General features: G+C 48.0%; 2 protein-coding genes and 1 non-coding gene across 6 annotated transcripts; all 3 read right to left on the minus strand.

Moving 5' to 3' along the window:
* Nucleotides 1-18870: 18870 nt before the first annotated feature.
* Nucleotides 18871-57728, minus strand: LOC105480865 (fibroblast growth factor 18). Its single transcript, XM_011740059.2, has 5 exons — nt 57143-57728; nt 56931-56967; nt 40595-40775; nt 27549-27655; nt 18871-19949 (listed from the first exon to the last, which is right to left on the minus strand). Exons 1-5 carry the CDS (start codon nt 57172-57174, stop codon nt 19683-19685), a joined length of 624 nt encoding a protein of 207 aa, XP_011738361.1. The 5' UTR covers nt 57175-57728; the 3' UTR covers nt 18871-19682.
* An 8601-nt stretch (nt 57729-66329) lies between these two features.
* On the minus strand, nt 66330-88195 carry LOC105480863 (nucleophosmin 1). 4 transcript variants are annotated; one of them, XM_011740057.3, is made up of 11 exons: nt 88015-88195; nt 85885-85964; nt 84584-84703; nt 83885-83978; nt 82863-82969; nt 82701-82765; nt 74761-74818; nt 74039-74125; nt 72410-72511; nt 70051-70125; nt 66330-66702 (listed from the first exon to the last, which is right to left on the minus strand). In XM_011740057.3, exons 1-11 carry the CDS (start codon nt 88070-88072, stop codon nt 66664-66666), a joined length of 885 nt encoding a protein of 294 aa, XP_011738359.1. In that variant the 5' UTR covers nt 88073-88195; the 3' UTR covers nt 66330-66663. The 4 variants fall into 4 exon arrangements, with proteins under 4 accessions (XP_011738359.1, XP_070954195.1, XP_070954194.1 ...); XM_071098094.1 differs by lacking the exon at nt 88015-88195 and adding an exon at nt 86825-87127; XM_071098093.1 differs by lacking the exon at nt 74039-74125 and having other exon boundaries at nt 88015-88194.
* A 22737-nt stretch (nt 88196-110932) lies between these two features.
* Nucleotides 110933-111067, minus strand: LOC112426508 (small nucleolar RNA SNORA70). Its single transcript, XR_003017860.1, has one exon. It is a non-coding gene; the product is annotated as a small nucleolar RNA SNORA70 (small nucleolar RNA).
* Between the last annotated feature and the right edge of the window lie 32192 nt (nt 111068-143259).

A 143259-nucleotide genomic window follows, 5' to 3' on the forward strand; every position in this document is an offset into this window, starting at 1 on the left:
AGACAGTATGTATTTACATTGCTCAGTAGATGACGAGAAAATGCATCAATCCTCCTCACCAACTTCTACCTTCTCCTTAAAAGGTTTAGCAACATTCATAGAAGATGGTTCCAAAATAAGTCAAAAGGACTTAGGGGACAAAAACCTAACTGTCAATAAACCTAAAATGAAGTGAAAGCACTTAATAAAAGCTCTAATGTAGACCCTACAGCAACAGTAACTCCTTAACCGTCATTCAGGCACTATAACCCTGGACTCCAGTAACTGGCTCCAGTATCCTAAATTAAAGTAGGCATTTGTTGTTGCTACTTCCCCTTCCTAGAAATGTCCCAATTTCCTCCTGAGGAGCTGCCTGTTCCCCACAGCACACAGTTTGTTGCATATGTTCCAATCTGCCCCGACCCCACCCAAAACTGGAAGTTGAGTCTTAAAGCAGAGACACAGGGAGACTGGAAAATTGTCGAGTCTTGGTGCCCAGCTGTCTAGGCTCAGGGTGAAGAGGTGACCCCCTCATCATAGGTGTTTCCACACAACATTGCCACTGTCTGTGTCTCCTGTTAGACAGTAAGTTCCTTAAGGACCGAGACCTTGTCTTATTCACCGATGAATCAACAAAGTTTAGCAAGCTGTCTGCATGTGGCAAGCATTCAATAATCTTTGCTGTTCTTAAATGAATGAATAATTTAATGAATATTAAGAAAGCATATAAGTTCTGAATCAGAGGACAAGGTTTAAGATTAGCTCTGCTTCTCACTAGCCATGTGACCTTGGACAAGCCTGTTACCTCTCCGAGCCTCAGTTCTCTCATGTATAAAATGGATACAATTCCACACACCTCCCAGGATTGTCGACAGGTTTAAATGAGATAATGGATGTGCAGGGCTTTGTAGACTGTCCAAGTGATGTTCAGAGGGCAATTACTCTCATCACCAAGATAGGAAAGAGGTTGATAATAGGCCTGAATAATACCAATAACAAGCCCACCCTAGCAGATAATTGAGTGAGGATGAAGCAGATGTTGTGTTTGTCCAAAAACAGTTTGTGATTCAATGTCTGTGTTGAAACTTAATTCAAACTAGCTTAGTCAACAAGAAGAATCTGTTGACTCAGGATAGAAAATTTTGGCACTAACTTCAGGTAAGGTGTGATCTGATAGCTTAAGTGATGTCACCAAAGACCTAGTTGCTAAGCACCAAAGATTCAGTAGCCAAACATTAATTGGTGGCTCCATTGCTGAGCACACAGTTAGAACCTAGGACATTTTTGTTCAAAAAAGATAAGCCAAATTGCCCTTAATGTGATATGCAGAACCAATAAAAACTTTTGATGAGTCAGGAATCAGGAACTTTGGTTGCATGAAACAGAAAGAAACATAAGGAAATGTATTGGAAGAAGTGACAGGGAGGTTGGAGAATAAGGCTTGGAAATGGACAGGAATCAGTGATTGACAGGGCCAGCCAGGTCTGGAAGGACCTTGTAAAGCATTGTAGAGTCCCGGGGTCAATGAAAAGCATGGGGAGATTTAAGCAGGAGGGTGGCATGCTTCCATTCGTGTTTTAAAAAAATCTCGGCCGGGCGCAGTGGCTCATGCTTGTAATCCCAGCACTTTGGGAGGCCGAGGTGGGCAGATCATGAGGTCAGGAGATCGAGACCATCCTGGCTAACGCAGTGAAACCCCGCCTCTACTAAAAATACAAAAAAAACCAAAACCAAAAATAGCCAGGTGTGGTGGCGGGCGCCTATAGTCCTAGCCACTAGGGAGGCTAAGACAGGAGAATGGTGGGAACCCAGGAGGCGGAGCTTGCAGTAAGCCAAGATCGCCACTGCATTCTAGCCTGGGCAACACAGCAAGACTCCATCTGGAAAAAAAAAAAAAAAATCTCTCTGTGACCGCACTTGGTGGCTCATACCTGTAATCCCAGCACTTTGGAAGGCCAAGGTGGGTGGATCACCTGAGGTTGGGAGTTCGAGACAGGTCTGACCAACATGGTGAAACCCTATCTCTACTAAAAATAAAAATTTAGCCAGGCGTGGTGGTGCATGCCTGTAATCCCAACTACTCAGGAGGCTGAGGCAGGAGAATCACCTGGGAGGCAGAGGTTGCTGTGAGCCAAGATCGCACCATTACACTCCAGCTCTGGGCAACAAGAGCGAAACTCAATCTCAAAAAAAATTAATTGATTAATTAAATAAATAAATAATAAATAAAAATAAATAAAAATCTCTGGCTGCAGCCTGCTGGAAAGATGGAAGGCAGGACAGGGCAAAAGAAGACTAGAGATGAGTTTGCCACTGTGATCCAGGTGAGTGATGATGGAGGCACAGATCATGGTCACATAGAGCTGGAGAGGTCTTGAGAAATGTGAATAAAAAGAGATCAACAGGATATGGAGATGGGATGGGCCAAGAGCCAAGAATGACCAGCAAGGTCCAAGCCTGGCAGCTGGGTGGGCAATGGCACCACTCACTGAAATGGGGGGCATGGAAAAAGGATGGTTTCACCTTGCTGGGTCTTGAGCTGGTGCCATTTGTCCTGCAGAAAGCCTAGGCCAGGCAGCTGGCCCAGGGAACTGGCCAGAGAGGGGCAGGCTGGAGAAGGACGCCCAGTTTGGTATCAGACGTCAGGGTAATTCCAAACTCTTTTGGGTACAGAGTTGGGCCTCCAGAGCCAAGTTCTGGGATGCTCTTTGCCTCTGGCTTCCCGCCATAGGCATCATCTGCAGAGAATATTCAAAGATGTAAACATGATGATTTCATCAAGGTCCGCGCGTTAGGGGACACATGTGCAGGCGATGGCAGCCCATCAAACCGTGGAAATTCTGACCCAGGATGTTGAGACACAACAATATGGAGGCTTCCCTCCCCCGCATCCCCTCTGGCCCGCGCCCAGTTCTCAAAAGTGGTTAATTAATGTAATGAATTATGACAAACGTGGATGGCGCCTCTGATTTGCTGACAGCTGATACAAACAGAGGCGGTGGCCAAGAAACCCAATGCGTACATTACACACACACACACCCCCCACCACCACCACATACAACTCCACCAAAAATAGCTTGCAGCTAGGTTTGTAATTCAGTGACTTTTCCATCTGTACTGGAACGTGGCAAGAAATGACTGCTGCTGCGGCTCAGGGTAAATGAAGAGTTGGAAATATGTTGTCTCCCTGTGTTTTTAAATTATAAAGCCTTTCTTCTCCTCACCTCTGCCTCTCCCTATGACATACAGTCTAGGGTTACCTTTAGCCAACCCTGTATTCAGTGATGAAAGGAAGGGACTCACATTCACTGAGGACCTACTATGTGCCAGGGCTTTGTATGCTAAGTCAGAACTCTTTTGGTTGTAAGCAACAGAACTCCAACTGAATCAGCTTAGGAGAAAACGAAAAAGGGTGGATGTGAAAAGGCCTCTGAAATATTTCATATGATCAAACAAAAATTGAATAGTCGAACTATAAGAAGGACCAGGAGATAGCTAGGGCCAGTGACTCAATCTGCACCAGAGCTGAGGGCCTCCCCACCTTAACATAACATCTATCTATCTATCTATCTATCTATCTATCTATCTATCTATCTATCTATCATCTATCTATCATCTATCTATCTATCTATCTGTCTATCTATCTATCTACATTTGATTCTCACTAGTCACAGATTCCATATTTGTGAATTCACCTACTTGCCAAAATGTATTTGCAACTCCCAAGTAAATATTCATGGCACTTTCATGGTTGTTCATGGGCATGCATGGAGTGGTGATAATTTTTTTTTTTTTTTCTGAGACAGAGTCTCACTCTGTTGCCCAGGCTGGAGTGCAATGGTGCAATCTTGGCTCACTACAGCTTCTGCCTCCTGGGTTCAAGCAATTGTCCGGCCTCAGCCTCCCAAGTAGCTGGGACTACAGGCGCCTGCCACCATGCCCAGCTAATTTTTGTATTTTTAGTAGAGAAGGGGTTTGCCATGTTGGTCAGGCTGGTCTTGAACTCCTGACCTCAGGTGATCCACCCTCCTCAGCCTCCCAAAGTGCTGGGTTTACAGGCGTGAGCCACTGCACCCACCTGTGATAATTTTTTGAGTCATATGATGCACATGTTTCCAGCTAAGGTCAAACAAGGCAATGCTCTGCTTCTTGTTCAGCTCTCATTTTATAAACAAGCATCCTTTTCAAGGTCCATTTAGTGCCACATTTTTATCTGGAGAAGCTTCATCCAGGAGTTACAGTGCTGCTGACCATGTGTTCAGTGTCAATGAATCCATAATATATATTAAATAAAGTGTTTAAACAGAAACACACATACAATGAGGTATATGTTGATCCATGGATGAAAACGCTGTGACCAGAAGTTCACGGGAACCTAACCCTGTGGTTCCTCTGGGAGCAGTAGGTTGGTGTTCACTAGTTTCATTTGTGGCAACTTTACAGAACATAACTACCACCAGAAATGACAGTCAACTGTATCTCCTGTTTCTCCTTCTCTTGGCCTGCTTCCCTCTCTCCAACTCAGTGTCCGCGGCAGGGCAAGGAACAGGTCGCCAACAGGGGTGCCTCATAGCCTCTGCCACCAGAGAGGGGCTTTTCATGTTTGAAAAATCCAGGACCAGCTGGCGCGGTGGCTCAAGCCTGTAATCCCAGCACTTTGGGAGGCCGAGACGGGTGGATCACGAGGTCAGGAGATCGAGACCATCCTGGCTAACACGGTGAAACCCCGTCTCTACTAAAAAATACAAAAAACTAGCCGGGCGAGGTGGCGGGCGCCTGCAGTCCCAGCTACTCGGGAGGCTGAGGCGAGAGAATGGCGTAAACCCGGGAGGCAGAGCTTGCAGTGAGCTGAGATCCGGCCACTGCACTCCAGCCTGGGCGACAGAGCGAGACTCCGTCTCAAAAAAAAAAGAAAAAAAAAAAGAAAAATCCGGGACCAAACCAACTATAGTGGGAGTGGGGGATCTTGTGTGTATACAGGGTGTCTCCTAGTGAAAATACATAAAATTCAGGAACACCAGTTCCTAAAAGAACAGAAGCCTGCTCTCATATGCCTGGAAAAAAGACTAAGCAGACAAACATGTCACTCATTCACACATACACACACACACGTGCACACACACGCACATATTTATTTAATTCTCATTGCACAAGTTTTACTATATCCACATACCACCTGTAACACTACCATCTAGTTTTTCTTAAATTAAGTCTTTATTTTTTTGCTTAAATGTATGTAAAAGGAAAATTTATATTTCTATCATATGTAGAAATTGATCATCAAAATAAACTTGTAACGTTAAAATAAAAAGCAAATGTTAGTCCAGAAGCCATCTGAAATCCTTTCGCCTGAAATTGGCCATATGTTTAGAAACATAGGTTTATGTTTTAGTCTCTGTCTCTGAACTGGGAGCTCTGTTCCAAGGAACCATCTCTCATTCACTGCAGCCCAGCGCAGGACTGGCACATATGAGCGTGCAATAAACATTTTATATTTAAGCTCAGGTTTCTGCCACCTGCATCTTCCTCTTACGTATATTGGAGAGGACACTGGTTGAAGAGGAGCCCCTCAAGAGGAATGAAGGGGCCGGGTGAGGTAGCTCATGCCTGTAATCCTGGCACTTTGGGAGGCCTAGGCGGGAGGATCGCTTGAGTCCAGAAGTTTGAGACTGGCTTGGGCAACACAGTGAGACTCCCGTTTCTACAAAAATAAAAATTAAAAATTAACTGAGCTGGTGGTGTTCACCTGTAGTCACAGCTACTTGGGAGGCTAAGGTGGAAGGATTACTTGAGCCCAGGAGGGTGAGGCTGCAGTGAGCCATGATTGCACCATTGCACTCCAGCCTGGGCAACAGAGATCCTCCTCAAAAAAAAGGAGGAATGAAGGGATAGAGAGAGGCAAAGAGGGAATGGAAAGGGGGTGTGCCTAATGGGCTGAATCCTATCTGACCTCTTCTTAGAACTACACCTGCCACAGACCTACTGCCCTCCTGTGTACTTTTCCTGATTCCTCAACATCTTCATCTGGACTGTACCTACTTCCTAAAAAGCTCTCTCTTTTCCCTTCAAGACTCATTCTTCAAATACTACCTCCTCTTCTGTATCAGTTGGAAGCTTTTTAGCAACACATAACAAAAAACCCAGCTGCAAGAGACTTAACTACAAAAAAGTTTTGTTATCTGAGACAATGAGAAGGCCCCATATGACTTAATTCAGCAGTAGAACAATATCATCAAGAACTCAAGCTCGTTCCATCACTTTGCTCAGCCATCCTCAGTGTAGCATCTAGCTTTCCTCATGGTCTCAAGATAGCTACAACAGTTCCAGCCCTCACATCCTCACCAAAATGCAGACTCAAAAAAGGAATCATGACTTCCTTGTGTCTGTTTTTAAGAATCATGAAGCCAGACATTGTGGCTCATGCCTGTAATCCCAGCACTTTGAGAGGCTAAGGCAGGCGAATCGCTTGAGCTCTGTAGTGAAAGACCAGCCTGGGTAACATGGCAAAACTCCATCTCTACAACAAATACAAAAAAATTAGCCAAGCATGGTGTGCTTGAGCCCAGGAGGTTGAGGATGCAGTGAGCTGAGATCACGCCACTGCACTCCAGCCTGGGTGACAAAGTGAGACCCTGTCTCAAAAAAAAAAAAAAAAAGAATCATAAAACTTCTCTAGAAACATGCCCCACCTCCACCACCACCCCTCAGACCCTAGTAGTTTGTTGACCAAAACATGATCACACCCCACCCCCGTCTGAAGCCAGTTATTGGCACAGGGGCTGCAGTTAGCGTGATGGGCTCTAATGAATCAAGACTCACACCTTGTTTGGGAGGCTGAGGCAGGAGGAGCCTGTGAGCCCAGGGTTCGAGACCAGCCTGGGCAACAAAGCAAGATGCTGTATCTACAAAAAATTTTTAAAAACTTAGTCGAGCATGGCGAAACATACCTGTAGTCCCAGTTACTCGGGAGGCTGAGGCAAGAGGATCTCTTGAGCCTAGGAGTTCAAGGTTGCAGTGAGCCATGATTGCGCCACTGCACCCCAGCCTAGGTGACAGAGAGAGACCCTGTTTCAAAAAAGAAGAAAATAAAAAAACAAAAAAAGACTCACCCTTTGAGGATGACGAGGGTAGGGGGGCAAAGTTTCTCTGAAATACCTGACCCCATAGGGGAGCACAGAACCCGAGCCAGGCCCAATTCTGCAGTGAGAAGCCGACCACATTCTTTTCAATACTTCTCTAAATACCCACCCCTCAGGCCACTTGGATAAAATCCCTCTTTGGTCCATGGGAGCCTCGTGTCTGATGGATTAAAATGTCTCCAGTCTTGTCCCCCTTTCTAGACTCCTCTGCATAAAGACCACTCCACGCCATCTCTCTCCTTTGTCTAGACTTGTTGACTTACTTTGCACTTATCATAGCACAGTGTAATTTATAAATGATCGCTTACTAGTCTGTCTTTGTCGCTAGGCTGTGAGATCCTTCCAGATAGGCCAGAATTGTACTTAGATCTAAGAACCTGGCCCAAGGTAGGTGCCGGGGGAAATGCTAGTTCTATTGAATTTGCTGAAATGAATTGTGAGGCCAAGGGAGAGGGGGAGGAGGAAGAGGGAGAGGGAAGCCAGGAGGAAAGAGAGAAGAGGACAAGGCAGTCAATAAAATACAGGCTTTGGCTGCAGACAAAACAGGGGATGCCTGGAAGAGCCAATTCATTAACCGGGATGGAGATTCTATTGTGGGAAATAATCATTTGTTAGCTTAAATAAACCCTTTTACCTCAATTACATGTAATAGAATACAGAAGTATTGACTCAGCCTGGGGGGGAAGGCAGAAGTTCAAACCCACCACCACTTCACTGGCAGGCACTAATTGCCCCAGGGCTTAGGTCAAAGGTTATTACAGGACTGAAATTGTCAGTGAAAATAAAAGCAGGGCCTCGACTCCTGAATTAGCTAATTGCTCCTCTCCTCTGCTGGCTTTGCCCTGGCTTAATTTCTAATAGACGCGCTCTGTGGGCTGGCAGGTCCCCCTGCCCAGCAAGCCACTATTTCCACCTGTCTCCTTGCTAACCCAAACCCACATTCCACTTGGGCCCCTCCTCAGACTGTCTGGAGGTACAGAAAGCAAGTGTCTTAATGCATTAGAGGTTGGCAACAAGAAGGGAATTGAAGCAACTTGGATGAGTTGACTTCTGTCCTCAATCACAATATTACACAAGCGCTATGTTCTTTCTTTCTTTTTCTTTTTTTTCTTTCTTTTGAGACAGAGTCTCACACTATCGCCCGGGCTGGAGTGCAGCGGCGCGATCTTGGCTCACTGCAACCTCCGCCTCCCGGGTTCAAGTGATTCTCCTGCCTCAGCCTCCCAAGTAGCTGGGATTACAGGCGCCCACCACCACACCCAGCTAATTTTGTATTTGTAGTAGAGACAGAGTTTCACTATGTTGGCCAGGCTGATCTCAAACCCCTGACCTCATGAACCGCCCGCCTCGGCCTCCCAAAATGCTGGGATGACAGGCATGAGCCCCCGCACCCGGCCCACATGATGTTCCAGGCACTGTGCAAAGCCAGGTTCCAGCTTTGTGGGTTTCTTTGTGTCTCTGTTTAATCCTCACTAAGTCCTGACACTCTCCGCTAAATTAAACCAGGGCCCTAGGAAAAAGAGCTGATCCCAGGTCAGGGTTGGGAAACGCACAACACATTGAGACCACACGGGACGTCTTTCCACACCAGAAAGCAAAGAAGCCGTCAAAGCACAAAGGCCATGATGACAAAAAGACACAAGAGCCACTTGCAGGAGTCCTCACTGGCCAAAAATTGAAAAATTTGACCTTCAAAAAGAACAGTGACTACTGTGGATTGAAACCCATTAAATAAATTTTAAAATCCGGCCGGATGCAGTGGCTCACGCCTGTAATCCCAGCACTTTGGGAGGCCGAGATGGGTGGATCACTTGAGGTTAGGAGTTCATGACCAGCCTGGCCAACATGATGAAACCCCGTCTCTACTAAAAATACAAAAATTAGCTGACCACGGTGGCAGGCGCCTGTATCCCGGCTACTCGGGGGACTGAGGCACAAGAATCGCTTGAACCCAGGAGGCGGAAGTTTCAGTGAGCGGAGATCACGCCACTGGGCTGTAGAGCAAGATTCAGTCCCTAAATAAACAAATAAATAAATAAATAATTTTAAAATCCAGAAGTTCATAGTGAGACTTAAACAATGCACTCCTCATCTTTGGAGAGTGCTAGTTAACGAATGTTCTGAAAACTGGTAAATAAAGAGAAAGAATCAGGCACTTGTCCTATATTTCCTGTATGAATTGTATCTTGGGGTAACTGAATAGTTGATGGAAAGAAAGTTCTTGTTTTTAGGAAAATCCCAGTCAGTAGACAGTGAAGAGATCATAGAATTTGAAAATTGTCATTTTGCCATCCTCCTGTAATAATGAATTTAGGCCAAAGTTTTTCAGCCTTGGCACAGTTGGTATCTGGGGCCAGACAGTTCCTTGTGGTTGAGGCTGTGCTGTGCACTGCAGGATGTTCGGCAGCGTCCCTGGACTCTCTCCACTAGATGCCAGTGGCAGTCCCCCAGCCCCCAGTTGTGACAACTGGGGAGTTGGAGACAACCAATGGTGTCTCCACGCACTGCTGAAATGTCCCTGGAGAACAAAATCACCCCAGGTGAGAACCACTGATCCAGGCCACAGTCCTCAATGGCTGCACGGATCATTGGAGCCAAGGTGCTGTGGAACCAAGCCACACGTGAGTCTGAGGTAGCCCATGAGATGCTCAAGGAGGCTGTGGTGCCCACCACCACACATCATCAGCCCTGGCCCGAGCATCCCCAGTAGACCAGAAACTCAACGCAAATTCCCCGGTGACATTTCCCCAACCCTTCATTTTTTTCTAACAGAGTTGCCACTCCTGTATGGAAATGATAAGTCCTCCCCAGCTCCTTTTCTGTTTATTTCCCACAGGTTATGTTCTCTCTTAACCACGTGTTTGCACACGTTGCTGCTACTCCCTAGAATGCCTCATCTCCATTTTATTCCTGCCAATGCCTCCTCATTCTTCAGGTCTTCGATGTCTCTTCCTCCAGGAAGCCTTCTCTGACTCCTGTTTTGTACTATCCTTGCCCATTGTTGCTCTTGTCCCAAGTTGTGGTCATTGCTAACTGTCTGTCTCCTCAACAAGACTTGTAGGAGCAGAGACTGTACCAGATTCATTTTTTTTTTTAATCTCCAAGGAAACCAGTGTAGAATAGGCACTTAGAAAATGTTCAAGTAGGCCAGGCACAGTGACTCACGCCTGTAATCCCAACACTTTGGGAGGCCGAGGTGGGTGGATGACCTGAGGTCAGGAGTTCAAGACCAGCCTGGCCAACATGGTGAAATCCTGTCTCTACTAAAAATACAAAAATGACCTGGATATGGTCGTGCATGCCTGTAATCACAGCTACTTGGGAGGCTGAGGCAGGAGAATTGCTTGAACCCAGGAGATAGAGGTTGCAATGAGCCAAGATCACACCACTGCACTCCAGCCTGGGCAACAGAGCAAGACTCTGTCTCAAAAAAAAAAAAAAAAGAAAAAGAAAGAAAGAAAATGTTGGAAGTAGGAAGGAAGGAGGGAAGAGGGGAGGCCCGAGTTGGTGTAAGCTATAAGCATCTGGATGATCGTCAGAGTGTGAGTGCACAAATGAGAACTAGGAACACAACAGCCTTGACCATCTGATCTCCTTCCCTTCCTGCCTCCAGCTCCCATCGCTCCACTTGCTCCACGCTCCTGTCATGCCACATTTCTGTAAACCTTCATACGGCTTTACTTCTCTCCACCTCTGCATGTGCTGTTCCTTCGGCCTGGGCTGCTCTTCCCGCTTTCTCTTTACAGTTAAAGCTCTATTCAGCCTCCCCAAGTCTCCTGACCCCCAGCTCTCATCCGCTTCCCAGCTAGTCATCACCTCCTCTGTGCATCCAAAGCTTTAGGTTCTGCCTCTCCACCTTCCTCTCTTGCTGCCTCAAAGTCCACCTGTTTCCAGCACTCAGCTGTGAGCTCCCCAAGGGCTACCTCTTGACACACCCACAAGGGACTGTGCTGAGGCACCTCTGTGCTCCCAGGGCCCAGGAGAATGTTTTCTAGGTTGATGCTGTGCATCTATGTGTGCATGTAGACCATCGAAGCATGGATTTGACTAGAGTGGGCTCTTCACATTTTTTACTCATGAACTCCCTTAAATAATTTTGAAAACTGTGTATTTTAGTAGAATCCATCTCATACTCAATTAAGTTCATCTAAATCAAATAAATATTCACTGAGAATGAATATATGAGCAGCGATGAGTGAGAGAAAATAAGATTTACACCCAAGTTTTTAAAAAGTGAGTGTGGATTTATAGTAGCCAGTAATCTTTTTGCACAAGTTAAGTGAAAATATTCCCCTCACAAATCAGAATAAATGTTCAAGAATTTACAAAACACAAACTTCAGCTAGGCGCGGTGGCTCACGTCTGTGATCCCAGCACTTTGGGAGGTTGAGGCAGCAGGTCACCCGAGGTCAGGAGTTTGAGACCAAACTGACCAACATGGCAAAACCCTGCCTGCACTAAAAATACAAAAATTAGCCGAGTGTGCTGATGCATGCCTGTAAACCCAGCTACTTGAGAAGCTGAGGAGGGGGACTCGCTTGAACCCGGGAGGCAGAAGATGCAATGAACAGAGATTGCACCATGGCACCATTGCACTCCAGCCTGGGCGACAGAGCAAGGCTCCGTCAAAAAAAAAAAACAAAAACCACAAACTTCCCTCCAAGACAGGATCATTTACTCAACAATGACCAGTAGACAGCAAGTTTGAAAGATTTTACCTCCTTCTCTTTAGAATTGGACAAAATACTTTACAGAGATATAAAGCAAGGAAGGGATGGATAAGAAAATGCTCCAGGCATTCCTCGTTCCCAGCATGCTGTCTCCAAATCTTAAACATTGTGATTCTCAGATGATTTTGTTGGTCAGCAGGTAGGTAGGTAGGTAGGTGGATGGACAGATAGATTGATGGATGGATGGATGAGAAAGTCAGAGAGAGAGAGAGAGAGAGAGCATGGTATGTAGCCATGAGTTTGTGTCCCTGAATGAGTTACTCCTACTGCCAATATTTCTCTTGCTATCATAAGACCCTCCCTTAGTAGTGAATACTGAATGCATTCCAGGACAATATTTGGGGAATGAAAGACACACGGTAACTCAAGAAAAACTGTCAATATTCCCCCCATCTGACTGTACAATATACCTGAATTCAGAGGAGCTCAACATGGGCCAAAACAGGGGCTGCATTTTGCCCTGAGCCCTTACCATGAATGCGTGGCACCAGGATTCAAGGGAGCTCCCCACACTGAGATGGGCCCTGTATTCCATAGTCTGGAGTTTTCTGCCCCTCAGGGAACACACACAGTGAAATGCGGGGCCAGTAAGAGGCATACCTTTCCATTGTAAAATGCAGCAGAGTATTGTGCAAAGTGGGTGGAAGAGGAAACATATCCAGTCAGAGGGGCGTTCTGCAGCAGATGGGTTAGGAAGGAGCTCTTGGAATATGTACACGGATTCCCTAAGATGACAGTATCCATGTGCCTCTTGGCCTGGGACTAGAACACACCCTTGTATGGTGATACTGTACAAAGAAGGCGGGAGCATGCGTGTAAAAGAAGGGCGCAGAACAGTGGTTCTCAAAAGGTGATCCCAGACCAGCAACATCAGGATCTTTCGAGAACTTGCTAGAAATGCAAATTCTCGGGTCTACCCTAGATATTTAAGCAGAAGTTGTAGGGGTGGGCCCCCGCAATCTGTGTGTTCTCGAGCTCTCCTGGGGACTGATGCACATTCGAGTGAGAACCTCTGGTATAGACCTCTCTTGCTTTTGTGATCACCCCTTCTTCCGGTAACGACACTTCCATATTCCTAGCGGAAGCCACCCGCTCCCACTTTCAGACCTTAGAGTTGGGTAAAATTGGCTTATCCCTTCCCCAGCCCGGCTCCAGGGACTGGCCCATGTCCTAGGCCTGGACAATTAAACTGTTCTGTCTCCCTCATCCCAGTGACTGACGTAAGAGTACTCAAGAGAGCGGGTTAAACCAATCAGAGTCCACCCGGGGACTTTTACTGGAGCCTCTGGGAAAGATATGTTCTCTTTCTGCTGAAGTTATTAGTGAGCCTAGAACAGCAGGGAAAGCCTTCCTGAGGATAAAGCCAATACAGCAGAAAGCAAGGAGAGGAGAGTGAGCACCTGGATCCAGCTTTGCCTGAAGCCAGAGGACTGTGCACTTTTCTGTTCCATAAGCCAATACATGTCCTTATTGGTTTAAGTCGGTTTTCATGTGTTTCTGTCACTTGCAGCCAAAAGAATCCTGAATAGCAGAGGAACAGGAGTGAAGGTGCAGAAGGGGAGAAGCAGCAGGTTCTGGAACCTGGTAGACATGGCTTCACCACTTAATAACTGTGACTTTGAGCAAGTCACCTTGCCTCTCGGATCTTCCGTCCTTATGCAAGACAGGAGTCACACCAGCTCCTGGTGTGGCGATTGGTGGGGCGCTGTTCCATGTCATAATAGTCACCCGCGGGATATCGGGAGTCACACAGATGGCCTTGAGCAAGTGACCTCCCTTCTGTTTGCCGGTTTCCTCATCGGTAGGAAGCAGATTAAAAATAAGTATCCAGGAGGATTGTGGTGGGAATTAAGTGAGAGAATTGGGGGAAGGCCCCCGCCAAGCTGGTACTGGAAAGAGACTGAGGGTCTGTGACAGTCTTTTTAAATCGGCTGCACCTCCAACCCACCCCAGAGGGTGGATGACACAGGGCCTGCAGCTGCAGCGGTCAGCCTGGGAGACTGAAGAGCAGCGCAGAAATTCTAGCAAGTGCTAATTGGGTCGTGAAGCTGCCCTGGGGACGGGAGGGGATGCCTGATTAATGGCTGCTTGCTCTGCAGGGGGTCACACACCGGGGCTACCTGCCGCCTTCCCTCCTTGCCAGAGCTGGAAACCTCAGCCAGGAAGCCAGGCCGTCTTGGGACAGCAAGGGTGAGCCTTGCCGCCATCTGGTCCCCAATTCGACTGCCTAATGTTTGTAACAGACCTGCAAGCTAATTGCATGGTCGGGGAGCAGCCTTCACATCTTTAGCACCTAATTCACTATTGTTCTTTGGGAGCCCCAATCCTGCTGCTGTGGAGGGAGGGTTCTGCCCCATTTATGGGGCTTTCAAGCCCGGGGCCATCCCAGCCTGGCCTTGTTAGGCTCCAGCTGGGCAGGCAGGCAGGAGGGCATCCCCTCAACGTCCCGCAGACAGCCTGGGGCTGTGCCTTCCCACACCTGTAACTCACCTGGCTGGCACTGGCAGTATACTCCCAAAACACAGCCTCTCCCACTCATCATGGGAAAGGCCTCCCCACCCACCCTGGTAGGGCCACTTGCTTCTCTGGCCCTCAGTTTTGGAGCTTTATTCCCCCACTCCACCCCCAGCAAAGGCAGGGATGGAGAAGAACGCTGGGAAGGTGAAAAATGGAAACAGGGAGGTCTGGGTTCAAATCTCAGCTCAGTCACTTTCTACCATGGAACCTGGGCCAATTACATTCTCTAAGGGCCTCAGTTTTCCCATCTCCAAAATTTACATCCTAACATCTATCTTGCCAGGTTCTTGTGTCAATCAAATGAGATCAGAGTAACAATTAAGAGAGCAAGAGCTGATCAAGCACGGTGGCTCACGCCTGTAATCCCAGCACTTTCGGAGGCCGAGGCGGGCAGATCACGAGGTCAAGAGATGGAGGCCATCCTGGCCAACATGGTGAAACCCTGTCTGTACTAAAAATACAAAAATTAGCTGGGCGTGGTGGCATGCGCCTATAGTCCCAGCTACTTGGTAGACTGAAGCAGGAGAATCGCTTGAACCCAGGAGGCGGAGGTTGCAATGAGCCAAGATCACACCACTGCACTCCAGCCTGGGCTACAGAGCGAGACTACGTCTCAAAAAAAAAAGAAAAGAAAAGAAAAGAGAGCAAAGAGCTTCCTCTGCCCCAGGAACCGTCCACTAGAAGCTGGATGTGTGCACATCAAGGGGGCTATAAAGCAGGAGGGCAAGGGGTGGCCATAGGGAGAGGACTCTGGGTCCAAACAACGCATAGGGTCGGGGAGGTGGGGAGAGTGCCCTTGTCCCCAAATCCACTTCTGTCCCAGATTCAGGGGCCCTTCGCCACCATACTTGCCTGCCTGCCCCTTGAAATGCTAGGGCAAGGTTCAATCTTCACTCACCTCCTGCACCATTATAGGGCTGGCGGGGTGGATGGTGAGGGCCTCTCCCCACTGCCCTCTGCTGCAAATTTGGGAAGGGTGAGAAGGGCCTGGCTGGCCACTGAAGGGGCCCCCGACTCACCCCACCCACTATCATTCCTATGAACTGGTCATCTAATGGGCTCTGTCATTGACTCACTGGGGGACCTGGAGGAAGTCGCTTCCTCTCTGTGGGTCTCGGCTCCCTCCTCTCTAAAGCAATGAGATGGAGAGAGAAGCCTGAGAGGATAAAGCTCCCTGCCTGGGTCCTCTCCCCTCTTCTGGGGCAGGAATCGTCCCCAGGTGTTTGCTCTGCTCTCTCTGGAGCATTACATTAGCCCCACAAGGTAGAATCGACTGGGATGATGAGAGACGCCACTCACAGAAAAGACGTGCCTTGCCCAAGGTCACACAGCTGGCAAAGTGGCCACGTCAAAGGCAAACTGAAGCACTCCAGGTCCCATATCTCTGTGGTCCCCATGACAGAAACATCCTGGGGAGGGTGTGGAGGGTGGGAGAAGGGCTGCCGTCGGCACCTGGGCATGTGGCCTATGCCTGCCTCCACCCTCTGGTGGGTTGGGAAATGATGGATGCCAAGGCAGAATCAGGGGGTCAAGGGAAAAAGACTGGAATCTGGACAGATGCCAAGAGCTCCAAGCATCTGGACTTGGATCAAGTTAGAGCTCTAGAGACAGAAGGGACTGGGTTTAAACCCCAGCTCCTCTATTTATTAGCTGTGTGACTTTAAGCAAGTGACTCTACCTCTCTGAGCCTGCTCTATAAAGTGGGGTTAAAAATGCCCACCTCAAAGGTTGGTGGGGTGGGCCCAGTAGGATTGTGCTTGGTACACAGTAGATGTTCCAAAAGTCATAGCTGTTATCCCTGGTGTTCCTACCCAGCTGGACTATGGCAACCCTCGCCAGCCTCCTGCCTCAAGCAACCGTGCCTAAGGAGACAGCATCCGTGGCTGGGAAACGTGCCCCCAGACCACTGTGCTTATCATCAACATACTCATAGCTCAGGAAATGTCCAGAAAGTTCTGTCTAGAGGAAACAAAAGCTGGGCCCACATCTTCCAATGGCAGGGATGCTAAAAGGCAGGACAAGGAAAGAACGCTGGTCCCACTGCCCCCAGGGATGGAGCAAAGGCAAGGTCTTTGGTGCAGGAGGTGCGAGCAGCCTGCAGACCCAGGACAGAGGCCTGGGCTGTGCTGGGGGCAGGGGTGCGTCAAAGCCAGTGGCAGGAGGCAGCGTCGGGTCAGAGTGAGAGCCCAGGCTATGGCGCTGCGCAGCCAGCCGGGCCAGGTGCTGCCCAGCCTCCTCCACACGATAGCCAGAGCAATCCCTTTAGGTGTAAGGCACATCACGTGTGGCTCCTCATCTCCAAGTAGAAACTCAAGTCATCATCGTGATCTGCCCCCTCCCCTCAACCCCACCCACTCTGCGCCAGCCGTTCTGGCCCCTCTTCATCGTGAGACAGCCCTCCAGGCTGGGGTACTGTCTGTGGAACACGCTTCCCTCGCTTCCTGCTCAAATATCCCCCCTCCAGAAGCCTCCCTGACTACCCCATCTAAAACAGCATCCTCTTTGCCCTCGCCACGTTTTATTTTTTCTTACGATTTGCCACTCCCTGGCGTTATATTTTGTATCTATTTGTTTTATTATTGACCTTCCCTAATAGGATGGAAGCCCCATGAGGACCAGGGAGGGCTCTGTGCAGTTCACTGCTGGATCTCCAGCCCCTGGGTCGGTGTCAGGCACAGCGTAAAGCCAATAAATATTTTTTGGATGAATGAGCAGATGACTGCTTGCATTCTGGCTCCACAATTTTCTAGCAAACACTCATCTCTTAGGATTATTGTTTCCATTAAATAAAATGATACAGGAAGAGTGAACGCAGCTGACATGTAACAGGTGCTCCATCGATGACAACGTGAATCACTGTGATTATCAGCCAGAGTCTCAGGCTGTCGCCTGTTCACTGTGAGGCCTGTGGCAGGCTGATACTCTCTTGGAGTCTCTGTCCAGTGTGGAAGCAGGGGTGCCCACCTCTCATGCAGGGATACCCACCTCCTACACAGAGTTGTCTGATGGATACCCAGGCAGCGCACCTACTGAAGCCCCCAGCAGAGGTTCCGATGATGTTAGACACTTTCCAAGTGGCAGCCGTCACCATCCCAGAGAGGTTAAGATTTGGACACAGGCCCACCCGCTTCCGCTTTCTCATTCTGTGATCTTGGAGAAGTGGCGTAATGTTATTGAGCCTCAGTTCTCCTCATCTATAAAATGGGGATAATAATGGCATCCTGAGAACACCATGAGATGTGCAGCTAAAGAGCTTCACAAAACTCTACAGAAATGTGCTGTGACGGGCAGGAGGGCGAGCCACAGACATGCAGGACAGGGCCCGGGGTGAAGGGATAAGGCTTCATGATGCAGAGAGCGAGGCAAGATCAAAAGCTATGCTCGGAAGAAGTGGAATGCCAACCCCAGCTAGGAACCTGCAGAGCAGACACTCCTACCCCTTCCCACTGCCTCTGCCCCCACCTCTCCTCAGGGTCTCAGGGGGACCTCTCCCGACCAGCCCTGGAGGGGGAGTTTTCAAGGCAGGCAGGTGACAGCCACAGGACCCCAGCAGCAGAGGTGCCTTCTGCCTCAGGCTATCTCCTGCCCCACCAGGAATATATGGTTTCCCCTACGAAGACACTTAGGTTGGAGGCCATGGAGAGGGGAAAAACAGAAACAGTCCCCCCACTCTAAGCCTGACTGCTCACACAGCCCCAATCTCAGGGCAGAGGACTCACTAACCTTCAATCTGCCTCAATCCCGAGACTGACCTGGCCTCTCCCTGACATCCTGGGACAGGCCCTGGGAAATAAGACCTTGAAGGATGGGTTCTTGGAAGGTAACATCACCAGATTCCTCAAACTCCAGCCCCTGGGAGTTTGAGGAGAGACACGCCAGGTCCCAAACTGACCTAGATCCTCCCACCATATTCCCTTGTTCGACCTGTGCCTGGCAAAACACTGATGGGGAAGACACAAGTGATTCAATCAATTAATCCCTAGACTCGAGCTCTGAGAGGCATGATTTCTTGTCTGTTTTATTCTTTGATGAATTTCCAGTACCTAGAAGAGTGCCCGGCACTTACTAAGTGTCTAAGAAATATATATTGAATGGATGAATCCATCAATAAATGAGTGAATGAAGCAATGAATCAATGAATTACTAGAAGTGAAGTTCCCTGAGGGCTGGGATTTTTTTCCACGTTCTTTGATAAATCCCCAGGGTTTGGAATCGAGCCTTGGCACATGAGAGGTATGAGTAAATGCATATGAACAAATGACTGAAGCGGCCACTGAATCAATGACCCATTAGAATGGAATCTTCCTGAAAGCAAGGATTCCCATCTGTTCTAAGGCTGCCTTCTCCGTGCCTGGTGTAGAGTAATGTTGAATTCAAAGAATGAATGAATGAATGAATGAATGTGCAAGGCCCTAGCTCTCCGTGCAAAGACCACAGATCGATCAGAAAGCATGAGACACAGAGGCCACCCTGCCCCCGCCCTGCCACCAGCCACCACTCGCCTCATGGTTTTTTAAATAATTTGTCTGTTGTTTTTAATTGTTGAGGCAGTAATACTTGGTTCATGAAACTGCAATATACAGAGAGGTGAAATAAATAGCTTATATATATATAATATATATAATATAGCTGGTTTTAAAATATTCCCTTATCATTGGTGTACTAGGTCACGTGAGTCACGGAAGGTCGATAGCAGCATCCTCCAGAACTGCGAGCAAGGCAGGGTCACCATGATTGGACGAGGCGTCTGTCGTCGGGAGGTCGAGGCGCGGAGAATTCCCAGGGGCACGCCTTCCCTGCGCGGTGTCTGGGGCAGCTTGCAGCGGACAATAAATAAATGACTGCAAACCAGAGAGCGATTTTTGTTGGAGTTTGGGGCAGGGATAGAAGATTGGGAAAGTTCGGGGGAGTTTGTTGGTGGGCAGAGTACTACTTTCTCTTTGTTTTTCTTTTTGTTTTTTTTCCTTTCAGAACCTTTGGGAAAAAGGACTTTGGTTTCTCGAAGTGTCGGTTTCCTCATTCAAGTCCTCCTCTGGGGACGAGTTTAGAGTTGTCTGTTCCTAGAGAGAGACAAGCACCTGTGGGTTGACTACAGTCCCTTTGCATGAGTCTTTTGTCATCGGGGGGTTTCAAGTCAACAATAAAATCCTTATCACCCCTCCCCCCAAGAGTTTTGGTTCAGTTTTTGTCTTCTTTTAAACACAATGTACAAAAATAGAGCTTCTTCCTTATTTTTCATGTAAAAATATTCCTCTGATGCAGTTCTCTGGGAGTGTGAGTGTGGCCAGGGCGACCTGAGGGGCCGCGGCGGGGTGGCCTAGGCGGGGTGTGTGGGCCGGATCCGACGGGACCTCTTGGTCACCGTCGTGTACTTGAAGGGCTTCTGAAGCTCCGGCTGCCCCTTGGGGTAGCGCTTCATGAAATGCACGTCCTGCTGGTTCTCCCGGGTCTTGGGACCCTTCCGCGGCCGCCCCTTCTTGGTGAAGCCCACGTACCAGCCGGAGTACTTCGCCGACATCAGGGCCGTGTAGTTGTTCTCCAGAACCTTCTCGATGAACACACACTCCTTGCTGGTGCCATCGGGCTGCAGGGGAGAGAGGGGGAGTATTCAAGAAAAAAAATGACTCAGTGACGCTCGCTAAAGCACAGTGAGCAAGGTTTTTTTCAGGACCATTGCGATCATTGTAGGGACAACTGTAAGGAGGTTTTGCAGAGGGGGAGAGAGATTGAGCTCAACTCTGAATACAGCACAGGCAGGTGGGGGTTTATAACCAAGGAGCAGAGTAGAAAATGACTAAGAGAAAACATCGAGGGTGTGGGGGATTCTGGCTAAAGCCACCTAACAGGGTTTTTGCTGAGGACAGGCCAGGGTGACCAGACATCACCTGGGTGATGGAGGAGGATGAGGACCCTGATCATATATCAAGAGTGAGGGGTTCTTGCTAAAATGACTTATCAGGGCTCTTGCTAAAACTGGATTTTACAAAGAAGTGCACAGATGGGCCTAAGAGAAGGTTCAAGAGCCTGACTCTAGTTTGGCCAAGTGAAGACTCTCTGTTAGGAGGAGAGAAAGGGGACAGTAGGTACAAGGGGCATGGGCAGGAGGCTGTGGCTGGGGCAGCACAGGACAGACAGCCTTCACTTCCTGGATGTGTGGAGTAAACTTTTGTTACTGACTCCTGCATCTTTCCCCCACCCTCCAATTAGGTAACGGACTCCCACTGTCATTCAGAAATCTATTCCTGGCTGGGCGCGGTGGTTCACGCCTGTAATCCCAGCACTTCGGGAGGCCAAGGTGGGTGGATCACCTGAGGTCGGGAGTTTGAGACCAGCCTGACCAACATGAAGAAATCCTGTCTCTACTAAAAATACAAAAATTAGCTGGGCGTGGTGGTGCATGCCTGTAATCTCAGCTACTCGGGAGGCTGAGGCAGGAGAATCTCTTGAACCCGGGAGGCGGAGGTTGTGGTGAGCTGAGATCGCGCCATTGCACTCCAGCCTAGGCAATAAGAGCGAAACTCCATCTCCAAAAAAAAAAAAAAAGAAAGAAAGAAATCTATTCCTTCTTCCCCACTCTCCACCCTCATAGCCCAGGGGCTCCACCTCATCCCTACCAGAGCAATATATCCAGACACTATTTTCCCTTTGGCCTCAGTGATTGGCTCATAGGTGAGCAAGTGACCCAAGCCATCCAGTCAGAGTGTTCCTTGAGACCTTTTCTAGGCAACCCCAAACACAGGTGGATTTAAGCTGGAGGAGTTTGTAAGGCTGAAGCAGAGGCAGCCACTTTATCACCATGGGGGGAGATCCTGTCTGACAGTGAAGCCAGCACAGATAAAGCAAAGCCAAGGAGGGGAGAAGCAGAGAAACTACATACTGGTCATATCATTTGGGCTCTAGATCCAGCCACGTCTGAAGCTCAAGTTACCTCACGGTTATGTGAGCCAATAATGGCTCGTTTCCTTTAAACCAGGTGATGATACTGTGTTCTATCGCGTACAACAGAAATGAGTCCTGATAGATTTGCATAAAACCCGACATTAAATCAGCAACTCAGCTGTAACTCAGCTCCACTGTGATCTAGTTAAATATAAATTACACGTCATGTGGGATGTGGTGCATCTTAATACTTGGTATGAAGTAAGGTGGGGGCCTCCAATAACAAGAGATTTCACATGGTCAAACTCCAAACTGTGCCATCGGTTGTGGGATCTCAGGCTCCTGGGCTGATGTGTGAAATCCCTTGGGAGCCTGGGTATGCTGGGCAAGGAGCACTAGATCTGGAGTCAGAAAACAAATGACCTCTAACACTTCCCTTGTGTAACCTCAGGCCAGTCAGTCCCACTCTGTAAACCTCAAATTCCTCACCTACCTAATGGGAACAATGACTTCTGCATCATAGAGACCCTGTAGGAGTGATGCTTATAAATGAATCTGACACACAGTAGTAGCTTGCTAGAGTATTCCTGAAGGGCAGCTGCTCCTGACAGGGCGCTCTTGGATCTGATCTGGACAAGGGGTGGTGGGGAGGCAGGGTTTTAGTCTCCTCTCTGAGGCAGCCGAATTGTTCGATGGGGAAGAGTGGGAAACACACAAAGTTGGAAGGCCTGAATTAGCAGCACTCGAGTTTCCAACTAACATCTCCAAATTTAGGCCGGGCCCACTCCTCGTTACGGACGGATGCCCAGCCAAGCTGGAAGCCCAGCGGTCTGGCTGTGTGTGGAGACTGAGGTGCAAGTTCCAGCCTTTTGTTTGAAGTGGAAAACAGGCTGGAGCTTCCAGGAACGTTCACCTTTGAGCAGAGGGCAAGCTTGGGCCCTCCAGACAAAGTGCTGAACTTTGCAGAAGGGACAGGCAGGGTAAGAAAACACTCTGGAGGATGAGATCTTTCGAGGAGGCTGCAGAACAGGCAGGGGCAGGCCTGGGACACAAACGTGGAACCCAGAGGACAGTATGGGTGGCGTGAGCAGCAAAGATCTATTGTGAGGAAAGCCAGGGTAAGCGTGCAAGGCAGGTGGAGAGGAGTAGTCCCTGGGCTATGGGTACCCCATGGAAAATTCTGGATGCTGCCTGTCCAACCTGAATCCAGGTTCTTTGCCTGGTCTCAACCAAACAGTAGGAACAAACAGACCAAAGGCTACACCATGATGTTTCCCCATCCTAGAATACCTGCCACTGCCTGGAAAATGGCTTTCATCCCTCCAGGCTCAGCTCAAAAACTGCCTCCTCTGGGAAGCCTTCTAGGACTGCCCTTTATCTCCCTGGGCAATTCCTCTTCCTCATTCAAGACTCCATTCAAGTGTCAAGTCTTACTGGGCTCACGTACTCCATCTTCTGAACCCTATTCCTTCTCCCCACACCCCAACAGAGAAATTCCATATCTGCCCGCCTCCGCATTAGCCCAAGTGCCTGCTGAGGTCAGGGCTGCTTCTCAGTTCCCCTGTTGCTGAGCACAGGCCTTAGCTCAAGACACAGGTGCCCCGAGCATTTGGGGTTGAACGCATTTTCATGAGGATGGAAACCGTGGGATGATACATGAAAGGGGTTTCCTTCTGAAGAAGATAGACTCTCCCTCCTGGATCTGTTATAAATGTCCCACAGACAATCATAAGCTATGAGAGGTCCCTCCTGGGACACACTGATTAGGGAGACAAAGCAAGCTGAGCCCTAGAAATTGTCTAGCCCACTTGGTCTCCCTACTCATTCATTAACCATTTATTGATTGCCAACTACAGGCCAAACATTGCTACTTCCAGTACTGCATTTCATCCTCTTCTTCGACTCTGCTTGGTAGAAGAAAGCAGAGCTCAGAAGCAAATTGGTTTGCCCAAGGTCATGGAGCTTGTAAGTGGCAGAGCTGGGATTTGAACTTGCCCTAGCCACTGCAGCTCACTTCTCCTCTGCCCAGTTCCGGAGAGGTCCGCAAGGGGAAAGGGTGGGGAGGAGCAGGTGCTGCCCATCATAACATCTCACCTCCCCCAGGCCTACATAGCCACCATTGGCACAAAGCGAGGTTTTGGATGTACAAGGAGCTACCCAGTGCCAGACACACAGGCTCAGTGCATGCCTGGGTTCACTTAAAAGGGTTGAATGGCTTTGGCTGAAATTCACAAATCTTGGGAACCAGCCTGGGGCTATGATGATCACAAGCTCCCCTCATGACCTCAGGCAAAAATGGATAAGCACCTAACAGCCCGCTATACCTGGGCTTGACACTTGCCTCTGCCCCTGGCTACCACATGGCTATGACCCTGCTCACCACAGCAGATTCCAAAAACACCTATGCTTGGGCCTGGCCCCCAGAAACTCTGACACGATTAGTTCAGGCAAGGCAGAAGCATCAGTGTGTAGAGAATAAGTGAATATTCCATCCCAGAACCCTGATGATGTAGCAGAACTTGATCTCTTTCCTACTACCACCTCCTACCTCTCGCTTCCCAAACTGCAGCCCTTGTCCTTTGATTTGATCTGAAGATGGAATCCTGATGACCTCCTCTGGCCCCTAGATCCAATCTTACCTGAAACTAGAACTACCCCCTGGACTGCTGTTTGTTGTTGTTGTTGTTGTTGTTGTTGTTGTTGTTTGCTATATAAGCCCCGTATTCCCTTTTTGCTTAAGGCATTTTAGATTAAGTTTCAGCCATTTGCAGCCAAAGTCATCTTAAGGAAGGTGTGCTGGTGGGCAGAGCACTCCCCTGACCTGAAAAGGTCTATGGCTCTATGTTACCCCAAAAAGGACTCATCAGTGATTGCAACAGGTGGTGGCGGATGAGAAAAATACAACCTGGGTTGCATCTCCAGAGATGGGGAAAAAAAATGCCTAGCACATCATGCTAGACACTCAACCACTGTTTACAAAATGAAAGGAAGCGCCACCTCCTGGGCCAGGTGACATGGGTTCCAGAGGGGTAGCAAGGAGAAGGGGGGCCGCCTGAGCATGCAGGGGCTGGGACAGAGCTGGCATCTGATTAGTACAATGCAGCAGAAAGAGTAACTCCAGCAAGGGTCTGCAACCTCTGGAAAGCTCTGTCAAGGGCTTGATGCAGGGACCCTTGCTGTGGCCAGAGATGTGCAGGGTTGGCACACAGATGGCCCAAGGAAGCTGCCCCGCTGAGCCACTCCAAAGGAGTCGGCACTGGAGCTGAGACCAGGCATTCCCACAGGTGAAGAAGTGACCTGGTGACCCGGCTCCAAAGGGGAAAGGGACTAACACTTAGCAAGTGCCTACTCGCCTACTAAGTGTCTGGATTATCATTCCCATTTTACAGATGAGGACGCTGAGGCTCAGCAAGGCCAGGGGGCTTACACTCCCTTGGGTTGATGTGGATAATTCAGGCTGTAGCTTAAGAGTCAATCCACAGACAGCAGGAAACATGTTTCTAATTCTTTGGTGCCCTCAGAGCCCTTTGGCCAGGTACACAGATCTCAAATGAATGGATGCAGAATGGGCCCTCAGGGAGCTCCCAGTGTGACAGAGGATGCAGGCAGGAAGACAAACAGTGATAACCCAGGTCAGCAGACAGGCAGCACAGGGCTGCGCGAGGGCCTGTGGGGCTCCGGGGTGGGTGGGCTGACGGAGGGGTCCGGGAATGACCAGCCAGGACTCAGGGCAAGTGGACAGAGGGAAAGGCAGGCCCGCAGAGGGCCCAAAGACCCGGTCCATGGAACAGTGGTGCTCAGTGCCACGCATCTGGAGCATAAGGAATCCATGTGCCCAGGGAGGCTCCCTGGGGCCTTTGGTGTCCCATAGCAAGGTGGGAGGACCCATGGATGGGTTTGGAGCTGGGTGAGGGTGGAGGGCAGGCCATGTGCTGCCCTCCAATGCCGTATGTGCTCTAGAAAGCCGAAGGTGGACAGCAGGGAAAGGCCTGGAGGTGCAGAAGCCACACACCAGGCGGCTGGGGCAACGATTTCCGGGATGGTAGGAGGCCAGAACAGAGGCCGTGGCAGGGGTTAGGACAGGAGGGGACTCCCAGGACCTGAGGCCCGACTGGGCAGGGAGGCTGTGGCGAGGACCGCAGCCCAGGAGCCAGATTCCCACCTTGGGGGCCAGAGAGTGAGGGGGCGCTGGGCGGGGCAGAGGTCAAGCCTGGACAGGTGGATTTGGGGGCGTCCTCGAGTCCCCCGGGTGGGCCCAGAAGACAGAAGGCTGGCAAGGGATGGGGGCGGGCGTGGAGGCCGGGGCAGGAGCGGGGGAGGCGCCGGGTGCCGGGGCCGGGCCTCCCTCCGCTGCGCCAGGGCGCGCCGCGCCAGCTGAACCGTCACCAATATTAATGACGGGAGAGAGGGCGAGGGGGCAGGAAATCGGAGCCGGCTCCTGTGGAAGCGGTGACTCAGCGGCTAGCCCGCGGGCGGGAGGCGGCCGGCGGCGGGGTGGGGGGGCGGCCCGAGGGGACGGGGCTGCTCTTTTGACCCCCGCGCGGCCCTCCTGGGGTCAGGATGCCGGGAACCGCGCGCAGACGGCGAGGGCGGGCCGCGGCGTGGGCACGGGCACTGGCTGGTGCCGCTGGCCCCTCCTGGGGGAGAAAGAAAAACGAGCCGAAAACTCAAAGCAGGTTGGGCCTGGGAGGCGGCCCAGGCGGGCAGGAGAACAAAGCGCCTGACGCGGGGCTGGGCCGCGCCGCCACAGGAAACGACCGGCCAGGCCAGGGGGACCGGCCAGGCCAGGGGGACCCGGCGCCCGCGCCCCAGTCCGCGGCCCCGGCCCCGACCCCCCTCGCCGGCCGGCCGGCCTTGCAACGGCGGAAAGTGAATCACTAATTAAAACCACTCCTCGGCATCCCGGAGCCGCGCTCTGCGCATTACTATTATTTTGCTGTTTGAGAAGCCTCAGTTGGTGTGGGCAGTGCGGCTGGAATCTTTTCCTTCCAAACCAGGCTTTCAATCCCGCCGAGCTCTAGTGTGGGACCTGGGACAAGTGCCCGGGCGTGGCCGAGCCTCGGCTTCCTCATCTGTGGAATGGGGATGGTAGCCGCGGCAGCCTCCTGGGATTCACCGGGAGCGTTTCAGTTCAGTGCCAGGCAGAAAGTCGGTGCTCAATTAGCGGAGGCTATTATGACTGTAATTATTAACAAAATAATGCGACAATGCCCTGACTGAGATTCCTGGCCTGTTACATCCTCCCCAGCCTCTTGGGTATGGGGGAGGGGGGAGGGATAAGACTTGGAGAATTCAAAAAATCAAAAACATAGCTTCAGCAAGACTGAAGTCATCTCCCCCATCCCCAACAAGATGTAATGAACCGCAAATAATCAGCCAGGGCATTGCCCCCAAGCACAAGCCCATCCCCCTTGGAATCCAGGCCTACCCTCCACCCCACTCCACCTATCCAGGCAGAACCCCCTCAATCCTGGTTACACAAGCTGGATATGGGAGTCAGTCCCTGCAGAGAGAAGAGGACAGAAAACCTGACCCTACCATAGAGCTCCTGTGGATAACACCTTCCATTCGAACACCCAGAGGAAGCCAGTTCCTGACTTCTGCAAACAAGCGCATCCAGGAAATGAACAGGGGTACTGAGAAGCAGCATCATTGGAGACTCAGATCCCCATACACGTGGGTCTCCCCAACCTGAGGGTCCCCCCGACCTGCACCCTCCCCTGCCTCCGCCCTAATTTGTTACATGCAGCTCTCTTGCCAGTTTCAAAGTAATAAAATCTTCCTGAAATGCTAGAACCATGAGGCCCAGCGCTGACAAGGCGGCCAGGTTCCAGAGGCCACTGCTGCAGGACGGCGCTGTAAGCCCCTGGCGATTGTTAACACGATCGCTGCAGTCACAGCCCTTGGCCTGCTGGTTCCTTGCTCCCAGAGTCAGGGACAGGTAGCCGGGGTGCCCCAGAGCCCCTCAAGGATCCTCCCACTACCAAGCAAGCCAGAGCTCCACACCCAGCAGCAGAAACCAGGGCCCTGTGTGCACCGTAAGTCATAGCCATGGATACCTCAGCCTGGTGAGCTCAAGTGCCCAGGCAGAGAAGTGGGGGATGGGGTGGGGTGAAAGAAAGAGATTACAGTCTCTCTCTCTCTCTCTCTCTCTCTCTCACACACACACACACACACACACACACACACACACACACGGCCTGTTTTCCATTTGGGGCTGACAGTGCCATGGACACATTGTTCTAGCTCCCAGAGCTGCCAGAGGGGAAGCCCACGTTCCCAGGAATCCCAAACCATCACTCACCTTCCCCACCAGCTTGCCTTTGCGGTTCATGCACAGGTAGAATTCCGTCTCCTTGCCCTTGATCCGGACTTGACTACCGAAGGTGTCTGTCTCCACTAGGAGCTGGGCTTCGAAAGGCAGAAGGAGAACAAGACACATTTTATTACCAGGGGCAATGGCTTGGTCTAAAGGCTCAGTGACATGGTCCCTGATCCTATCTTTGGTCCCTCACTCCCCCAAAATCAGGCATGGGGAGGCCTAACAAGTCCCACAGGACAGATGCCTAAATAACCACAGAGAAGTCAGAGAAGTAGCAGTCCCTGCCCCTCAGGTGGGGAGATGGAAGCTGCAGATCACCTGTTCCCTTCCCTCCAGCCTCTCTTGGCTCCGCTTGGGATCCAGATGGCTCCAGCCAGAAGGGAGTTCTGCCCTTGTGGCTAAACACCAGTGTGCCCTTCTCCCCATCGTCACCCACCTTCCCTAGCCCCTCAACTCTACTGCACCAAACAGGACAAAGAGCCGTGCAAAAAACCCATTTCCCAAAGCAGGACAGACAGCCATACAAAAAGGCCATTATCCCAAGCAGGACAGGCGGCAGTGCAAATAACTCCATCCCCCAAACCCAAAGCAAGACAGACAATCATAAAAATAACCCCATTCCCCAAATCAGGACAGATGCCATACAAATAACCACAGAGAAGTAGCTAAGGGGACCAAGGGGACAGATAGACACAGATGCAGGCACGTGCACACACACCTCCCCTGCCTTTCAGGACGTCAAGCTATTTCCTCCAAAAGTTAGGTCTATGGCCCCCTCCTGCAAAGCAAACATCTGGAGCCCCTGCTAGTGCCCCCTGGCACCTTTACCCTGGCTATTCATAGCAGGAAGGGCACAGGGAGTGAGATGCGAGCTCCCTGAGAAAGGGTATGCAGGATATTCCACTGCCTTCCATGGAGGCCACCAAAGCTGAAGGGTAATTAACTCCCAGGAGCCCAGAAATTCCAATCAGGACCCAATTCCCCCTGCGATCCCCCCAGGGTGGGAGACCCCATGCTACATCATCCATGCTCCACAGAGCCTCCCTCAGGATGAGGGGTCCAGAGCTGATCCCCCAAAGCCCTGCCTGAACAAGGACATCAAGCAGGCAAAGAGTGACTGTCCCTTGATTAGGTGTGCTGTATCCAAATCGAATTTTCCTCTCCCTCTGCCAGTCCACATTTTTCTCCCCAGTAGGCTGCTGTGTGACTTTGGGTAGGCCACGCGCCCTCTCTTAGCTCTCTCTCCTCTCTGATCTTAAACCCCTGTGCCTGACTCCCCAGTACCACCTACTTTCTTTGCCTGTGACCGCCCCCCTCCCAATTCATGCACTCTTTCTCCTGACCCCTTGCTTCCTAGCCCCTGCCCCTCCCTCACCCACAAAAGTTTAATTTCAGTGACAAGGGACTTGCTTCTCCATAACAAAAATCATAGCCCCAAATTCCTGAGTACAGTATCCTTGGAGCCACAAAGAGTATACCTCAGTGCCCCTAAAATACACTAGGTATGATTTCAATAAAAAAAATTACAAATATAGACCCTGGTGCCCTGCTGTGAAAATTAAAACCATCTGGAACTTGAGATTTCCAATAATTAATCTAGCCCTCCTTTGACACCACTACTAATTAAAATACGATACCCACCTTTCCAAGAGGGAAAAAAAGAAGAATTTACATAAAATTTAAAGATCTAACAAGAATTTAGTAACTCTAGAAACAAGGGGAGGCACATTCTTCCCTCCACCTCCCCCTAGCCCTAGTCAACACTGAGTCAGGGATATTTACCAACGCTGAGATGGCGGTGGGTACAAGCCCCTCATCCTCCCTGTTCCCCTTAAGTCAAACTCCCTGTCATTTCGTCTGTGAACTCCCTCCCCAGGGCCAAACATCACTGCAGCTCTGAAACTTGCTTTCTCCATCTCTTCGCAAAGCTCAGGCCCCACAGCGGGTGAGGAGTTATGGAGGCATCAGGACAATTTCAGGCGCTTCTGATGAGGGGGAAAGGTGAGAGCTTTAGGGTGCACAAATCTGGATATGAATCCATGGCCCCAACCGTATGACCCTGGGCCTCAGTTTCTTCTCCTGTAAAATGGGGGTATAATCTTCCATAGTTATTGTGAGGATTATACAAAATGACGCTGTGAAGAGCTTAGCACTCTGTTCTCAGAGGTCAGGGAGAGAAAACTCAATAAATGTTAATTTTCCTACAAACTGCAAAACCAAACTGTTTTCCCAAAAGAAAAGAAAAATGAAAATATAGTGGAAGGAAATCGGAGGTGTCTGCAAGGGTGGAGGAGCAGCAGAGCTTCCCTCCCCAGGTCTTGAGTTATGACCTGACCTTCCCAGCATCCTTCAGGGCTGCAGGCGTCCCACACTGTACAATGCATCAGAAAATGCCTGGGGCTGGGGCTCACCGGGTCTAGTTTCCTTCTGGCATTGCCATCCTAGGCTGTGTGACCTTGAGCAAGTCATACCCCACTCTGAGCCTCAGTTTCCCTACCTGTGCAAGGGGGAGGGGCTCGACCCTATTCTCCTTCTCCTTGGTAAGATTAGGAAGTGGGGTCTAGCAGAGGGGCAGGGATGGGAGATGCAGGAAGTAGGTAAAGCCACTGAGCTGGGGCCCAGATAACCCCAAGTAGGCCCAAGGGGGAGACTCCCTCTCGGCCCTACCCAGCACATGCCCGGGCCTCTGTCCTCGCAACAGTTCCTGCTATGCTCCCCTTAGAGCGCACTGAAACATCCAACCCTATGAGATTGGGTGTCTTTGTCCCCATTCTACAGTGTAGGAAACTTAGATTCAGAGCATCAGCCCGGTAACAGGGGCTGACCTCAGGACTGCCTGCCTCTTTCTACTGGGGCCTGGGCTCCAGGGGAGAGGCCCCCAGCTCTGGAGGGACAGGCCTCCCAGCGCAACCCCCACTCCTCACCAGCCAGCACCACCAAAGGAAGGAAGCCCTGGTCTTGGCCTTTGCCTGAGCTGTCCAAAGGGCCTGGGGCAGAGGTTGCACCTCCACCCCGCCACGAGCCTCACCACCCCACCCCAGCATGGGGAGGGTCTGCGCCTGGCCGTCATGCCAGGGGAGCCAGAAGTCTGTTCTCTCCCCGACCGCAGCATGCGATGGAGTGACCTAGACTCCACTCAGCACATGACATCATGAGGAGGGAGCTGGGCCAGAATTATGTAAAGTCTTTGGGGAGTAATAGCAGCAGCAGTTCTCAGAGAGAGAGAGAGAGAGGGAGAGAGGAAACGAGACAGAGAGAGAGACAGGAGAAGGAGGAGAGAGAGACACCACCCAGGCCAGGTCCTCAGCATCACGCACCCACTCCCATGACCCAAGCCCCCAGGATGCTGCTCTCAAGAGCTGTAAACCTCATCCGGGCTCAGGCACAGCTCCATTCGAGAGGCCTGCACCAGGCCAGGCAGAGGAGCTGATGACATTATCTCACCCTGCTCATCAGACTTCCTCATGGCCCTGGCCGGGCCACTGTCCCCTCCAGCCTGCACGATTCAACAGCCCCCTCCCCTTGCCATTCTCACCCCCATCCACCTCTCCTCCACACCACAGCCAGAGGAATCCTTTCAAAATATAAATTTGCCAGGCGCTGTGGCTCATGCCTGTAATCCTAGCACTTTGGGAGGCCGAGGCGGGTGGATCACCTGAGGTCAGAAGTTCAAACCCAGCCTGGCCAACATGATGAAACCCCATCTCTACCAAAAAAAAAAAAAAACAAAAATTAGCCGGTCTTGGTGGTGCACACCTGTAGTCCCAGCTACTCGGGAGGCTGAGGCAGGAGAATCACTTGAACCCAGGAGGCAGAGATTGCAGTGAGCAGAGATCATGCCATTGCACTCCAGCCTGGGCGACAGAGTGAGACTCCACCTCAAAAAATAAAATAAAAAATATATCAATTTAATTTTGTCCCTTCTCTGCTAAAGACCTCCTAGGGATCCCCAAGCCACATAGAAGAACATGTAAACTCTTCACTGGGACCCACAAAGGGCACACAGCCTGGCCCCTGTGGGCCAGCCCCGCCTCCCTGCCTTGTTGCTCCCCTCTAGCACACCAAGCATGCTCCTGCCACAGGGCCCCTGCACATGCCGTTCCTCTGCCTGGGGGCTGCTTTGCCCAGAGCTTCCAGAGTGGCTCCTCATCTCCTAGGTTGTGGCACAAATATTGCCCCCAGAGAGGCCTTCCCAGACCATGATGTCTAATGCTGGCACCACCCTCCCCAGCCCAGCCCTACCCCATCCCCCTGCTCCATTTTCCTGAGAGCTCTTCTCCGAAACTCTTATTTTTATTGTCGGTCTCCACCCAGCAGAAAGTAAGCTCCACAAGGACAAGAACCTGTGTGTCTTATCACCACTCTGACTTCCAGTGCCTATCCCACGCCTGGCTCAGAGTGACCGACCGGCAAGCCAGTTTTAATAAGCTCATCAACAGCCTTGTGGTGTGGAGATGACTAACACCATTCACTGGCTAATGAAAACGAGATTCAGGGAGGTGAAGTGGCTTGCCTGACTCACATGGCTGGGAAGAGCAGGGTAAGGTCTGAGTCCAGTGTCTGATTTCACAGTCAATGCGCTTCACTACTGTGCACCTTCCTGGTGTGACTCTCGGTGCCACTTGCAGGAACCATGGGTTCCCACCCACCCATCCCCAGCCTCAGGGACGCAGCAGAAAACCTTTTCCCTCTCTGGGCCAGATCTAGGTAACCTCTGAGGCCTCTTTCAGTTCTGCCCCACTGGAAAGTATCAGTAACTGACATTTCTTTAGAGTTTATGATGCGCCGGGCATTGTCCTAACTACCTTACATGCATTATCTCATTTAATTCTTACCACCATCCTAGAAGGTTTGAACTATTGTTATTATCCCCAATTTACAGGTGAGAAAACCAAGTCCCACAGTCACACAGTGATAGAGCTGAGATCCCAGCCCAGGCAGTCCGACCCAGAAGTCTTGGGCTTTGCCTGTCTACCCCAGCCCTCACTTCTCAGAGGCCCCAGCCCCTTTCCTGAGGAGCGAGTGAGTGAACAGTGAAGGAGGCAGGAGGATCTTCTCTTTGGCCCCACTTTCTTTGGGCAGCAGTTAGTGGACAGGGATATCCACCTTCCCTCAGCTCCACTTCCAAATGACTTTGAGGAAGGAGGGAGCCCCTAGGGTCACCCTGAGAAAGATACCTTTGATATCGGGAGAGGGGGAAGCCCTCAGGACCACCCAGGGCTGGGATGCGACCACAGCCAGAGAGAGGCAAGGCAGGTTTCAGAGCTGATCAAGAGGAGAAAAGGCTGCATGAAACAAGAGGAATACAAAAAGGGAAACCCCGGGCCACAGCTGCCCGAGAAGGAGGGCCCACAGAGCCTGTCTCCCCAGGGCTCCACACAGAGCAGGAGCCCAGAGGCCAACCAGGGCTGGGGCCAAGGAGAGTGGTATAAAGAAAAAGGGCTCAAAGGCTCTGCTCCCTTCTCCAGCATCCAGAGAGGAGAGCAGCAAAGGGGAAAGAGCGCAGGAAGGGAGCTGGAGAGAAAACTTTCTACAAAAAACTCACGTTGTCTCTTCCCACTTTAATACCTGCAGCAAAAATGACTAAATAATGATGGTAACAGTGACTAGTTATCTGAGCATCTACCATGTGTAAGGCAATGTTAAGTGTGAATGTGGGGTGGTGGCTCAAGCCTGAAACCCCAGCACTTTGGGAGGCCAAGGCAGGCAGATCACCTGAGGTCAGGAGTTCGAGACCAGCCTGACCAACGTGGTGAAACCCTGTCTCTAATAAAAATACAAAAATTAGCTGGGTGTGGTGGCGCGTGCCTGTAATCCCAGCTACTCGGGAGGCTAAGGCAGGAGAATCACCTGAACCTGGGAGGCGGAGGTTGCAGTGAGCCGAGATTGCACCACTGCACTCCAGCCTGGGCTATAGGGCAAGACTACATCTTTAAAAAAAAAAAGAGTGTGAATGTGGAATATTTCATATGAGGCCGGGCGCGGTGGCTCAAGCCTGTAATCCCAGCACTTTGGGAGGCCGAGGCGGGTGGATCACGAGGTCAGGAGATCGAGACTATCCTGGCTAACATGGTGAAACCCCGTCTCTACTAAAAATACAAAAAACTAGCCGGGCGTGGTGGCGGGCGCCTGTAGTCTCAGCTACTTGGGAGGCTGAGGCGGGAGAATGGCGTGAACCCGGGAGGCGGAGCTTGCAGTGAGCCGAGATCACGCCACTGCACTCCAGCCTGGGAGACACAGCGAGACTCCGTCTCAAAAAAAAAAAAAAAAAAAAAAAATTTCATTTGATCGTCACAACAGCCCTATGAGATAGGAACCATTACTCCATTTTACAGACGAAGAGACTAAGTCAGTTATGCAGATAAGTTAAAAGGACCCGATTTGAACGCAGGCAGAGCAAGGCCAGAGCCAGTTTGAGACAGATGGAGATTCCGACCGAGGGACGCAGGCAGTGGGAACAGACATTACGCAGGCTGGTGATGACAGAAAGGGGAAGTGGCATTGACTGATTGATTGATTGCTTGACTAATCCCAGTGTGCTTCCCCAGCCGGGTTTCCCAGAGGGTGATCCGGGGCCTTGCTGTGAAGACTTTGGGTTTGAAGGGTGGGAAACAGCAGGGAAAGACTCAGAGAGGCAGCCAGAGGCCTGGAGAGAGACACAGCACAGAGACAGAGCTGAATCCCACAGACACAGGGGACAAGACCCAAAGAGGCGGAACCCAAGGAACAAAGCTGGAGGGTGAGTTTGTTTTCCCCAAGCCTGGGGTAAAGTCCCCGAGACCCGCAAGAGCAGCAGGGGAGCTGGGAGCCAGTGAGGGGCTGGGCCCCCGGTCCGGGGCCCTGCGAGGGCTGGACGGTAGCTGACCAACTGCAAAGATCCCAGTGCTGACACAGCTGCTGGCTGCTCTCCAGGCGTCTTCCCCCAGTGAAGAACCATCCTCACTACAGACAGCACTGAGGGGTCACCCTGAGTCAGCCCTCCCTCCTTCCCCACTGAAGGCAGACCAGGTCTTGAGAGAGGGAGAGAGAGGCGGAGTTGGAGGAGAAGGTATCCTTGCTGGAGTCGCTTCCCCGTCCACTGTAACACACACACCCATGCACACACACACAGACTGCTGTATATGGTCTTTTCTCAAAGGTGCCCACAGTTCTCTTTCTCCATATGGACACACCAGAAAGTCGGGGGGAAAAATCAGTAGGGTTCATCGGGAGCTCTATTTAACCCTAGCTGTAGCTCTAGTGCCGCCATGTCAGTCAGGGGGTTGGTGAGGTGTGGATGGTCCTCCCTGGGGATAGAAGTTGTGGGACATGAGCTCAGAGGGGCAGGGTTTTAGGTGGAGATAGGAAGTTCCATTCCCAGCTGGGAGAGCTCCTGAAGAAAGCTGGGTCTGATGATCGCCCTATCCCCATTGCACAGTGCAAGGTTGGCTGGATAGAAAGGAAGAGTGGTGGGAAAGGAGGGAGGGAGCACTGATTTGCCAAGTACCTACTGTGCACTGAGATCTGTGCCAAACAGAAAGAAGCCCCTTTGCCCCAATGCGCCAGGGGAAATGATATCTGCCACGCAGCCCGACACACACAGACGTCAACCGTACATTCACTTGCTCAAGCATACACTGAGAGCGTCTTCGTGGTTGGCCTTGTGTACTGGGGATGCAGGAGTGAACAAGACAGACAAAACCTCCACCCTCCAGGAGTTTACACTCTAAACACGGGAGACAGATAGTGGGTAACTAAATATATAACAGAAGGTCAGACAGTGACAAGTGCTAGGAAGTGGGGACAGAGCTGGGAACTCTCTGATAAGGCGACAATAGTACAGAAGCCTGAGTGGGTGAGGGAGCAGGCCAGGGGGATATCTGGGAGAAGAGCATTCTCAGGACAGCAAATACAGAGGCCCTCAGATGGACAGCGCTAGGGCGTTTACAGGATGCCCGGAAGGCTGCTGTGGCTGCGGCCACGTGAGCAAGGAGCTGAGGCAGAGCCTGAGGCTGCCACAGGATCAGGAGCCAGGCACACCAGGCCTGCAAGCTGACTCAAGGACATGAGTGTTACTCGAAGTGAGACGAGCACCTCTGCGCTGTGGAGGAACTCGCTCACATTTTGGGATGTGCGTGGAAAATGGACCGTGGGGGCTCAACTCTGAGACTAGGGGTCCCTGCTACGTCAGCCACCCAACCAGTCCAAAGGACCTCTGGCAACTACCGGAACGAGGGAAATAGGGAGGAGAGGACCTCCTCCCAGCTCCACCACCAACTCAGCAATAGCCCTGAAGCCCCCACCTTCCTCCCTGAGGGCAGCCCCCGTTCCACTTTGAATTGCCCGTACATATTTTATGCATCCTCCTGGCCGCCTTTAAAGGGGCCCTGCTCTCTGCCAGGCCTTGTGATGGACATGGCGACATGGCAAAGAACAAGACAAGGTCACTCCCTCCAAGGAGCTCACACTCTCACAGGGCACCAGCCATGTCAACAGATGGTTCCACCGCAGCAGGACCCTTGTTGGGACAAGGGCGAGCACAGGGGCTCCAGGGCTCTGCACCCAGCCCGGGGGCTCAGGGAAGCATCTGCCCGGGGGCCGCTGACTCCCTGCGAAGCTGGAATCACAGACTCACCCCATGCCTGAGCTGGAGGAAGCTGCAGAGTACCAGCTGCATACCCTTTACCCCACCCACATTACAGGTGGGGAAACTGAGGCTCAGGGAGAGAACGGGTGGGCTTACAGTCATGTGGAAAGTTCATAGCCTAGGTTCTTCCTACTCAAAGTCAGCCTCTAGTAAGGAACAGGGGGCCCTAGACTGAAGGCTCCTTGATGACTGGGACGAGGCATGTCACTCACCACAGCAGCCGCCTCCCCTGGTGCTTGTGCTTGGTAATTTATGTTGAATGAATAAGTGAGTGAGGGGAGACACACCCAATCAGGGGAGCCAAAGGCCCTCCTCCCTCATGGGGCAGACCTTGCTGCTGGGAATCACTGGAGGACGCCTCCTCTACCTGCATCTAACCTGCCAGGGTCCCACTGACAGCAAACAGGAGCACCGCTTCTTCTTCCCTCAGGTCCTTTCTGGAAGCCTCTGGAGCCAGTACCTGATGGCAGCTCCTCACCCGAGCCCACGACAGCACCACCGCCCCACACACCCACAGTAAGGAGGTCAGGTGGTGATTATTAATACTGGTTTAATGATCACATAATCTTTGAGCAAAAGATTGTCCCATTTCAATTTCCCTGTTTGTAGAAGAGGAAACAGGATCAGAAAGGCTAACTCAGATCCACGGTCTCCCACTCGAAAGTGGTGGAGCCAAGATTCAAATCCCATTGGATTCCCGAGTTGACAAGCTCAGTCCTCCAAATACCATCTCCCTGGCTAGCAGGGCCCCTGTGCTGGCCTGCCCAGGGTTATTCTGGGCGACGTCAGTCTGGAGGCTGGCCGACGGCAAAATGGGGTTTTTTCAATCATTTTTTTCCTCAGAGAAATCTTTTTTCAAATAAAATCAGGCAGGAATATCCAATCATAAGGTTTCATAAACTTTAAAAGCAGAGTTGCCCCAGAAACTCCCCGATGCTGGAGTCTCCCTGCGTGTGGGCTCAGCTGGCCCCTCCTTCTGAGGAGTTGGTGCCTCCCCCTCTGGTCACATCCCAGGCTTAGGAACATCCACCTTGAGGGCAGGTGGAGGGGGCCTTCTCCTCCCCACTTGGCAGATAAAGAAATTAAGCCCAGACATGGAGGCTCTTCCCCAGCTCTGCAGGATGCTCAGCGGCAGAGCTGCGGCTGGAACTCAGCGTCCTGCTTCTCATTCCAGTGGTGTTCTTTGACTGGCAACTGCCTGCAGGACAGAGTGTCCAGCACCAAGGGCAAGAAGAGGGGCGGCTGATATTATCCCAGGTGGGCAGGATGACCCTGCCCCACAACCTCCCACCTGCCAGATATTCAACTACCTAAGTCTCCAGCCCTCTGGCCAGCTGTGCTCTCCCTCCAGAACCCAAAGCAAGGCTGAGAAAGTCCCTTATTCCTGGAGCAGCCCACTCTCTGAGCCCCTCAAGCTTTTCGGTACTGGGAAAGCTTTAGGGGGCCACAGGGAGACCCTCTTGCAGAATACCAAGGTGCGGAAGCCCCACTGACATCTAAGCAGATTTCACTGAAGGACCACCCACTGCTGTGCAGCAGGCCAAGAGCCCCTGAGCAGGGCACCCAGACCCTCGTGCCCACCCACAGAGCCGGCACCTCAGGATTCTGGCCTTTACAGAGGCAAATCTGAGTTTCTGAGTGTCCGTGTGATTCCAGATTCCAGGTGTTTACAGGGATGTATCCGTGGTGTTTGCTGAGACTCTGAGACTGCATGTTATCAAATCACACGATTCTGACAAAGTGTGTGGTACATCTCAGACTGCATCATTCTCAGTGGGAGCAGGTTCCTCAACAGAACTGTCCTGGGCGCCCTGGCCGCCCTCCCCCTGAGACAAGGCGGGCCCCTAATGCAGGGCAGCCCCACCCTCCTGCCCCGGCTTGGCCACATAAATCACCCTCCCAATAATATTTGTATTGATGATCTAGATTGGAAGCCTCAGTTGGCTCCATTGTCTCACTTCCTCTCCCCGGGCTCACAGCTGGGGTCCCTTGGCCTCATCTGTGTCTCTAATGTGGCATTTAAATGGAGCAGCAGCAGCAAGGCCCTGTACTGCCCTGGGTGTCGGGGGGTAGGAGGAGTACAGAAACATATTCCTTGAGAGAGGATCATAAAATCTTAGAAAGTGTGGTGCTGGCAGAGAAGCCAAGAAGGCCTAGTCCCTAGGTCCTGGAAGTGCCGCCCACTGGCCCCACCCAGGTGCTTGTCAGATGCAGCAACTCGGGCCCCGCCCCTGAGACCCACTGAACCAACACGGGCATTTGGACAGGATCCCTTTGTGGTCACACGCATGTTACACTTAAGAAGCATGGCGGGGCGCAGCGGATCATGCCTGTAATCCCAGCACTTTGGGAGGTCAAGGCGGGTGGGTCACCTGAGGTCAAGAGTTCGAGACCACCCTGGCCAACACAGCGAAACCCCATCTCTATTAAAACTACAAAAATTAGCTGGGCGTGGTGGCGGATGCCTGTAGTCCCAGCTTCTCGGGAGGCTGAGGCAGGAGAATCGCTTGAACCCGGGAGGCAGAAGTTGCAGTGCGCTGAGATCGTGCCACTACACTCTCCAGCCTGGGCAACACAGCAAGAGTCTGTCTCAAAAAAAAAAAAGAGAGAAGAAGAAGAAGCACTGCTTTAGCCCAACCATTGCATCATGCAGAAGAGAAACCAAGGCCCAGAGAAGGCAAAGGGCTTGTCTGAAGTCACACAGCAGGAAAGATTCTCTGAGTTCCCAGTTCAGGCAGAGGGAATGAGAGGGCGAGTTGCTTCTGGGGTGAGGGGCCGGCCATTTCCGGGCTCCCCTCCCTCTCGAGCTCCCGCCTCCTGTCTCAGGGTGTGGACAGATGGTTCAGACCAGAGTCTGACCCCCCTGTACTCTCCCAGCCTGGAGGGGCCAATGAGAGCTCAGGGGACTCCCCAGAAGGGCACCTCCTCCCGCCACGGCCAGCCAGCTGCCCCTTCTGGCAGCAACTGGACAGCAGATCCCAGGGAAAACCACCACCTGGGTCAGCCCAGCACAGCCAGGCGTCTGTGGAGGGGGGCACGAGGGATGGGAGGCCCCATAGAGGCGGCCAGCAGAGGGCCTGGGAGAGGTGGGGAGGAGGGAAGCTGTGGTCCGAAGAAGGGAGGCAGAGCTGGTGAGGAGGGGGACAGAGAGGTGGACAGAAACAAAACAGGGAACGGGGAAGAGCCGGGAAAGGAAGAAGGGGAAAGAGAGTGGAAAGGGAGCAGAGGCGGTGAAGAGTGATGTCGGGGAGAAGGGAGGCAGCTGGTCCGGAGGTGCACAAGCCCAGTGTGGCCCAGCCCTACCCAGCCTGGCCTGGCCTGGCCCAGCCCCCAGTGACGGTGCAGCTGCCACACTTGGGCCCTACTATGAGGTCAGTCCTGCCCCGGGGCTGAGGGAAAATAAATGGTGTCCAAGATAAAAGGTCCAAGAAATTATTTGTCTTGTTGTCATGTCCTGACTGCAACGGGCAGGGCTGGCAGGCAGGCGGGGCATCACCCCCAAAACACTCAGGCTGGCAGGTTTGGCCCCACACACAGGACCACAGCCCCAGATCCCCAGAACCTGGGCCTGAGAAGGCAGGAATGGGTGGGGGCAGGTGCTTTCCCAGTGAGTGGCAAGGACCAGGAGGCCTCGCAGCAGTCTCCGCTTTTCCTGCCTGGCAATTTTAAATAAATAATCTGTGTGGTATTTGCTCAGTGTCTGTCTAGGCCAGATGCCCTCCAAGCTCTGGGAAGGCGGAGCACTGCCTGTTTCGCTCACTGCTGAGCACCTTTGTGGACCAGGGCCTTGAGATGTCTCACTCCTCCCAGCCATTGCAGAGGCAGCACAGGCAGGGGAGTGGGGAGAGCTCCCAAGTACTCCAGGAGGGTTGGGCAGTTCCAGGGTCAAGGGCAGGTCAACAGGACCATGGGCCAAGGTGTTACGCAGGCCACGTATCACAGGTGCACAGGCTCAAGCTCAAAGCGCCCATAGGCACACGTGCACATAACACACACACTAGGCTGATTTCCACCACCAGCAGCTTCCACAAAGCATCACCTAGAGGCTCCTGCCCCTTGAAGTGGCCGAACCTGGGGCTGGTGAGTGGTGGCATGGGAGCAGCCACCTGCTTTAGGCCATCCCAGGCAAGCCACTGATACCACAGCAAATGCCACTTAGGGGGCATTTACCAGCCAAAGATCTTCTCATTCACATCTTCAGTAAGTACGCCTGACAATGCTCTCAAGGATTCACTATTGCATCCCCATTTTCCATTTTACAGATCAGGAAACAGACCCAGAAAGGATCAGTGCCAGGTCCAAGATTACAGAGCCAGGACCAGCAGAGCTGGCATTTGAACTTGAGGTCTCTGAGGCCAGGAAGGACATGTATACGGGGTAGGAGAAGAGGGTTGGCACATACCATACTTGTCCCCATCCTCGCCGCGGGCACTGATCCTGCGGCCCAGGACCTGGATGTGTTTCCCACTGGTCCGGCTGTAGAGCTGGTACAGCCGCAGCTGCTTACGGCTCACATCGTCCCGAGCCCGCGTCTGGTTCTCCACGTGGATGCGGAAGTCCACGTTCTCCTCGGCAACCAGCACCTGGGCAGGGAAAGGGACATAATGAGCCACCCCAGATGTCCCAGACCCACTGCATGCAGGAGCCAGCCACGCTCACCACAAAGACCAAGGGCATGTCTACACCGGCTCTGAGCCAGGCCGTGGCACACACTGATAACCACCCCCTCACTACCCCCATTCAAAGACAAGGCAATGGGGGCTCTGAGAGGTGAGGCAAGTTGCCCAAGGTGGTCCAGCCAGAAAGTGGCAAAGCTAAGAATCAGGCCTAGGTCTATGTGACAACAAAGCTTCTCTTTCCACCACAGCCCCCAGTTAAAGCAAGAACAATTCTCGGTAAAGTGGTGGGGCAGAGCCCCTACCCTGATTCCATCCCGGGGTAGCTGTGAGGACTAAGTGAGCAAATGGGAAGAAAAGTACTCAAATCCATATGGAGACGGGTGAGGAACGAGAGGGGACGGAACGCTGCATCCATGGGGAAAGAGGAAGGCCTGGAGAGCCTCATCCGGGGAACCAACAGGCCAAGTCCTCTGTGACTTCGCCCCTGCAGCTGATGCTGGGGTCTCCTCCCCACACCCTAAGGGTCCTCATGCTCGCTCCCACACCATTTGCCCACATCCTTAACTCCTCTGGTGAAGCCTTTGTTTTGCGTCTGCCACCAAAATTCCAGCTCCCTTGAGGCTTAGCTTGTGCCTGTCCACATCCTTCAGGAAGCCTTCTCTGGTTACACCAACACACACCGCGCTCATCTTCCTTCCCCTCTCATTGGGACGACTTGCACCTGCCTCCTCACTGGCCTTCTGCTTTCACTCTCGCCTTCTGGTAGTCTCTCTTTACCAAACCCAATCCCCTCTTCATACTCTCCGGGGCCTCCCATCACACTGTGGTGAAGGACTCCTCCAAGGCCTCAAGGCCCTGCAAGGCGAGCCCCTGAATGCTTTTCCACCTTCCTCTCCCACCACTCCCTCCCCACCAGCCACGCTGGCCACTGGCCACCTTGGCATGACTCTGGGCATTCCAAAATCAAAGCACACTCCTGCCCCAGGGCCTTTGTACTTGTTCTTCCCTCTGCTTTGATGCTCTTTCTCAGATCCTTACATTCTAACCCCTTGAGCTCACTCGGGTCTCTGCTCAAATGTCACCTCCTTATGCAGGCCTTCCTGGACCCCTTTCTGAAGCCACCTCCAGCTCTGACACTCTCCCTCCCCCCACCATGCTTTGTGCTTCTTTCCAGCACTTATCTGGGTTCTGTCTTTTGGCCCCAGTAGACTGGTAGCACCATCAAAAAAAAAAAAAAGAGAGAGAGAGAAAGAGAAAGCTGGAGCAGTGTCTCTCATTTGCCACTATATCCGCAGCACCTAACACGGTAGAAACTCAAACCCTTCTCGAATGGATGCATGAACAAATGTTGAAAAGGCCTGGAGTCCTGTTGTGCCATTTAGCATTGGGGCAGGGTCCCCTGTACCCTTCTGGTTGTATGCATGTCCTATCCCATGTCAGCCATAAGGCTGAGCCATTCCTGAAGCCCAGACAGCATTCTGGGTTTGTCCCCTGCATGCCCACAAAGTCTATCACGATGCTAGGCACAAGGGACCCCCATTCCCACGCTGGCACAGCCCCACTCAGCCCATGGCAGAGCTCTTAGGACCCTGGCTGCCAAAACATCTGTCTCACCTCTCAGCTGTGAGCTCCCAAGGGCAGGCCTGTGTTTCCTTCATTTGCTACAGTAGGATCTCTGTCCCCAAGCAGACCTGCATGTATCTCCTGATCCTGGACTGGGCCCGCAGGTATGTCGGCAGGACCACATTGTTGAACCTTCACGATTGTCCTCAGGGCGGAAGCATCATCCCACATTACGGATGAGGAAACTGAGCAGTAACGCAGAATTAACCCCAGGCCTTGTGACCCCAAAGACTGTGTTTCCTGTGCCCCACCCCTGCAGGCAGCCCCAGGCCACTGCCTTGCAGGGCCCTGCCTGCCCCACCAGTGCCATCAGGAGCTGGCCCTGGGTTCAAAACCCAGGGTGTGCCACTCTCCAGCTAAGGAACCTTATGCAAGTTATTAAACTCTAGTGCCTGTTTCCTCGCCTATAAAATAGGGTGATGATAACAGCACCCTCCTCATGAGTGGCTGTAAAGATTAAATATATAAAGCCATATATTAAGCGCTCAGAGCCGTGCCTGGCTCACTAGGGGTAACTAGTGGGAGAACACAAGGGAGTTTTTCACGGGGCTCTAGGTGAAGCCCTGCAAACCAGATTAGCATGTGGGAAGATGCTATTGCTTTTCATAGTCCTGACAACCATGCACCATGAGAACGCTTTTCACCCGCACTGAACGGATGCAGACACTATGACCCAGAAAAGTTAAGTCCATTGCTCCAAACCACACAGGCCAGTGAGGCAGGGCCTGGCCTGCTGGCCCACCAAGTGTGCCCCCTCTTCACTTCCCCCTCCCCTCACTGGCCACACACATCACCACTCCACCACTGGCAGCCCGGGTCTGATACCTGGGGCCCACCTCCTTCCACATCCTGCTGCTCAGGGACAGAAGAACTCCAGTGCCCCTGAGGCCCACACCTGGTGGGCATTTGTCCGGAAGATGCCCCACCCGTGGCCTTTGACCTTCCTGGAATGACTTCCGGAGGTGGCTAGCCCTGTCCCCTCCCCCAAGGGCAGGCCTCTGGCGTCCCCTCCCTGTCCTCCAACTCTCCTCCTGCTCACAGGAGACCTTATCGACCAGAGGTCAAACCAATCTCCTTCCCCCGGGTCCCCGAGGGGAGCTGCCCTGCCCCAGAAGCCGGCCTCCCATTAATGATTTTCTCCCTGGCCCACTGGACAGAGGCAGCGTGGGTGACCCAGGGTCAGCAGGGGCTATCGGGTGGCACTTCCCCAGGATGCGGGAGGGAACAATCCATCTTGCCCAGCTCTCACCATTGAAGCCCCACTCTGTGGCCAGATCAACTCCCAGGGAGGCGGCGGGGGGTGGCCTCTGGTTTGGAAACAAGGTCCGTTCTCCTGGAAAGGCAGGAGGCACCCCGGGCTTCCCAGGCAAGACCTCTGGAGGGTGTGACACCCCCCACCCCAAAGCCTTTCCTAGCCCCACCTCCCAGGCTGGGTGAGGGCCCCCAAACACTCTACTGCAATGGCTTATTGTCCCAAGTCCAGTGTGACTGGTTCATCCCTGAATCTCAGTTCTGCCCTCAGAAGGCAACCAGCAAACGCATGCCAAAAGGCTGAGGCCAAAAGCGAGGGAAACCTGGAGGCCAACATCAGCCCTCCCACTCACCAGCCAGAGTGCCCCACAGAGGGATGTGTTAAGGCAACTGACTGCTCAGCATTCCTCTGTTCCAGACACACTGCTAAGAAGACCCCTAGGCCAGTCACGGTGGCTCAGCACTTTGGGAGGCCGAGGTGGGCGGATCGCTTGAGGCCAGGAGTTCAAGACCAGCTTGAGGAGTTCAACACCATCTTAACATACTGAAACCCTGTCTCTACTGAAAATACAAAAATTAGCCAGGTGTGGTGGTGCACGCCTGTAATCCCAGCTACCCAAGAGACTGAGGCCGGAAAATCACTTGAACCCGGGAGGCAGAGGTTGCTGTGAGCAGAGATCACACCACTGCACTCCAGCCTGGGTGACAGAGTGAGAATCTGTCTGAAATAAATAAATAAATAAATAAATAAAATTTTAAAAATAATAAGAAGAAGAAAATGACCCCTAGACATGGCACCTCAATGACCCGTGGAGGTGAGCACCAGTTAAAGCCCATTTCAAGGTCTGCAGCCAGAGTACATGCATAGTGGGGCTGCCTTGGGAACATCCACTTCTCCTGTGCTACTAGCCGGGTGGCAGATCACTTGGCTCGGTGCCCTGCAAGGGGGACCTATCTTCAAGGTCTTCCCAGTACAGTCAGTGTTGCTGTCGGCCTGGCTAACACCCCTCCAGGCATACAATGATCAGGGGTGTTGAAAAGCTGCGGTTTGAACAAAATCAAATTGTTGAAACTCTTTTTTTCTTTTTTGAGACTGAGTCTCACTCTGTCGCCCAGACTGGAATGCAGTGGCACAATCTGGGCTCACTGCAACCTCCACCTCCCAGGTTCACCTCACCTCCCTGATTCTCGTGCCTCAGCCTCCCCAAGTAGCTGGGATTACAGGTGCCCACCACCACACCAGCTAATTTTTGTATTTTTGGTAGAGATGGGGTTTCACCATATTGGCCAGGCTGGTCTTGAACTCCTGACCTCAGGTGATCTGCCCGCCTCGGCCTCCCAAAGTGCTGGGATTACAGGTGTGAGCCACCATACCCAGCCTGCTGCAACTCTCAAAAGGAGAGAAGGGTTGGTGCATAAAGCAAGTCTTCGACGGAGACAAGGTGCCTTTTGTCATTCTACCTTGCCTGCCACGCCATGCACATGGATTATCTTTTGGGCCTAGGGTCCTCTTCAGCCTAAGATTCCAGTTGTCCCCAGCCCCTGCTTCCCCTGCCTCGAGGGCTTCCGTCCTGGTAGAAATCTTCACTCTTCCAATGCAGCAAACGCACAGAGGCAAGGAGGCCCCAAGAGGCTCAAATCCCTCCCCCAAGCCTGCCAAGGTCCCCCGGCCCTGGGGACAATCATGGGGCTCAGTGGCACAGAGCCCACCCACCTTCTGCCTTTGGTTCCATCCTCTCCCAGTGCAGGTCTTAACACAAAACGTGATGCCATGTCCCTGCCCGGGCTCCCTATTACCCGGGACAACAGCCAAGTGTCATCCTTACAATCAAGCCCCGTCTACCTTGCAAGCTTCCCCTCTTAGGCACCTTGGTAAGAACCTTCCACGGGGTGAAAAGAGGTTGAGGTGAGCCCCCAGCCTAGTGCCAGCTTCAGGGATCAACCAAGGTACCATCTCACACCAGGGCATCCAACAGCCTCCATCACTCCCTCTGGCCTGAAGACCTCAGCCTCTCCAGCCCACTCGTGGCTGAAAAGCATGTTTGGGATTTTCCTCTTTCTTCCTGGCCCCCCTTTCCACCTCCCACAAATGTGCATCACATCACACATCACCTATGTACACACACCACACAGGCAACACTAACACGGCAACCAGCACTGACTGACCTTAGCTGTCACCTGGCTTCACCCTCAGTCAAGCAACTTATTTGACTTCTTTAGCTCTCAGTTTTCCCATCAGCAAAATGGGAACTGTTTACAATACGTATCTCAGAAAGAGATTATATTAGTAACAATCATGACTCTTTTTCCTTTAGTTTTGTTTTGTTTCTTAAACAGCCACTGTGTGTTGAGCACTTCCTCTGTGCTAAGAATCTCTTGAGGGACATCTTCGTATGTAATGCCCAGAACAACCCTATGACTTGCTACGATTTTTTTTTTTGAGACACAGTCTTACTCTGTTGCCCAGGCTGGAGTGCAATGGCGTGATCTCGGCTCACTGCAATCTCTGCCACCCAGGTTCAAGCGAGTCTCCCGCCTCAGTCTCTGGAGTAGCTGGGATTACAGGCGCCTGCCACCATGCCTGGTGAATTTTTGTAGTTTTTAGTAGAGACGGGGTTTCACCATCTTGGCCAGGCTGGTCTTGAACTCCTGACCTCATGATCCACCCGCCTCGGCCTCCCAAAGTGCTGGGATTACAGGCGTGAGCCACTGCGTCCAACCTGGTACGATTATATCCCCATTTTACAGAGAGGGAAACTGAGGCTCAGAGAGGTTACAACACTTTTATGTCACAGAATTGGTGAGAAACTAAGATTCAAATCCAGCCCAGGCTCTCTCCTGCTTTGCCCTCACCTGCCACTGTTCTCCCTCCTCTTCCTCACCCACCTCCTTTCTACTTTTCCAGGATGACAACTGGTTCAGGCCACAGGCCACAGTTTGGGGGCAAGGAGGTTGGAATATTGTCCACAAAAAAGCTGAAGCCCTTAAGCCTTCTGCTCCCACTCAAGAGAGAGGGATGGGGCCCCACAGCCTCTCCCGCCCAGGTCCCCATCCTCTGATCCTTGAGGCTTCATGTAACCCATGCTCCTGTCTCCAGGCAACCTGCCCAGAAAGGGAAGGTTTCCCTGGTCCCAGGAGGGGCAGCCCCCAGACTTTCAGCCACATTCCACACCACCTGCCTCCTCCAGCAGCAGCAGCAGCATCGGGCCAGCCAAGGCTTTCAGATCTTCTCCAAACTCTGGATTCAAACTGGAGACCTTCACTCCTCTCCAGCGAAAATGCAGTCTCCACTCTGGAGAGAAAATCCACTCTCTCCACCTGAAAATGCAGCTCCCCTAACTCTTCCTGGACTCTGGCCCAAGGGGCACTCTCTGGATTACTGTAATTGAGAGTGAAGCTCACATTGGCTCCCACTGGCTGGGCACCTGCCCCCATGCCAGGCCCATGTCCACTCCTCACACAACCTAAGCAGCCGAAACTATTACTATCTCTGTGTTCCAGGTGACAAAGGAAGACACAGAGAGGCCATGAGACTGGCCCAAATTGAACAGAAACTGACAGAGCCACAATCTGAACCCATCTCTGGATCTGAAGCCCATGAGTTTCCCATGGACGGAAAGGGGAGGAGGAAGGCTGGGCCCACCCTGAATCTGAGTGTGGCTCCAATGGGTGCCCCCACGTCCTCAACCCCAGGCTTCTGGCCTCTTGCCTGTCACACTCCGCACACCAACTCAGCCAGGACAGACAGTGATGCCGCAAAGGGCCCTTCCCCACCCCCCAGCCTGTCCATTAAGCTCCCAGGGCTATCAATGTATTGATTGGCGGGGCTGAGCCATCAGCAGGGGAGGGGGCGCTGCAGGATAGGGGGCTGGGCCTGAGGGTTGGCTTCCTCTCCCCATACATCAGCCTTCATGGTACAGATCGTCAATATGGGCCCCGCTGCTGCAGGCAGTCAACCCTGGAGCCATAAAGACGATGCCCTGTTCTCTCCCTCCCTTTCCTCTTCCCACCGATCCCTGTTTCAATTCCAGCTCTCTAAAGCCCCCGGGTAGGGAGAGTAGCCATCCATGCCCATGAGATAACAAACAAGCCCTTTATTCCAGCATTCAAAATCCACCACAGTCTTTTCCATCACCCCCATTCCTGGGAATGGATGCGCCAGCCACCCCAGTCACGCGGAGGCTCACAGTGTCCTCTTCACCCAGTTTGCTCTTATTTGAAGATCTGCATGAAGTATCGACCCAGGCCAGACCCTCTTGCCCCAGAGTCTGGTTCCGGGCCTGTCATCAGAGTCCCCACTGCATCCTTGAGCTCTTGCTCTCCAGCACATACCCCCCGTTCTTCTCAAGTCTCCAAGGGCTAGGATAGGTGCTGGCCCTTGCTGTGCCCCAGCCCCTGGCACAGATGAGTGGGTGGGGGGAGTCAGTCTGGGTCCCCACCCCCAGAGAACCTCTCCGCCAAACCTCCACTCACTAACCCAACATTCCTCCAGCATGCCAGGTCTGTGCCAGGTGCCATGGTGCCTGCAGCACAGGTCAGACCTCCCTTTGACTTCCAAGAACCCGTGGGCTGGTGGACAAGCCGGCCTTGAGACACCCCAGAGTTGAATGCAGATACACAGCTCACGTTTACTCAACACTTATCATGAGCCAGGCGCTATGCCAAGTGCATCCCCCGGGCAGGGGGAACTCACCCTTCCAGCAACCCCGGGAGGGAGGTTCTGTCCTAATGCCTACAGGAATGATAAGTCACAGAGAGGCCAGTCAATCACTCAATCACATGGCCAACTGAAGCGTGCTGGGCCTGGAACCCATCCATCCCCGTGAGCCCCGCAGAGTGCCCTGGATCAAAGACAGTGGCCAAGTGCTATGCGATTCCAAGGCAGAAGGTGGGATGGGGATTGGGGGAAACAAGAGCTGCCCAAAGTATGTGCCATCTCTTCATGGAAGAAGAGCCTTGGATACCTTCTTCATTCCCCTCAAAACCAGTCCAGGCCCAGGTATGCAGCAAGTGTCCCGTAAATGTTGGTGGATTGTTGATGATGAGCAGCACTATATTTAAGTGCCTACTACATGTCTGGTCATCAATTACTCCTACCAACAGGCCAGGGGAGTGGGATTAGTATCCTTAATTTGCCCATGGTGAGGAAGAGGAGACTCAGAGAGGTTAAGGGCCTTGCCCAAGGCCACACAGTCTTGAGTGGTAGAGTGGCAATTAAGTCCAGACTAAGTCCAAAGCCTGTGCTCCCAACTCAGACCGGAGGAGGCCTGATGCCACTGAGCCAAGGAACACATCCTTTCTAGCTTTCTCTAGCACCCCATAGCATGTTATGTACCTAACACAGACAATATCATTGATTGAACAACTACTTTTACTCAATTATTCATGGAGTGTTTTGCCATTGTGCTAGCTACTCTGTGTGCAATATCCCACTTAGTTCTCACAATAACCCTTAAGAAGTAGGTATTTCTCTCTCTCTTTTTTTTTTTTTTTTTTTTTTTTTTTTTTTTTGAGACGGAGTCTCACTCTGCTGCCCAGGCTAGAGTGCAGTGGCCGGATCTCAGCTCACTGCAAGCTCCGCCTCCCGGGTTTATGCCATTCTCCGGCCTCAGCCTCCCGAGTAGCTGGGACTACAGGCGCCCACCACGTCGCCCGGCTAGTTTTTTGTATTTTTTTTAGTAGAGACGGGGTTTCACCGTGTTAGCCAGGATGGTCTCGATCTCCCGACCTTGTGATCCGCCCGTCTCGGCCTCCCAAAGTGCTGGGATTACAGGCTTGAGCCACCGCGCCCGGCCCTCTTTTTTTTTTTTTTTTTCAGATGGAGTTTCGCTCTTGTTGTCCAGGCTGGAGTGCAGTGGCGTGATCTTGGCTCACTGCAACCTCCGCCTCCCAAGTTCAAGCGATTCTCCTGTCTCAGCCTCCTGAGTAGCTGGGATCCCAGGCACCCATTAAGCCCAGCTAATTTTTGGTATTTTTAGTAGGCATGGGGTTTCACCATGTTGGCCAGGCTGGTCTCGAACTCCTGACCTCAAGTGATCCGCCCATCTTGGCCTCCCAAAGTGCTGGGATTATAAGCGTGAGCTACTGCACCCGGCCAGAAACAGGTATTTCTCATGATCCTATTTTACAGATGGGGACACAGAGGTGTAGAAAATTGAAGGTTAAGGAATATTTGCTGAGCAGCTGCCAAGAAGCACAGCCAGGATGCAACCTAGGTTTCCCCTACGCCAAAGCCTATGCATTCAAGCATTACAGAAGCCACTGACCTCACCTCACTGATACCCAGGTGTGTAAATCAAAGCTCAGAGAGAGAGGTCAGTGAGCCTAGGCCAGAGCCAGGACTGGAACCCAGGTATTCAGGGATTCTTCTCTGTGGCCCACGTGGGGTTGTCTTTGGCCCCATCCTTGGCACAACAGCATTTTGAATGGCCTGAGGCCTTTTGCCACTGAGATGTCAGAGCAAACACACTGCTAGCAAGCCGGACCGAAGCCCAAGGGGCCTACTGACCTGCTGGGGTTTCAGAACAAATCCCCATGCTCAGGCCCAAAGTGCTGACAGGCCCAAGCCCCTTCTTTTTTTTTTTTTTTTTGAGACAGAGTCTCGCTCTGTCACCCAGGCTGGAGTACAGTGGCCGGATCCCAGCTCACTGCAAGCTCCGCCTCCTGGGTTTACACCATTCTCCTGCCTCAGCCTCCCGGGTAGCTGGGACTACAGGCGCCCGCCATCTCACCCGGCTAGTTTTTTGTATTTTTTAGTAGAGACGGGGTTTCACTGTGTTAGCCAGGATGGTCTCGATCTCCTGACCTCATGATCCGCCCGTCTCAGCCTCCCAAAGTGCTGGGATTACAGGCTTGAGCCACCGTGCCCGGCTGGCCCAAGCCCCTTCTAAGGCCAGCCCTCCCCTCCATGCACTGCCACGGGGTCTTATGCATTAGAGAAGAGCTGACACAGCAAAAGCTAGGAGCATACAGAGGTTCCTCAGAGCAGCCCTCACCCACAGAAAGGAGAAATCAACACCTCCCCTCCCACAGTGACGACAAGACAGCAGCCCTGGGGAAGGACTCACTATACCTGCTGGGGGCGGGCAGGGGGCAAGGGAACTCTCCTAGAGTAAGAGGCATAGGAGCGTGGTCCGGACTACAAACAAGAGTTTGGATCATGCACTGTCCCTCCACAACTATCTGAGGCAGTAGGGACGGTTTCCTTGGTTGCTTTTTCCCATTGTACACATGCAGAAGCTGAGACCCAGGGAGGTTAAGTAACTTGCCCAAGGTCACACAGCAAAGAGAAGGCAAAGCCACACTCCAGAGCCCTCAGACAAGTAAGCTTGAGTCCTAGAGTCGGGCAGACCCAGAGCTGAATCCAGCTCTGCCTCTTTCTTGCTATGTGACCAAAAGCAGGTTACTTCATGCCCCGGTGCCTCTCTTTTTCTTCCTCTGTAGAATTCCCTAGTTCCAGGCTGGTTGTGAGGCTTGACCTGGATAATGTGCAAAATTACATGGCGGGCCGGGCGTGGTGGCTCACGCCTGTAATCCCAGCACTTTGGGAGGCCGAAGCAGGCAGATCACGAGGTCAGGAGATCAAGACCATCCTGGCTAACACAGTGAAACCCTGTCTCTACTAAAAATACAAAAAATTAGCCGGGCGTGGTGGCGGGCGCCTATAGTCCCAGCTACTTGGGAGGCTGAAGCAAGAGATGACGTGAACCCAGGAGGCGGAGCTTGCAGTGAGCCGAGATCGCGCCACTGCACTCCAACCTGGGCGACAGAGTGAGACTCCGTCTCAAAAAACAAAACAAAACAAAACAAAAAAGCACACGGCAGCCGGGTGCGGTGGCTCACGCCTATAATCCCAGCACTTTGGGAGGCCGAGGCAGGTGGATCACCTGAGGTCAAGAGTTCAAGACCAGCCTGGCCAACATGGTTAAACTCCATCTCTACCAAAAACACAAAAATTACCCAGACGTGGTGGCATGCAGGCTGAGGCAGAAGGATTGCTTGAACCTGGGAGGCAGAGGTTGCAGTAAGCCGAGATTGCACCATTGCACTCCAGCCTGGGCAATAGAGCAAGACTCCATCTCAACAACAATAACAAAAAAAGCACTTGGTCTGTAGTGAGCGCACTATACCTGGTGGCCACCATGAATACTGTTGTTGTTTTTGGTGGCTTGATGTGCCTGCACCCCAATTTTCCACACCCACAAGTCTCCTGCTAGAGGACTAGGTCAGAACCAAAAGGCCCTGCAGAAAATGGAAATCTCTTTCCGATCCCCCTCTAGTCTCCCTTTGGGGGTCCAGTGTGTCCTTGGAGCTGCCCAGGGCAGGGTAGAGGCTGCATCTGTGACCCTGATGGGTTGCCCCAAGCCTGCTGACACTGGCCGTGCCAATCACAAGAAATTCTAAAAATCCACCTCCTTATCTCAGAGCGGGTGACACTCCCGAGCTTCAGGAATGCTGGTGGGGAGCCCCGCCCCGTCCCCCTCCCCCACCTCCTCCGCTGGGGAAAGGCTGGAAGAGGACTGCTGAATTCTCCAGGCCCCAGCCCCCAAGTATCCCCCTCTAACTCTGGGACCCTCTCAGATCAACACATTCCAGGAGGATCAGGACCTGCAGACTCCAAGTCAGACACCCTCAAGCCCAGAGACGCCTACCTGGGCTCTCAACATCCCCCCCTACACCAGAATCCAAAGAGAATCTCACTACAGAGCCCTAGCATGTCCCTAAGGACTCCACGGGCACACCAATGTTATTTCTGAATAATTTCAGGATCCTTTGAGAAGACGGTCCATCTGCTATGGCAGAAAGAATACAAGATCTTGAATCCAGCATGTTGGGTCTTAGCTATGACCCTGAACAAATCCCTTCCTCATTCTGTGCCTCGGTTTCTCCGTCTGTGAAACAGAATTGTTACCCTCTCTTACCTTGCCCTCCCTGTAGAATGGTTGAAAGAACCGAACCAGCTTCCCAATGTAAGGGACACTTTAGAATTTCTACAAGCACCTTCTTTTTCCTTCACGCAAATCACTGCTTCTCGGACTCAGTTTCTTCCCCTGCTAAATGGAAGGAAGATGTACGTGCCTGCCTCACTCCACTTCACAGTGCTGGGAGAGGAGGGAGCAGAATAGACAAGACTCTGCTCATCCGGCACTTTCTCCCTTTAAACTTAGAGGCCAGGGACTGACCAGACCTTATTCCCAAGGCAGCAAGAAGCAGGCTCCCAGCAAGCATGTGCTGAATGAATACCTGACTGTGGATGGATGGACTATGTTGCTTTAAGAAATTAAAAGGCCAGGTGGGCCGGGCGGGGTGGCTCAAGCCTGTAATCCCAGCACTTTGGGAGGCCGAGACGGGCGGATCACGAGGTCAGGAGATCGAGACCATCCTGGCTAATATGGTGAAACCCCGTCTCTACTAAAAATACAAAAAAAAAACTAGCCGGGCGAGGTGGTGGGCGCCTGTAGTCCCAGCTACTCGGGAGGCTGAGGCAGGAGAATGGCGTAAACCCGGGAGGCGGAGCTTGCAGTGAGCTGAGATCCGGCCACTGCACTCCAGCCTGGGCGACAAAGCGAGACTCCGTCTCAAAAAAAAATAAAAAATAAAATAAAAAATAAAAAAAAGGCCAGGTGGGTGGCTCACACCTGTAATCTCAGCACTTTGGGAGGCCAAGGCAGGCAGATCACCTGAGGTCAGGAGTTTGAGACCAGCCTGGCCAACGTGGTGAAACCCTGTCTCTACTAAAAATACAAAAATTAGCCCAGCATGGTGGTGTGTACCTATAATCCCAGCTACTTGGGAGGCTGAGGAGAGTCACTTGAACCCAGAAGACAGAGGTTGTGGTAAGCCGAGATCACGCCACTGCACTCCAGCCTGGGTGACAGAGCTCAAAAAAAAAAAAAAAAAGTGCCATCCACTAACAGAGCATCGCATCCTCTTTTTGTCCCAAAGGACACTGTCTCCAGCTTCCCCATCCTAGCCAGCTTAAAGAAAGGGTCTAAACCTCACTGAGGAGGCTGGGTGTGGGGATGGTCACGCCAAGAGGGGGCATGGAAGGAAACTTCCAAACTTGAACACTTCTTGTGGTGAGAGAGGAAGTGGCGCTGCAGGAGGGACAAGGGGCTAAGGGGCTGGCAGGAGGGACAAGAGGTCGGGGATGCCCCCCCGCACCCCGCCCGGCCTGGCCTGCGTCATGCCTGGTCTGTCTGGGGAAGGCCAGGACCTAGCCGAGCCTGGCGGCAGGAACAATGTCAGGCAGGTGCCGGCCGAGCTGCGGGAAAGGCCCAGCCCGGTGTCATTGTCAGAGCTCAGCCAAGTGCAGAAAAGCAATTTACTGGTCACGCCGCTTGCTCCCCACGGAAATTTTTAAAATTCTTCCAATTTGAGCTATCTACGGTGTCCCGAGTCGTGTGGAGAAGGGATGAAGGGATTTTATTAAATTCCCAGCTTCCTACTTCCTAGGGTGGCCAGCGGGTGAGGGCGGGGCTCACCACTTCGGGGGTGGGCAGGACGGTGTCTGGCATTGAATGTGCTCATGGAAACGTAGCTGGGGGCAGGGACCCATTCTGAGCCTGGTAGCGATGGACAGGAGGAAAGGAGGGGCCCAGAAACTCCACTGCTGAGACTGGACCAGTCCTGGAAAACACTGAGGTGGGGGAGGGAAGGGTGTAGGCACATCCATTTCCCAGCAGCCACAGTGTGCCTTCCTGGGGGGATGAGAACTGGCAAAACTTCCCCACCCCTATCATATACCAGTTTAACTCCATGACCAACCATTTCACAAATGATGCGGCGAAGATTCTGGGGATCCACAGAGAGGGAAAGATGGTGCTGGAGCTGGGGTTCAGGCCTAGGCCACTGGATCGCAAAGCCCTGAGCCCTTCCCTCCACGCAGACAGGCTTCCCTGGGCCCTGCTCACCCTAAAGGAGCTTCAGCTGCTACCCGCTAAGTGTAGCCTACCCAAACCTCAGCAGGGAACAGGCCTCAGATTCCTGGCAGTTAACATCATGTGGCTCCCACCCCTCATTTCAACCATTAAGGCCACCCGACTTTTGTTCCTATAGTGTAAATGGGGACATAAGCCTGACAACCTTGCCCATAACTCCCAGGATAACATTTCTTTCTCTTTAGGGGTCATAGATGTTTTGAAACTCTGTGGGGAGCAGACAACCCTCTTCCAGACACAGTACATTTGAGCACCATTTTTGTGCAATGTTTCAGGGGCCTCCCCCTCCCACAATCCCATCCTTTGACACTCCAAGGGTACATGGACCATGGGTTAAAAACATCAGTCCTATGGCACTTTGGATGCAGAAAGGCCGGTGGGGACAAAGGGGCGATGGAAGGGGGAAGGTGGAGGTGGTGGGGAGAGGAGGTTCCCTCACCTGCTCTAAGGCTGCCGTTTGACCTAACCAGGGCAGACCACCCAGCTCTTTCCCAAGATGCTGGCTCTAGCTCTGGCCAGGAGGTGGAGGTGGGATGCAGAGTCCACGCTCCCTCCCTCCAGCTCCCCCAGAGAACACAAAGACCACACAGCAGCCCCTCCTGGGCCCCACTTCAAGAAGAACCAAGAGCAGCAGGCATCCAGAGGCTTGAGCCACACGTCTGCAGGCCTCCCTGCTACTCCATGCCCATTTCATCACTCCTGCCCCCAGGCTCAGAACTCTGGAAAAGAGCTCTTGCCCAGGTCAGACAAGCAGAACCCCTGGAGTGACCCCGGGGCCTGCCCTCTGCTTGGGGACTCAGCTGCAGACCAGGCAGGCCATGCCTGGCACTGGCCTCCCTCTTTGACACCAGCCGTTCCCCACCCCCGCCCCCATCACCACACAGGGTCACATCTGCTTTGGCAAACAGCCAGTCTTAAGTTACTGACTCCAGTTATATTGATTCAAGGAGTCACTGGGGACTCCAGCCTGGCCAACAGGAGGAAAGAACCCATCAGTCCGTCCACCCTTCCGTCCCCAAGCCCTACTGGATGCCCCCAGCTCAGTGCCTATCAGGAGGGTAACAACCCTCTTCTGGGTGTGGAGGGAAGATAACAGGCCCACCACCGCCAAACACGGCGAGAGGCTGCTGAGTCCCAGCAGTGCTCAAGGCACACAACACTCCTTGAGCCAGAAAACCGGGAGAACCACCAATTTCCTGTGCTTAAGACTTGCTCTGGGGATCTCCTGAATCCAGAAGGCTAAGGTCTAAGATTCTTCTCTAATCCCGGAAAGCCACCTGCCTTCCACCGAGGGGGAAGGGTCAGACAACCTTCTTTTGGCCTGTGTCCAGTTCCTCCTGGCCTGGCCCCTTGCAGCGCTAGGTGGGTGGGGGCTTGGGGAGCTGACGCTTCCTATTCCCTTTGCCCGCCGCCCCCCACCCCCAACATGCAGAGGCAGCCCTGGTCTGGTTCTAATCGGGGCTGAAGTCGGCTCCCTTTTTCGCTCTTCTCTCTCCCTCCCCCCAACCCTTTTTCCTTCATTTCTACGGCTTTGGAAGCCAGAGCGTTCCAACTGTCTGTGTGCCAAGACCTTCCCGAGTCTGAAAGCTGCTGAAGTAACAGATCAGATTTTAGCAAGTGCTTTCCAGGCTGAGCGCCAAGCCCTCTTCTGATTCACGGAGAGCGAGCGAACGGGGAGCAGGCGGGGAACCAACGAGGGCTGCACCACCTTAGGCGAGGGAGTGCGGAGCGTGGCCCGTCCGGGAGCGGCCTCGCGGGCAACGGCCACTCGGCCTAGGCGCCCTCGAGGTTCCCCTTGTCCGGGGCGTGTGTGTGTCTGTATGTGTGTCTCAGTGCTGCAAGAGCCTTCAAAACCACAGAGTAATTTACAACTGAAGCTTTCTCCCTGGACTCGAAATCCACTCGGCTGAAAGCCTTTTTGTTTGGAAGCGGTGATGTTAAGGGAAGGTTGGCAGAGAAAATCCCTAGGTCCTACCCCTCGCTGACTGCGGGCAGGGGTCTTAGAGCCGGGTATATTGCTGCGGCTGAACCCGCCGGGTCTGCGGGATCTCCTTCCAGCCGAGGCCGACAGGGGCCGCGACAGCCAGCGCCGCCTCGGGCCCCGCGGCAGAGCCCCTTGCCCTTGGCCGGTCCCCCGCCGGCGCAGGGCGCGCGCGGAGCCGCCCTTCCGCGCCCTGGGAACAGGTGCACTGGGCTCGGCGCCCAGGAGGGGTGGGGCACAGGGAGGGGGCGCGGCCGGGGAAGGGGGGTCGGCGTGTACCGCGAGGCAGGGGCGGGAGGAGGTCAGAGTCAGGAGCCCACGTACCTGTACCTGGAAGCACAGCAGCAGGAAGTGTAAACACCTGCGGGAAACAGATGGAGAAGCGGTCAGTGGGACCTGAGGAGGGGGGCGCACGGACAGACAGACACTCAGTCGAACAGTCAAGCGAACGGACGGGCGGGTAGACAGAGGCACAGGGCACAGGCACACGGACAGACGGCCAGGCAGGGTGGGCAGCCCCGCGCGCGGGCGCTTACAGGCAAGTGCAGGCGGAGGGCGCTGAATACATCGCTGGGCGGGAGGGAGGCGGCGGCTCCTAGCCCAGCCTGCACATGTCCGCTCCGCGCGGCCGGGACCGGGCGCCTCCGCCGCCGCCGCCGCCGCCGCCGCCGCTGCTGCTGCTCCCTCCTCGCCGGCTGCTGCTGCTGCAGACTCTGCTGCTCCGGGGCGCTCCGCGGCGCGCCCTGCGGCATCAGCGCCCCGCGCGGCTCCTCCCGAGCGCTGCGCCCTCCGGGCTGGCGCAGGGGCTGCGGGGCGGCAGCCGCTGTGCAGGAGGCGCCTGGCTGGTGCGGGGAAGCTTGCTTACTGCTGGCCGGCCGGCCGTCCGGGCGTCCGTGGGAGGTTGGCTTCCCGGCTCAGTTCGGGGACAGCATGCGCGGCGGGGCTGGAAGCCGGGTTGCACTCTCCGGCCCGGGCGCGGAGCTGCGTGAGGCCAGGGGTCAGCGCTCCGGGGTCGGGGCGCGCGGCTGCAGCACGAAAGCGTCACGGCCGCTCCGTCTGGGCGCCCGCCGGCTCATGTCTCCTCCTCCGCGTCTCTCCGGCCGTGCGCATCGCCGCCTCCCACCACTGGCGGCGGCCGGGGCGTTTTCTACGCGCGGGCGGCGAGGGGGCGGGGGGCCGGGGGCGGGCCCGGGCCAGAGCCGGCACAATGAGGATGCGGGGCCTGGGGGCTCCCCCCTCGGGGCGCGGCCGGACGGGCGCTCAGCTCGCCTGGGTGCGCCCAGCCCACATCAAAGGCGGCCCTGCCTGCTCGCCTGCCTGCCGCGGCCTCTCGCTGCCTCCTCCTCCTTCTCCCGGCGGCTCGGGGTTGGAGGGGAGGCGCTCAGACTCTCGGCGACGGAACCGGCAGCTCCGAAGGGGCAGGACCCACGAAACTGAAGCTGGTGAGCGCTGGAAGCCGTCGGAGCTCTGCGCCCGAACGCAGTGACCCGCTCCTCCGCGCAAACGTTGCCCAAACTGGGCAGGCGATGCTTCCCAAGAAAGCAGTTAGGTACGGAGCGTCCTCACCTGCCCACATTCGCTAGTCGCACTCACCAGCGCTCGAGTGGGGAGCCGAGAGGGGGCGGGTCAGACCCAGCCCCGGGGCGGCTCCACTGAATGGGGGTCGCTTTTACCCGCCCTGTGATCGTGGAGTTTCCCAGCCACCCTCTTGACTGGCTACGCACTTAAGTGAGCCCCCTTTCTCTTCTTACGTCCCTGCCGCTGCGAAGGGGGCTCCGGGGCGTCTCTCCTTCCCACCCCTTGCCGCCTCCAGGGTTCTGGGGTCGGTTCACGGGATCCCAGCTGGGCTCTCCCGTAGGCGAGCCAGCTTTGGAAACACACGGCTACCACCAAGCGGCCCCGAGACGTCACTGCAACCCCAGCACGGACGGCTGCACGCCGGGGAGCAGCCAGCAGGACTCTGGTCAGCGACCACGCTGAGGCCCTCTTCCGGCCTCCTCCCAAAACCGGGCTGAGACTTGCCTCCGTTTGCATACTATGTAGCTTCGTTCCTTTAACCAGGGTCCCATTCAGGACACTGGTTCTTACCGCCTCCACCCCTTCCAGAGGCATAAGTCCTGTCCTTCCCACCAACTCCAAAACGTAGATGTTCTTGTCACGCACCTGCCTCACTGTCTAGAGCCGGTGTCAGCCAAGCTCTGCTTAGGCCCAATGCTAAGGAAAATAGGTCAGTGAGAAAGACATTGGAGTACAGCCTCAACCAAAACTCAGGAATCTGGACTGTTTGGTTAAAGCCTCCTTGCGTTGGAAATGGTTGATGGTCCACTAGAGCATAAACTGAGGTAGGACTGTGGAACGGTGCTATTTCCTGAAGCCATGAATATAAAACATTAGTAATTGTTCCAAATATCAGGCCTCCTTGCAAGCTATTTTAAGTTCCCTTTCAAAGCTGAGGCTATTTTAAACAGATAGCCTCTGTTTCAACACTGGACGCAAGTGCAGAAAACCTTTTCAAAACCAGGTGCTGAGTGATGGCGAAAATTCCTGCATGAAGCTTTTGAGCTGAATTTACTTAGGCATTCTGATTGCCAGAGCTGGACTTGCCAAGTTACTCGTAACTTTCCAAGTTCTGGACAAAATGAACCAATCCCAAGATAGGATGCAATGACGAACCATAAATAGAAATGGACAGAAGTTCTCCCACCGATGACCTCAGTCATTGCCACCATCTTTGATCTTGCTTTATAGGAAGATTGACAAACCCAGTCAAGAGGGGTTTTTGGCTTACCATCTGCTAGTTTGAAGTATCTCCTGGCTAAGAATCATGCTTCAAATTTTCTGTACTGTTACTATTTTTTATTACTTGTGAATGGAATGGGTATATAATTATTTATACCCTATCTAAAATGCTTGCAGTATTTTTCAATGCTCGGATAAAGTATATTTGCCAATCTCACCTATCAAACAAATCAGACTGACCAAAAAGTCCAGCCAAGAGAACACTTCTGAGTAAGAGCATAAACTCAGGAGTCAGAGGTAGTGCATTTGAATACTGTCACCAACATTTACTTACAAATTCCAGCAAGCAACGGTCTGAGACTCTGCTTCCTCCTCTACAAAATATGGCTAAGAACAGGAACGACTCTCACAGAGTTGTGAGTACTCAATGAGTGTCTGGCACACAATGAAAACTCCAAACATTTTAGCTAACTAATAATCCTAATTATGGTTTTCAGGTTATTTTCACATTTCTTTCTGAACAATTTTATGAAGTAGGGAGGCAAGATCACTTCCAATTTACAGTTGAAGAGGCATCTAGTCAGAATGTCTTTTGACTCCAAATCAATTTTATACTACACATTCTTTTCGCCACCACTCACACCCTCACGTCTGGTTTCATGTACCTATTTACCAATATAACCTATTTACCATATGCCTGAATCTTAAATGGGTTCTATCTGGATTTAGCATGTTCATACAACACTTAATGTATACCACTATTTTAGTAGTCACTTCTTACTAGTTCTATCACAATTTATTGAGATCCTACAGTGTCGGGCCCTCACTGAAAGACAGGCAAGATCCCTGCACTAAAAAAGTACTTCGTCTCCACTAGGGAAGATGAGCCATAAGCAAATACACCAAGAGATAAATGCTGGCTTGTTACCAGTGCTTTGAGAGAACCCAGTGGGATGAGATGAACAGTACAGGAGATAGAGCAAGCTAGAAGACCTCTTGGTAACATTTAGGCCAAGACCCAAAGACAGGAGATAGCCATGCAAAGGAATATTCCAGGTAAAAAATGCAAAGTGCCTCCAGTGGAAAAAGGCTAGGTGACTGGCAGGGTTAGCCAGGGAGAGTGTGGCAAGAGATAAGGGTGAAAGCAGGCAATGTTCTTGACCAGGCCTTTGCAGGAAATGAAGTAGCCATCAATGGCTTAAGGGTACCAGTTTTGCAATGCATCGGTTTTAAGTGTACGGTTCAGTTCTGACAAATGTTATCTAGGTACAAACACCACCTCTTCTCAGGCAATCTTCCAGCCCCCAATTACTGGTCCCAAACAATCATTTATCTGGCACTGGTTTATTTTCAATTTCATATAAACAGAACCACCTAGTATGTGCTTGTGTCTGGCTGAGCATGTTTGAGATTGGTCCGTTGTTGCATTTTGCAGTAGTCAATTCTTTTTCATCATGGGATAGTATTTCATAGTATAGATATGCCACAATTTGTCAATTAAGGGCTTTCAAACTGAGTCAAAAATCAGTTTGTTAAAAAAGCTTTACCCTGGCTAAGAATGAAGTGGAATGCTGTTATACCATCCCACTTCATTCTTAGTAGCTGGAGTAAGCAGGACACTAAGAAAGCTAGCTGTTACCAGTCCAGGTAAGGGTACTGTAGCTTGGGCTACGCAGCCATGTGCTATTTTGGGGTCGGAATCAGACACACCTGCATTAAATTCACAGCTCTAAGTTAATAAACTCAGGCAATTTTCTGAGGGGAGTTAAGAATGTATGTTGACTGGTAACACAATGAAATGAAAGCCCTGCAGAGCATCTCGATGCCTTGCCTACTGACTAACCCTAAGCACCTAGAACTTTTGTCTAAGACAAAGTATGTATTTAAATCCCTTTGTTCAAGTGTGCAAGTAAACTGAGCACTGCAATCTTTCCATTTGTTTTCCACTTCTTCCCAGTCTTGACGGAGAAGACGCCTAAGATTCAGGGAATCTGTGGAGTACAAATATTGTGGAGACAGAGATGGAAAACATCTAGCCTAAGAACACAGGACAGGCCGGGCACGGTGGCTCACATCTGTAATCCCAGCACTTTGGGAGGCTGAGGTAGGCGGATCATGAGGTCAGGAGTTTGAGAGGAGCCTAACCAACACAATGAAACCGTGTCTCTACTAAAAATACAAAAATTAGTTGGGCATGGTGGCACACGCCTATAATCCCAGCTACTCAGGAGGCTGAGGCAGGAGAATCGCCTGAACCCGGGAGGCGGGGGTTGCACTGAGCTGAGATCTGGCCACTGCACTCCAGCCTGGGGGACAGAGCGAGACTCCGTCTCAAAAAAAAAAAAAAAAAGGACAAGCAGCCTCAAGCAGCACTGTGTTCAGTAGTATCAGATAATCAGCAAAGTAGACCCTTAGCACAAATAGGCTGTAAAGTTTTCTCAAAGCCAGCTCCTAGAACGCACACAGCATTAAATCTTGGGACCTCTACTGCCAAATCCACGAGTCAGGGAGCAACTGGCTTTTCATTAAGGAACTGGCTAGAAAGTAGCCTCACTTTCTTAAACTTTAACCCTGTATTTCCAGAGTCCAGGACACCTTTATAATAGGCTCAGTACAAACTTGTAACCCTCAACTTTTTTTTTCTTGGACAATTTCCAAGAAAAGACTCACACCCTATACAATGCTCATCTCTCCTTGCTCATTAAGCTAGTACTATCAAGAGCTACATAGCGGGTCGTAATCCCAGACCTTGGGAAGCTGAGGCGAATGGATCACTTGACGTCAGGAGTTTGAGATCATCCTGGCCAATATGGTGAAACCATCTCTATACAAAATACAAAAATTAGCCGAGTGTGGTGGCGTGCACCTGTAGTCCCAGCTACTCAGGAGGCTGAGGTGAGAGAATCACTGGAACCCGGGAGGCGGAGGCTGCAGTGAGCCAAGATCACATCACTGCACTCCAGCCTGGGCAAGAGACTGAGACCCTGTCAAAAAAAAAAAAAAGAAAAAAAAAATGATTTTATCTGTTAAGAAAAAAAGAAAAAAAGCTGGTTGGGCGCCGTGGCTCACACCTGTAATCCCAGAATTTTGGGAGGCCAAGGCGGGCAGATTACCTGAGGTCAGGAGTTCGAGACCAGCCTGGCCAACATGGTGAGATGCTGTCTCTATTAAAAATATAAAAATTAGCTAGGCATGGTGGCATGTTGCCTGTAATTCCAGCTACTTGGGAGGCTGAGGCAGAAGGTTACTCACTGTAACCCGAGAGGCAGAAGTTATAGAGACAAAACTGCACCACTGCACTCCAGCCTGGGAAACAGAGCAAGACTCTCTCTCAAAAAACAGAACAAAAATAAAAGCTACTTAACGATGGTTTGGTTAACAACAGACCACCTGTATGGTGGACCCAGACTAAAAGGGAGCTGACCATTGTAGCAGATGCATTACTCGTGTTCATGATGCTGGTGCGAAGAAACCTGTACATGCAATTATGTACAGCACATACTTGATACTATGAAAATAAATGTTACTGATTTACATATTTATTGCATTTTATCAGTGTTATCCTTAACCAAAAAAAAAAAAAAAAAAAGCCTCAGGCAGTATTCCAGATGGCAATGTTATAGATGACAGCATCGTCTTATTGCCCCTGAAGACCTTCCAGTGGGACAATGTATGGTGGATGAGTGACTTGTTGATCCTGACCCTATGGTAGGCCTAGGCTAATAACCCTATGGTAAGCCTACGCCTAGTTAACAAAAAAGTTGAAAAAAACTTAATAGAAATGTACAGAATAAGAAGGTATTTTTGAGGCCGGGCACGGTGGCTCACGCCTGTAATCCCAGCACTACCCAGTGGGTAGATCACATGAGGTCAGGAGTTCGAGACCAGCCTGGCCAACATGGTGAAACCCTTACAAAAATACCAAAAAAAAAAAAAAAAAAAAAAAAAAATTAGCCAGGCATGATGGCGGGTGCCTGTAATCCCAGCTACTTGGGAGGCTGAGGTGGGAGAATTGCTTGCACCCAGGAGGCGGAGGTTGCCGTGAGCCAAGATCACACCATTGCACTCCAGCCTGGGCAACATAAATGTGTTTTTGTAGTTAAGTATTATGAGTCAAAGTTTTTAAAGTTTATGAAGTTCAGTAAGCTAAGATTAATGAAGAAAAACATTTTTATATTTAACGTCTAAGTATACCATGTTTATAGTTTACAGTAATGTCCTAGGCTTTTCATTCTCACTCAGCAACTTCCCCTTCTGCAAGCTGTATTCATTCCAGTGCCCTATATAGGTATGCCATTTTATCTTTATTTTTACCATACCTCTGTTAGAGACACAAATACTATTGAGATACAAGTACCAGGCCGGGCGCGGTGGCTCAAGCCTGTAATCCCAGCACTTTGGGAGGCCGAGACGGGCGGATCACGAGGTCAGGAGATCGAGACCATCCTGGCTAACACGGTGAAACCCCGTCTCTACTAAAAAATACAAAAAACTAGCCGGGCGAGGTGGTGGGCGCCTGTAGTCCCAGCTACTCGGGAGGCTGAGGCAGGAGAACGGGCGTGAACCCGGGAGGCGGAGCTTGCAGTGAGCTGAGATCTGGCCACTGCACTCCAGCCTGGGCGACAGAGCGGGACTCCGTCTCAAAAAAAAAAAAAAAAAAAAAAAAGTACCTATAGTATTCAGTTCACCTATACTGCACAGGTTTGTAGCCTTGGAGGCATGGGTTGTACCTTACAGCTTAGATGTATGGTAGGCTATACCACCTAAATTCACGGAAGTAGACTCTGATGTTCACATGACGAAATCACCTAATGGTGCCTCTCTCAGCACGTATCCCCATCATTCATTAAGTGACCCATGACTACATATTAAGTCAAAACCATGTATTTTCTGCATTGATACACCTATTATTCTGTATTTGCGTGTTTTTAAGCTCATCTGCTTTCCCTGCATGGCCTTTTTACTACTGTAACCTATTCTACCTGTTCTCTGGTTGAGACTGAAGGTAGCTCTGTAGTTACATTGACTATTGACTTATGAAAAGCTTGTCAGCCAACCTGTGCACACATGCCCTCCTCGGCACTTAAAATTGTTCATTCCCTTGTTTTTCCAAAGGGTCTGGTCTGATCTAATCAACCGACTACCCTAAACCCAGTATTAACAAGCAATGTTCCCACCCAGACAGTGGTCTACAAATACCATTATTTCTAAGGGAGGCAGGGTTCTTTGGGGGAAATGGCCACTCCAGGTCTGAGGAAGAAAATGAGCAAGATGAAACACCTTGTCACAGAAGAAGTCAAAGAGTGATCAGATTACTGAGATCTACTATGACAGGAGCAAGCTTGAAGGGGATTCCCTTGGTCAATAAAATATTAGCATCAAAACAATACAGTGGGTTGAGATATATACAAATAAAAAAAAACCTGAATTAAGGTTAAACTCACTCACTGATTCCTTTTCACAAGCTGCTAGGTATCAATCCATCATTCTAAAAATTGGCAAAAAAGAAAAAATCCCATTAAAATCATTTCCAGCACAGAATGAAAGCCTGTCTGGGCACACTGGCTCACGCCCAATGCCAGCACTTTGGGAGGCCGAGGCAGGCAGATCACTTGAGGTCAGGAGTTCAAGACCAGACTGACCAACATGGTGAAACCCTCTCTCTACTAACAAAAAAAATTATATATATATACACACACACACACACACTATATATTTATGTTTTAGTATATTTATATACTATATATATTTACATATTTGTTTTTATGTGTATATACAAACTTAGCCAGATGTGGTAGCACACACTTGTAATCCCAACTATTTGGGAGGCTGAGATGGGAGACTGCAGTGGGCTGAGATTACACCACTACACAATAGATCTCAAAACAAGAAAGGAAAAAAATTCAAGACCACTTCAAAATGTTGGAATAAATAAAATGCTGAGTGATGTTTTTAGATTTCAGATACACACCCAAAGCAGCAAGCAGTTGGTATATTAAAATCAACACAAAAATTTGAAAGACAAAATAAAAGTCTCTTTCCCGAGTTTAAACAAAAAGGAATGAGAAAAACTATCCAAGACAATCAAACAAGTCTAAGAATGGATAGAAGTGGGAGATGAAAATCTCCCAAGGAAAACGGCACAGAACTGGAGAACATTCCCTCATCTGCTCAAACTACTAGAGTATATACCACAGCAAAACAATAGAAATGAAATCAGTATATCCAACTCAGATCATGTGTAATCAGCTTAAGGTAGAACATATAAAGGTGCTAATTAGTCCCCGAATATCCTCATATCTATGTGATAATTTTTCTCCTATACATCTGTAAGAAGTACTATTAGGCAACTTCAGCAAATAGTCACTGAAATAATTGCTTTGATTCAGACAAGGAATCCAGGTTGAGGTCAGGTGCGGTTGCTCACACCTATAATCCTAGCACTTTAGGAAGCTGAGGTGGGCAGATCACTTGAGGTCAGGAGTTCAATACCAGCCTGGCCAACATGGTGAAACACCATCTCTACTAAAAATACAAAAATTAGCCGGGCTGGTGGTTCACACCTGTAATCCCAGCTACCTGGGAGGCTGAGGCAGGAGACTTGCTTGAACCCAAGAAGCGGAAGCTGCAGTGAGCTGAGACTGTGCCACTGCACTCCAGCCTAGGGGAAAAAAAACAAGAATACAGGTTGAAAGGCTGCTTTTAAGCTGTTTTAACATGTCAGATTTTCTGTGAGTGAGGCTAGAATAGGCGGATAGGAAGTCTAATGGAACATTTGGAAACATGTTGCATAGTTATAATAATTGTTAACTATCATCAGGAGGTGGGAACACAGCACTAAATCCTTATGATGAAAAAGTGGTTAGCTCCAGTGAACTATTGAAGGGGAGGGGCAGGGACATTCTCATAGAATTTTATAATACTATTTGCCATTCCTAACTACGTAAATTATTTCCTTGACAAAGTATAAAGCAGTTAAATAAGTCAATAGAAACCGTGCTACTTTATTAAAATACTGAGTTTTATTTCACATGTATATTTTTGTCTCCCCACCATTTCCATGTCTGACCACCGCTACTACTATGTCCTATCATAACATTCCATACATACTTAAAACCAAGCAAAGGGTGGAGTTCCATCTTTAAAAACTAAACAGGCATTTTGGACAACACATTCTTGGCAATGGAACCTGGACAACATTTATCAAACACGGTAGGGAAAGTTCTCACTCTGCATTATAAAAAGGACAGCCAGATATCAACTGTTACAGAAATGAAATAAGACGGAAAATTTTTAACAAATTGTTTAAACTATTTTCTTAAAGAGACTTCCTCCACTGCCAGAGATCTTGAATAGCCTGGAAAAAAAAAAAAAAATGTGGTTAAGGAACCACAACACTTCACAGACATCAATAAATTAAATGCCTCTTTGCATAGTTCAACATCTATTTTTCATTCTACCACCAAATAGGTTAACTCTAGATAAAGAAATGACTCCAAGAAAATTTATACTCAGATATAATTTAATTCCTAATACTTTAATCAGTCATAAAAATAATATGAATATACTAATATTTAATAGTTTATTTACTTAAGGAAATAAAAAGACCAGAGACCCATTTGGCCAATGTTACTTCCAACTTCATCTTCCCTGAGATCAGCTTTAGAGTTGGCCAGATTTAGCAAATAAAGTTAAACACCAGAAACGTATTCTGAATTGCCTGTGCATGTGTACATTTAGAAAAAACTATCTGCTGAAGCTAGGCATGGTGGCTCACGCCTGTAATCCCTACACTTTGGGAGACTGAGGTGGGCAGATCACTTCAGCTCAGGAATTCGAGACCAGCCTTGGCAACATGGTGAAACCCTGTCTACTAAAAACGCAAAAATTAGCTGGGCATGGTGGTGTGCAACTACATGAGGCCCAGCTACTCAGGAGGCTGAGGAGGGAGGGTTGCCTGAGCCCAAGAGGCAGAGGTTGCAGTGAGCCAAGATCACACTACAGATGGGTGACCAAAGCAAACCCAAAAACAAAAAGCAAACAAAAAACAGCTGGCCAGACATGGTGGCTCACGCCTGTAATCCCAGCACTTCAGGAGGCCGAGATGGTGGATCACCTGAGGTCAGGAGTTCAATACCAGCCTGGCCAACATGGCAAAGTGGTTCTGAATAAAAATCCAGAAGTTCACCAAGAACTAGAAAATGAGATGACAGGATTCTCTCAGCTGTCACTGTTTCACAGCCAATGGGTTCTCAGGTACAAGATAACTGAATACTGAATGCCAATATTAAATATCATAGAAATCTTTTTTTGTTGAGATGGACTCTCACTCTGCCACCCAGGATGGAGTGCAGTGGCACTCACTGCAACCTCTGCCTCCCAGGTTCAAGCGATCCTCCTGCCTCAGCCTCTTGAGTGGGTGGGATTACAGGTACACGCCACCATGCCCAGCTAAATTTATTATTTTTAGTAGAGACGGAGTTTTGCCATGCTGCTTCCCAAAGTGCTGGGATTATAGGCATGAACTACCACGCCCAGCCAAAGATCTTCTCATCATCAGGTTCAAACAAATATACATTGTCACTGCTTGCATCTTGCATCTCTATGTCAAAGACGGGAAGCATTTAGTTTTGATAATCTCTAATAGTAATTCAAGTTATTTAACATTTACTATTTATTGCAGAAATTTCATTCTGACACGAGAATACTTTCAATTCTAGAGCAAGATAATACTTCTGGTAGGCTGGGCAAGGTGGCTCGTGCCTGTAATCCTAGCACTTTGGGAGGCCAACTTGGGAGGACTGCTTGAGGCCAGGAGTTCAAGACCAACCTGGGCAAAAATACTTTTAAAAACAAAATACTTCTGGTAGAGCCGGGCGCGGTGGCTCAAGCCTGTAATCCCAGCACTTTGGGAGGCCGAGACGGGCGGATCACGAGGTCAGGAGATTGAGACCATCCTGGCTAACACGGTGAAACCCCGTCTCTACTAAAAAATACAAAAAACTAGCCGGGCAAGGTGGCGGGCGCCTGTAGTCCCAGCTACCCGGGAGGCTGAGGCAGGAGAATGGTCTAAACCCGGGAGGCGGAGCTTGCAGTGAGCTGAGATCCGGCCACTGCACCCCAGCCTGGGCGACAGAGCAAGACTCTGTCTCAAAAAAAAAAAAAAAAAAAAAAAAAAAAAAAAAAAAACTTCTGGTAGAAGTGCTGGTTCAGTAATTTAATAGCTACAAAACTTTGTAGCTACAAGCCGTTGTTATAAAGTACAGACGACCACTGCAACTTAATCATTAAATTATCACTTTCCTTGGCTGTACTTGAAGAAATGCATCTCTTATGCTTACTTGTTAGTACATATTGGTTATTTATGTCTGACTTTCCACTATTTTCAATATTAAATAACCTGTTGCATAATGCTTCAAAATAACCTGTTGCATAAAGTTTCAAAATAACTTATGCTCAATCAATGTTTAGTATGCCAAATAAACTCCCAAAACTCACACTTTAAACTTTGGGATTCAAATGTAGAGAAAAAACAGAATAGCAACCAAAAGACTGAATCTGATCATCTTAAAGCCCATCACTGCAACTTTAGCAAAGCTCAAAATTAACCAAATCAGGGTTTTACAAACCCAAAAACTAAAAATTAAGGTGCAATTAAAATAACTGACCTGCTAAATATTATGGCAGAAAAAAACCAGCTAATTGCCAAATTTTCTGAAAAAAGCTGACTACAAGAAACCTAAAAACCATTAAATGCAGCCATCGGTTCTCTACACGATACCTACCTAACGTCCCTATTTAACCACTTTTACATTTTCCTTACACTTATAAGTCAACTGTAAGGCCGGGCGCGGTGGCTCAAGCCTGTAATCCCAGCACTTTGGGAGGCCGAGGCGGGTGGATCACGAGGTCAGGAGATCGAGACTATCCTGGCTAACATGGTGAAACCCCGTCTCTACTAAAAATACAAAAAACTAGCCGGGCGTGGTGGCGGGCGCCTGTAGTCTCAGCTACTTGGGAGGCTGAGGCGGGAGAATGGCGTGAACCCGGGAGGCGGAGCTTGCAGTGAGCCGAGATCACGCCACTGCACTCCAGCCTGGGAGACACAGCGAGACTCCGTCTCAAAAAAAAAAAAAAAAAAGTCAACTGTAAATAAGAGCAAAAATAAATGCATAAACTGTATGTTGACGAAGACTTTCGTACTAATTGTAAAATCTAACAGCTAAACTCAAGCTTATATATCTAGTAGTAGTCACAATTTAGTGTCTTGCTTCCAGGTTTCACGTTAGGATGATTTTGGCAAAATGTATTTCCCATAAGATCTATGGAAAAAAAAAAAAAAAAGATCTCTACCAACTCCCAAAAAAGCAAAGACCAGACTGCCCCAAGCCGCCAAATGGAGCAACAAGGAAAACCACAGCAATTTCCTTAGCCAAAATAGTACCAAAAAAGTAAAACTGAACTCAATAACCAAGAAATAATTTGCCAACTATAGGAAATTTGGAAAAAATATACTAAAGTTATCGTCTCAGACTGCCAACTGTATTCTTCATGTATTTCATTAAATACATGAATTTTCAGATTATTTCATTAAATGAATTATCTGTGGCTAGGAACTTTTTAAAAAGAGCCAACACTTAAAGGCAGAATCATAATAAATCACGAAAAACTTGGACTTCATCTTGTCCCCAGAAAATTCAGTTACCTCTTGGTCAGTCATCCGGAAGCAATTCTTCACATAATTGATGAACTTGGCTTCCACTTTGGGAAGAGAACCACCCTATTGAGACAAAAGCATTATTACAGGTAAGTAGAGAAATACACTGAGAGAGATACCTTTAGAAAATTCCTCAATAATCTGCAATGCTACTACATAGAGCAGTTTACTCCTTTTCCCTTCAACTTTCCAAGAATACTCAATGTCTTTTTCAGGGCCAGAAAGCCCTATTGGGCAGCATGGCTAGTATCTCTATTCAAACAGATTTGCCAAAGGGTCAAATCTTCCCAGACGACCTCTCTAGGAACATAAAATAAAAGCTACACTTGAGATTCTACAGACAAACATGACATGGCAACTCGGTTGCTTATCTGTATTATCTAACAAGCCGGTTTTATCACCCAGAACCAAACACAACCTGTAACACTCCTTTGGAGAACCATGTCAAGTGACCCAAACTGTTGTTTAAAAAAACAAAACCCCACAAAACACTTGTTGATCACAAACCAGTTCAGAACAACAATGATCTGGTCATCAGTTAAAGATACATAAAGTTGAATGGGGAAAAAATTACAGTAATTACATTTCACTAATCACTCTTACCATTTCCTTCAAATTACGGATATATGCAAGAAACTACAATGGGGGAGAAATTACAGTAATTACACTTCACTAATCACTCTTACCATTTCCTTCAAATTATGGATATAGGCAAGAAACTACAACAGTGTTGGCGATACCTGTAACTTTTTGTCACCAAAATTTCAAAACATTACTATTGCAAATATCTTGAAATGTTTATTTATCACTACTTTGGAATTACCTTAAAGCACTGAATATATCTGTTTTTATTAAATTTAATACCTTTCCCTCTAAGTATCTTTTATGCATTTTTAAAAGATTGAAAAGGTTTTCAAATGTCCAAGGGACCTTGGCAGAATCAAGTATAGCATTAAGAAACTTAACTGCCTCCAATAACCTAGTAAAATAAACCTCAATTTCCATTTCAAAATTATTGTCACATACATTCTTAATTGATTCATTCAAATATTTATTGAGCAGCTAAGGAGATACAAAGGCGATTTAAAACATTGTCAGAGGTGAGGCAAATGCACAAGTAATAGAAAGCAAAGGGCAAGGTTCACTGAATCACAGCAGTCAGAAGAAAAGTGCTTTAGGGAACCAAGAGTGAGATTGTTTCCAGCCTGAAGAGGCATGGGTGGCAAATCAGAAAAGGGGATTGAGATTAAAATAGAAGACTTCAGTCTGGATTGTTGATGACACTCAGTATGGACTATATTTGTCTCTCCTTTTCCTTTCTCCCCATCTTTGGGTTTAATTTACATGTAGTGCCCAGGGCTGTTCAATGCGCCTGCAATTAAACCAAGGAGATAGGACCATATTAAAATGGAGGGGAGGGGAATCTAAAATATGTCATTTTAGCATTGTATCCAAGGGACAAAAATCTGATAAGCAGGAAGGCTAAAGGGTTTCCAGTGTGACTAAAACAAGAAATATGTTCCAGTTCTAAAATTTTTTTTCCAGTGGACTTATCACTGTACAAGGAAATCTACACAAGCCAACAAAAAATCTATAGAGCACAGGAAAAACATGGGGAAATGAGTTGGCAATTTTTCCTTACCACCCCACATTTGTTCTCAATAATTGCAGTCTAAAAGTATTGTTCATTGAATTAAAGCTTCTCTCAAACGTGCTTCCAAGGCATTTAAACCATTTATTTCATATCCTACTCAAGTCAATCAGACAAGAGACCTAATCGTCTTCCCACATTTCCATTATTTAAGACAAAAGGAAACTAGATTTAAACCTATTAGTCATTCACAAAATCTATTACTACATGTATTTAACTGGTGACAACTTGGTGTAAAGGGCAAACAGAAATGTCTCAATCTGCTGAAAATTACTTCTGACTAGGGTCAATCATGAATATTTAACTATAATACCAACCAACCAGTCTACTTTTCCAGCTGTTTGCAATTTTAATGAAGTCTCATACGCCCTCTGTTGGTTCTCTAGCATATCTTACAACCAGAATAGGTCAAGGGTTCTCACTGATCTATTTTAACATGGAAGGTCAGAATGTTATCTTGCAACCAGTGCACTACATTCCTTTTATAATGGAAAATAAGGCATATTTAATTTTGCATATGCAAATCACCATAGACACGATTATAAATGTTTTATAATTCATTTTTAAAAAAATTCATACCACGAACAGGGCAAGTACATTAAACCAAAACAAAAACAAGAAACATTCAAGTCTACGCAAACTAGACACATGCAATTTGAGCAGGGAGAAAGTTTTTTTTAAAATAACTTTACTCACTTTTTCTATACTTGCTTGCATTTTTGCTTTAATGTCTTCTACAGAACTAGGTCCTTTTGGTGTTTTAGGAGTTTTTTCCTGTTTTTTGAAGGATTCTTGTCCCTGAAAAGGAAATGAACTTCCAAAAGGTCATAAGAATAAATACAACTCCTAATTTAAAACCCATTCTATCTGGATTTCCTCAGTCTTACAAAACTCCCTTATAAAGCTAATTATACAACTGGAATTATCAATAAATTCACACCATACAATTTTGTTCTTAAAAATCTTTCTTGTAAGATTAGCTAGGCATGGTGGTGCATGCCTGTAATCCCAGCTACTCAGGAGGCTAAAGCGGGAAGATTGCTTGAGCCCAGCAGCTGGAGGCTGTAGAGAGAGCTATGATCATACCACTGTACTCCCAACTGGGCAAGAGTAGGACACCCGTCTTTTTTTTTTTAAAAAAAAAAAAAAAAAAAAGAGTAACTTGGGAGTTCGCTTTTTAATGCACAATACTCAGTTCAAAAAATGAAATCAGAAGATCCCTAAGAATAAAGCAAGAAAGTCATTGCAGTCTGATGCCTGGGGCCCACCCCAGACCAATTTCATGATAATCTCCATAAGCAGTGCACAGTGTTGGGTTCTTTTAAAGTTTTTCTCCTTTAAATTCCATTTTCTGCAGAGAAGGGGGTAAGGCCAGAAAGGAGACCATCACACCCTGTCTGGCCCTAAATGTTCTACTTCAATCTAATATGCAGCCAAGGTTGAGAATCTCTACTCTATGCAGGTATACTTTTCAACAAAGATTCCTTACAGGAAACAACTATTGACTTCACAATCATAAAAAATTCAAGCCAGGCGTGGTGGCTCACGCCTATAATCTCAGCACTCTGGGAGGCCCAGGAGGGCAGATCACCTGCAGTCAGGAGTTCAAGACCAGCCTGGCCAACGTATATAGTGAAACCCCACCTCTACTCAAAAATACAAAAATAAGCTGGGCCTGGTGGCACACACGTGTAGTCCTAGCTACTTGAGAAGCTGAGGGAGGAGAATCGCTTGAACCCGGGAAGTGAAAGTTGCAGCAAGCCGAGATCATGCAGCTCTAACCCAGACTCACTGACAAAGCGAGGGTCCGTCTCTCTCAAAAAAGTCTATTGGTTCCCCCCGCCATGGAACCCCAGCAGCACATTACTTAGTATGTTTGTCTGTGTGTACCTATAACACATAACAAGCTGATTTTTTTTTTTTTTTTGGAGGCAGAGTCTGACTCTTTCGCCCAAGCTGGAGTGCAGTGGTACAATCACTGCAACCTCCGCCTCCTGAGTAGGTGGAATTACAGGAACATACCACCATGCCTGGCTAATTTTTGTGTTTTTAGTAAGGACGGGGTTTCACGATGTTGGCCAGGCTAGTCTCAAACTCCTGACCTCAGGTGATCCCACCAACCTTAGCCTCCCTCCCAAAGTGCTGGGATTACAGGAGTAAGCCACTGCGCCCGGCTGCAGCAAGCTGATTTAAACTTTAAAACAGCAATTACAGGGGTTCTATAAAGGCCTATGAAATTTCAGACACACTAGATTCTTCCACAACAGTAGAATCTTTTTTCCCCGACTATATCAATGAGACCCATATGTAAATGTAACCACTTACTTTTGATCTTGGTGTTGATGATGGTTTTGAGTCTTTTCCATTCTGATTTGACTTTTGTGCATTTTTGGCTGGAGTATCTCGTATAGACTGCAATTAGAAATTTATCTTAATCACTGTCCCTGACCCCAGCAACAGTGCAAACAGTACTGTCCAAGCCATGTAAGAAAAGCAGCAATCACAGGCTGGGCGCAGTGGCTCACGCCTGTAATCCCAGGACTTTGGGAGGCCGAGGCAAGTAGATCATGAGGTCAGGAGTTCAAGACCTGCCTGGCCAACATGGTGAAACTCCATCTCTACTAAAAATGCAAAAATTAGCTGGGTGTGGTGGCCTGAGTCTGTAATTCCAGCTACTCAGGAGGCTGAGGCAGGAGAATCGCTTCAACCCGGGAGGCAGAGGTTGCAGTGAGCCGAGATTGCGCCACTGTACTCCAGTCTGGGTGACAGACTCCGTCTCAAAAAAAAAAAGAAAAAAAGAAAAGAAAAAGCAGCAACCACTTGAATAAAAGGTTACACAAGACTAACAAATTGGGTGGAGGGCTACATGGATAAAGAAAACAGACCATTCCCCACTATAAGTCTTCTGTAGTCCTCCTCAGAACTAATTTTCAGTATGAGATGATCTCCCACACCAGCTTCCCTCAACTACAAAACAAGCAAATAGCACTAAAAAATTACTATTTCTATTGTTAGTTTAACAACCTTGTAGCATTGTATCTACTCACTTTCTTCACTGGTGCTTTTTCTTCAGCTTCCTCATCATCAAAATCATCATCATCATCACTACAAATGAAACATCAAGACATTAAGCACTTTCAAAATTTGGGAGTAGACACAAGAATTGAAAGCAGGACCTTGACGTGATTATTTGTGCACCGTGTTAATCGAAGCATTCATTGTTCACAACAGCCAAGAGATGAAAGCAACCCAACTGTTAAATGGCTGAATAATGAAAATGTTTACGCACACACGATGAAAATCCTCTTGCATGCTATATGACTGAACCTTGAACAAAGTAAAATAAGCCACCCACAAAAAAAACACTGTATGATTCTATTCATTAAGTATCCAAAAGTAGTCAAACTCAAAAGAAATGGAAGGTATAATTGTGATCACTAGGGGGTGGGAAACAAAGCTGCTCAATAAGTAGTTTTGCATGAATATACACTATGCCAATGTATAATATATGTATATTTAAGTAATGTACAGTTAAACTGTACACTCAAATAGAGTGAATTTGTGTTAAAAAAAAAAAAAATTAAAGACCTAAATAGAAACATTCCATGTTCAGATATTGCCAAGATGGCAACACTCCCCAAATACACAACAGGTTAAATACAATCCTTAGAAGACTCCCCAAGCTGGTTTCTCTGTAGAAATAGATCCTAAAATTTATATATAAACCCAAGAGTCGGCAGTGTGTCACAACTATAATCCTAACACTTTGGGAGGCTGAGGTGGGAGGATCTCATTTGAGTTCGAGACCAGCCTAGGCAACATGAGAACCCTCTCTACAAAAAAAAAAAATGTAATTAGCAGACGTGGTTGTGTGTGCCTGTAGTCCCAGCTACTTGAAAAGCTAAGGCAGAAGGATCTACTTGAGACTGTAACTGTGTAATTCTGCCACTGCACTCCAGCCTGGGTGACAGAGCAAGACCCTATCTCAAAAAACAAAAACAAAAAAAGACACTTAAGGGACCCAAAGAGGCCAAATGCAATCTTGAAAGGAACAAAGCTAGAGAACTCACACTTGATTTCAAAAAATCAGCTATAAGACCTACGAAGGGGTCAAGGCACCATGGCTGATGCTTGTAATCCCAATACTTTTTAGGAGGCCGAGGCAGCTGGATCACCTGAGGTCAGGAGTTTTGAGACCAGCCTAGCCAACAGGGAGAAACCCAGTCTCTACTAAAAATACAAAAATTATCCAGGAGTGGTGGCGGGCACCTGTAATCCCAGCTACTTAGGAAGCTGAAGCAGGAAGACCCGGGAGGCGGAGGTTGCAGTAAGCCAAGATCGCACCATTGTGCTTCCAGCCTGGATGACAGAGTGAGACTTATTTTAAAAAAAAAAAAAAAAAAAAAAAAAACTGCAAAGGAACAGTGTTGTAACTGTTCTTACCTGTTAAGGATAGACACATACATCAACAAACAGACCATAAATAAATACGTATATTTATAGTAAGTGATTTTTTTTTTTGTTTTTTGAGATGGAATCTCACTCTGTCACAGGCTGGAGTACAGTGGCGCAATCTCTAATCACTACAACCTTTGCCCCCCAGGTTCAAGCGAATTCTCCAGCCTCAGCCTCCTGAGTAGGTGGTACTACAGACACAAGCTACCATGCCCAGCTAAAATTTGTATTTTTAGTAGAGACAGGGTTTCACCATATTGGCCAGGATAGTCTCTATCTCCTGGTCGTGATCCACCTGCCTGGGACTCTCAAAGTGCCGGGATTACAGGCGTGAGCCACCGTACCGGGCCGTAAGTGACTCTTTTAAAGGTTGCCAAGATCCTTCAATGGGGAAAAAAGTTTTTGAACAAATCATTTGGGGAAACTGCTCATCTACACCCCAAAGTCTATATTTGGACCCCTCCATTCACACCATACACAGATATTTACTCAAAATGGAACAAAGCGCTAAATAAAGCTACAGGACAAAACTCAGAATTAAGGGGGTAAATTTTCACAACTTTGAATTTAGCAATGATTTCTTAGGATTGACACCAAAGGCACAAGCAACAAAAGAAATCAGACATAAAAATTTTAAACTTGGGTCAAAGGCCACCATCATGAAAGTTAAATGACAATTCACAGAATAGTGGAAGATAATCTGCAAATCATGCGTCTGATAAGGTGCTTGTTTGCAGAATGTATAAAGAATTCTTAGGTCCGGTGCAGTGGCTCAACGCCTGTAATCCCAGCACTTGTGGGAGGCCGAGACAGGCCTGAAATCAGGAGTTCAAGACCAGCCTGGCCAACATGGTGAAACCCAGTCTCTATTAAAAATACAGAAAATTAGCCGGGCATGGAAGGGATCGGGGGATGCCTGTAATCCTTGGAAGCAGCAGGGGAACTGCTTGAACAAGGGAGGAGGAGGTTGCAGTGAGCAAGAGCCAAGATCACATCATTGCACTCAAGCCTGGGCAACAGAAAGAGACTTGTCTAAAAAACAGAATTCTTGCCAGGGCACAGTGGCTCACAGCTGTAATCCCAGCAGTTTGGGAGGCAGAGGGAGGTGGATCACTGAAGACAGGCATTTAACAACAGCCTGGCCAACACAGTGAAACCCCTTCTCCTACTAAAAATACAAAAATCATAGGAAAAAAAAAAATTCTTACAGCTCAGTAAAGACAAAGAGAAGTAACTGGATTTTTTAAATGGGTAAAGAAATCTCTCCAAAGATATATGGCCAATGAATACATGAAAAGATGCTCTAATAAAGACTATAATAGTCCATAGGTCTGAAATGCAATCAAACCCACAACTAGCACTTCATACCACCAGGATTAGAGAGTCAGATAATGGCAAGTGAGGGTGTAGTGAAATCAGAAGCCCCAAACACTGCTAGTGGGAATACAATGGGTCAGCCACTCTGCTTTAGGTGTACACCCAAAAAAAATGACATGTCCACAAGCGTTCATAGCAGTCAACAAGTAGAAGCAACCCAAATGCTCACCAACTGACGCATAACCAAATAATATACCCATACAATGTATTCAACCATAAAAATAAATGGAGTACTGATAATGCTTTCACATGAACGAAACTTGAAAACACTGTGCTAGGAAAACAGTCACAGAAGTCCATTCATGCAACATATGAGGGACAGGAAACCTACAAAGTTCATTTGTGGCTGACTAGAGCTGAGGAGCATGAGGGGTAATACCTATAGAGGACGATTTCTCATTGAGGTGATGAAATGTTCTAAAATTGATTGTGGTGATGGCTACACAACTAAGCACACTAAAACCACTGAACTGTACACTATTTTTTTCTTTTTTGAGTTTTACTCTTATTGCCCAATCTGGAGTGCAATGGTGTGATCTCGGCTCACTGCAACCTCCGCCTCCCGGGTTCAAGCAATTATTCTGCCTCACCCTCAGTAGTAGCTGGGATTGCAGGTACCGACCATTACACCCAGCTCTTTGTATGTTAGTAGGGATGGGGTTTCACCATATTGGCCAGGCTGGTCTTGAACTCCTGACCTCAGGTGATCCACCCACCTCGACCTCCTAAAGTGCTGGGATTACAGGTGTAAACTCTACACGTTAAATAGGTAAATAATGGAGGGGAGTAATCCAATCAAGTCATTAGAGGGCAAGTCAGGCAGAAGTCTGTATCAGCAAATACTAAGTGGTTCACGTTTAATTCAAAAAACTGAACATACTGGCCTCTAAATCCCAATACGGCAACTTCATGTAAGAAACACCTATCTTTCCAATACTGAAGAAATAATTTCTGTATTTAGAAAAAGTATCATAACTTAAAAAAGTTGCCACGAATAGCCTTTAAAGTGCTTTTTAACAGTGATTTTGTCATTACAAGTTTCTGGCATTAGAACCCAATCCCTGCAGGTGCCTCCCCTGTGCTACAAACAAGATGAGAATGCTTTTCTTAAACGTTTTTTCTTATTCGTTAAAACAAGTCTATTAAACTACTATCAAAACAGCTATCAAAACTACTATCAAAACAGCTTTACTGGCAGGGCGTGGTGGCTCACACCTGTAATCTCAGCACTCTGGGAGGCTGGGGTGGGCAGATCACCTGAGGTCAGGAGTTCAAGACTAGCCTGACCAACATGGTGAAATACCATCTCTACTAAAAATACAAAAAATTAGTTTGGCCATGCTGGCGTATGCCTGTAATGCCAGCTACTTGGGAGGCTGAGGCAGGAGAATCACTTGAACCCAGAGGCAGAAGTTACATTCCAGCCTGGCCAACAATGCACTTCAGGTGGGGCGACAGAGATTATCTCGAAAGAAAAAGAAAAAAATGAAAAAAGAAAAAATCCAGCTTTACTTATTAAGAAATTCCCCAATAAATTAAAAAAGACATTTAAGTGTCACATATTATCAAGATACTACATACATCTACACATAGGATACATCAGCACTATGCACATTATCTAGCTTTTCTTGCTTAAATCAAGAGTCAACTAAGCCCACACTATCCCCTTTCCATCCTCAAAACGGGATCACTGATTTCCCTTTTTATCTGTTTAAAGGGTTAGATTTCTAAGTGACTATAACAAACCTTCCTGCACCTCTTTGCATTTTCATTGTCATCTAACTATATGCTGGGCCCTTGCCATCTCACCACTGAAGTTTCTATTAAGATTTGTTTGCCTCAAGGCATCCTTTACCACTATGCCTAGACCTTAGTATGCTTTCTTCAACTTATATGAAAACTTGCAGCAGGGCACGGTGGCTCACGCCTGTAATCCCAGTACTTTGGGAGGCCGAGGCGGGAGGATCACCTGAGGTCAGGAGTCCGAGACCAGATTGGCCAACATGGTGAAACCCCATCTCTACTAAAAATACAAAAATTAGCCGGGCATGGTGGCAGGTGCCTGTAATCCCAGCTACTCGGGAGGCCAAGGCAGGAGAATTGCTTGAACCCAGGAGGCGAAGGTTGCAGTAAGCAGAGATCACGCCATTGCACTCCAGCCTGGGAAACAAGAGTGAGACTTAAAAAACAAACAAACAAACAAACAAACAAAAAACATGGGTACTGATTTGGAACTTGATTATTATCTACACTTCTCATTCCTATCAACACCAAGACAAAGAAAAATTATTACATTGTGGTTACATCATGAATTTACATTCATTTTTTTGAGATGGGAGTCTCCCTCTGTTGCCCGGGATGGAATGCGGTGGCATGTTCTTGGCTTGCTGCAACCTCCACCTTCCAAGTTCAAGCGCTTCTCCTGACTCGGCCTCCTAAGTAACTGGGACCAACAGGTGGGCACCACCACGCCCAGCTAATTTTTGTATTTTTAGTAGATGCTGGGTTTTACCATGTTGGCCAGGCTGGTCTTGAAGTCCTGAGCTCAAGTCATCCACCCACCTCAGCCTCCCAAAGTGCTGGAATTACAGGCATGAGCCACCACGCCTAGCCTAACTATATCCATTTTTAAAAAAGGAAATCTTCCAAAACCCCAACAGGATCAAGACCACCATCAGGTCCTACTCCAAAGTCTTTCTGGAAGTGATTGCTTGTCCCTGAGCCTTGGTGAATGCTATTAAATACTTATTTTATAAACTTGTGCAAAGGTAACTCAAAATCGGACTAAATCAATCCAAACCATACCATCCCTATTTCTCATTTGTGTTTTTAGCCCATTTCCCATTCTTCTCTTGGGATGTATTTCAATTCTTACTAATGACAAATATTCTTAAAAGTGATTAACAAGCAGGGCTTGGTTATGCACCTGCTTTGTAGGCTAAGATGGGAGAACAGCTTGTGCCCAGGAATTCAACTCCAGTCTGAGTAGCATGGTAAAACACCATCTCAAGAAAAAGTGGCCGGGCGCAGTGGCTCACATCTGTAATCCCAGCACTTTGGGAGGATGAGGTGACCGGATCATCTGAGGTCAGGAGTTTGAGACTAGCCTGGCCAACATGGCAAAACCCCGTCTTCTATTAAAAATATAAAAATCTGACTGGGTGCACTGGCTCACGTCTGCAATCCCAGCACTTTGGGAGGCCGAGGCAGCTAGATTATGAGCTCAGGAGTTCAAGACCAGCCTGACCAACATATTGAAATCCTGTCTCTACTAAATACAAAAATTAGCAGGGCATGGTGGCGCACCTGTAGTCCCAGCTACTCGGGAGGCTAAGGCAGGACAATCGTTTGAACTCAGGAGGCAGAGGTTGCGGTGAGCCGAGATGGCGCCACTGCACTCCAACCTGGGCAACAGTAGGGAGACTTCATCTCAAAAAAAAAAAAAGAAGAAAAACAGTGACAGGCCGGGCGCGGTGGCTCAAGCCTGTAATCCCAGCACTTTGGGAGGCCGAGACGGGCGGATCACGAGGTCAGGAGATCGAGACCATCCTGGCTAACACAATGAAACCCCGTCTCTACTAAAAATACAAAAAAATTAGCCGGGCGAGGTGGCGGGCGCCTGTAGTCCCAGCTACTCGGGAGGCTGAGGCAGGAGAATGGCGTAAACCCGGGAGGCGGAGCTTGCAGTGAGCCGAGATAGCGCCACTGCACTCCAGCCTGGGCGACAGAGCGAGACTCCGTCTCAAAAAAAAAAAAAAAAGAAAGAAAAACAGTGACAAATACTGCCTTAAGTTTGACTTCATTTATGGAAGTCTGACATGCAAGTACTTTGAGTTTTTATTTTTCTTTTGAGATTGGGTCTTGCTGTGTTGACCAGGCTGGCCTCAAACTCCTGGCCCTAAGAGATCCTCCCATCTCGGCTGGGTATTGGGATTACAGGTGTGAACCACTGCGCCTGGTCAAATTTGACTTTTTAAGCTTTCAGCTCTTTCAGCCTTTTTCCTATTTTCTGCCTTCATAGTCAATGCTCAAAGATTTTGAAGAACCACCAGTTTAAAACCTAAACTCCCAATTTGATCATTCATGCATGTTCTCTTTTAGAGTGCACGTTTTTATATTTTATTTAATGTGTTTTCCATAAATGCATATGGACCAATCTCAGAACTGAAGAACAAAGCTGAGAGCCAAGTATTTAATGTATTACTGATACTTGCACACATAAGACCAATTATAAACAGTACTTTATACCAGTGTGCATGTAACTGTTTATACCAAGTTTGATCCAGTTTAATATAAAAAAAAATTAATGTTTCCAATCATATTTTAAATCCCAAGAAAAATCTTAATATCCCTTTTAGGATCTTATTTTTGTCCATTAAGTATCTACATAAAAGCACAAGCCAAAATCCTTTTGGGGAATAACAAACCTTCAGTAACAATTTGTAAAATGAATATAGAGCTATTTAGTCAGATTTTCTTTTCTTTCTTTTTTTTTTTTTTTTTGAGACGGAGTCTGGCTCTGTTGCCCAGGCTGGAGTGCAGTGGCTGGATCTCAGCTCACTGCAAGCCCCGCCTCCCGGGTTCACGCCATTCTCCTGCCTCAGCCTCCCGGGTAGCTGGGAGTACAGGCACCCGCCACCTCGCCCGGCTAATTTTTTTTGTATTTTTAGTAGAGACGGGGTTTCACCGTGTTAGCCAGGATGGTCTCGATCTCCTGACCTCGTGATCCGCCCGTCTCGGCCTCCCAAAGTGCTGGGATTACAGGCTTGAGCCACCGCGCCCGGCCTTTAGTCAGATTTTCTTTCAACCCAATCTAATTAACTTCACCATAATACATACCAGGCTTGATGGGTATAACATCCACTAAATCTTTAAAACAAAGGGACATAATCAAACTTTGCAAATGCTATAGCCTACCCTTCTGAAGAGTCACAAGTCACAGCACTGTAAAGGCTCATGACCCAATATCCTTTCAATTCAGCTCATTTAACTTAAACTGACAACAGATGACCACTTGCCCTTTTATTATAAACTATTACACAGGATGGCTTTTCATAAATGACTTTCATAAAATCCTCATGCATATAACAATGTCAAATTCCTTTTTCTCTGTTAAGATTTCAGAAGTGTATCAAATTTCTAAGATCATACTTACTCTTCATCATCATCATCTTCTTCATCATCATCATCATCTTCATCAGCAGCAAGTTTTACTTTTTTCTTTTAAAAGAAAAGGCACATACTCATGAACAAGAGCTGTTCTATCACCAAACTAAAATCTGTAATACAAAACCTATAATAAAATTGCCATCTCTACCTGTGGAACCTTGCTACCACCTCCAGGGGCAGACCGCTTTCCAGATATACTTAAGAGTTTCACATCCTCCTCCTCTTCATCTTCTGACTCTGCATCTTCCTCCACAGCTAAAATACAATTTATTAGACATTATAAAACTCAAGCAGCAAAGAAATCAGAAAAAAAAAGAACACTGATAGCATACAGTAAATATTCTAAAAACTGAGATTCCTATTCTATTTTTTTAAAAAAAGAGCAAATGGGAAAAGGAACTTTTTAACAAAGGTATTCTGAGGCCTAACGTTCACTGCCAGGTTTTAAATGCAAGAAGCCTGAGCAGGGTGGCTCATGCCTGTAATCTCACTTTGGGGAGGCCAAGGTGGACCACTTGAAGCCAAGAGACCAATCTGGGCAACACAGTGAGACTCCATCTGCACATATACAAAAAAAATTAGCCAGGCGTGGTGGAGGGTGCCTGTAGTTCTAGCTAGTCCAGAGGCTGATGTGAACCCAGTAGTTCAAGGCTGTAACAAGCTACGATCACTGCACTCCAGCCTTAGAATGAGACTGTCTTTATTAAAAAAAAATTTTAGGCCAGGCACAGTGGCTGACACATGTAGTACTAGCACTTTGAGAGGCCAGGGCGTGCAGAACACGTTAAGGCCAGGAGTTTAAGATCAGGCTGGCCAACTTCACGAAACCCCTTCTCTACTAAAACTATAAAACACAACTAGGCTTGGTGGCACACGCCTGTGGTCCCAGCTACTGGGGAGGCTGAGACAGGAGGATCCCTTGAATCCCGGAGAGAGAGGTTCCAGTGAGCCAAGATCGTGCCACTGTACTCTACCCTGGGTGACAGATCAAGATTTTGTCCCCCCACTCCAAAAATTTATTTGTCCTCTCCAATTATAAATTTCTAGACTCACACTGGAATCTATTTTAAAGACAGTAGTACTATACCCATGCTTTAAGTCCAAACTGGGAACCAAGCAACTGCATTAAAGAGAATAAACTAAGTAGTATAATACATAAAAATAACATACCTACTAAGTGCTGTCCACTAATATGCACTGGCCCTGAACCACACTTCAACCTTAAGACCACTGGTGGTGTTATTTCAAAGCCCCCAAGGGAAACCTAGAAGGAAGAAATTTTTAATCACTAAACATATGAAGAAAATGTACAATAAACATTACAAGCAAACACATAAGCCAAATCAACAAACCAGTGAACCTGGTCGGGCGCGGTGGCTCAACCCTGTAATCCCAGCACTTTGGGAGGCCGAGACTGGCGGATCACGAGGTCAGGAGATCGAGACCACCCTGGCTAACACGGTGAAACCCCGTCTCTACTAAAAATACAAAAAACTAGCTGGGCGAGGTGGCGGGCGCCTGTAGTCCCAGCTACTCAGGAGGCTGAGGCAGGAGAATGGCGTAAAAACCCAGGAGGCGGAGCTTGCAGTGAGCTGAGATCCGGCCACTGCACTCCAGCCCGGGCAACACAGCGAGACTCCATCTCAAAAAAAAAAAAAAAAAAAAAAAAACCACAAACCAGTGAACCTTTTTTCCACCTCTGATAAACTAGCAGCAGAAACCCCCATGTTCAAGAGCTGACCATTGAACTCCAGTGACAGAAGATAAAGAACCACTTTCTATCTCTTTGGCACAACGAAATGACACCAAACCTACCTTAAAACAGAATTAAACCTTGGCACAACATCCAAAGTATACAAGTGCCCTTACCGTTGGCTGCACAGACATTTTCAAAGTTGCCAGTGTTACTTTAATTGGACTGCCTTCGTAATTCATTGCCTCTGCTTCAACAATGTGCAATTCATCCTTTGCACCAGCCCCTAAACTGACCTGTGAACAAAAAAAACAAACCACTTCAACTTTGAGTTCCACCTATTTTACACCCCCCCCACCACTAAATGTTATATGCAGCCATGCGTCACTTAACCACAGGGCTAGGTTCTGAGAAATGTGTTGTTAGACAATTTCATCTTGGTACAATCATAAGAATGTGCTTATACTAACAAACCTAGATGGTATAGCCTACTACACACACCTAGGCTACAAACCTGTACAGTATGTTACTGTACTGAATACTGTAAGCATCTGAAATACAATAGTAAGTATTTGTGCATCTAAGCATAGGAAAGGGCGGTGGTGGCTCATGCCTGTAATCCCACAGCACTTAGGGAGGCTGAGGTAGATCATGAGGTCAGGAGTGAGACCAGCCTGGACAACATGGTAAAACCCCGTCTCTACTAAAAACACAAAAATTAGCCAGGCATGGTGGCACATGCCTGTAATCCCAGCTACTTGGGAGGCTGAGGCAGGAAATCACTTGAACTCGGAAATCAAGAGGTTGCACTGAACTAAGATTACGTCACTGCACTCCAGCCTGGGTGACAGAGGAAGACTGTCTCCAAAGGAAAACAAAAACAAAAACAGGAAAGGTACATTAAAAATAGGGTATAATAATCTTATGTGACCACCGTTGTATGATCCATCTGTTGACCCAACAGTTGCAATGAGGTACATGACTATGATTTTTTAAAAATACAAGTATAAACCTATCACTGTTACCTCAGAAAACAAATCTGTGCAATGTTATCCTCAGGTTTTGTGATCTTGGCAAATCAATTTCTCATATTCAGAAAATTTAAGAAATGCATAAATATGCATACACACAATATAGATCACCTAACTTATTTATTGAGCAACTTCTAAGTTGAGAGAAAAGCTAGTCTCTGGTAGACATGTAAGATTATTGATGCCTTTTACAAGGGCTTTATAATCCAACTGAAGAAAATAAGGCAAGTTTAACGATGTGACTGGATTTTACATGGTTACCAAATGAGTATAGATGCCAAGTTCTTCATCAAAGATGTACAGACAGTGAGGTACACACAATACCCAGGTGTAAGAAGTAGTATTTTATAAGCAATCAGCAAAGGAAAAGTCTCAAGCCACATGAATAGAAACTAAAAGGCTGAAATCAAGTAGGGTTAAGTAGTTTATTTTGAAAGTTTAAGTACCGTTCTTAAAGATAACTGGTGCTCATTTTCATCATTATCCACCTTAAAGTGATAATCTTTGTCGGCCTTTAGTTCACAACCTGTAAATGAAGAAAAAAGCAACTCTAACAAGGAGAAAAATAACACTGAAACTTAAGTGTGGGTAACCAAAAAGGTCAGGTCTAACTTTTGAACTAGTTTTTCACAATTTTAGCTACCAGAGGGCAAAGCAGAATGATCAATTCCTAGATTTCTTGAACAGAAACCTCTACAAACAAGTAACACCCATAGAAGTCTACAATTCTATTTTCTCCTCATACCATATTTCATCTCTAACTACGCTGATAGGCACTGTTATTCTGCATACAGAAACGAGCTCAACGGTTTAGTAAATCTGAACCTAAAACAATTACCTGAAACCAAATGTAATGTCCAATGTTAAGTTTCCCACTATTTAAAACAGCTGATTTACCCACCTAAATTCCCAAATGGAAAGTTCGAAATGAGAACGGTTACAAACATGAATAGCTTACTATTACAAAAGAAAAACGACAAAGGTAAAAGAACCAAAGCTTGCTACAGGGGTCAACACTCTACTCTTTAAAGCAACAGAAAGTGACATACGCCTGAAACTATATTCAGAAACTATGTTTAAGACAAGGAGGGTTGTTTCCAACAGTTATCAAAAAGTACTGATATAAATTTATCAGAATTCTCAGTTATCCAAAACAGCTAGGAATTAAAGCCTTAATGTTTTAAATACATGTGTCTACTGCCACTCCATCCATGCATGGGCAAAATTCTTTAAAATACTGTCAGAATAAAAATTTTAAATAATTCCATTTAACTACCATCTAACTGTTACCAATACATATACATGCTTAAATGTGAAGAGGTTTAATTAACAAATCTCAGCACGGATAATGAACAAGATAAAATTCACGGTAGGATTCGCACTTACTTCAAAGTCTGAATAGTACAAAGATTAGGCTTCTGTAATTAAACCTACTGACATTAAAAACCCAAGTGGGACTCTCCTTTTTGGGGCAGGGCTACCGCAAGTCGAAGGGGGTGGTGGTCCCAAAATTCTGCGAATAGTTTTAGGTCTTGATCTGACTCAAATCGAACACTCTACGTGTTTCTTGTATTTAAATAAGCGGTTTGGTCAATGCTGCACAAATGACGGCATGCAAGGACGTCCCCCTAAAACGAAGCCTCATTAATATTCACGAAGCAGCAGCTACGAGTCAAGGGTCTTGGTTTAGTTTTAGCCTCTTTGCCTATAAGTACAACCTTCGTTAAGTGAGTTAATCTCTGGGCACCAGTGCCGTCATCTGCAAAGTGGGGCTAGCTCCAGCTACTGCAGTGAGACAGAAAAGGGGCTCAAAAAAAAAGAGCTGCCATCACAGTAGATGCTGTAAGCACTAAACAAAGGCCTCCAGAATCCTAGTGTTACCAGCCTCTTAACATTTCCCACTTCAACTGAGCCACAGCATCCCTTGATCTGGAGTAGCAACTTGCTGGTGAGCCCCGGATGTAGTGCCCACACCCCCCTCCCTCCCCCAACCACGTGGCAACCACGTGCTCCCAGCGGTTGCGGCCTCCTCACGCCGTGCCGCGCCTCCCCTCCCCCAGTAACTGGCCGAAGCACGCGAGTGAAATCTGGGTCCGGCAGCTCCAGACTCTGAGGTCAGAACAACGCCAGGCTGTGCATCTTCCCTCTCCAACAAGCAGGCCCATGCTTCCCGGTAAACCCAGCCTCCGGGACCACCAACCCGGGGCCTGGGATCAGAAGCCTACGAACGAACTCCGTTAGAAAATAAACCACGCCTGGGGCTCCGCGGCGTATCCCCGGCAACGGCCGAACTTCCAGGCGGCCAGTTCCGCTACACCTCAGGCCCTGGGCCTCGGACTGCTCACGCTCCAGGCGCTTCAGGCCGCTCGTCTCCTCCCCCTTCACGCCTCCGGCTCCCCCCGCGGCTCCAATCCCACCAGGTCCAGGGCTCGGGTAGCTCTTCCCACCCGCTCAGGCCTCCAGCCGGTCTGGCGGTCTCCACCAGACCCTGCTGCAGCCGGATTCCCTCCCCTCACCCCCACCTTCACCGCCACCAGGCCCCGCTCGGCCTCGCTCCAGCTCCCCCCTGCAGTTACCGAAAAGATAGTTCTGGGGCCTCAGGGGGCTCATGTCCATGTCCATCGAATCTTCCATCAGGTGGCGGCACGCACTTAGGTGGGAGAGAAGGCGGACGGAGATAAACCAACGCTGCTCCGGAGAACAGCCGCGCAGGACGGAATCACACCAGGGAAAGGACGCAAGCTCCCCGCGCTTATATATAGCCCCTGAAGATCTCGCGAGCGCTTCTCAAGTCCCGCCTCCGCGCGCGTGCTCCGGAGCCTTCCCACCCCCGTACCGTAGCCCTCCTGCGCAAGCGCTCTTCAACCACACTCCTTTCTACCTCGCCCCCCACCTCCTTCCAGGTACTCCGCGGGCTCCCACCGAGCACGCGCACTCGTACACTGGCCCCACCCCTCCGCCGCTGTCGCCTGTGCGCACGCGTGCTTTCCAGTCGTAACGCGCGCTCCCCACCTCCAACACTTCCACGTCCTCTCCCGCTCAAGCGCTCCGGCCTCCCGCCAAGAGTCTGCGTAGCCCACCCTGCAAAATGGCGTCGGCAGCTCTTAGCTGTGTTAGATATGGCGGGTTGTTAGCTGGCTGGGAATGAGCCGGAGAGCACCTCGATTCACTTTCCCCATACCCTAGTGCCTTGCAAACCTCCAAACAGGCGTAATCATTTCAGGATTATTTTTAATTGCCTGAAGGCTTGGGATCGCAGTTAATCGTTACCCCAAAGTTCAGGTGCCGGAGAGTGAATTGCGGCTTATTCTTTGTTAGGAAGGAAAGATGTAGCTACCGGCCAGGCTTACGGAACTGTGTTTTTACAGTTCTGCCCTTCCTGAGAAAACATCTCCAAAGTCCTCATCTTTATGTAATTTGGGGGCCTAAAGGGGACTGAATCAGTCTCCAAATGAGCAAGGACATCGCCCTAAGAGAGCTCGGAGGGTGGGCAGACTCTTGACTTCTTGCCGCTCTTAATCTTTAGGATTCCTCCTGAAAGAAAGCGAGTGACTTATAAGAACTACAGAAGCCTTAATCGAATATTTGGTAGCGAGTATGGGAATTAACATTTTAAGCTACACGTTGACAAACTCCGAGGTACCCCAGCAGCCCCGGGCATTGGGGCGTTCTGAAGACCCGTAATCTTTTTTTTTAGCCTCAACATATCAAATTTAAGAAGTGAGGAATATAAATGATAGCCTCAGAAAGGAAGACCCCCCCCACCCCAAGGCATTATTTCTTACAAGAAAATTATACAGACGATTTCAGCATCCATCAAAAGAGGAATGAACAGTTAAATTATAACATATCCATAATATGCGTTAGTTGTGGACACATACTAACGCATAATATGGATATGTTATAATTTAACTCTTCCTTTCTGAGAGCGCCTGTGTCACATAAAGCTTTGAGTCACTAAATTTGTTATGGTTTTTTTTCTTTTTTTTTTTTTGTGGAGAGAGTCTTGCAGTGTTGAGTGTTGTCCAGGCTGAAGTGCAGTGGCGTGATATCCGTTCAATGCAACCTCCGCCTCCCGGGCTCAAGCAATTCTGCCTCAGCCTCCCGAGTAGCCAGGACTACAGGTGCATGCCACCACGCCCGTCTAATTTTTGTATTTTAGTAGAGATGGGGTTTCACTGTGTTCGCCAGGCTGGGCTCAAACTCCTGACCTCGGGTGATTGGCCTGTCTCGGCTTCCCAAAGTGCTGGAATTACAGGCATGAACCACCGTGCCTGGTTTTTTTTTTTTTTAAGTAGACACTAGGCTTCACAATGTTGGCCAGGCTGGTCTTGAACCCCTGACCTCTCAGGTGATCCAGCCACCTCTGCCTCCCAAAGTGTTAGGATTACAGGTGGGAGCCAGCACGGCCAGCCAAGAATTATTTTAAATTCTAATTTGTACTATAATGTCATTATGGTTACACTTAAAAATTGTTACCTGTTAAAGATCCATACTGAAGTATTTGTAGGTGAAATTATGTATCTGGGATATTTTGTTTTATTATTTATTTATTTATGTATTTTGAGACAGGGCCTCACTCTGTCACCCAAGCTGGAGTGCAGTGGCTCGATCTTGGCTCATTGCAACTTCCACTTTCCAGGTTCAAGCAATTCTCATACCTCAGACTCCTGAGTAGCTAGGACTACAGGCGCACGCCACCACGCCAGGCTAATTTTTGGATTTTTAGTAGAGACAGGGTTTTGCCATGTTGGCCAGGCTTTATTTTATTTTATTTTTGTTTATTTGTTTGTTTGGGACGGGATCTCACTCTGTCATCCAGGCTGGAGTACAATGGCACAATCTTGGCTTACTGCAACCTCAGCCTCCTGGGTTCAAGCAGTTCTCCTGCCTCAGCCTCCCAAGTAGCAGGGATTACAGGCACCTGCCACCACGCCCAGCTAATTTTTGTATTTTTAGTAGAGACAGGGTTTCACCATGTTGGTCAGGCTAGTCTCAAACTCCTGCCCTCAGGTGATCCGCCCGCCTCAGCCTCCCAAAGTGCTGGAATTACAGGTGTGAGTCACCACACCTGGCCACTATTTTATTTTATTTTTTTTTTTTAATTTTTTTTTTTTGAGACCGAGTCTCACTCTGTCATCCAGGCTGGAGTGCAGTGGCATGATATTGGCTCACTGTGACCTTTGCCTCCTGGGTTCAAGTGATTCTCCTGCCTCAGCCTCCCAACTAGCTGGGATTACCGGCACCCCCTACCACACCTAGCTAATTTTTGTATTTTTAGTAGAGTCAGGGTTTCACCATGTTGGCCAGGATGGACTCGAACTCCTGACCTGACGTGATCCACCCGCCTCAGCCTCTCAAAGTGCCATGCTTACATGCATGAGCCATGGCGCCTGGCCTTATCTGAGACTTTAAAAAAAAAAAAAAATCCAGCAAAAGGGGAGGAGAAAGGAGAGTGGAAAGGTATGTATGAAATAAAATTGACTACGTGATAATAATTGTTAAAGCTGGGTGATGGGCATATGGTTGTTCATCATACGATTCTTTCTATTTTTGTTCTTATTTGAACGTTTCCATCATAAAATGTGTTAAAAAATGAAGATTAAAATAAAACTTGTGGGCCGGGCGCGGTGGCTCAAGCCTGTAATCCCAGCACTTTGGGAGGCCGAGACGGGCGGATCACGAGGTCAGGAGATCGAGACCATCCTGGCTAACACAGTGAAACCCTGTCTCTACTAAAAATACAAAAAAAAACTTAGCCGGGCGAGGTGGCAGGCGCCTGTAGTCCCAGCTACTCGGGAGGCTGAGGCAGGAGAATGGCGTGAACCCGGGAGGCGGAGCTTGCAGTGAGCTGAGATCCGGCCACTGCACTCCAACCTGGGTGACAGAGCGAGACTCCGTCTCAAAAAATAAAATAAAATAAAATAAAATAAAATAAAATAAAATAAAACTTGTATTTAAGAAATAGTATATCAGTTTATCCTATGGAATACTGTGCAACTTCTAAAAAGAATACAGTGGTCCCCTATACATTATATCCTGGAAAGATAGCTACACCACATGAAGTGAAAAAGCAAAGTTGGAGAACTATATATATATATGTAAAATACAACCCTACTTACGTAAGTGGTGAATGCCAGGCGTGGTGGCTCACGCCTGTAATCCCAGCACTTTGGGAGGCTGAGGCAGGAGGGGCTGGAGTTGGAGACCAGCCTGGACAACATAGTGAGACCCTGTTTCTACAAAAAATAGAAAAACTTAGCTGAGTGTGGTAGCACATGCCTGTAGTTACAGCTACTGAAGAGGCTGAGGTAGGTGGGAGGATCTCTTAAGCCTGGAAAGTCAAGGTTGCTGTGAGTCATGTTCACACCACTACTCTCTAGCCTGGGTGACAGAGTGAGAGCCTGTCTCTAAAAAACCCAACCAACCAACCAACCAAAAAGAGAAAAGAAAAGAAAAGAAGCATTTATATGTACTGTATATATACTTGTAAGTGCCTGCTCTACTTACTGTGCAAATCCATTTCTTAGAATACTCTACACAACTACTTTCAGACATTAATAATAATATATATACAAAAATATTTACTAAGGCATTCTCTCCCTACTTGGAAGGCTGAGGCAGGAAAATCACTTGAACCCAGGAGATGGAAGTTGCAGTGAGCCGAGATTTAGCCACCGCACTCCAGCTCGGGTGACAGAGTGAGACTCCATCTCTCTCTCTCTCTCTCTCTCTCTCTCTCTATATATATATATATATATTTCTAATATTATGAATTATCCAGTTCAAATACCCCTAACTGTCTCTTACAGTTGATTTGCTTGAATAACGATCCAAACAAGGTCTACACATTACCCTGAGTCATGTTGTCATTTAACATGTTCCTGGCCGGGTGTGGTGACTCACGCCTATAATCCAAGCACTTTGGGAGGCCGAGGCGAGCAGATCACCTGAGGTCAGGAGTTCAAGACCAACATGGAGAAACACTGTCTCTACTAAAAATGCATAATTAGCCAGGTGTGGTGGCATGCCTGTAATCCCAGCTACTCAGAAGGCTGAGGCAGGAGAATTGCTTGAACCCGGGAGGCGGAGGTTGCGGTGAGCCAAGATGGCGCCATTGCACTCTAGCCTGGGCAACAAGAGTGAAACTCCGTCTCAAAAAAAAAAAAGTTTCTTTGTCTTCTGTATTTTCTGTAAATTAGTAGATCAAGAGATGCACTGTTGGCCAGGCACAGTGGCTCACGCCTAGGAGGGCAGATCACCTGAGGTCAGGAGTTAGAGACAAGCCTGGCCAACATGGTGAAACCCCGTCTCTACTAAAAATATAGCTTTGCGTGGTGGCTCATTCATCTAATCCCAGCACTTTGGGAGGCCAAGGTGGGTGGATCACCTGAGGTCAGGAGTTCGAGACCAGCCTGGCCAACAAGGCAAAACCCTGTCTCTACTAAAAATACAAAAATTAGACGAGCGTGGTGGTGGGAGCCTCTAATCCCAGCTATTTAGGAGGCTGAGCTAGGAAAATCACTTGAACCTGGAAGGCAGAGGTTGCAGTGAGCAGAGATCGTACCACTGCACTCCAGCCTGAGCAACAGAATGAGACTATCTCAAAAACAAAACAAAACAAAACAAAACAAAAGCCGGTCCTGGTGTCACACGCCTGTAATCCTGGCTACTAGGGAGGCTGAGGTGGGAGGGTCACTTGAACCTGGGAGGCAGAGGTTGTAGTAAGTTGAGATCCTATCTTGAACAATAAATAAAATTAATTAAAATTTAACTAAAATTAAAAAGTTAGTTCCTCAATCTCACTAGCCAAGTACTCAATAATCACATGTGGCTAATGACTACAGTACAGGATAATACACAAAGGCCATTTCCATCATCACAGAAAGTTCTGTTTGGACAGTGCTGATCTAGAGGCTTGACTAGATTCAAGTTCACTCTTAGGGCAAGAAACTTCATAGGTGGCAAGAATATTTCCCTTTGTATCAGAGACACATAATATCTCGTTGTTTCTCTTGTTAATTTACGGAATTGTCAGCCTGATTCTTCCTTTATAATGTTCACCATTCACTTTTCACCAAAGAGTTTTAGCAGATTTATTGCTTCAGTTCATCCTAATTCTATCACTTACTCAGCATTTATTAACTGAAATTCTTCTGTAAAGGAGAATGTTTCTTGATCAATTATTTGATTACCCTAAAAACTCATTTTCAGCCGGGTGCAGTGGCTCACACCTGTAATCCCAGCATTTTGGGAGGCCGAGCAGATGGATCACCTGCGATCAGGAGTTTGAGAGCAGCCTGACCAACATGATGAAACCCTGTTTCTACTAAATACAAAAAAAAAAAAAAAAAAAAAATTAGCTGGGTGTGGTGGCATATGCCTGTAATTCCAGCTACTTGGGAGGCTGAGGCAGGAGAATTGCTTGAACCTGGGAGGCGGAGGTTGCAGTGAGCCGAGATTGCACCATTGCACTCCAGCCTGGACCACAAGAGCAAAAACTCCATCTCAAAAAAAATAATAACAGTTTTCTTTCTGAGATGGGGTCTCACTCTGTCACCCAGCCTGGAGTGCAGTGGGGCGATCTCAGCTCACTTCCACCTCCCAGGTTCAAGTGATCCTCCCATCTCAGCCTACTAAGTAGGTGGGACTGCAGGCACAGGACACCATGCCCAGCTAATTTTTTGTATTTTTGGTAGAGACGGTTTCACCACGTTGTTCAGGCTGGTCTTGAACTCCTGAGCTCAAGCAACCCACCCACCTCGGTCTCCCCAAGTGCTGGGATTACAGGTGTGAGCCACCATGCCTGGCCAAAAATAATTTGTACCACCCTGGGCAACATAGGGAGACCCCAGCTTTACAAAAATTTTTAAATTCGTTGCGTGGCTCACACATATGGTCCCTGCTACTCAGGAGGCTGAGGTGGGAGGATCACTTGAGATGGGGAGGTCAAGGCTGTGGTAAACCATGATCAAGCCACTGCACTCCAGCCTGGGCAACAGAGAAATACACTGTCTCAAAAAGTAAATAAATAGAAATAATTTGTACAAGAAAAGCAGGAAAATGATTGAGTCTTTCCCTTTATTTCCTTGTTTTCAGAATAAGGTGGAATCCTAAGTGTCTCCAAAGGTGACTAATTTTTTTTAGTATCTTTATCTGCACATGAGTTTTACTACAGCTAACGTTTCAATTTGTTTTAATAATGATTTTTTGGTACTCAAATGGTTCATTGTGGCAATGAGAGATCTTTCAATTTGGCATTTATGTTTTTGTGAAATAATTCCAGCAATCTCTGACAGCTTTCTTACATTCTGGTATGATAAAATATTCCAGGTTCAGATGGAGCTTTGTGGATTGTGCCTATAATCCCAGCTAGGTGACGCAGGAAGGAGGATCCCTTAAGGGCAGGGGTACGAGACCAGCCGGGGCAACATAACAAGACCTCATCTCTCTCTCCTTTTTTTTTTTTTTTTTTTGGAGACAGAGTCCTGCTCTGCCACCCAAGACTGGAGTGCAGTGGCACAAACTCGGCTCACTGCAACCTCCAACACCCGGGTTCAAGTGATTCTCTTGCCTCAGCCTCCCAGATAGCTGGGATTACAGTCACCTGCCACCACTCTCAGCTAATTTTTTTTTGGTATTTTTAGTCGAGACAGGGTTTTGCCATGTTGGCCAGGCTGGTCTCAAACTCCTGACCTCATGATCCGCCCGCCTCGGCCTCCCAAAATGCTGGGATTACAGGCGTGAGCCACCGTGCCTGTAAATAATAGATAAATAAAACATAAAAATTCCAGGTTCAGGCTGCTCAGCCTATGGAGTAGCCATTCTTTATTCCTTTACTTTCCTAACAAACTTGCTTTCAATTAAAAAATAATAATTCCAGGTTCACCTTGTACATTTTCTGCCCCATCATAGATTAAGCCATTTCTTTAAGGACTCTGGTTCCTTTCAGTGGGAAGTGGCGTTAGAGATCACATTCTGGTTATGAGAAGCACTCATTGCTATTGCATTGGTGGTTTTTCTAGTGTTTTTCAATGGATAGAGCTAGGAAATACTTTCTTACATAACAAGTAATATACAATACTCCATTGCTCTGCATTTTCTTTTTCCTTTTCTCTCACTTAGCAACATATTGTAGACACCACTCTATGGCAGCATATAAAGTTTTTTTCTCACATATACAGCTGCATTTTCTATTTTACAGCTGCGTAGTGTGGATATACTCTAGTTTATTTAACCAGCTCCTTATTAATGGACATTTGGGTTGTTTCTAGTCTTGTGCTGTTATAAATTGTAGAGCAGGCTGGGAGCAGTGGCTCATGCCTGTAATCCCAGCACTTTGGGAAGCTGAGGCAGGAGGATTATCTGAGGTCAGGAGTTCAAGACCAGCCTGGCCAACATGGTGAAACCCTGTCTCTAGTAAAAATACAAAAGCTAGGCCAGGCACGGTGACTCATGCCTGTAATTCCAGCACTTTGGGAGGCCGAGACGGGTAGATCACCTGAGGAGTTCGAGACCAGCCTGGCCAACATAGTGAAACTCCATCTCTACTAAAAATACAAAATTAGCTGGGTATGGTGTCAGATGCCTGTAGTCCCAGCTACTCAGGAGGCTGAGACAGGAGAATCGTTTGAACCCAGGAAGCCAGAACTGCAGTGAGCTGAGATTCGCACCACTGCGCTCCAGCCTGGGCCAGACAGAGTGAGACTCTATCTCAAAAGAAAAAAAAAAAAATTAGCTGGACGTGGTGGTAAGCCCCTACTTGGGAGGTTGAGGCATGAGAATCACTTGAACCTGGGAGGCAGAGGTTGCAGTGAGCCGAGATCGCACCATTGCACTCCAGCCTGGGAAGAGAGCAAGACTCTGTTTCAAACAAACAAACAAAAAAGACATTATATAAGACACAGATGGCCGGGCGCGGTGGCTCACGCCTGTAATCCCAGCACTTTGGGAGGCTGAGGCGGGCGAATCACCTGAGGTCCAGGGTTCGAGACCAGCCTGACCAACATGGAGAAACCCTGTATCTACTACAAATACAAAATTAGCCAGGCATGGTGGTGCGTGCCTGTAACTCCAGCTACTCGGGAGGCTGAGTCAGGAGAATTGCTTGAACCCGGGAGGCAGAGGTTTCGGTGAGCCAAGATTGCGCCATTGCACTCCAGCCTGGGCAACAAGAACGAAACTCCGTCTCAAAAAAAAAAAAAAAAAAAAAAATGACACAGATGGGAGGAAGGGAGTGATGAAGAGAGGTGGATTAATGAGTACAAACACATTTTGATACAAGAAGTAAGACCACTTAGTGTTCAGTAGATCAGTAGGGTGATTATAGTTATCATTAATTGATGGTACATTCCAAATTAGCTAGAAAAAATAATTTGAATATTCCAACATAAAGAAAACATAAATATTTCAGGTGATGGATATTCCAATTACCCTGATCTGATTATATGAATGTATCAAATTATCACAGATACCCTCCAAAATATGTACATCAAATTTGTATCAACAAAAAATAAATGAATAAATGAATAGGACACAGATGAACCGCCAGATGGGTACATGGGGCGAGGTCTGAAAGCGCAGGTCATCAATACAGGAGCTTCTGTCTTCACGGAGATGGGGCGCGCCACTCTCCTGGCGATGGATGCTTTTACTCAGCTCATCAATTTTTTTTTTTTTTAGTTTTTTTTGCTTGTTTTTTTCAGACAGAGTCTCACTCTGTCAGCCAGGCTGGAGTGCAATGGCACAATCTCCACTCACTGCAACCTCCACCTCCCAGGTTCAAGAAATTCTCCTGCCTCAGTCTCCAGAGTAGCTGGGATGACAGGCACCCACCACCATGCCCAGCTAATTTTTGTATTTTTAGTAGAGACAGGGGTTTCACCATGTTGGTCAGGCTGATCTTGAACTCCTGACCTCAAGCATTCCATCTGCCTCGGCCTCCCAAAGTGCTGGGATTACAGGCATGAGCCACCGCGCCCAGCTTTTTTTTTTTTTTTTTTCTTCGAGATGGAGCCTTACTCTGTTGCCCAGGCTGGAATGCATTGCAATGGCGCAATCTCCACTCACTGCAACCTCCGCCTCCTGGGTTCAAGTGATTCTCCTGCCTCAGCCTCCCAAGTAGTGGGGATTGCAGAGGTGCACCACCACACTGGGCTAATTTTTGTATTTTTAGTAGAGATGGAGTTTCACCATGTTGGCCAGGCTGGTCTCAAACTCTTGACCTCAGGTGATCCTCCTGCCTCGACCTCCCATAGTGCTGGGATTACAGGTGTGAGCCACAGCACCGGGCCCATCAAGTGTTGTTCAACAGGTTTTATGAGGCTTTGGCCAGAAGCAGTGGCTCATGCCTGTAACCCCAACACTTTGAGAGGCTGATGTGGGAGGATCACTTGAGCCCAGGAGTTCAAGACCAGCCTGGGCAACTACTGAGACCCCCGTCTCTACAAAAAAAAAACCACTTTATTTTAATTAATTATTATTATTTTTTTTTTTGAGATGGAGTCTTGCTCTGTTGCCCAAACTGGAATGCAGTGGTGCGATCTCAGCTCACTGCAACTTCCGTCTCCCGGGTTCAAGCAATTCTTCCTCAGCCTCCTTAGTAACTGGGATGACAGGCAGGCACCACTATGCATGGGTAATTTTTGTATTTTTAATAGAGACAGAGTTTCACCATGTTGGCTAGGCTGGTCTCGAACTCCTGACCTCAAGTGATCCACCCACCTCGGCCTCCCAACTTGCTGGGATTACAGGTATGAGTCATTGCACTGGGTCCCTAAAATTTTTATTAATTTAAAAACATGGCCGGGCATGGTGGCTCATGCCTGTAATCCCAGCACTTTGGGAGACCGAGGCGGGTGAATCACCTGAGTTCAGGAATTCAAGACTAGACTAGAAAACATGGTGAAACCCCATCTCTACAAAAACACAAAAATTAGCTGGGCATGATGGCGGATGCCTGTAATCCCAGCTACTCAGAAGGCTGAAGCAGGAGAATCACTTGAACCCAGGAAGCAGAGGTTGCAGTGAGCCGAGATCACACCATTGCACTGCAACCTGGGGAACAGAGCAAAGCTCAGTCTCAAAAAAACGACAACAAAAAATAAGAGTTTTTATAAGGCCTAGTCTCCAACTCCACCCACCTCTTCCCAGAGGTCAGTCAGTGGAGCTGAAAGTTCCAATCCTCTAATCCCTTTGTCTTTCTGGTGGCCAGCCCTATCCTGAGGCTATGTAGGGGCCCCATCCTCACCCACCTCATTATTGTAAACTCAAGTGTGATCAAAAGGGCCTTGGCTGGCAAGGTGAGTCATACCTGTAGTCCCTGCACTTTGAGCTCAGGAGTTAGAGGCCAGCCTAAGGCTGAGGTGGGAGAATCGCTTGAACACAGGAGGTGGAGGTTGCAGTAAGCTGAGATGGCACCATTGCACTCCAGCCTGGGTAACAGAGCTAGACTCTGTCTCAAAAGAAAAAAAAAGAGACGGAGCACAGTGGCTCACACCTGTAATCCCAGCACTTTGGGAGACTGAGGTGAGTGGATCATCTGAGGTCAGGAGTTCGAGATCAGCCTGGCCAACATGGTGAAACCCCGTCTCTACTAAAAATACAAAAACTTAGCCATGTGTAGTGGCATGCCCCTGTAATCCCAGCTACTCAGGAGGCTGAGGCAGGAGAATCACTTGAACCCAGGAGGCAGAGGTTGCAGTGAGCTGAGATCATGCCACTGCACTCCAGCCTGGGCAACAGAGCAAGACTCCATCTCAAAACAAACAAATAAAACAAAACAAAACAAAAAACCAAATGCCCATCAATGATAGACTGGATAAAGAAAATGTAGCGCATATATACCACGGAATACTATGTAGCCATAAAAAAGGATGAGTTCATGTCCTTTGCAGGGACATGGATGAAGCTGGAAACCATCATTCTCAGCCAATGAACACAGGAGCAGAAAACCAAACACCATATGTTCTCACTCCTAAGTGGGAGTAGAAGTGAGAACACATGGACACAGGGAGGGAAACATCACACACTGGGGTTTGTCGGGGGGTGGGGAATAGGGGAGGGATAGCATTAGGAGAAATACCTAATGTAGATGATGGGTTGATGGGTGCAGCAAACCACCATGGCACCTGTATACCTATGTAACAAACCTGCACATTCTGCACGTGTATCCCAGAACTTAGAGTATAATAAAAATAAAAAAAGATTGCTAACACCACTTGTTTCCCAAAAACCTATTGAAATAAAAATTTAAAATAAAAAAAATCCACAAAAAATGCTCATTGTGAATTTCAAAATGCACTCCTATCACTCAGAAAATTCCAAGGGTTTTAGGAATTTCTCTGTGACAGGGTGACAGGAACTGGCACAAAGACCAAATATATTTCATATTATACCATATCACCACAAATAAATAATAAGTATGTTAAGTATTGAATTTGTTAATGGTTAATAACCATTCCACAATGTATGCATATTTTAAAACATCCTGTTGTACAATATAAATATATATATATATACACGTTAATTTGTCAATTTAAAAATAAATAGGAAAAATAAATATTTTTCCCCTAAAAAGCTTCTACATATATTTGTGGACAATGTTTATATGCAAGCATCTGCTTTGATTTTTCTTGAATAAACATGTAGTGGTGAAAAAGTGGTTCATCTGGGACATCTATGTTAAAATCTTTTTTTCTTTTTTTTTTTTTTTTTTTTTGAGACGGAGTCTCGCTCTGTCGCCCAGGCTGGAGTGCAGTGGCCGGATCTCAGCTCACTGCAAGCTCCGCCTCCCGGGTTCACGCCATTCTCCTGCCTCAGCCTCCCGAGTAGCTGGGACTACAGGCGCCCGCCACCTCGTCCGGCTAGTTTTTTGTATTTTTTAGTAGAGACGGGGTTTCACCGTGTTAGCCAGGATAGTCTCGATCTCCTGACCTCGTGATCCACCCGTCTCGGCCTCCCAAAGTGCTGGGATTACAGGCTTGAGCCACCGCGCCCGGCCCTTCTTTTTTTTTTTAAGACAAGGTCTCCCTCTGTTGCCCAGGCTGGAGTGCTACGGTGCAATCTCTGCTCACTGCAGCCTTGACTTCCCTGGTTTAAGCAAATCCTCCCACCTCAGTCTCCTGAGTAGCCAGGACTACAGGCACTTGCCACCGCATGCTGCCGATTGTTTGTATTTTTAGTAGAGACAGAGTTTCACTGTGTTGCCCAGGCTGGTCTCCAACTCCTGGGCTGAAGCAATCCTACCACCTTGGCCTCCCAAAGTGCTGGGATTACAGGTGTGAGCTACCGCGCCTGCCCATATTAAACTCTTTAAGAAATTGCAGAGCGGGGGCCAGGCGTGGTGGCTCATGCCTGTAATCCCAATCCCAGCACTTTGGGAGGCCAAGGCGGGTGGATCGCTTGAGGTCAGGAGTTTGAAAGCAGCCTGGCCAACATGGTGAAACCCTGTCTCTACTAAAAATACAAAAATTATCCAGGCCTGGTGGTGCACACCTGTAAATGCAGCTACTCGGGAGGCTGAGGCTCAAGAATTGCTTCAACCTGAGAGGCATCATAGCCAATCCCGGTCTTTACTAAAAATACAAAAAATTAGCTAGGTGTGGTGGCACATGCCTGTGGTCCCAGCTACTCAGGAGGTTGAGGCAAGAGGATTGTCTGAGCTCTTGAATGAGCCTGGGAAGTCAAGGTTGCAGTGAGTTGAGATCACACCAGTGCACTCCAGCCTGGGCAACAGAGTGAGACTGTCTCAAAGAAAAAAAGAAGAAGAAGAAGAAAAAGTAAAGAAATGGCCAAACTGGCCGGGCGCGGTGGCTCAAGCCTGTAATCCCAGCACTTTGGGAGGCCGAGACGGGCGGATCACGAGGTCAGGAGATCGAGACCATCCTGGCTAACACGGTGAAACCCCGTCTCTACTACAAAATACAAAAAAAAAAACTAGCCGGGCGAGGTGGCGGGCGCCTGTAGTCCCAGCTACTTGGGAGGCTGAGGCAGGAGAATGGCATAAACCTGGGAGACAGAGCTTGCAGTGAGCTGAGATCCGGCCACTGTACTCCAGCCTGGGTGACAGAGCGAGACTCCGTCTCAAAAAAAAAAAAAAAAAAAAAAAAAAAAGAAATGGCCAAACTGTTTTCCAAAGTTATTGAAGTTGTAGTACCATTTTACAGTAAATTGCCATGTGTGATTGTTTGAGTTCCTACACATCCTTATCCTCACTAACACACTTTCATTGCAGACGATCTATTATGTGTGCAGAGGCATCTTATTGTGGTTTTAATTTGCAGTTCCCTGACGACTAATGATAGTCAACGTGTTTTCATGTGCTTATTTGCTATTCACATAACATCTTTGGTGAAATGTCTGTTTAAATCTTTTGCCTCCTTTTGTTAAATCTTTTGCCTTCTTCTTCTTTTTTTTCTTTTGAGACGGAGTCTTGCTTTGTCACCCAGGCTGGAGTGCAGTGGCGCGATCTCAGCTCACTGCAACCTCTGCCTCCCGAGTTCAAGCGATTCTCCTGCCTCAGTCTCCCGAATAGCTGAGATTACAGGCATGTGCCACCATGCCCGTCTAATTTTTGTATTTTATTCTATTTTTAGTAGAGGTGGAGTCTCACCATGTTGGTCAGGCTGGTCTCGAACTCCTGACCTTAGGTGAACAATGCCCTCGGCTCAATCTCTTGAGTAGCTGGGGTTACAGGTGCCCACTGCCACATCTGGCTAATTTTTGTATTTTTAGTAGAGACGGGGTTTCACCCTGTTGGCCAGGCTGGTCTTTAACTCCTGACCTACTGTGATCTGCCTTCCTAGACCTCCTAAAGTGCTGAGATTACAGGTGTGAGCCACCATGCCCGGCCCTCCATTCCCCCAACACCATTTTTTTTTTTAAGAGACAAGGTCTCACTATGTCCCCAGGTTGCCCTGGTTGGTCTGGAACTCCTGGCCTGGAGTAATCCTCTCATCTCAGCCTCCTTAGTAGCTGGGATTAGAGGCTTGAACCATCTCACCAGGTTTTTATGCCCATTTTTTAAAGTTGGGTTATTGGTTTCTCATTATTGAGTTTTGGGAGGTCTATATATTCTGGATACAAGTTCTTTATCATCTACGTGATTTGCAAATATTTTCTCCCAGCCTGTGAATTGTCTTTTCATTTCCTTAACAGTGTCTTTTGAAGAGTAGAAGATTTTAATTTTTATGAAATCTCATTTATCAGGCTCTTTCTCATATGGATCATGCTTTTGATGTAGTGTCTAAAATATCTTAAAATATCTTTCCCTGACCAAAGGACAAAAAATATCAAAATATCCTCTGTTTTTTTGTTTGCTTGTTTTGAGACAGGGTCTCACAAGTCATCACAGCTCACTGCAGCCTCAACCTCCTGGGCTCAAGCGATCATCCCGTCTCAGCATCCCCAGTAGCTAGGACTACGGGTGTGCGCTGGACCACATCTGGCTAATTTTTGTATGTGTTATTGAGATATTGTTTCTCCATGTTGTCCAAACTGGTCTCAAACTCCTGGGCTGAAGCAATCTTCCTGCCTTGGATTCCCAAAGTGCTGGGATTACAGGCGTGAGCCACCACACCTAGTTTCTCGTTTTTTGTTTTGTTTTTTTTTTAGAAGTTTCTTTCTTTCTTTTCTTTCTTTCTTTCTTTCTTTTTTTTTTTTTTTTTGAGACGGAGTCTCGCTCCGTCGCCCAGGCTGGAGTGCAGTGGCCAGATCTCAGCTCACTGCAAGCTCCGCCTCCCGGGTTCACGCCGTTCTCCTGCCTCAGCCTCCCGAGTAGTTGGGACTACAGGCGCCCGCCACCGCGCCCGGCTAGTTTTCTGTATTTTTTAGTAGAGACGGGGTTTCACCGTGTTAGCCAGGATGGTCTTGATCTCCTGACCTCGTGATCCGCCCGTCTCGGCCTCCCAAAGTGCTGGGATTACAGGCTTGAGCCACCGCGCCCGGCCTTCTTTCTTTCTTTCTTTCTTTCTTTCTTTCTTTCTTTCTTTCTTTCTTTCTTTCTTTCTTTCTTTCTTTCTTTCTTTCTTTCTTTCTTTCTTCTCTCTCTCTCTCTCTCTCTCTTTCTTTCTTTCTTTCTTTCTTTCTTTCTTTTTCTCTCTTTCTCTCTTTCTTTCTTTCTTCCTCTTTCTTTCTTTTCTTTCTTTCTTCTTTCTTTGTTCTTCTTTTTCTTTTTTTCTTTTCTTTTTGAGACGGAGTTTCGCTCTTGTTGCCCAGACTGGAGTGCAATGGTGCCATCTTGGCTCACTGCAACCTCCACCTCCCAGGTTCAAGTGATTCGCCTGCCTCAACGTCCCAAGTAGCTGGGATTACAGGCATGCACCACCACACCAGGCTAATTTTGTATTTTTAGTAGAGATGGGGTTTCTCCATGTTTGTCAGCCGGTCTTGAATTCCTGACCTCAGGTGATCCGCCTCCTCGGCCTCCCAAAGTGCTGAGATTACAGGAGTGAGCCACCGCGCCTGGCAGAAGCTTTTTTATTTTAGTAGTTTAAAGATGTTGCCCCAATGTCTTCTGGCTTGCTTTATTTTTTTCTTCTAGCAAGAAGTCAGCTGTCATTTTAGTATTTTTTCCTCTCTATGCAATGTCTTATTTCTCTGATTACTTTTAAGATTTTCTCTTTATTGCTGATTTTAAGCAATCTGATTATAATATATAGAATATATATTATACAGTAAAATATAGTATAGTTTCATGTTTCTTTTGTCTGGGGTCCTTTGATTTTCTTGGATCTGTGGACATATAGTTTCCATTAAATATAGAACATTCGAAGCCACTATTATTTAAAATACTAAAATATTTCCTTTTCCCTCTTTTACCCCCTCTTCTAAGAGATTCCAGCTCCACATACATTGGGATATTTGATTTGTCCTATAGCTCACTGATACTCTATTTTCTTCAGTCTTTTTTTTTTTTTTCTCAATGTTTCATTTCTGATAACTTCTTTTTTTTTTTTTTTTGAGACAGAGTCTCACTCTGTTGCTCAGGCTGGAGTGCAGTGGCAAGATCTCGGCTCACCGCGAGCTCCGCCTCCTGGGTTCACGCCATTCTCCTGCCTCAGTCTCCCGAGTAGCTGGGACTACAGGCGCCCGCCACCACGCCCAGCTAATTTTTTGTATTTTTAGTAGAGACGGGGTTTCACCGTGTTAGCTAGGATGGTCTCGATCTCCTGACCTCGTGATCTGCCCGCCTCAGCCTCCCAAAGTGCTGAGATTACAGGCTTGAGCCACCGCGCCTGGCTCATTTTTGATAACTTCTATTTTACTATATCCCTATGTTTCACGAATCTTTTATTATGTAATTTGCTGTTAATCCCATTCAGTGTATTTCTCTTTTTTTTTTTTTTTTTGGAGATGGAGTCTCGCTTCATCGCCCAGGCTGGAGTGCAGTGGCGTGATCTTGGCTCGCTGCAAGCTCCACCTCCTGGGTTCACGCCATTCTTCTACCTTAGCCTCCCAAGTAGCTGGGACTACAGGAGCCCGCCACCACGCCCGGCTAATTTTTTGTATTTTTAGTAGAGATGGGGTTTCACCATGTGAACCAGGATGGTCTTGATCTCCTGACCTCGTGATCCGCCCACCTCGGCCTTCGAAAGTGCTAGGATTACAGGCATGAGCCACCGTGCCCGGCCTCTCATTATCTTACACATATTTTTATCTCTGAAAGTTCTTTTTTTTGAGACAGAGCCTCACTCTGTTGCCCAGGCTGGAGTGCAGTGGCACGATCTTGGCTCATTGTAACCTCCACCTCCTGGGTTCAAGTGATTCTCCCACCTCAGCCTCCCAAGTAGCTGGGACTACAGGCATGCGCCACCCACGCCAGGCTATATCCCTAAGAGTTTTGGTTTATTTTTGTTTTTTGTTTGTTTACCTCATTCATGTTTTCCTTTAATGCCTATTTTTTTCTGTGTTCTTGACCATATATAATATAATATCTGTTTATTGTCTTTTTCTGCTAATTTTATCATTTGTGTTCGTTCGTTCTTTCTCTCTCTCTCTCTCTCTCTCTTTCTTTCTTTCTTTCCTTTTTTTTGTTGAGACAGAGTCTTGCTCTGTTGTCCAGGCTGGAGTGCAGTGGTGCGATCTCAGCTCATTGCAACCTCCACCTCCTGGGTTCAAGCAGTTCTCCTGCCTCAGCCTCCCAAGTAGCTGGGACTACAGGCACCCGCCACCACACCCGGCTAATTTTTTGTATATGTAGGTGGGATTTCACCATGTTAGCCAGGATAGTCTCAATCTCCTGACCTCGTGATCCGCCTGTCTCGGCCTCCCAAAGTGCTGGGATTACAGGCACCCACCAGCACGCCCGGCTAATTTTTTGTATTTTAGTACAGATGGGGTTTCACCGTGTTAGCCAGGATGGTCTCGATCTCCTGACCTCGTGATCCACCTGCCTCGGCCTCCCCAAGTGTTGGGATTATAGGTGTGAGCCACTGCGCCTGGTGCAATCAGGTAAGTTTTGATCAGATGCCAGGGTGCCAGGTATTGTGAGTTTTACCTTGATGAGTGCTGAATATTTGTTTGTTTGTTTGTTTGTTTTGGAGACAGTGTCTCCCTCTATTGCCCAGGCTGGAGTACAGTGGCACAGCCTCAGCTCACTGCAACCTCTGCCTCCCAGGTTCAAGTGATTCTCCTGACTCAGCCTCCTAAGTAGTAGGGATTGCAGGCACGTGTCACCACACCTGGCTAATTTTTGTATTTTTAGTAGAGACGGGGTGTCTCCCTGTTGACCAGGCTGGTCTCAAACTCCTGACCTCAAGTAATCAGCCCACCTTGGCCTCCCAAAGTGCTGGGATTATAGACGTGAGCCACCATGCCTGGCCGAGTGCTGAATATTCTTGTATTCAAAAAAAATACTGCCCAGCATGGTGGTTCACTCCTGTAATCTCAGCACTTTGGGAGGCCAAGGCAGGGGATAGCTTGAGCCCAGAAGTTCAAGACCAGCCAGGGCAATATAGTAAGACCCTGTCTCTACTAAAATTAAAAAAAAAAAAATTAGCCAAGTGGGGTGGCATGCATCTGTAGTTCTAGCTACCCAGCTACTTGGAGGTTGAGGAGGATCTCTTGAGTCCAGGAGGTCAAGGCTCCAGTGAGCCGAGATCAAGCCACTGCACTCCAGCCTGGGTGATAGAGCGAGACCCTGTCTTTAAAAATTAAATTAAAAATACTATCGAGTTGGCCAGGCGCAGTGGCTCACGCCTGTAATCCCAGCACTTTGGGAGGCCAGGGCAGGTGGATCACCTGAGGTCAGGAGTTTGAGACCAGCCTGACCAACATGGTGAAATCCCGTCTCTACTGAAAAATGCAAAAATTAGCCAAGCGTGATGGCGCACACCTGTAATCCCAGCTACTGGGGCGGCTGAGCCAGGAGAATGGCTTGAACCCAGGAGGCAGAGGTTGCAGTGAACTGAGATCATGCCACCGCACTCCAGCCTGGGTGACAGAGCAAGACTCCATCTCAAAAAAAAAAAAAATACTATTGAGATTTGTTTTGTCACACAGTTAAGATTCTCAGAATGGGTTTGGTTCATTGTGAATCTTGCTTTTCAGTTTCATTAGGTGGAATTAAAGCAGCCTATTATCTACAGCCAGTTTTCTCACCATTTCTGAGGCGAAAACTCTTGAGTACTCTACTGGATGCCCTGGACAGGATGAGGTGCTCCCGCTCTGCCTGGTGGGAATGTGAACGATCCCCAGCCCTGTGTGAGCTCTAGGGATGATTCTTTTGAGGGGATTCTTTCTCCAGCTTCAAGTGGTTACTTTTCTTTTCTTTTCTTTTCTTTTGAGATGGAGTTTTCACTCTTGTTGCCCAGGCTGGAATCTCGACTCTTCACAACTTCCGCCTCCCGGGTTCAAGCGATTCTCCTACCTCAGCGTCCCAAGCAGCTGAGATTACAGGTGCCCGCCACCACCCCTGGCTAACTTTTTTTGTATTTTTAGTAGAGACAGGGTTTTACCATGTTGGTCAGGCTGGTCTCGAACTCCTGACCTCAGGTAATCCACCTGCCTCGGCCTCCCAAAGTGCTGGGATTACAGGCATGAGCCACCACGCCCAGCCTCAAGTGGTTTCTGTCACATGCCTCCGTGTGAAGAGACCACCAAACAGGCTTTGTGTGAGCAATAAAGCTTTTTAATCACCTGGGTGCAGGTGGGCTGAGTCCGAAAAGAGAGTCAGCAAAGGGTGGTGGGATTATCATTAGTTCTTACGGGTTTGGGATAGGCGGTGGAGTTAGGAGCAATTTTTGGGGGGGCAGGGGGTGGATCTTACAAAGTACATTCTCAAGGGTGGGAGAATATTACAAAGTACCTTCTTAAGGGCGGGGGAATATCACAAAGTACATTACTGCAAGGGCGGGGAGGGTATATTGTCATAAGGTCAATCGACCAGTTAGGGTGGGGCAGGAACAAATCACAATGGTGGACTGTTATCAGTTAAGGCAGGACCTGGCTATTTTCACTTCTTTTGTGGATCTTCAGTTGCTTCAGGCCATCTGGATGTGCACATGCAGGTCACAGGGGATAATGATGGCTTAGTTTGGGCTCAGCGGCCTGACAGTTTCTATACGTGCCTTTGCTGATTCGTCTTCAGTTGAAGACTTGAAGGGAGCCTTCTGCAGCTGTCTGAGTCTCTCTGTGTGTAACTCTGTCCTCCCCAGTACTCTGCCCCGCAAACGCTAGCCACCTGGGCCTCCCCAAACTCCCAACACTACCTCAACTCAGGGAGACAAGCAGGCTCCACACATCCCCCCTCCCTTTGCCGTGGCCTGGAAACGCTCCTAGAACTCAGCCGGGCAATCATCTGTTTCCTCTCTCAAGCGTGATTGCCCTGTGCTGACTATGTGACGTCTGAAAACACTTATTTCATATATTTTGTCAAGTTTTTAGTTGTTTAAAGTGGAAGTGTAAATCCAATCCCTGTTATCCATCTTAGTCAAACACATTAGTTTAAGACTGTCGTTTTTTGTTTTTGTTTTTGAGACGCAGTCTCGTTCTGTCACCCAGGACAGTGGTGCAATCTTGGCTCACTGCAACCTCCACCTCCTGGGTTCAAGTGATTCTCCTGCCTCAGCCTCTCAAGTAGCTGGGATTACAGGCGCCCACCACCATGCCTGGCTAATTTTCACTGTGTGTGTGCGTGGTTTTTTTTTTTTTTTTTTTTTTGGTAGTAGAGACGGGGTTTCACCATGTTGGCCAGGCTGGTTTTGAACTCTTGACCTCAGGTGATCTGCTCCCCTCCACCTCCCAAAGTGCTGGGATTACAAATGTGAGTCACTGTGCCCAGCAAGACAGTTGCTTTTTAATCTAAGGTTTGAAGTTGCAGTTTCTTCTAAAATTTCCCGGTGGGGAATCACAGCGTTACACGAATACTAACTATGTTCTGGGCACTGTGAAAGCTAGGTTCCAGCTTTGGGAAACTTGTCTCTTTTTTTTTTTTTTTTGAGACGGAGTCTCACTCTTTTGCCAGGCTGGAGTACAGTGGCGCGAACTTGGCTTACTGCAACCCCTGACTCCCAGGTTCAAGTGACTCTCCTGCCTCGGCCTCCAGAGTAGCTGGGACCACAGGCACGTGCCACCACACCCAGCTAGTTTTTTGTACTTTTAGTAGAGAGAGTTTCACCATGTTGGCCAGGCTGGTTTCAAACTCCTGACCTCAAGTGATCCACACCCCTGGTGGAGATCTGCCTGCCTCTGTTGTTATTTTTAGAAACTAATGTTTATTTTCCATCTATCTTATTTTCATGTTGCTTAAGAGTCTGCGGGGCTGGGTGCAGTGGCTCATGCCTGTAATTCCAGCACTCTGGGAGGCCGAGGCAGGTGGATCACCTGAGGTCAGGAGTTCAAGACCCGTCTGGCCAACATGGTGAAGCCCCACCTCTACTAAAGCTATGGAAAAATTAGCCAGGCGTGGTGACAGGCGTCTGTAATCCCAGCAACTTGGAAGGCTGAGGCATGAGAATCACTTGAACCTGGGAGGCAGAGGTCTCAGTGAGCCAAGATTACACCATTGCACTTCAGTCTGACAAAGTAAGACTTCATCTCAAAAAAAAAAAAAAAAAAAAAGCTTGTGGAAGAACAGCTTAAGACCACACAGTGGTTGTTCCTACCCATTTAGTGGCCTGAGGAATGGGAGCTGCAGGTCAGTTTTCCATGGCAGGCTGAGCGTTTCACGTCTTCAGTAGAGAACTGCTGGATAGACACTGGGTACCTGCATGCCTCCGACCAGTGTGCAACCTCAGGCTGAGTAGCAGTGAACTCAGGAGCTGGAGCAGTCCATTCACCATTAAATCTGAAAATCCTCTGTCGTCTGTGGTCATAGCTTTTTCAGCAGTAGCCTGTTCTTTTTTTTCTTTTCTTTTCTGTTTTTTTTTGAGATGGAGTCTTGTTCTGTCACCCAGCCTGGAGTGTCGAGTGCAGTGGCACGATCTTGGCTCACTGCAACCTCCACCTCCCGGGTTCAAGTGATTCTCCTGTCTCAGCCTCCCCAGTAGCTGGGACTACAGGCATGTGCCACCACGCCTGGCTAGTTTTTTGTATTGTTAGTGGAGATGGGGTTTCATTGTGTTAGCCAGGATGGTCTCGATCTACTGACCTCATGATCCACTTGCCTTGGCCTCCCAAAGTGCTGGGATTACATGTGTGAGCTTTTCAATCTCTTCAGGGTCTCTGTAGAAGCAGAGATCAGGCATGACCTCTTGTGGGTGTTCACAGGAGAGAGTGCCAGGCATGTGCAGAACTCCCTTAGCCAGCATTCCCCACATCAGACCCCCTGAGAGAGCTCCACTGTTGCATGGGATGGAAATATCCACACAGCGCAGAGGAGAACCTGTGTTCCCCAGAGGTATGGTAGGTAGGTTATCATGAGATGCCTCCGTGAGAGGCCAGTGGCTACCCTGGGATCAGTATCTACCAACAGACACAGTTCCCAGAAGGCTGCCTGGACCTGGTTAGTGAAGGTTCCAGGAGTGAAGTGGCCAGCAATAGGAGTGGCTCCTGTGGCAGCAGCAAAGCTTAGCTCAGCCAGCTGACCAGGATTCCAGGGGGATATGAGACTGACATCAGGAGGGTTTTAATTTTTTTTCGGACAGGAAGTAGAACGTATTGGTGAATATTAAGAGGGGGCAGCACAGTGGAAGCCTTCATGAGTGCAGGGCCCGCCACTTGTTCAGAGGGCCACGACTGGGGATGTACTTGACCCCACAGCCATCTGGGATGAGCTGCTTCTCAGCCACCATGTCTTCAAATGCATCGGCATTGAACTTGATGAAGCCCCACTTCTTTGAGATGTGGATCTTCTGGTGGCCAGGAAACTTGAACTTGGCCCTGCGCAGGGCCTCAATCATGTGCTCCTTGTTCTGCAGCTTGGTGCAGATGGACATGATAACCTGGGCAATGCGAACCCTGGCCACAGTGCCCTGGGACTTTCCAAAGGCACCTTGCATTCCTGTTCGGAGCCTACATTGGGGTAGTGCAAAGTCAGAAACTTGAACATCCATCACCTGTCTCCAAGGTCCCTTAGAGCAACCCATACAATAAACAGGCTGCATACGCTACCAAGGAAGCTGCTGTTTGCAGCGACTGCACACTGGGCCCCCATGAGGAAAGGAACTCAGTCAGCTTAATTGGCTGCAGAATCAGAAGGGTTTTCAATGGCAACAATGGTACAAGCTGCCAACAGAATTAGATTCTTCAGATTTAGGATGTAAATGCCGTCAGTTTTCCTTTTTTTTTTTTTTTTTTTCAAGACAGCATTTCGCTCTTATTGCCCAGGCTAGAGTGCAATGGCGCAGTCTTGGCTCACTGCAACCTCCATCTCCTGGGTTCAAGTGATTCTCCTGCCTCAGCCTCCCGAGTAGCTGGGATTACAGGCATGCGCCACCATGCCCAGCTAGTTTTGTATTTTTCGTAGAGACGGGGTTTCTCCATGTTTGTGAGGGTGGTCTCGAACTCCCAAACTCAGGTAATCCGCCCGCCTCGGTCTCCCAAAGTGCTGGGATTACAGGCGTGAGCCACCGTGCCCAACACTTTTCCTTTATAGATCTACTGTTCCATCTGGAACCAGGTTGGTGCCACCTAAGTGGGTTCCTGCTGCAAGAAACTAGAGGACATTCCCCTCCTTCATTTGCAGGACATCGAGGCTCTGGACATTGTGGAAATTTCCCTTTAAGTTATGATAAGAATGCAGAAGAGCGCTGTATGGCCCCCTCTATGGGTAGCATGAAAAACCTACAGAATGTTAAATGGGGTCTTACTGATTATCTCGGGCTCCCGGTTCAGTCTCCAGTCTGAGGAAAATAGCTGACATGTCTCCTTCTTTCTAAAGTGCACCAATCAAGCAGAACCTACTAGAAGCTGCAGTTCATTACATATCTCCAGACCATAGAGAAGAGTAACCAGGAGAGTCATTGAGGAGACTGATCGGAGGAGACAGAGGATTTCTTTGAAAGGAGTTACTGGCCTAGAGGTGAGGGCTATTCCTACCCTGGACCTGAAGTCAAGTCAGAAGGCTTTATTAGCCGAAGTGCTGTCCTGTACTGGAGCAAAAGATGCTGAGAGAGATCTGGAAAACGCGACCTGTGTCTCCTGGAGTTAAGGGAGTGTAGAGTCCTCTTCCCAACTCTTTTTTATTTTTTGAGAAGTCTCGCTCTGTTGCCCAGGTTGGAGTGCAGTGGTGCGATCTCGGCTCATCTGCCACTTCTGCCTCCTGGTTTAAGCGATTCTCCTGTCTCAGCCACCTGAGTAGCTGGGACTACAGGCATGCACCACCACACCCAGCTAATTTTTGTATTTTTACTAGAGACAGGGTTTCACCATGTTGGCCAGGCTGGTCTTGAACTCCTGGCCTCAAGTGATCCACCCATCTCGGCCTCCCAGAGTGCTGGGATTACAGGCGTGAGCCACCACGCCTGGCCAATGCTTCCCAACTCTTGCCTGGAAAAGTCCGAAGGCCAGAGGCTGGCTAGAGCTACCTGTGTTGGCAAAGAAAGGACTATGGTGAGCTTGACTGCACTTCCAGAAGTAACCAGCTTAGAGAATTCTTAAAAGGACCTTACCAAGAGGACTTTACCTACTGGGTGAGGCAACACCAGGCTACAAAGGCTGAGTTTTTCCACCTAGATTTATTTATTTATTTATTTATTTATTTATTTATTATTTTATTTTATAGTGACAGGATCTCCCTATATTGCCCAGGCTGGTCTTAAACTTCTGGCCTCAAAATGATCCTTCCTGCCTCATTCTCTCAAAGTGCTGGGATTACAGGCATGAACCACTGTATTCGGCCTCCAGATTTAAATACATTGCAAAAATAGTACCCGAAAAAATTCCTTATACTTTTTGTCCAGATTCTTCAAATATTAACATTTTACATAACCACAATACATATATAAAAGCCAGGAAATTAACACTGATACAGCACTATGATCTGATCTATAGACCTAATTCAAATTTTACCAACTGTCCCACTGATCTTTTTCTGGTTCAGCATTCAGTGCAGCATCTCACCACACATTAAGTTGCATGTCTCCTTTATCTTCTGTCATCTGGAACTGTTCCTCAGCCCTTTGTCTTCCATGACCCTGACGTTTGTAAAGATAACTGGCCACTTATCTTGTACAATAGCCCGCATCTGGGGTTTGGCTGAGGTTTCCTCGTGACTAATTTCAGTTCTGCATTTTTGTTGTGAATATCAGAGAAGCCATGCTATGTCCTGTGTGCATCATGTCAGGAGGCACATGATATTTTTCCCATTTCTGGGGAGGTTCACTTTGATCACTCGACAGGGTGATGTCTAGAGGTTTCTCCACTACAAAGTTACTCTTTCCCCTTTGTAATTAATAAGTATTTTGTGGGAAGATCTTTAAGACTAAGTAACAATCCCATTTTCTATATTATTTTACCTACTCATCCTAGCTTCTGTTGAAGTGTTTTTACCTAAAAAAGTTATTAGCATAGTATTTGCCAAACAATGCTTTCCAATGTCTATTTGCTAGTTGGAATTCTGCTGTAAGGAAGAACTTTTCCATCTTATCTCTGTATTTATTTATGTCAGGATGGATTCATGATTCTTACTTTATTCTATGTGTTGTAATGTATTACTGTTAGTATTTACTTTCTTTTTTCTTTCTCTCTCTGTCCTTTTTTTTTCTTTTGAAAGAGGATCTTGCTCTGTTGCCCAGGCTCAAGTGTAGTGGCACAATCATGGCTCACTGCAGCCTTCACCTTCCAGGCTCAAGCAATCCTCCCACCTCAGCCTCCAGAGTAGCTGGGACTACAGGTGCACACCACCACACCTGGCTAAGTTTTAATTTTTTTGTAGAGCTAGGGTGTCACTGTGTTGCCCAGGCTGGTCTTGAACCATGGGTTCAAGAGATCCTTCCATCTTGGCCCCCCAAGGTGCTGGCATTACAGATGTGAGCCACCAGGCCCAGCCTGCTCTCTTGCTTAAACTGTTTAAGGTTTGGCCATTGGAACCCCTTCAAATGGGCTCCTGTGTCCTTTTGACACATCCCATCATTTTGTGTGTGTGTGGTTCCTATTTTCTGTTGCACATTAATTTTGTACTTTCCCTGCCCTAGCACTAAAATCAGCCACTTCTTCAAGGAGATGTAATTCCTTTCATTGGCTAATGGTATTTAGAAATCCAGACCTGGGTGCTAGTTGTATTCATTGGTTGTAGGATGCACACACACACACACACACGCACACACACTAGTTCATACCTCCAATTGCAAACCAAAACAATAGGTTTCATGCAGCCTTTCCCATTTCTTATTTTAACTGCTTTCTCTGACAAAGAGAAATTTAGCTTTCATTGTCCATAACGCATTTATTTTCTCCAATACACATAAATTAGTTTCAGAGATGCTAGTATATGTAGCCATGAGAAAAACTACTAAGTGTAATACTTATGCTCAATTTTTTTCTTTTTTTTCTTTTTTTTTGAGACGGAGTCTAGCTCTGTTGCCCAGGCTGGAGTGCAGTGGCCGGATCTCAGCTCACTGCAAGCCCCGCCTCCCGGGTTCACGCCATTCTCCTGCCTCAGCCTCCCGAGTAGCTGGGAGTACAGGCGCCCGCCACCTCGCCCGGCTAATTTTTTTTGTATTTTAGTAGAGACGGGGTTTCACCGTGTTAGCCAGGATGGTCTCGATCTCCTGAACTCGTGATCCGCCCGTCTCGGCCTCCCAAAGTGCTGGGATTACAGGCTTGAGCCACCGCGCCCGGCCTCAATTTTTTTCTTTGGCCTTATAGGACATAGCCAAAAATGCTCTTTTCCAGAGTTACTTAGGGTAGTTATTTTCTTCCTCCATCCCCAGTGTGGTTTGGTATTCATTTTTGTTACAGCCAGGTTTTTTTTTATTTTCTATTTTTAGTTTTTGAGATGAAGTCTCGCTCTGTTGCCCAGACTGGAGTACAGTGGCAAGATCTCAGCTTACTGCCATCTCCGCCTCCCAGGTTCAAATGATTCTCCTGTCTCAGCCTCCCGAGTAGCTGGGATTACAGGCTCACGCTACCATGCCCAGCTAATTTTTTGTATTTCAGTAGAGATGGGGTTTCACCATGTTGCCCAGGCTGGTCTTGAACTCCTGAGCTCAGGCAATCCACCCGCCTTGGCCTCCCAAAGTGTTAGGATTACAGGCGTGAGCCACTGCGCCCAGCCAGTTTATTGTTTTTGTTTGTGTTCCATTTGGGGCCCTATCCTATCTTTGTTGATTACATTTTTATTCATTTTTAAGTATGTGAAATATTTACATGGTTCTAAAAGTCAGAAATATACAAAAAGGATGGCTCAGAGCAGTATCCCTTCCCCTATCCTTTCTACCCTATTCCTGTCTACTGCCGATAAATTACCAATCTCATTTGTTTCTTTGTTTTTTTGAGATGGACTCTTGCTCTGTCACCCAGGCTGTAGTGCAGTGGAGTGCTCTCAGCTCACTGCAGCCTCTGCCTCCCAGGTTCAAGCAATTCTCGTGCCTCAGCCTCCTGAGTAGCTGGGATTATAGGCGCCCGCCACCACGACCTGCTAATTTTTCTATTTTTAAGAGACAAGGTTTCACCATGTTGGCCAGGCTGGTCTCAAACTCCTGACCTCAGGTGATCCACCCGCTTTGGCCTCCCAAAGTGCTGGGATTAAGGCGTGAACGACTGCACCTGGCCCAATTGTTACAGGAAAGTGGCCCCGATCTAGACCCCAGTAGAGGGTTCTTGGATCTTGTGCAAGGAAGAATTCAGGGCGAGTCTGCAGTGCAAAGTGAAGGCAAATTTATTAAGAAAGTAAAGGAACAAGAGAATAGCTACTTCATAGACAGGGGAGCCCTGAGGGCTGCAGGTTCCCCATTTTTATGGTTATTTCTTGATGATATGCTAAACAAGGAGTGGATTATTCATGCCTCCCCTGTTTAGACCGTATAGGGTAATTTCCTGACGTTGTCGTGGCATTTGTAAACTGTCATGATGCTGGTGGGAGTGTGGCAGTGAGGACGACCAGAGGTCAGTCTCGTGGCCATCTTGGTTTTGGTGGGTTTTGCTCAGCTCCTTCAGTGCTACCTGTTTTATCAGCAAGGTCTTGATGACCCGTATTTTTTTTTTTTTTTTTTTTTTTGAGACGGAGTCTCGCTCTGTCTCCCAGGCTGGAGTGCTGTGGCCCCATCTCAGCTCACTGCAAGCTCCGCCTCCCGGGTTCCCGCCATTCTCCTGCCTCAGCCTCCCGAGTAGCTGGGACTACAGGCGCCCGCCACCTCGCCCGGCTAGTTTTTTGTATTTTTTAGTAGAGACGGGGGTTTCACCTGGTTAGCCAGGATGGTCTCGATCTCCTGACCTCGTGATCCGCCCGTCTCGGCCTCCCAAAGTGCTGGGATTACAGGCTTGAGCCACCGCGCCCGGCTTTTTTGTATTTTTTAATAGAGACGGGGTTTCACCGTGTTAGCCAGGATGGTCTCGATCTCCTGATCTCGTGATCCGCCCGTCTCGGCCTCCCAAAGTGCTGGGATTACAGGCTTGAGCCACCGCGCCCGGCCAATGACCCGTATTTTGTGCCGACCTCCTATCTCATCCTGTGACCTCCTATCTCATCCTTCACCGCCTGGGAATGCAGCCCAGTAGGTTTCAGCCTCATTTTACCCAGCCCCTATTCAAGATGGAGTTGTTCTGGGTCACATGCCTCTGACACAATCTGATGTTTCTGGATTATTCTTCTTGTGTTCTTTTTTGCACAGTTGAGCTGTAGAGATGAGATTAGGGTAAGATGTGTAAGGAACTCACCTTGGGCACAAAACTGGGGGGGGGGGTGTCAAAAAATCAGTAGCCAGGATAAATAATATTTTAATGCAACGTTTTAAAAATCAAAATGAATGCAAAACAATCCATGATAACAAAATATCAAAAATTTGAACAAATGTCACTGCTGTACTGAGCCATATTGGAACCAGAAGCAAAAGGAAAAGTTTTCTCCTTCTCAAAAGTTTTTTGAGAAACTGAGTCTCAAAAAAGTTAATCCCAGCACTTTGGGAGGCTGAAGCAGGTGGATCACTTGAGGTCAGGAGTTTGAGACCAGCCTGGCCAACATGGTGAAACCCCATCTCTACTAAAAATACAAAAATTAGCTGGGCGTGGTGGTGGGTGCCTATAATCTCAGTTACTTGGGAGGTTGGGGCAGGATAATTGTTTGAACCCAGGAGGCAGAGTTTGTGGTGAGCTGAGATTGCGCCACTGTACTCCAGCCTGGGTGACAAGAGTGAAACTGATTCTCAAAAAAAGAAAAGAAAAGAAAAGAAAAATTGTCTAATTTTGATTTTATTTTACCTTTTTTTTTTTTTTTTTTTTTTGAGATGGAGTTTTGCTCCTGTTGCCCAGGCTGGAGTGCAATAGCACGATCTTGGCTTACCGCAACCACAAACTCTGCCTCCCAGATTCAAGTGATTCTCCTGCCTCAGCCTCCTGAGTAGCTGGGATTACAGGCATGTGTCACCGCCTGGCTTATTTTGTATTTTTTTTTTTTTTTTGAGATGGAGTCTCGCTCTGTCGCCCAGGCTGGAGTGCAGTGGTGTGATCTCTGCTCACTGCAAGCTCTGCCTCCCGGGTTCGCGCCATTCTCCTGCCTCAGCCTCCCGAGTAGCTGGGACAACAGGTGCCCGCCACCACGCCCAGCTAACTTTTTAGTATTTTTAGTAGAGACGGGGTTTCACTGTGGTCTCGATCTCCTGACCTCGTGATCCGCCTGCCTCAGCCTTCCAAAGTGCTGGGATTACAAGCGTGAGCCACCACGCTTGGCTATTTTGTATTTTTACTAGAGATGGGTTTCTCCATGTTGGTCAGGCTGGTCTCAAACTCCCGAACTCAGGTGATCAGCCTGCCTCGGACTCCCAAAGTGCTGGGATTACAGACATAAGCCACCGCTCCTGGCCGTTTTTTTTTTTTTTTTTTTTGAGATGGAGTCTTGCTCTGTCACCAAGTCTGGAGTGCAGTGGCATGATCTTGGCTCACTGCAATCTCTGCATCCTGGGTTCAAGTAATTATCCTGCCTCAGCTTCCTGAGTAGCTGGGAGTACAGATGTGCACCACCATGCCCGGCTAATTTTTTGTGTGTGTGTTTCTAGAAAATACAGGCTTTCACCATGTTGGCCAAAACTGGTCTTCAACCCCTGACTGATCCACCCACCTCAGTCTCCCAAAGTGCTGGGATTACAGGTGTGAGCCACCTCGGCCGGCCCTCCTTCCTTATTCAAATCTCTTCTTTTCTATATCTTAAAGTAGCTTTTGATGCCTAGTTTTTCCCCAGAATGTTAAAGCAGTTGAGAGAAAAATATAAAGGTCAATGGATTAAAACTCACATCATTTTAAATTTAAATATTTTATTTATACAAAAAATAGGCCCATCTATGGGGCAGCCCATCTCTGAACCAGCCCACGATTCTTCCTCTGTCATCTGGGCATAGGGAAACTCCCACAAGGCCATAGGTATACTCTGAGAGAGAAGGATTAGTGCAATGGAGGCAGGTGACATGGATCTGGGTCCATCCATTCATATAACTTACTTGTGCCCTTTGGGCCTGTCTGAGCCCAATCCTGGAGTTTCTACTTCCATCGTACCAGTAGAATGAGGCTGTGCCCATCCAACTTTAGGATTTAGTCTGACAGTCACTTGATTCCAGCAGTCAGATGCTGAGTCTCTACCAGGACACAGTAGCACCCTAGAAACCCATTTTCTCAAGTGCTTCTCTATTGCAGATAGAATGCCCTTGCTCCAAAACTCTAGGGGTCTGTATTGTGGCTTCTCCATAGAAGTTTGACAGAAACTTCACATGGTGTGTTTGCCACTGATAACCTTACCATGATGGGATCTGTTGGGCCATATGACCCAGATGGCAGGCCCAGTTATACCGCAGCCTGGAGCTGCCGCAGAGCCCTTTCTGGCCCTGCCCACTGCTCAGACCTGGCATTCTTTCATGTCACCTGACTCATGATATATGGGTCAGAACAATATTTCTGAGAGCAGAACATCCAAAACTCGAGAGGCTTTTTATCAAGCGCTGTGCTTCTTTCTTAGTGGTGGGAGTTGCCAGATGCAGTAATGCACTTGACCTATCTTCCTGCATCCCGCATACCACGGATACCTGAACACTTCGCTGGCTTCACTGGTTTCTGAACATTTGCAGGGTTTAACTTCTTGCCCTTTGGAGCACATATATCTTGCCAGAGCTTCTAAATCCCTGCCATTTCTTTGTTGGCTGCCCACTTTCTTGTCCCGAGGAACACCAGGGCCTATTTGTCATTATAAGCGATCCCTGGGAGTCAAGTCCTCCCAGTGGCCATCCCAGCCTTGCTGCCCATTAGAGTCATTCCACGCACCTTGCCTTTCGTAGTTAAGACCTGCCATCTGGCCCCACAGAACAGCCAATACTGAGCTTCTCGGCGATGTCAATGGCTCCCTCACTAACTCATTTCATATCACTTAATAAAAGGGAGAATTTCTGGGCCCTCTTTTGCATGCTCATCTGGCAGGTTCTCAGGTCTTACACAATGAGTGTTTTGGCCACTTCCTCAGCACTCTGCCCCGGCACCTTTCTAGTATGCCCCACTTTTATTTATGTGCACCATCAGTTTTTCCAAGCTTCCAGGAGCCACCACAACTGGGCCTGGCTCCAGGAACCCTCAGTAGGGTGCTGAATCCTGAGCCATGGAAGGATCCTTCATATCAACAAGCTCTTCCTTACTGCCTCTTATATTCTCCCTTCATCCCTTAGCATCCATTCCCAGTGGGTATTTTTTTCCCCAGTTCTGGGCCCTGCAACTCTGCCATTTTCTTCCCCAGCAGGTCCTATACTTCCTCAGCTAGGCCACGCAGTGACTTGACTTTGGTTATTGGTCTCATAGCCATAGGGGAGGTGGGAACCAATCTCGAGGAGGGCAAATGTCATTTTGAAAGGCATCCACTTTGGTTGAAACACACATAGTTTTCAAGAAAGGGGAAGCTGCTGTATACCAGCAAGGGATAGTGGGGCACTCTTGCAGGCCCATGGGTTCAGGGGAATCTGGAGTTTCAGTGAGATCACTTAAGGTCTACGGATATAGGTATATATACCTCTATCACCATTCCAGGTCTCAGGGACCCATTTCTTCCTTCTGGTGGCATAAGAGACTAGCAAAGTCTACAAATTCAGGCTTCTTTGTAGTTCTGTTGCTATCAAGGCATGGGTGTGATTTTCAGCATGGTTTGCTCTCTGGATGAAGGTGCCTTAAGTGTTACCATAGAGGCCTTCTGACTCATACCCGGTCCTGAATTGGTAATTGGCCAACCTGAGCTTGTAATTTTCTTCTTCAGCATGGGTCATTGGCATAGATATAGTTAGCAACTGGCAGAATCCCCACACTGGCTCCCTGATGTGTGGAATGAGCACTGTTAGGGTAGAAAAGGCCAAGTGGAAACCACCATCACCGCCTCCACCAAATCTGAAACCAAAACCAATACCATCTTGCTGGAGGGATTGCAGAGACTAATGTTACCATCAAGGACTTGGTAGAATCTGAAGAGGTGGTGATTCCTACCCTATCCTCATTTAACTCACCTTTTTGGCCTGTGCAGAAGACAGATGAACCTTGGAGAACGACAGTGGATTTTGTAAACTTAATCAGTAGTGACTACCACTGCATTGCTGTTCTAGATATGGTTTCATTTCTGAAGTAATTCACCACATCCCCCAGGCCCTGCTGTTCAGCTATTGGAGAATGCTGTTCCCCTCCCTATCTGTTAATTTTTTTTTTTTTTTTTTTTTAAGACGGAGTCTTGCTCTGTCACACAGGCTGGAGTGCAGTGGCATGGTCTTAGATCACTGCAATCTCTGCCTCCAAGGTTCAAGCAATTATCCTGCCTCAGCCTCCCAAGTAGCTGGGATTACAGGCAAGCACCACCATGCCTGGCTAATTTTTGTACTTTTAGTAGAGACAGGTTTTCACCATGTTGGCCAGGCTGGTCTTTAATTCATGACCTCAGGTGATCTGCCCACCTCAGCCTCAAAAAGTCCTGGGATTACAGGCATGAGCCACTACACTCAGCCCATACCTGTTAATTAGCACCGTCAGACACAGTTTACTTTCAGCCACCAGGGCCAATAATACACCTTCAATGTCCTGACTCAGGGGTAATCACCCCTCAGGCCCTCTGTCCTGCTTCAGTCTGGAAGGAACTGGATTGCATTTCCATTCCATAGACATTAGGTTGGTTCACTCTTTTATCATATCATGTAGGTTGGACCTGGTGAACAGGAAGTAGCCTCTACTCCAGCTATTTTGGTGAGACACTTACATCCCAAAGCATACGAAGTAAATCCCACAAAACTGCAAGCATCTGCCACCTCAGTAAAGTTTCTATAGGTTCACTGATCTGGGACATTTTGAGATATTCCTTCCAAGATGAAGGGCAAGTTTCTCTATCTGGTCTCTTCAGCCACCAAGAAAGTAGCACAATGCTTTGTGAGCCTCTTTGGATTCTGAAGGCAACATGTATCTACTAGGCCACGCTGTTGCATTGTGTGTACTGAGTAACCCAAAGGCAGCCAGGTTTCAGTAGAGTCTGGAACAAGAGAAAACTCTGCAGCAAGTCCAGGCTACCATGCTGCTCCCTCATTGGGCCATATGACCTAGAAGATCCAGTGGTGTTTGTGATGGTTAATTGACTGGATTAAGGATGCACAGAGAGCTGGTAAAGCGTTATTTCTGTGTGTATCTGTGAGAGTGTTTCCAGAAGACATTGGCATTGGAATCATCGACTGAATATGGAAGATCTGTTCTCACCAAAGTGGATAGACATCATCCAATCAGCTGAGGGCCCAAATTGAATAAACAAGCAAAAAAAAAAAAAAAGTGGATTTGTTCTTTCTTTTCTGGAGGTGAGGCATCCAACTTCCCCTGGCCTTGGACATCAGAACTCCAGGTTCTCTGACCCTTTTTTTAGATGGAATCTTGCTCTGTCACCCAGGCTGGAGTGCAGTGGCGCGATCTCGGCTCACTGCAATGTCCGCCTCCCAAGTTCAAGTGATTCTCCTGCCTCAGCCTCCCAAGTAGCTGGGACTGCAAGTACCTGCCACCACGCCTGGCTGATTTTTGTGTTTTTAGTAGAGATGGGGTTTTGCCATATTGGCCAGGCTTGAACTCCTGATCTCCAGTGATCTGCCCGCCTTGGCCTCCCAAAGTGCTGGGATTACAGGCATGAGCCACCCCACCTGGCCTTTGGAATCTGGGATTCTGTGACCTTTGGAATCTGGGACTTGTACCAGCAGCCCCCAGATTCTCAGGCTTTTGGCCTTGAACAGAGAGTTACACCATCCACTTCCCTGATTCTGAGGCCTTTGCACTTGAACCGAGCCTCACTACTGCCTACCCTAGTTCTCTAGCTTGCTGATGGCATATTATGGGACTTCTCAGCCTCCATAATCATGTGAGCCAATTCCCACAAGAAATACCCTCTGTAGACATCTGCAATCTCAGCTTCTTGTGGGGCTGAGATAGGAGGATCACTTAGGAGTGAGGACCAGGTGTTTGAGACCAGCCTGGGCAACATAGCCCAACACTATGGCATCAAGCAGTCCTCCTACCTTGGTCTCTAAGGTCTCCAGGTGCCACTGTGACTCACTTGTGCCACCTCTTGCTGGCTTCGCCTCTCTGAATGTTCTCCTTCAGGCCCTCTGGGGCCTGGGGCAGGTGCATGTGCAGCTCTGTGGCAGAGGGCACTGGCTTTTTCTGCAGTAACCTACGGCATCGAGATTGGAGGTGCTGAAAAAGAATATGGGTTCCAATATACCTTCTTGGGTTCCAGTTCTAATTTGTCCTCACTCTCCCCTGCTCCACATTCAGCTTTGATTCCCAACTTCCAGCCCTGTTGACCTACAGCAACTTCAGCCTAGTCACCAGACACAAAGCCTTCTATAGACGTCATTGGCTTCTCTTCATGGTCCCTGGTTAACGGCTTCCCTCTGATCCTCTAATTGTCTTCTTGACTTTCACTGGCCCAGCTAACCTGACCCTGACCCTGACCCTGGCCCTAACCCTGAAAATTTCAAACAAATTTATTTATTTATTTATTTATTTATTTTTGAGACAGAGTCTCGCTTTGTTGCCCAGGCTGGAGTGCAATGGCATAATCTTGGCTCACTGCATTCTCTGCCTCCTGGGTTCAAGCGATTCTCCTGTCTCAGCCTCCTAAGTAGATGGGACTACTGGCATGCACCACCACGCCCAGCTAATTTTTGTATTTTTAGTAGAGACGGGGTTTCACCATATTGGTCAGGCTGGTCTCGAACTCCTGAACTCAGGTGTTCCACCTGCCTTGGCCTCCCAAAGTGCTGGGATTAGAGGCATGAGCCACCGTGCCCCGCCCACCTACTACATTCTATGGAGTAAGTCAGGATATTTAATATAGAGGGGTAGTAAACTTGATCATTGAGTCTGTAGGTTACAGCGTATGTGATTATACTAGAAGAGGAGTGAATATCATGTAGAGATGGATGCAATGAGACTTGGGTCTCCTTTGTGGGATAAGCTGATTTTTAATTGTATGAGGTATGAGTCCCTTACGAGAGTGTGTTGAGTTTTGCTATTAGTTTTGTTTGGGAGATTTACTGGCAGAGGTCTATATATGAGCCCATCGCAGTGGCTCATGCCTGTAACCCCAGCACTTTGGGAAGCCAAGGCAGGCGGATCACTTGAGGTCAGGAATTATTGATCAGCCTGGCCAACATGGTGAAACCTCATCTCTACTAAAAATACAAAAAAAATTAGCTGGGCGTGGTCGTGGGTGCCTGTAATCCCGGCTGCTTGGGAGGCTGAGGCAGGAGAATCGCTCAAACCCAGGAGGTATAGGCTGCACTGAGCCGAGATCGCGCCACTGCACTCCAGCCTGAGGGACAGAGTGAGACTCTGCCTCAAAAAAAAAAAAAAAAAAAAAAAAAGATGGTGATGTATGAATGCTGCCAGAGGAATTGGCTGTGGCAGATACTAGAGATTGGCTCATTCACTCCATTCCAGCCACCGTGTGTCATGTCTTACTGCCTGCTAAAAGCTGGAAAGCATTGCTCAGACTCCCTTAAGTTAACAATGTGCTCATATGAAATTTGAAAAATAAAAATTGGAATTATGAAGCAGAAGCCATCATTCTGTCCGCTATGCTGTTTTGGCAGTAACCCAGGTTACAGAGGCATTTGGAGTTACTGTGGCATTTGTAGTAGAAGACCCAGGATCCAATTCCTGGTTTCATGGGAGTTAAGATGCATCCATTTTGACAGTGTGAATCATCACAGAGGCACTGTGAGCCTAGAGACTGCAGTCATTATGGCAACTTCTTTTTTTTTTTTTTTTTTTGAGACAGAGTCTCGCTGTGTCACCTAGGCTGGAGTGCAGTGGCCTGATCTCGGCTCACTGCAACCTCTGCCGCCTAGGTTTGAGCAATTCTCCCACCTCAGCATCCCAAGTAGCTGGTGTTACAGGCACAAGCACCACACCCAGATAATTTTACTATTTTTAGTAGAGACAGGGTTTTCTCATGTTGGCCAGGCTGGTCTCAAACTCCTGACCTCAAGTGATCCACCCGTCTTGGCTTCCCAAAGTGCTGTGATTACAGGCTTGAGCCACTGCCTCCAGCTATAACTTTCTTATTCCCAGGCTTCCAGACAGTGGCAGAGAGAGCTCCCTTAGTGAACCAGTTTTGCAATATGGTTCTGGGGTTTATTCCTGGGAGCTTGGACCAGCCTCTCCCAATCTCCTAATGATTTCCTAATAACTGGCAATAACTCTGCTTTCAGCTAGAGTGGATTCTGTTACCTGCAATGCAACTCTGACCAACACAATTGCTAATATGCAGAGTTGGGGAGGGTTCAAGAAAACAGGCCCTTTCACATCCTCCTGATTGGAATATGAATTGGTACAACTTTAAGATGATGTAGCATGTATCTTTAAAATTCTTACCCTTTGATTCTGTAATTCACTTCTAGAGGTGTATCCTAAAGCAATAATCAAAGATGCATTAAAAGGTTTGCCATACATTCAGACAAGGACAATGTTTGGCAGTGGTTAAAAATAATGTTTCCAGGCAGTGGCTCATGCCTGTAATCCCACCGCTGAGGCAGTGGGATCACAAGGTCAGGAGTTTGAGACCAGCCTGGCCAAAATGGTGAAACCCTGTCTCTACTAAAAATGCAAAAATTAGCCAGGTTAGGTGGTGCGCACCTGTAATCAAATAACTTAAAACAGAATTACCACTCGACCTAGCAATCCCATTAGTAGCTATATATCCACAAGAAAATAAATTGTTCTACCAAAAAGATAGATGCACTCATATGTTCATCACAGCACTACTCACAGTAGTAAAGACATGGAATCAACATAGGTGCCCATCAGCAGTAGAGCAGATAAAGAAAACAGGGTACACATGCACCCTGGAATACTATGCAGCCATAAAAAGAATGAAATCATGTCCTCTGCAGGAACATGGATGTAGCTCCAGGGCATAATCCTAAGCGAATTAGTGCAGGTACAGAAAGCATACTGCATGTTCTCACTTGTAAGTGAGAGTTAAACATTGGATACTCATGGATATAAAGACAGCAACAATAAATACTGGGGACTACTAGATGGGGGAGGGAGGGAGTTAAAGGTTGAAAAACTAACCATTGAGTACTGTGCTCACTATCGGGGTAACAAGATCGTTCACATCTCAAACCTCAGCATCACACAACTTTAAGAAACCAGCACATGGGCCAGGCATGGTGGCTCTCACCTGTAATCCCAGGACTTTGGGAGGCTGAGGCAGGTGGATCATTTGAGCTCAGGAGTTTGAGACCAGCCTAGACAACACAGTAAAACCCCATCTCTACAAAAAATACAAAAAAATTGGTTGGGAATGGTGGCATGTGACTGTAGTCCCAGCTACTTTGGGGGCTAAGGCAGGAGGATTGCTTGAACCTGAGAAGTTGAGGTTGCAGTGAGCCAAGATGACGCCACTGCACTCCAGCCTGGGTGACAAAGTGAGACCAAAAAAACTACCAAAAAACAAAAAAGAAAGAAAGAGAGAGAGAGTGAAAGAGAGAGAGAGAAGGAAGGAAGAAAGGAACCAGCACATGTACCCCTAAATCTAAAATAAAAGTTGAAATTATTTTTTTAAAAATAGGTATAGGCCAGCATGTGGTGGCCTACACTTGTAATCTCAGCACTTTGGGAGGCTGAGGCAGGAGGATTGCTTGAGTCCAGAAGTTCAAGACCAGCCTAGACAACATGGCAAAACCCCAATCTCCACAAAAAATACAAAACTTAGCTGGGTGTGGTGGCATGTGCCTATAGTCCCAGCTACTCAGGAGGCTGAGGTAGGAGGATTGCTTGAGCCTGGCAGGTTGAGGCTGCAGTGAACTATAATCATAGCACTACACTCTAGCCTGAGTGACAGAGCAAGACTCTGTCTAGAAAAAAAAAAATTAAAATTAAAAAAAAAAATCCAGGAGTGGTGGCTCACACCTGTAATCCCATCACTTTGGGAGGCCAAGGCAGGTGGATCACCTGAGGCTAGGAGTTCGAGACCAGCCTGGCCAACATGGTGAAACCCTGTCTCTATTAAAAATACACAAATTAGCCGGGTGTGGTGGCACACACTTGTAGTCCCAGCTGCTTGGGAGGTTGAGGCAGAATAATCACTTGAACCTGGGAAGCAGAGGTTGCAGTGAGCCGAGGTGATACCATTGCACACCAGCCTGGGCAACAAAGCACGACTCTGCTCTAAAAAAATAAAAATAAAAATAAAAAAAGAAGGTATAAAAGGAAGTTACCTTAACACAATAAAGACCCATATATGGGCGGGGTGCGGTGGCTCACGCCTGTAATCCCAACACTTTGTGAGGCCGAGGCAGGTGGATCACGAGGTCAGGAGATTGAGACCATCCTGGCTAACACGACGAAACCCCATCTCTACTAAAAACACAAAAAATTAGCCGGGCGTAGTGGCGGGCACCTGTAGTCCCAGCTACTTGGGAAGCTGAGGCAGGAGAATCACTTGAACCCAGGAGGCAGCGGTTGCAGTGAGCTGAGATCGCACCACTATACTCCAGTCTGGGTGACGGAAGGAAACATTGTCTGAAAAAAAAAGAAAGAAAGAAAAAAAGAAAACAATTCCATTTAAAATAGCAACAAAAGGAATAAAATAATTAGGAATAAACTTAAAGAGGTAAATAACTTGTACATTGAAAATTATAAAACATTGATGAAAGAAATTTAAGGCCAGGCGTGGTGGTTCACGCCTGTAATCCCAGCACTTTGGGAGGCCGAAGTGGGTGGATCACCTGAGGTCAGGAGTTTGAGACCAGCCTGGCCAACAAGGCAAAACGTCATCTCTACTAAAAACACAAAAATTAGCCAGGCATAGTTTCATGCACCTGTAGTCCCAGCTACTTGGGAAGCTGAGGCAGGAGAATTGCTTGAACCCGGCAGGCAGAGGTTGCAGTGAGCTGAGATTGTGGCATTGTACTCCAGCCTGGGTGACAGAGCAAGACTCCGTCTCAAAAAAAAAAAAAAGAAAAGAAAAAGAAAAAAGAAAAGAAAAGAAAAAAAGAAATTTAAGAAGACACAGATAAATGGAAAGACATCCATGTTGATGGATTGGAGGAATTAACATTGTTAAAATGTCCATACTCCCCAGAGTGACCTACAGATTCAGTGCAATTCCTATCAAAATTCCAATGGTCCCCAAAATAAATTCATGGATTTATAGCCAACAGATTTTCACTTTTTTTTTTTTTTTTTGTCTTTTTGTGTGTGTGTGTGTGTGTGGCGAATGGGGTCTCACTATATTGCCCAGGCAGGTCTCGAACTCCCGGGCTCAAGCTATTTTCCCGCCTCTGCCTCCCTGACAGCTAGAATTACAGGCATGAGCCACCGCGCCCGGCATATAGCCAACTGATTTTCAACAAAGATGCCAAAAACACACAGTGGGGGAAAGGAGAGTCTCTTCAATAAAACTGGCAAATGCAGAAGACTGAAATTGGATCTTACACTTGTCACAAAAAATGGACTCAAAATGGATTAAAGATGTAAACATAAGACCTGAAACAGTAAAACTACCAGAAGAAAACACAGAGGAAAAGCTTCTTGACGTTAGTCTGGGCAAGGATTTTTTGGATACGACACCAAAGGCACAGGCAACAAAAGCAAAGAAAGACAACTAGGATTGCATCAAGCTAATAAGCTCCTGCACAGCAGGAAACAATGAACAGAGTGAAGCCACAACCCATGGAATGGGAGACAATATTTGCAAACCATATATCCAAGAAGGTGGTTTTTGTCGTTGTGGTTGTTTTGGTTTTTTGTTTGTTCTTGTTTTTTGAGACAGAGTCTTACTCTGCTGCCCAGGCTGGAGTGCAGTGGCACAATCTCGGCTCACTGCAACCTCCGCCTCTCGGGTTCAAGCAATTCTCCTGCCTCAGCCTCCCAAGCAGCTGGGATTACAGGCATGCACCACCACACCTGGCTAATTTTTTGTATTTTTAGTAGAGATGGGGTTTTGCCATGTTAGCCAGGCTGGTCTCTGACCTCAGGTGATCCACCCACCTTGGCTTCCCAAAGTGCTGGGATTACAGACGTGATTCACTGTGCCCAGTCCAACGAGTGTTTATTTAAATTAAATTCTTTTTTTTTTTTTGGAGACAGGGTCTCACTCTGACACCTATGCTGGAGTGCAGTGACATGGCTTACAGCTCACTGCAGCCTCGACCTCCTGAGCTCAGGCAATTCTCCCACCTCAGTCTCCCGAGTAGCTGGGACTACAGGCATGCACCACGCCCAGCTAATTTTTGTATTTATCATAGAGACAGGGTTTCCCTTTGTTGCCCAGGCTGATCTCAAACTCCTGGGTTCAAGTGATCCACCTGCCTCGGCCTCCCAAGTACTGAGATTACAGGTGTGAGCCACTGCGCCCAGCCCTAAATTGAACTATTGAACTAGCCGATATATAATTAAGAAATTTAGAATTTGGCCGGGCGCGGTGGCTCAAGCCTGTATTCCCAGCACTTTGAGAGGCTGAGACGGGCGGATCACGAGGTCAGGAGATTGAGACTATCCTGGCTAACCCGGTGAAACCCCGTCTCTACTAAAAAATACAAAAAAACTAGCCGGGTGAGGTGGCGGGCGCCTGTAGTCCTAGCTACTCGGGAGGCTGAGGCAGGAGAATGGCGTAAACCCGGGAGGCGGAGCTTGCAGTGAGCTGAGATCCGGCCACTGCACTCCAGCTCGGGCGACAGAGCGAGACTCCGTCTCAAAAAAAAAAAAAAAAAAAAAAAAAAAGAAATTTAGATTTAATTAGACATTTATTTATTTCATTTTAAATTTTTATTTATTTGCTTTTTTGGAGAGTCTCACTCTGTCACCCAGGCTGGAATGCAGAGGTGCGATCCCAGCTCACTGCAACCTCCACTTCCAGGTTCAAGTGATTCTCCTGCCTCAGCCTCCCAAGTAGCTGGGATTACAGGTACCTGCCACCACGCCTGGCTACTTTTTGTATTTTTGGTAGAAACGGGGTTTCACCATGTTGACCAGGCTGGTCTCAAACTCCTGGCCTCAAGTGATCCCCCTGCCTCAGCCTCCCAAAGTGCTGGGATTACAAACGTTAACCACTGTGCCTGGCTAGAAATTTAGAATAAATTTAGGATTTTGCTTATACCAACTATTTTCTCCTAAGCGAATGCAGGACCAACTTTTTTCTTTTTTTTTGAGACGTAGTCTTGCTCTGACGCCCAAGCTGGAGTGCAGTGTCACAATCTCGGCTCACTGCAACCTCCACATTCTGGGTTCAAGTGATTCTCATGCCTCAGCCTCCTGAGTAGCTGAGATTACAGGCGTGTGCCACCACTCCTGGCTAATTTTGTATTTCTAGCAGAGACGGGGGTTTCTCCATGTTGGTCAGGCTGGTCTCGAACTCCTGACCTCAGGTGATCCGCCCGCCTCAGCCCTCCAAAGTGCTGGATTACAGGCGTGAGCCACCGCGCCTGGCCCATGCAGTAGATATTTATAAAGGGCCTCCTATGTGCCAGGTGAGGTAAATCAGACAACTCCCAGCACTGGGGACTAAGCCACTGAGGAGTGGCGAGCCATTAATGGGGACAGGAAGGCCAAGAGGTAAGTCATACTTGGGCTGGGAGTGGTGGAGTCAAGAGGTCGAGTTGAGAAGTGCTACATTTACATAAAATGCCCATTATATATCGTCTAAGGGTCTGAATGCAGGCGCCCAGGAACTCAGGGGTGAGGGTGGGATGGAAAGAAAAATCCTGGCAGTCAGTCAGTGAACACTGGTCCCCAGAGCCTGCTCGGATTTGACTTACTGTCGGTATTTGGGTTCAAACCCTAAAAGCTGAGGAGCTGACCCTGACCTGGAGATCCTTTTCAGCAGGGATGTGTCTGTCTGCGTGCTGACTCTTCTTACTGAGTTTTAGAATAGTGTGATAAACTCACAGAGGAACAGCAGAGGGCGCTGTGAATCTAAAGTCCTAAAGCACAGGAAAGGTTTGCGATATGCTGGGTGGATTTCAGCTTAAAACATAGTAACATAATTGAGAAAGGGTCTACACCATATCTTGGCTTATAACCTGAAATAAAACAGAATCTGTAATATTTTACCTTGAAATATCACTGTGTCCTGAAATGCAAATAAGACAAATAACACATATTAAAGAACAAATTGATGATTTACATGACCACGTGATTGTAGTTTATAATCTGATGAGTTCTTTAAATTCACAGGAGTCAGCACAGAGCTGACATTTTAGGGAAAACATATTGTATGCCACATTATATACATTATACACAGAGTACAATTCAGTTTTTTCCGGTTTTTTTTTTTTTTTTTTTGAGACAGAGTCTCGCTCTGTCGCCCAGGCTGGAGGGCAGCGGCTCCATTTCGGCTCGCTGCAAGCTCCGCCTCCCGGGTTCACGCCGCTCTCCTGCCTCAGCCTCCAGAGTAGCTGGGACTACAGGCGCCCGCCACCTCGCCAGGCTAGTTTTTTGTATTTTTAGTAGAGACAGGGTTTCACCGTGTTAGTCAGGATGGTCTCGATCTCCTGACCTCATGATCCGCCCCTCTCGGCCTCCCAAAGTGCTGGGATGACAGGTGTGAGCCACCACCCCCGGCCCAATTCTGATCTTTTTTAAGAGTTAAGAATGGATGAAATATAGACGTTGTAATTGCAGTAAACATGTTAATTGACAATTGATAGCAACTTTTTCCCACAATCGGGCGAAGGAAAGTAGTCCTGATGATACAAGCTACTTGTAGGACTTAAATGGCATGAATCGAAGGAAAACAAAGGACAAATAGTGGATAGGTGCACAATTAAACATTTAAAAATAATTTTTTTAATGACCAGGCATGGTGGCTCATGCTTGTAATCCCAGCACTTTGGGAAGCTGGGAGGTAGGATGATTGCTTTAGCCCTGGAGTTTGAGACCAGCCTGGGCAACACAAGGAGAACCCTGTCTCCACAAACACTAAAAAAATTAGCCAGGTGTGGTGGCTCATGCCTATGGTCCCAGCTACTTGGGAGACTGCGGTGGGAGGATCGCTTTAGCCCAGAGGGTCAAGGCTGTAGTGAGCTGAGATTATACCACTGTACTCCAGCCTGAATGACAGGTGATACTCTGCCTCAAAAAAAAAAGAAAAGGAAAGAAAAGAAAAGATAGCCTGATAGCACTGATGAAACACTTAGAACAGTGCCCGGTACACAGAAGGCACTCAATAAATGCTAGTTCCTTTCTTCATTTGCTTCATGTATTGCATTTTCTTCTCAATTTACTTCTTATAAAAATATTGTGTTTCCAGCAGGGCGCGGTGGCTCACTTCTGTAATCCCAGCACTTTGGGAGGCCAAGGTGGCCGGATCACCTGAGGTCAGGAGCTTCAGACCAGCCTGGCCAACATGGTGAAACCCCATCTCTACTAAAAATACAAAAATTAGCCAAGCATGGTGGCCAACACTTGTGATCCCAGCTACTTGGGAGGCTGAGGCAGGAGAATTGCTTGAACCTGGCAAGCAGAGGTTGCAGTGAGCCGAGATCGCACCATTGCACTCCAGCCTGGGCGACAAGAGCGAAACTCCGTCTCAAAAAACAAACAAACAAACAAACAAAAACTGTGTTTCCCACAAAGATTAGGAACATTAAGTATCATTCTCTATTATTGATCGGAGATGGTAGGAATGCAAAAGATAAAAAGTAGGGGCTCTTGGCAGTTAGAAAGTAAACTTATAATTGATAACTCACCCTGTGGGTTTGTTGTCGCTGCTGTTTGTGTTTGATAATGTGCAATTATAGAAATTTACAAAGATCCTTTTAAGAGGGCAGTGTCCTGCTTTCAGAGTCAGTTTGCTTAGGCATGGATCAGCTCATAGACTCTCTGTCGCCTTGCTATTGAATTCGGGCTATATTTTTGACAAGTACAGCAGCCGTATCGTCACTTTAATCACCTAATAATCCACTGTGTCTCTTTATGCTAATAAATAAAACATCCTTCGTTAAATATTTCCTAGTAAGCAACAGAAGACCTGTAATCTCCACCCCTATATGTTACAAAGTAAAATGATATAACAGTAATAAAATCAAATCAAATCATGTCTAGGAGTTTTATAGACAACTAATAGCTGCAATTGCAAAGTGCAATCAGATACCAATTGCAGGGTACTTTTTTCTTTAATATAATGTACTATGCATATTTCACTAACTGTCTCATGATGTCAAATGAATTTAACAAGATGATTATGTAGGTCAAATTACTTAGTAAGTTCTTTTAAGAATGGCTTTTAGACCTATTATGACTTTTAATGGTGCAATTTGTTAAATGATTGGAATTTCTAAAATCCTGCCTGCAACTGCCTGTCAGAAATACTTGCTGTGCCCTGGTAATTTATTTTTAAAACCTACTTCTTGCTTGTAGCAATTGAAACAAAAACGACCACCATAGAGCAACTTCTTGAAGCTCATTTCTCATTTTTAATTATTTAAAAGAGTTTCTTATTATCAAATTATAATTTGAATATTCTAATTTCAAAGAGCCTTCTCACCAAATTTCTCTCAGCTCTATATGAAGATGTCCTGGAAGTTCTTTTATTCCCCTCAAATATGAAATATGACCCTGCTTAATTTATGTCGGGAACTGTAGACAGAATAGATATTACTAAACTTTTTAAAGTGGTCTGTTAGTTCTTTTATTGTATATCTCTAACAATAAAATTTTAAAGGGAGAAAACAATGAAATATGATTGAAACATTCAGTCTTTGCACTTGGAATATTGCCTTTGTATATGTTGTCTTTTGGTATCTATAGGTACTGTATTTCAGTTTTATGCAGTTTGAGAAGGCTCCCTATTCAAGCTAAGTTTTTAAAAATTGCCCACCAAAAATCGCGTAGCTATCTCTTGTCTCCTGTCTTTTTTTTTTTTTTTTTTTTTTTTTTTTGAGACAGAGTCTTGTTCTGTTGCCCAGGCTGGAGTGCAGTGGCGCGATCTTGGCTCACTGCAACCTCCACCTCTTGGGTTCAAGAGATTCTTCTGTCTCAGCCTCCCGAGTAGCTGGGATTACAGGTGCGTGCCACCACACCTGGCTAATTTTTTTTATTTTTAGTAGAGACAGGGTTTCACCGTGTTAGCCAGGATGGTCTCGATCTCCTGACCTTGTGATCTGGCCACCTTGGCCTCCCAAAGCGCTAGGATTGATTTTCTTTTCTTTTTTTTTGGGGGACAGAATCTTGCTCTGTGGCCCAGGATGGAGTACAGTGGCAGATCTTGGCTCACTGCAACCTTCACCTCCTGGGTTCAAGCTATTTTCCTGCCTCAGCCTCCTGAGTAGCTGGGACTACAGGTGTGTGCCACTGTGCCTGGCTAATTTCTGTATTTTTAGTAGAGATGGGGTTTCACCATGTTGGCCAGGCTGGTCTCGAACTCCTGGCCTCAAGTGATCTGCCTGCCTTGGCCTCCCAAAGTGCTGGGATTACAGATGTGAGCCACCACACCCAGCCTTGATTTTCTACCTTTAAAAATTATTGTATAGAGTTACTTGAAAATACCATCATGTAATAATAAATCTTAGAAGTCAATACTCTTTTAAAACTGATCTTCTATCTCCTGTCTCCACATATGTTACATTGAAATTCTCCTAAAACTCCAAAAAGTCTTAAAATCTTGGTGCTCCCTGATACCTCTGGGCAGGAACGGAAGCCCCTACTTCCCCAGTGTGACATTCTTCTTGCTGGGGAGCACAGGGCATGCTGGGACAGAAGTTCCAGATGCAGCTGGAAGGTGGTGGTTCTGTTCTCTCTCCACCCTGCCTCACTGGATGACCCCGGATGCAAGTCCCTTGGCCACTTGGAGCCCATGGTTGCTGCTTGAAAATGAGGCTGACAACACTTGATCTCTGCTCCTTGGGGCTGTTACAAGCCTTAATGAGATCACTGTGCACATTCTCATTTTCTCTTTCATGTCTTCAGTGAGCTGTAGGTAGGGCAGAGTAATAGCGGAATATGGAAGTCTGCTTGTATGTCTGGGTGAAAGTCACTATAGAACAGTGTTATTTAATTTTTCTGCTTCTTTCAGTTCAATGGATGTAACATTCACAATCCTCTCTAAGCCCATCAACCACAAAAACTTAATTAGATATGATATCTCCTTGGTTTAAAATAGTATTTAATTTTACATAATGTGTTCAGCCAAAATATTAGGATTCCCTAAACAGAAATGTTCCCTCTATTTTTTTCCCTCGGGCTTTTCTTTCAATTTTTTTTTTGTAGCTTTTTAAAAAATTATTCTCCTTAAAGTATGATTTCGGCAGTTTCCCTCTGTGAAACATCTCTAAGTCCCCCGCCACCACTACTTAATTGAAGATGTAATCCCTACTTAGTGACTGCAGCCTTCCAGACACCAAGCACAGCGACCAGTAAATATTAACATTCCTGTTAAATGTGCGCTGCCTCTTATTCCTTTCCCCCCACAAATTGTCTTCCTGCTCCTCCGAGTGTCATCCAAAGTGAGATTATATTAACTGTGCCTTATATGGGGCTTGAGAGCCGGAGTTGAAATTAATGGGCAAATATCCTTTTCACTTAACAGAGTAAATGAGCATTTGGTCTTTAAGCCATACCGAGGTGTGAAAGAAAGGCACAGATAAACCCAGTGAAGACCACCACGTTTTGGGCCAAATCAAAGCTTTTCATTGCTTGATAGGCAAGAAAACAAAATTCGAGTGAACGTTAAAATGAATAAATAATGCTCAGCACACAACAGCTTGAGGTTGTATAAAATCAGACCCAGATTATACTCTTAAAAGATGTCTCCAAAATATCGTGGACCTCTTTTTCAATCCCTGGAGTCATGGTATTTTGGTCAGTTTCCTTTTTTCGTTCCAAGACGCCCCAGTTCCATCTTTGGGGTGAACACTGAGGCTGACTTAACAGGACACTCCAAGCTTTGAGGGAGCCTGGCCCCCAACCCAAATAACTCCAAACAGCAGGAAGGCCAGATTCTGGCGGAAACTTTTGAGAAGTAAAGCGTAGTTCGTTTTCCTTCCTTGCAGGAGACATGGCTGCCTCCCTAAAGAAGCGCTGGTTTCCCAAGTTACGGCAGAGGGCACTCGAGACTACGGCACCGCCAAGTTCGCGGCGCGGCGTCTGTAGGGGCCGGCGGAGCCCTTCGCCACAATGTTTGGCACCCAAAGACCGCGGACACCTCAAATTCTTTTTAATGGAGGAATTCTTCCCCTGAAGCATTTTGTTTGCGTAATAGGTGCTGGGAGGGAGTGTTGCTTCCGGGCCACGGTCCCATTCCCTTTCGTATGTAGCCGTCTCGAATGCGCATGTCCAATTAGCATTGACACATTTGCGCTCAGAGATGCGCATGCATCATTTTTTTAATCAAAATGAGAAGGAAAAATTATTACATAACCACAATCTCAGTCCTACTGAGGGACCTGTCACGGTGATCCTCTGGGGCTCTGTGAACATCTGCTCAGCATCAGTCCCCCACGAAGAAATTATTCTTCTGCTCATTTGAAAGACAGGTAAAGGAACGGTCAGACCGGTAAGACAGCTACGGCAGATGACAAAACCAGCCTCCATCAGCGAGTAACAAAGGTGGGGGGCGCGGCAAGCAAAAGCTTCCCGGGTCAGACAGGCACTCGTCTGCTATTCCAGACAGCATTTGAGGCTGACATTGATTATGAAGGCCAAAAACCGTGGCTGAGATGCCGCTTCTTTCCTGAAGCACCTGGAAAGCTTCCAGGTCATCCGCCTTACCGTGCTCAGTGGCAGATCCAGTTGATTTAGAAAGCATTTGATGGAGGAAGAAGCACCAAGCGTGGCAAAGGCTTCTTGGCCCATCAGAATGTGAGAGGGGGATGTAGTTGTGTCCCAAGCAGAAAAATCGTATCCTTATCAGTAAACCGTCCCTGGGGTCCTAAGAGGGCGGTCTCTCCTGGGGTTCCCTCTTATAGAAGTTTCTAGAAAAGACTAATGTTTGGATAAGGCACTTTGCTCCTTAAAAAATTTTTGCTTCTCCATTTCATTGCATTGAGGGGCTCCGAGTATTAACATTTGCAAACTCAGGTTTACAAGATGTATGACGATTTCTCTATAAGAAGACTCAGTTTCTTTTAAGAGCAACATTCTGACAAATGACAGAAAGTTGATCTTCGGGTTTTCCTGGATTGACTTCCATTCTGCGGGGCTACAAGGCATCAAGGCAGGCCAGGCACCTGTCCTCATCTTCAGCCACTGTCCATGTATCCTGGCATCTGGGGTGAAGACCATCATCTGGCCTTGATCTGGGTTCATGAAGGAGGCAGCTTCCTTTCTCAAGCAGAAGGGCCCTCCGGATATGCTCTCCAAGCGCCTCCAGACTCCTCCCTCCCCGGGCATATGGGAGTCATTTTGCATAGTCCCTGTGCTCTCTGGGGTGCAGGAAGCTCTGGGAGGTGGTCTCAGGCCCATCTGTCTAACCACGCAGCCGTTCTGCCATGGTCTGGTGTTGTCCTTGTGCACTGAGTGGGAAGCAGGGCACAGGCTCCCTCTGGGACAGATGTTTCTGGGTTTCTGCTGTTCCCTCACTCTCAATTTCCTTTTGCTCCCTTCTCCTCCGGTCTGGGAAACTTCAGCCTGCTTTTCTCTGTCTGACTCCATCCCTCCTCTCCCAAATCTGTTGCTCAGGCCTAAAGTCCCTCAGGGTTTGGGCTTTGCAACTCAAAAGATTTTTTTCATCCTTCTACTGTGACATCCCTTCCCTGAGGCAAAGATGCCACCTGGTCTTGTTGAATGATTGAGGGTAGAGATAGGGAAAGGGGACAAGGAAATGTAGGGAGAGCAAAAACATCAGTTGAAAATCCAAAATTTTTTTTAGCCCATATGCAATTAAATCAATCATAATTTAAATTTGAATAGAGAAGCAAATTCAAAGAACATGAAATAGACACAGGAAATCAAACCTAGAGGAAATAAAAGCATTTAACATATAGCCCAGGCAGCTAACATATAATTGAGTTTGGTCTGTGAGCTTCCTGGTAGCCAAAGCAGGGAAAGAAGACACTGCTACTTTATGTTCCTGTTTTGTTGTAGTTGTTATTGTTTCCAGAGTCCCTTTTCCCAATGCATATTTCCTATTTTCAAAACAGAGAAAATACACAAGTCCACCAAGAGAAATAAAAAACGTTTCTTTCACTCTAAGTTTCAAAGCACTGGGGCCTTATGATGACAGCACCAGGGGACAGAAGACAATGTGACATAATCCAGAAATGAGCTCAAATAGCTCTCTAGTCCTGGCCATTCCAGACCAGAAGCTTGGAGTCAGAGCAGAAGGGCTGCTTGGCATCCTATTAGCTTGCTTGCTTTTTTTCTTTACATTTTTAAGCATTACATGCTTAAAACTGATTTTTTAAATGTTCACAGGAAAAAAGAGAGAGAGAGAGAGAGAAATTTCAGACACCCAAAAGGAGAATAAATAGGAAAAAAAAAAATCTTTTGCCCTCGTATCTCTGTTTCCCATTCCCCAACTCCCCTCCCTGAACAGTGGGAATACCAGCTCCTCATCCATTCTTCTAGAGCTGATCCATGCATATGTTAAGGGCTTTCAGCTCTCCTCATCTTTTGTATACAAATGTAAGTTACTATGCTCCCATTCTGTACCTTGCTCTTTCACTTTGCAATATATCTGGAGATGGTTACATATTAGTCCCTTTTTTTTTTTTTTTTTTTTTGAGACGGAGTCTCACTCTGTCACTCAGGCTAGAGTGCAGTGGCACAGTCTCAGCTCACTGCAAGCTCCACCTCCTGGGTTCACCCCATTCTCCTGCCTCAGCCTCCCGAGTAGCTGGGACTACAGGTGCCCGCCACTACACCCGGCTAATTTTTTGTATTTTTAGTAGAGACGGGGTTTCACCGTGTTAGCCAGGATGGTCTCAATCTCCTGATGTCATGATCTACCCGCTTCGGCCTCCCAAAGTGCTGAGATTACAGGTGTGAGCCACTGCACCCAGCCATTAGTCCATTTTTTAAAGTGGTTGCATAGTATTCCATGACATGGTATTCTATATGCTATTGAATCAGTTTCCTGTTGACATTCATTTAGGTCATTTTCAATCAACTGCTTTTAAAAATGGTACTGCAACAAATTGCCTTGTTTGTTCTTTCTTTCTTTCTTTCTTTCTTTCTTTCTTTCTTTCTTTCTTTCTTTCTTTCTTTCTTTCTCTCTCTCTTTCTCTCTCTCTCTCTTTCTTTCTCTCTTTCTTTTTCTTTCTTTCTTTCTTTCCTTTCTTTCTTTCTCTCTCTCTCTCTTTCTCTCTCTCTTTCTTTCTCTCTCTCTCTCTCTCTCTCTCTTTCTTTCTTTCTTTCTTTCCTTTTTCTTTTTTTTTGGGGGGGAGACTTGGGGGACAGGCTCCCATTCTGTCTCCCAGGCTGGAGTACAATGGCACGGTCTTGGCCCCCTGCAACCTCTGCCTCCCAGGTTCAAGTGATCCTCCTACCTCAGCCTCCTGACCAGCTGGGATCACAGTCGTACACCAGCACACCTGGCTAATTTTTTGTATTTTTTTTTTTTAGAGATAGGGTTTTGCTATGTTGCCCATGGCTGGTCTTGAACTCCTAGGCTCAAGCAATCAGCTTGCCTCAGCCTCCCAAAGTGCTAGGATTACAGGCATGAGACACTGCACCCAGCCCCATGTACTTCTTTGAACAAACATAGAAGTATATGTGTTCAATAAGAACCTGTTTGTGGAATCATTCAATTAAAGGGAATGGGCATTTTCAGTTAGGAAAAACATTGTCAAATTGTACTACAAAAGGGCTGAACTATTAACACTCCTGCCAATAGAGTGTGAGAGTGCCTGTTTCCTCCATTCTTACTAACATAGTAGATCATCACAAATTTTAAATCTTCCAATTAGATAATCTTTTCAATTGTTGACAGTCGTGTTTATAGAGGAGGAAAGCTGCGTGAGGGGAAATGCTCAAAAGTAAAGGACATCTGAATTATGCAGGCAAGACCATGGACAAAACCTGCAGGCCTACTGCAAAATGAAAATGTGAGGCCGGGGGCGGTGGCTCACGCCTGTAATCCCAGCACTTTGGGAGGCCGAGGCGGGTGGATCACTTGAGGTCAGGAGTTCGAGACCAGCCTGGCCAACAGGGTGAGACTCCATCTCTACCAAAAATACAAAAATTAGCCGGGCATGGTGGCGGGTGCCTGTAGTCCCAGCTACTTGGGAGGCTGCGGCAGGAGAATCGCCTGAACCCGGGAGGCGGAGGTTGCAGTGAGCCAAGACCACGCCACTGCACTCTAGCCTGGGTGATAGAGTGAGACTCCATCTCAAAAAAAAAAAAAAAAAAAGAAAAAAAGAAAAAAAAATGTGAATCCCCTTCAGAAATTCTTAAGAATTTCAAGATGTCAACAGGAGAGCTTTGAACCAAGAGCTGAACTCTCCTTGAGGCTGGGGCTCTGTAGATTGCACAGGTTGCAAATCATGAAATTGGCTCTACATGGAAGGTAGAGCAGAACAATTGAATATCAAATACAGTAAGCATTAAAAATGACAAGCTGGACACTGCCATTAGGACAGGAAAACACAGATGAAAAAGCAAATATGGAATTGTGCCTGCACACAGTCGACAGCTCACAAACACAGATATGTTTGAGTTCACAGAGATCAGACATGTTGCTTTGGCATCTTCATACATATAAGCTTACGCACTAAGAATGATTAGTTACCCCTTATGAACATGCTGTGGTAATAGGTGGCAATTTCATAGGTTCTGTGTAGCTAACTCCATTTTGTTTTGTTTGGGTTTTCCCCAAAAGCAGACTCTAAGATGAGTATTTGGGTGCAAGCAGCTTATTTGGCAGTGATCCCAGGAGTCAATGGCAAGAGAGTAGAGAGGCGAGGCAGGGAAGGGAAGATGATCAATAAAAGGTGTGCCTCCAGCCAGGCACAGTGGCTCATGCCTGTAATCCCAGCACTTTGGGAGGCTAGGTGGGTGGATCACTTGAGCCCAGGAGTTTGAGACCAGCCTGGGCAACACAGCAGCAAAGAGAGACTCCATCTCAAAAAAACCCCAAAAACCAAAACCAAACAAACAACAAAAGGGTGTGCTTTCAAGCAAGCTCCTATTGTGGGCAACGGAGCTCATTCTCGCCAGCGATGTCTAGGAGATGTGAGAACGCGCCTCTCAACACAGGGCCATGTTGCTGGGACATGAATCCATCAACTCCTCCACCATTATTGGTTGAGAGCTGTAAGCAGTAACTCTCCGGCCCCTCCAGTGTGCCCTGCTTGTAGGGCAAGAGATCCTGTGCTCCATGACCAGGAGAAAAGCCCTGAGGGCCTGGGAGGCACAGGGATGGACCCTAAGGAGGAGTTTGTCGTGTCAGAGCTGTGGGCATCCCACCTAAGTTCACGTCCAGTCCCCTTGGAACTCACCTCCCTGAGTCCACACTATGGTCACTTGAAAGGGTCAGCCACGGCTGGGTGTGGTGGCTCACACCTGTAATGCCAGCACTTTGGGAGTCCGAGGTGGGCAGATCATGAGGTCAGGAGTTTACGACCAGCCTGGTCAACATAGTGAAACCCTGTCTATACTAAAAAAAAAAAAAAAAAATTACCTGGGTGTGGTGGCAGGTGCCTGTAATCCCAACTACTCGGGAGGCTGAAGCAGGAGAATTGCTTGAACCCGGGAGGAGGAGGTTGCGGTGAGTGGAGATCGTGCCACTACACTCCAACCTGGGCGACAGTTCAAGACTCTCTGTCTCAAAAGAAAAGAAAAAGAAAGGGTCAGCCACAACGTGTACAAATAAGCTCACACAGACAGCAGCACCTGCTTTAGCACCGACACAGGGACAGAATTGCAGTGTCATGAATCATGGGAATAAATGTCCTGTGGCTTGGTTTGCTCCCAAAGCTGAGTTTTGCGGTAAATATGGCAGGCACCCCCCTAAGAATGGAGTACTCATGGAATGTGCCCCTGCTAGGCTGAGAGCAGACACCCACGCCAGGGGAGCCTGCGTTCCGGAGGAATGGAGTGGCTTGAGGACTTGGGAGGTCCAGGAGTCTTTGCCAGATTTCTCTTACAATATTTTGCAAGCAAGTCATACAACTTTGGGGGTGCAGCCACCAGGATTTCCCCTCTATTATAGTTTCTGTGATGAGACAAAACCCTTGTAGTGTCCTACTACCTCGAAGCACCCATGTCTGAGTTAGCCAACTGGCTTCTCAATGTGTATTCAGTCTGCAATAACGACCTTTTCCTCCATCCCCTCCACAGGACCCTCTCTTGTCGCCCAGGCTGGAGTGCTGGCCTCCCAACCCTGGGGGCTGGGCATGGAGGCTCACACCTGTAATCCCAGCACTCTGGGAGGCCGAGGTGGGTGGATCCCTTGAGGCCAGGAGTTTGAGACCAACCTGGCCAACATGGTGAAAGCCTGTCTCTACTAAAAATACAAAAAAAATTAGCTTGGCATTGGTGGCACACTCCTGTAAACCCAGCTACTTGGGAGGCTGAGGCAGGAGAATCGCTTGAACCTGGGAAGCGGCCGTTACAGTGAGGTGAGATCGCACCACTGCAACAGAGTGAGACTCCGTCTCAAGAAAAAAAAAAGTTCCTGGGGATCTTTGAGCACTGAACACTTTAAAAGTACTGTAAGAAAATAAATACATATGCACCTTTAGCATGTTGGCAAGGCTGCTTTAACAAAATTGTTAAAAGTCTGGATCAGTTTGTTCTTAGGAGCTTAAGGACTCGGTACTATTTGAGAATGGGCACCATTTTCCAAAGTTATCCTCTGGCTCCTTCCCTGATGTCCACTCACTCTGAGCTGCCTGTCCCCTCTCTGGAGTCAGCTGGTGGTATCAAAGCCAAGACTGTGTGAAGGAGGCCAGAGGGAGAGAGACAGAGAGAACAGCGGGGGCAGGCGGGAAAATGCATCTGTGGTCTCGGTTATTTCTGCCAGAACTGACACACTGCCACCTTTTTTTTTTTTTCCTTTGACAACAATCTGCTTGGAAAGGCATCCAGACTGGTCTGTAGCTCTCTCTTTCCCTCGTTCAAAGGTCTCCTCATTCAGGAAGGCTTCCGTGATTCACTTCCCACGGCCACAGCTGTCGTCAGCTCTCAAGTGCAGGACTCCGTGTTAGTTCCTCTGTAAGTGTGTTTGTGGAATGGCCAATTCCACCATGAGATAATAATCGTCCCTACTATTTATTGAGCGGTTGGGATGTGCTGACAGAAACAGGCAAAGCGGATGTCATTATGCACAAATGACAGGGGAGAAGACCATACTTCAGAGAGGGGAAGTAACTTGCCCAAGGTCACAGAGCTACCAGGTGGCGGCACCGAGATACGAACCTTCCTGTCTCATTCTCATCTCTGCCTCCCTGTCTCAGGTGACTTGAGTGTTCAGGGAGGTCTGGGCTTCGAATCGCCCTCTTCAAGTTCCCTTGTATCTGTCACTTGGGCCTCAACGCCTCCCACTCACTCCCTGAAGCTGCCTCACTTTGGAGAAGGTTTCCGGAGCCTGCGCTCTTCTCCCTCGCGTTTTTGGGAACTTTCTTTAGCAGCCTGAACCCTTTAGTCCTGCTTCCAGTCTCACCTCCAGACCCTCCTCCCTCAAGGCCACCAGAAAGACTTCCCTAGAATTTAACACCTCCCCACCCCCATAAAACCCTTGTGTAACCAGCGTCATGTGCAAGGTGACGTTCCCAGCTCCCAGATATAGAATTTAACTCCCAATGAATAAGCCCTCCCTCACCCACCAAATGGCTCTGCCATCTCTCTCTTTTGGATGCTAT

Source organism: Macaca nemestrina, chromosome 6 (genome assembly GCF_043159975.1).
Source record: "Macaca nemestrina isolate mMacNem1 chromosome 6, mMacNem.hap1, whole genome shotgun sequence".
Classification (NCBI taxonomy): domain Eukaryota; kingdom Metazoa; phylum Chordata; class Mammalia; order Primates; family Cercopithecidae; genus Macaca; species Macaca nemestrina.

Bases quoted from the DNA above. Each gene is read 5' to 3' on its own strand.
- LOC105480863 (XM_011740057.3), bottom strand. From the start codon at position 88,072: ATGGAAGATTCGATGGACATGGACATGAGCCCCCTGAGGCCCCAGAAC. The intron at 82,970-83,884 runs GTATGTTATTTT...ATTGTATTTTAG, and splicing joins TAGTGGACAGCACTTAGTAG to CTGTGGAGGAAGATGCAGAG. The intron at 74,819-82,700 runs GTAAGTATGATC...TTTCATTTGTAG, and splicing joins GAAGATGATGATGATGAAGA to TGATGATGATGATGATTTTG.
- LOC105480865 (XM_011740059.2), bottom strand. From the start codon at position 57,174: ATGTATTCAGCGCCCTCCGCCTGCACTTGCCT. The intron at 56,968-57,142 runs GTAAGCGCCCGC...TGTTTCCCGCAG, and splicing joins CCCTCCGCCTGCACTTGCCT to GTGTTTACACTTCCTGCTGC. The intron at 40,776-56,930 runs GTACGTGGGCTC...TTCCCTGCCCAG, and splicing joins TGCTGTGCTTCCAGGTACAG to GTGCTGGTTGCCGAGGAGAA.